Source organism: Neoarius graeffei, chromosome 3 (assembly GCF_027579695.1).
Source record: "Neoarius graeffei isolate fNeoGra1 chromosome 3, fNeoGra1.pri, whole genome shotgun sequence".
In the NCBI taxonomy this organism is placed as follows: Eukaryota; Metazoa; Chordata; class Actinopteri; order Siluriformes; family Ariidae; genus Neoarius; species Neoarius graeffei.
In genome coordinates, this window is record NC_083571.1 from 114,807,221 (window position 1) to 114,951,399 (window position 144,179).

General features: G+C 43.0%; 1 protein-coding gene across 1 annotated transcript; it reads right to left on the bottom strand.

Moving 5' to 3' along the window:
• Positions 1-19,387: 19,387 nt before the first annotated feature.
• extl3 (exostosin-like glycosyltransferase 3) lies at positions 19,388-112,337 on the bottom strand. Its single transcript, XM_060917943.1, has 6 exons — positions 112,143-112,337; positions 53,220-55,804; positions 52,001-52,128; positions 46,357-46,501; positions 32,565-32,693; positions 19,388-25,308 (listed from the first exon to the last, which is right to left on the bottom strand). Exons 2-6 carry the CDS (start codon positions 55,350-55,352, stop codon positions 25,099-25,101), a joined length of 2,745 nt encoding a protein of 914 aa, XP_060773926.1. The 5' UTR covers positions 55,353-55,804; positions 112,143-112,337; the 3' UTR covers positions 19,388-25,098.
• Positions 112,338-144,179: the final 31,842 nt, after the last annotated feature.

Here is a 144,179-nt window from a genome sequence, read left to right on the forward strand (position 1 = left end):
TCTACAATATACCAAGGTATTGTTTCTTATCTGACAGCGAGATATTCACCTAAACACTGCTGTTTAAACTAAACACCCATCTGAAGATTTACAGTCTGGTTCCATTGAGTCAGAACAGTGTGTAGAAGAGAAACGTGCTCAGTTAAGAGCAAAAAATCTCAGACTTCTACCATGTGAAGGGTTTTTCCAGGCTGCCACATGTAAATGTTTTTCCGTTAGCCAAATGTCAGTATTGTTTTTTTCTTCTTCAGAATCACTTTTATTGCCAGGTATGTGAACACATGAGGAATTTGACTCCAGTTTCACTTAGCTCTCTTAGTACAAAGAGATTAAAAAAAAAAGCGTAGACAAACACAACAAAAAGCTATGTACATGTAGAAGGGTAAATATATGTATAGACTGCATAGTGCAAGGATGAATTAGTAAATATAAATATACAGTGTGCACAGAATGACGGTATGATTGTGCAGATGTTTCACAGCTGATGTTACTGATATTTGAGTCCGGTTTTATCTGTTCATCACAGAGACAGCCTGAGGGGAAAAAACTGTTCTCGTGTCTGGTTGTTTTTGCATACAGTGATCTATATCGCCTCGCAGAGGGGAGAAGTTTAAACAATTTGTGACCATGGTGTGATGGGTCTGCAGAGATGTTACCTGCCCGTTTCCTGACTCTGGACAGGTACAGGTCTTGGATGGAGGGCAGGCTGACACCAATAATTTTCTCTGCAGACCTTATTGTCCGTTGCAGTCTGTTCTTGTCCTGCTTGGTGACCGATCCAAACCAAACAGTGATGGAAGAGCAGAGAACAGACTGAATGATGGCAGAGTAGAATTGTGTCAGCAGCTCCTTAGACAGGTTGAGCTTCCTGAGCTGGTGCAGAAAGTACAACCTCTGCTGAGCCTTTTTGATGATGGTGACTCTGTTGGTCTCCCACTTCAGGTCCCGGGAGATTGTGGAGCCCAGAAACCTGAAGGTTTCAACAGCAGTCACAGTGTTGTTGGTGATGAGTGGGGGGGCTCCTCCTAAAGTCCACTGTTATTTCCACAGTTTTGAGCGTGTTCAGCTTCAGATTGTTCTGACCGCACCAACAGACCAGCCGTTCAACCTCCCGTCTGTATGCAGACTCGTCACCGTCTCGGATGAGGCCGATGACCGTTGTGTCGTCTGCAAATTTCAGGAGTTTAGCAGACGGGTCTCTTGAGGTGCAGTCGTTGGTGTAAAGGGAGAATAGCAGTGGGGAGAGCACACACCCCTGGGGGGCACCAGTGCTGATAGTCCGGGTGCTGGATGTGATGCTCCCCAGCCTCACCTGCTCCTTCCTGTCAGTCAGGAAGTTTATAATCCACTGACAGGTGGAGGGCGGCACAGTGAGCTGGGTGAGCTTGGTGTGGAGGATGTCTGGAATGATGGTGTTGAACGCCGAACTGAAGTCCACGAACAGGATCCTGGCGTACGTCCCTGCAGAGTCCAGGTGTTGCAGGATGTAGTGCAGTCCCGTATTGATTGCATCATCCGCTGACCTGTTTGCCCGGTAGGCAAACTGCAGGGGGTCTGTGATGTCCTTCAGGTGTGACAACACCAGTCTCTCGAAGGACTTCATGACTACAGATGTGAGGGCTACAGGCCTGTAGTCATTCAGTCCTGTGATGGTGGTTTTCTTGGGAACTGGGATTATTGTGGAGCGTTTGAAGCATGAGGGGGACTTCACACAGCTCCAGGGATCTATAGAGATCTTGCAGTCACGTGACCGGAAAGTACACAGCCGCCATCTTGTCGGTAAAAAACACAGCTGAATACTGCTGCACTCGTGTACAGAATGGATCAATTTCAACCGACGGACTACACGGCTCATTTTTCTAATGAACAGATAACTAGATATATGTCTAAAATAAACGATCTACAGATTAGTGACCCTTATCGATTACCGGACGTAGTTTTCACGACCGTGTCAGTGGATATTGAACTGCCAGCGGAATACCCAGACGTGTATAATTACCTCATCAACTTTCCCTCACTGTTCAGTGGTGAAGCACTGTGTGCTTATAAATCTCTGGACAGTTATCTTTACAGAAATTCAGGATTTGTAAGCCGCGGCATCTTGTAAACAAGAAAATAATCCTCATTGGACGGGTAAGTCACTTAAGTATTGAGTATAGCACTGACCAGCCGATTATAGAATAGAATAAGGTAATTCCAGCTGTAATTCCAAATTGTCCATCCTGTTTACCGTGGATCTGGCGTTGGAGAGGTAGAGGCTTAGCAGTGGAGATTTGAGTGGCTGTTTTCTGAGCTTAGTCAACAGGCCGGCTCTGCCTGCAGCCTCGCTTTTGCTTCTGCTCCCGACGCCGCCTCCTTCGCTTTGCTTCCGATAACAATCCACGGAGACCCCGCTGGTCTCGCTATCTCGTCCGGAATGTTGTGCATGCGATGGAAATCACTGCAAACCGTCATTTTCTGCTGGAAACCAATGTCCAGTAAGTCCATACGGTTGTAGTGGATATTGAAGTTCGGTACAGATGAACAACACGCAAAAATACAAAAAACAAACGTGCACAGGTAGGGAGAGCTTGTAGCCGCAGCCGTTGTAGTAGAATTGTATATAGTAGGGTTTTCCAGAAGAAAAGGTAGAAGCAGAAGTAGAAGGCGGAAATATGGCGTTTGACCGACAAGATGGCATCTGTCACAATCTGGATCGGCTGTGACGTCACATGCAAGTGCTCCATTGAAGATCTGGGTGAAGATGGGGGCCAGCTGATCAGCACAGACCTTCAGACAGGAGGGTGACACACCGTCTGGGCTGGGTGCCTTTCTGATCTTCTGTCTACGAAAAAGCTGACAAACATTCTCTTCACAGATCTTGACTGCTGGTGTGGAGTCAGAGGCGAGAGGAGGCAGAATAGCAGGGGGTGTAAATGGGTCTTTAATGTCTGGGGGGGGAGGTGTGAATGTGTCAAATCTGCAGTAGAACACATTCAACTCGTCAGCCAGTTGATGGTTCATTGCAGTGTTGGGGGATGGCCTCCTGTAGCTGGTGATATTCTTCAGGCCTATCCACACTGACGCTGGATCATTGGCTGAAAGGCTGTTTTTGATCCTTTCAGTGTGTCAGGCCAAGTTTACATTAGACCGTATCTGTCTCGTTTTCTTCGCGGATGCACTGTCCGTTCACATTGAAACGCCGGGAAACGGGAATCCGCCAGAGCCCACGTATTCAATCCAGTTCGTGTCTGGTCCGGTGCTGTGTAAACATTGAGAATACGCGGATACGCTGTGCTGAGCTCTAGCTGACGTCGTCATTGGACAACGTCACTGTGACATCCACCTTCCTGATTCGCTGGCGTTGGGATCTCACACACAGCGGCTCAGTCCCGAATCACTGCTCGCGCGCTCTGTGAGCTACGCAGGGCCGGAGTGCGCACCCTCCAGAGGGCACTCGCTGTTCAGGGCGGAGTGATTTGGAGCGCAGGAGGAAGCGCTGAGCCGCACTGAGGTTTATTTACACGTTTCAACCTCCTTCAGGTGCTTAAACTCAGTGAGAACATGAACATCACAGCCAGATGTGTTTATTTGCTGGAGAAGGTGTTCGCTTGCCATCCTTCCACTTGCAAGTGGTGAGTGACTTGCGCATCCCCGATATGCACTGGGATCATGTGACATGCCGTCTAATTAGTCATGTGATTAGCTTGCCATCCTTCCACTTGCAAGTGGTGAGTGACTCGCGCATGCCCGATATGCACTGGGATCATGTGACATGCCGTCTAATTAGTCATGTGATTAGCGTATCCGTGTATTGGCGTTGCTGTGTGCACGCGAATCGTTTTAAAAACGTTAATCTGATGATCCGCTGATTCGAAATAATGCAAACAGGGCCTCAGTCAGTGCGTTTACATGCACATAGAGAAAATCGAATTTCTGCCGTAGCTCGACTGAAATCGAAGTTCTAAATGCCATGGAAACACCTTAGCTCGGCTGAAATCGAACCGAACTGGATTTCTCGTAATCGAGCTACGCGACCTAGATTATGCGATTGTAACCGAGCTACTTGGTGCATGCAAACCCTATCGAGCTACGTAGTCGAGCTACTTACTTCAGCACTGCCCCTTCCGGGAGTGACAAGACCACAAGCGGGAAACACAACAGCCTCGGTCGGAATGACAACGCAATGGTGTACAGAATGTTCAGCAAGTGCTGAGCTGCTTCGTTGTTGCCCATCTTCTCTCTATCGATGTTGCTGTCCTCGTCGTCGTTCTTCTTGTGAACACGGAACTGATAACTTTTATACTTTTGAATAGCTGCTCTTCATGACAACAACCAGAAGTGTACCAACACGATGGGGCGTGTAGCGCCACCTGTGGCTCGGGTGCACAATGTACCTCACACAATAGCTCGATTTCCTTGTGTGCATGTAGGATTGGATTTCTCTGGCACCCCTGCTGGGACCCTTAGCTCGATTACCGACAGCAGCTCGATTTGGATGTGCATGTAAACGCACCGAGTGTTAGCCCTGCAGCTAGAGGGCTAAAACTAGAGACTGCTATTAATTTGTCTCCATGATGCCACGTATGACCTGGATTTGGTTTTCGGTGCATATTTCCATGAACTTAGATTTCAGCCATGACGTTCCAATGGAAAATAAATAAAGAAGCTAAAGTGAAAATGAACATGGCTGATTCGATTACATTTGAACAAGGGGGGTAATTCTGTACTTCTTTTCAATCCTCAAACCAAGAAATGGTTTAAAGAAATTAAACGTCAGGTTCATAGTTCAGTTTCACGGCTTCATCGTTCAACAAAACGCACGCCCATGACAGCAGCAGATTAACACCAGCAGTGCTAAGCCAAGAGGGACTTTCTTCAGTAATGTAACTGCGACACCATTTACTCAACAAAGTTGACGGCTGCTTCAGGCGTCCACTTTTCAGATCCCGTTTGTTCAGCGAAGGAGGAACAAAGCACATTTGGCCATTAGGACATGTTGGGATCTGAGCCCAGAGCGTGTAGTGACAAGGGATGCCACACTCCACTGAGCTGTAATAGGATCGCTCTGTCTGTCTGTCTCTTCCTCACCCTCTGTTTTTCTTTCTCACTTTGTCTGTCTCTCTTGCTCCATCTGTTGCTCTGTCTATCTCTCTCTCACCCTCTGTCTTTCTTTCTCTCATTCAGTCTCTTGCTCTGTCTGTCTCATTGTCTGTCTGTCTGTCTCGGAATGTGAATGTTGTCCTTTGGTGATATCGCAGGATCCAGAGCCAGCAAATCTCTCTCACTTTCTGGCCTCCAGAGTGATGTTCAGCCTTGGTCACAAACACACAAACTGTCACTTTGGATTTGGATTAACCACTAAGTCCAAGTTAATTGAATAAACACTTGTATGTAATCAGATGCATAAAATAAGACGGGTCCAGATGGTCCATGAGTTGTGTCAACGTTTTTCAGGATAGTGGAACTGCTGGTAGTTCAGTTCTGCTAACTGTGAATAGTGTGTCAGTTTGGTAATATTGCTGCTTTTCTGTGCAATTTACCAACATGTCTGAGGAAAAAGTTAATATTTCTACCTTGTTTCCACGGTCAGTATTCCTTTACGTTGTCTGTATAAAAAGATGAACAGCTGTGTGTTAGCTAAATCATTAATTATTAGCTAGTTTAACCTTTTATATTTTGAGTATATCATATATATTAGTTCACCTGCTAAATACTTTATTCATCCTGAGGGAAATTAAAGCTAGACTGCCTTTCAGATTTTTTTTTAAGCATAGGTCAGAAAAAGAATTTTCCCGACACCCAGTTATTTTTGTTTAGTGACTGAAAGCTACTCAATTCGAATTACGGACTTATTAGTTTTCTTTGAATAGAACAATTCATGAATTTATCTCCACGTGGCCCTAAATTCTCCGCTATTTTTTCCTGCTTCACCATGACCCAATACAAGATACTATATCATGCATCACGTGGTGGGCTTTCCCTGTTCACGCAAGGCATTGTGGGATACAAATTTGAAACAGGAGAGAAAAATGGAGGGCGTGAGTGTGCGAATGAAACGTGAAAGACCGACTACAGTAACTGAAAGAAAGCGAGAAGAAAAGACGTTATGTTATACACGAAGGAAACGCAGGACCAAACTAATAAATATTGGCGCTCAGCGAGCACCTCGGTGTGATCAGATGTTCGTTTAGCGACAGAACGATGGAACTGTCAGTGCACGCTCAAAGGGAAACCTGTGCATGTGCGCACACACACGGACTTCCTCGGTCTGGAATGGCACATCATAGTGACCGAATTTCAGAAGGAACTAAATTTCACCGATTTTATGAAATCGAAAGGCCGTCGAGCTTGAAGGCACATACTTGTCGCTTCAGTGGAAGGAGGAGACGTTTTTTTAAACATGTTTTGACTGATCAGCCATGTTTGGGGTAAGAGGGAAAATTGTGTACATTTTTTATTTTTAGCTAATTTCTTTCAGACAATTTGTACCTTGTGTTGATGCTCAAGATCCATCACACATTAACAGCATGTATACGAGGAAAAAGAAAATCAGTGGATCAGATCCTTTTATACCGTATATGCGCTAATGATCAGCAGCTGCCTTTACCAAATTCCTCACTGGCCTGTCTTTCTGGTTGTCTGCAAAAGATAAGCTTCCAGATAAAACTGGAAGGGGGGAGCATTGCTGAAGCTGTTGAATGCCTGATGAAATGCTGGCAACATTCCATCTGCTCAGAAAGGGGGAAGAAAACAGCTGTTTCGCCATGTCTTCAGGGAAAGAAGGGTTGGCAATCATAGCCTTATACAAGCCAAACTGTAATCCAGCAGCAGCAGCGCTATGGCTGCTACACGCCAGACTTTAATACCTCCAGGCACCAACGAGTCTTTACTTGGGTTAATTAATTTGTTTCACTTTCTTGGAATTTCACAATCAAAAGAAATCACCTGCGACTGAATGAAAATAAATGAAAACAGCTGTGCCAAAACAGGCAAGGTTTCTGTGTGAGCATAATGGCTGAATAATCAGGATACAGACAGACACGTGAAACATGCAACCTGTAGTTTCTGCCAACTTGTCCTGTCGACCCTAAGAGTCGAACCCTTCTGGTCATGCAGTACTACAGTGTGTCAACGAAGAAGACTCCCCTCAAGCCCCTTACCAAACCCCCTTGATTACTGATGGAATTAGTTTTTACCACTAACTCACATTTCATAACACCGGAGAACACAATTTTTGTTGAGTTGGGTCTGACAGCTGTTTTTAACTAATTTTTGGGTGCGGAATCCAAAACTGATCTCAGTTTTTCTCTATCACATCAAGTTTTTGAACTATAGGATCCCTGTTTTCTTAAAAAATATGAAAAATACTGTACTTAAAGTGCCATTCCACCATTGGATGTTTTCTTTGGCATAAAATACAATATATTTGACAACATGACTAGACAGAGAAATCTTTTAGCTTCAAAATGATATATCAAACATAATTTTTTGACGACAAGTATATTAATTTTGCGACCAAAGTCACCTACCCTTTTAATTTCCGCGCGGTAGTGAAACGTGATGTCATCGGCAGGTTCCCCTTCTTGTGTACCATGTGTCGGTCTATTTTTAGACCAGGAAACCCCCAAAGTGAGAGAGTCATTTCTCCTCGTATATGGGGGCCAAAAAAATTGCGAAAAATTTTGAGTTAAGCTTTCAGTTAGCTAGATTTATTGGTATTAGCTAGATTTATTGGTATTATTTTTATCGCGTTCTATCCGCCATTGCTGATAATATGTGCCACGTCACACGGTACACAAGAAGGGGAACCTGCCGATGACATCATGCGTGGAAATTAAAAGGGTAGGTGACTTTGGTCGCAAAATTAATATACTTGTCGTTGTCAAAAAATTATGTTTGATATATCATTTTGAAGCGAAAAGATTTCTCTATCTAGTGATACCATTTATATATGTTGTCAAAATATATTGTATTTTATGCCAAAGAATACATCCAATGGTGGAATGGCACTTTAACAGATATGTGCTTGTTTTATAAAAATTTACAAATATTGACATACAATGAAATATGAAAGAAACAGGCATGACTGCAATGTTTATTTAACACTTATGTTTTTACAAAGGATATGGCTACTGTAATTATAATTGTGTGCAAGAAGAAGAAGAAACCTTTATTCGTCACATGCACACTTCAAGCACAGTGAAATTCATCCTCTGCATTTAACCCATCTGAAGCAGTGAACACACGCACACACTCAGAGCAGTGGGCAGCCACACCAGAGCGCCCGGGGAGCAGTCAGGGGTTCAGCACTTCAGCCCAAGGCCGCCCCACGTCAACCTAACTGCATGTCTTTGGACTGTGGGGGAAACCGGAGCACCCGGAGGAAACCCACATGGACACGGGGAGAACATGCAAACTCCACACAGAAAGGCCCTCGCCGGCCGCTGGGTTCGAACCCAGAACCTTCTTTCTGTGAGGTGACCGTGCTAACCACTACACCACCGTGCCGCATGTGCAAGTAGTTAAGGTAAAAATTCACATTTATAGCTCTTTCTGGAGTGTTCAACTTGAGGACTATTGCGTTTGATGCTCCAACAATAGTCAGCCATCATATGTACATCCCATCTACCCTGATAACGTTCTTCCATAACCTTCAAATAGTCTTACTACAGTGGAATTTTGCTTATCTGGAGGGTAGCTGCGGAGAAAAAACTTGACGTGCTAGAAAAAAAAACTGACTGCAATTTTGGAATCAGCATGCCAATTTTAGTTTTAATCAGCACAAAAATCAAACTCGACAGAATTTTTTTTTTCAAATTGTTCCCCAGTGTAATCTTTTAGCCAGGACCATGGCCTTACCCGTCTCTTTGGCTGCATCTTCTCATCTTCCTCAAGGATTTATTCTTTCTTTCTACAAAGATGTATTTTGCACCAATTCTGGAAGCACTTGTAGACGTGCGCTGTTTCTTTTCATATCCCCTCTATGAGTATCTCAACTACACAGGACTGTAGGATCCTTGCTATTTTAATTATTGTCCCAGGTATTCCTCATACACCGGGCATTTTTAGCCCAGACACATTTCCTTGGTGTCAGGCTTGGCTTAGTTTTGGCACGACCTGAACTGTTAAAATTCTTCGACGCAAGCATTTTTTTTTAAAAGCAGATCCCCCAGAGTTTAGCCAAACAGGCATCATTTGTACTGGTGATGTGACTGTGTAGGCGAGTAACGCTGTATCCTTGATTTGCAAGTGACGTCAAAACAAAATAGAAACCCGGACGTCGGCCATGTTGGTGGAGATACAAACGCAGGGTCAAGTGACAGTCACGCGTGCGCAACTCTTTGTTTTTCCACTGCTTTAAGCATTCTTTTAGTAATGCCGTATATTTGTGCTGTATATAGTTGTGGTCACAACAGTACTCATGACCATGGCACGTTCCAATTTTTTAGAATTCCGTACGTGATTCAGAAAGGGTGAGGAAACTGAGGCTCAGTACGGAGAAGAGACGAGCGCAGCTGAACAACATCGGCAGGGCTGATCTAACAGAGGCTAAAACAGCTCGTGTTTGCAGTAATCATTTTATCTCAGGTCAGATTCAAAAGCTTTCTCGATAATATCATGGAAGAATTTTATTTCGTGTTGCTAGAATTTTGCTATAAAATGAGCGTTCTCTTGTCGTGGTACAGTCGGTCGTTATCATTTTAACACGTGTATTACCATTTCGCTTCTAGGAGCGCCAGCAAAATTATACGATAGAAACAATCCAGACTGGGCACCCACTCAGAAAAAGGGCTATGTTTTGTCCGAGGTCGCGCTCGATTCTTTGGCAGCCAAACCAGATAGAACGTGATATCTGGGTACTCGATGGTCGGTAGAAGCGTCTTATCTTCAGAAAAGTGACTTTTTAAAATAATATGGGTCAAAACCACACCCATCTATCTTCTCTTCGCATGACCGTTCAAATCGTGATAATACTGAGAAAATTCAGCGGCTGCCATCATAGTCGCGTTGTATATCCACCATCACGGCGGACACTCATGACGTAGCGCATGTTGATCACGTGGTTGCAAGTCATCTCTATGGATTGCCTTTGGTTGGTCTCGACATCTCTTGTTTTGATGTTCTGCTTCCTTGTTCAAGTGTGGAACTTGTAGTAAAGTGGGCAAATCCATAGGATAAAGATTAGGGTCCATTGTTAATGATCACCACCTCAGGTATGCCATGCCATGCGTTGCAAACTTGGCATGTGATTGTCTTTCTATATGGCCAAATGGACTCTCACTGTCCACTCTATTAGGAACACCTGTACCCTGGGGGGGGGGGGAAATCATGCTGATTAGGTCCAGAGCTTCAGGTAATACATCAGAACAAAGTGAATATTTCAGAAACTGCTGATCTTAAAGTGGTCTGAGCTGCCACGAAGGATACAGTAACACAATCACTCTTTACAACCGTGGTGAGCAGAAAAGCATCTCCACATGCACAAAACCTTACAGTGGATGGGCTACAACAGCAGCAAACCACATCAGGTTTCACTCGTGTCAGCCAAGAACAAGAACCTGACACCATCATGGGGAACAGACTCGCCCAATCTGTACAGTTAAAGATTTTGGTGGGGGGGATTGACCTGGTTGTTTTCCAGTTTTCAGCTGTATAGTTTTGGTGATTCTGTACCATGGTAGCCTCAGATTCTTGGCTGACAGGAGTGGAACCTGATGTCGTCTTTGGATGCTGTAGCCCATCCACCTCAAGGTTTGATGTGTTGTGTGTTCCGAGATGCTTTTCAGCACACCATTAGCCTGGGCCCGCCCATCCTAAGCGTGACGCAACACGAGGGCCTGTTCCGAGCTTAGTCTGGCCAGGCAGGCTATCTACAGCATTTCCAAGCTCCCGAAAAATCGGGAACCAATCAACTTTGAGCATCTCCAATGGCCCTGGGTAGAGGCGTGTTCAAGGCAGTGACGTAGTAGAGCTGCGACCGGAAGCCATAGATTGTTTACAGAATCTATGCCGGAAGCGCTTCATTCACATTACGAACATGGAGCAGCGGCAAGCCTTTACCATAGCGGTAGATGCTGTATTGAAAGCATTCAACGGGAAGTTCTCATTGAAAACGGAGCAAAGAGCAGCCCTGGAGGTATTTATCTTCTTCCTGTTACTCAAGCAGTTTCCGTCGCGTCACATACATCAGAGGAAAGAGTGATGTGATTGGTTTAAGCTTCGTCACAGCCTTTTCTGGCTTCGACCAGTAGCAAACTGAGGCATTTCAGGGAGGCGGGTCAACCACGGGCTCTGGGAAATGGTTTGGCTTAATAGCTTGGCCAGACCAAATGCTCGGAGAGCTTTGAAGTCGCGTTAGCCAGGCTAGCACACCATGGTTGTAAAGAGTGCTTATTTGAGTTGCTATAGACTTCCTGTCTGGTCATTCTCCTCTTATGTCATTTATCAATAAGGTGTTTCAGCCTTTTTTTTTTTTTGAGGGGGGGCTATATTCTTTGTAAATTCTAAAGATCGTTTTGTGTGAAAATCCCAGGAGTCAGTAGTTTCTGAAATACCATCTGGCACCAACCATATGCCATGATCAAAGGTCACTCCCCCCCCTTCAGGAACTGTGCACATGACTGTATACCAATAAAAACAGTCCATTCAGTTCCCAACCAGAAATCGTGTCTTTCCCTGACGAACTGAATGTGTTTTATGCCTGCTTTAAGCTCCCAAAAAGAGTGAGGAATTGGCTATTGTCTTCACTGACATATTTAACATCTTCCTTAAACATAGACGGCCTTTTGATTCCATAAAATCGGTGAAATTTAGTTCCGTCTGAAATGTGGTGATTGTGATCTATGTTTATTTCTGTAATATCTCACAATATATCAGGCCATTCTGTGGCTGGGAAGTTATTTAATTTGAGGGGATTAAAGCAAATAATGTGCATGAAATCGCTCGCTTGGCGCAGTCAAGCAGACAGAGGAAGTCCGTGTGCGCATGCGCAGGTTTACCTTCTTCTTTTGGGTTTTACGGCAGCTGGCATCCACAGTGTTGCATTACTGCCATCTACAGGTTTCCCTTTGAGCGTGCACTGACAGTTCCATCATTCTGTCGCTAAATGAACAGCTGATCACACCGAGGTGCTCGCTGGGCGCCAATATTTATTAGTTTGGTCCTGCGTTTCCTTTCCTTCGTATATAACAATGTCTTTTCTTCTCGCTTTCTTTCCATTACTGTAGTTGGTCCTTCACGTTTCATTCGCACACTCACGTCCTCCATTTTTCTCTCCTGTTTCAAATTTGTATCCCACAATGCCTTTCGCGAACAGGGAAAGCCCACCATGTGATGCATGATGTAGTATCTTGAATTGGGTCATGGTGAAGCAGGAAAAAATAGTGCAGAATTTAAGGCCAGGTGGCTCTAAAGTCATGAATTATTCTATGAAAAAAACAAATAAATTGGAAGTCTGATTTGAATTCAGTAGCTTTCAGTTCACTAAACAAAAATAATTTGGTGTCAAGGAAGATTCTTTTTATGACCTCCACTTTAAAAAAAAAAAAAAAAAAAAAAACACCTGAAAGGCAGTCTACCTTGAAATAAAATAAAAGCTAAACTGTCTTCACTTGTTTCAAAAACACCACCATCATTCCGGTCCCCAAGAAAAACAAAAATAAGCTGCCTTAATAACTCCTACTCAGTGACACGAACCCCCATTGCAGTGAAGTGCTTTGAGACGCTGGTGCTGGGATACATGATGGATATCATCCCAGACAGTTTGCCAACCATCACAACAGATCCCGTAAGGTTGCCATATCTCACTTCACACCACCCGGAGAACAAAAACTGCTATGCCAAGCTGCTATTTGTGTATTATAGCTCATTTGTAGATTAACACTGTCATCCCATCTAAACTGATCCAAAACCTGGTAGCTCTGGGACTCAATGCCACATGATGCAACTGGATCCTGAAGTGTGTTGGTGAGGAAATCCAACACATACAAATTGGCAGAAGCACCTCCTCTATGCCGCTCCTCCACCCCGGCATTCCACAGGGCAGGGTTCTGAGCCCGCTGCGATACTCCTTGTTCACATTTGACCGTGTGGCCAGATACAGCTCCAATACCATCATAAGGTTGGCTGACGACGACGACATCACTGTGGACCTGATCACCAACAACGATGAGACGGCCTACAGAGAGGAGGAGAGGCTCCTGGCAGAGTGATGTCAGGACAACCCGTCTCTTACTGCCATTAAAACTAAGGCTACATCCACACGACAACGGCATGTTATTTAAAAAAGTATCACGTCCACATGGGCAACGATCAGTAAAATATCAGGTCCATATGGCAACGCAACGCTTGCTGAAAACGATGCAATACACATGCCACACCTCTAGGGGCGCTGTAAGACGGTCCCTTCGGAGACACCAGAACAATAGAAGTAGTAAGGACGCATGCGCATAAACTATTATGCGCGAGACTTCATATTAGCCACAAAGTCAGAAAAATCTGTTTGTAAAATTACATTATAATGACCAAATACAATGAAAAGTATTTTTCCAGTCTCACCTGTGAAAGGTAATCCCATGTGATCTCGTTTGGACGGTAAACCTGTTGGTACAGTTAAACGCAGCACATGAATGAGGCATCTTTATTCTCCACTTTGACCCATCCAATATGGCGGCGAGGATGACGTATGATTCTACGCGGAAGGCGGCGTCTTTCATGGTCCGGAATAAATTGAATGCTACACGTTGATGGATTAATTTGTTCTTCTACGCCCTTTTTGAGGAATGTATTGTAGGACTTAAACCAACATCTGAAGAGGCGAGATCGCTCCTTTTTTTTCCCCCTATTTTTGCTGGCGGGATTGACTCTGCCCTAAGGGCTATTCTCTCTCTCTCACTTTGCAAACATTACACAATAAATATTCACAGTGAAAATATTTTGTAAGCGCGTTTCATGAACCAAGTTATAGGATTTGTTGACAACTCGCATCGAGTTCGTTACACTTCTACCCGGCGTGAAGCACTCACAGTCATGTGGTTGTGACGTCATCGTAAACAAATCCGTTCTACTCATCCAGACGACTTCGCAACGGCAACGTTGCCAGATCTTTCCACTCTGGAACCCGTTCTCAAACGATTGCGTTTTGGGGCACCCAAAACGCCGGTGCCGTGTGGACGCCAGGCCGAAACGATAAACAATTGTATCGGATTCACCTGAATCCGTTGCCGTGTGGACAGGGCCTAAGGAGCTGGTCACTGACTTCAGGAAGCACTGATGCAGTTCACAGCCCTATCTACATAGAAATGGTTGGCAATTTCAGATTCTTTGGGATGATCACTAAGTGGACAGCACACACTACAGCTGCCATTAGAAAGGCCCACCAACACTTCCTCAAGCATCTGAGGCAAGCCCAAATTTGCACTATAGTCCTCCCAGGGTGTATTCCATTCTGGTATGGCAGCTGCACAACACAGGACAAGAAGGCCTTCCAACGGCTGGTAAAAACCACAGTCGCTACATGCCCCAATATCCAATCCTTCTCACTCTTCAACTTATGACACGGAAAAATCCCCAAAGCTGTAATTCATGAACGGTCCACTCCACATAGAATCTGTCGGTCTCCATTTGATCACAAAACAATAAAAGGTTTCCCAAATCAACATTAGTGTCCCCTGCTGATGATTTTCTGAATCGAGCCAAAAAGTTAATCTACTTCGTCGGCACGGCCATGATTGAAAAATCACGTGATTGCATTCGTGCGTGCCGATTGGCCAAAGCTCAATGTTCATGAACCTTACACACACTGCTGTTTTACCCATCAGTATCCCCAAATAAACTTCAGAATAATGATTTGAAGCCACGTAGTGGATCATAAAATTTAGACTGTGTGTCCTACTCATTTAATTTCCAACCCTTCCTTCCATACCATGACACGGTGTGGTGGTGGTGTGAGCCTTGAGTCCCGTTTTTGTTACTCATTTTGGCAGTTCACATTTAAAAACACCGCTCTATGATTTCTTATAGACAAATTCAAGGTCACTCACATTTCAATCAGCACACAGCAGTGCATCACGTGATTTCCAAAATGGCAGCACCAGTGGAGTAGACTGGAAGTTTTCTTCTTAGTTGGGGGAAAAAAAAAATTTGAACATTTGGATCAATATTATCGACTTGAATTGAATAACATGTTGGGCCAAGTAATCTTTATTGATTCGTGATCAGAATAAGGTTGGTTGACTGGCCGTGGAGCTAGCAGTTTACGAAATACATGACTTCTAACACGGGAATCCCCAGCTTTAGGATCTTTCCGTGTCACAGCTTGTAGGAAAAGAGGACCAAGGAGGATTGTGTATTGGGGCATGTAGCGACTGTGGTAAAAGCAGCTCAAAGGAGCATCGGCTCCCAGCAATCCAGAACATTTACACCATGTGCTGTCGCAGAAAACAAAGCACGTGATGGAAGACTCTGGTCACTCTGCACTGGCACTTTTCTCCTTTCTGCCCTCGGGGAAGTGGCTCAGGACTATCCGTACAGACACAGCAAGGTCCAGGGGCCGCTTCTACTAATGTGTAATATTAATACTAACTTTGCAAGTTATCCTTTCTGCATGCTCATCTATTCAGCTGCTGCAGCTTTGTCTGGATTGCAATTCCCACTGCGACACTTAAGAAGAAACCTTTATTTGTCACATGCACACTCAAGCACAGTGATATTCATTCTCTGCATTTAACCCAGCTGAAGCAGTAAACAAATGCACACACAGGCAGAGCAGTGGGCAGCTACACTACAGCGGCCGGGGAGCAGTTAGGGGTTAGGTACCTTGCTCAAGGGCACTTCAGCCCATGTTAACTTAACTGCATGTCTCTGGACTGTAAGGGAAACCGGAGCACCCAGAGGAAACCCACACAGACACGGGGAGAACATGCAAACTCCACACAGAAAGGCCCTCGCCGGCTGCTAAGCTTGAACCCAGAACCTTCTTCCTGTGAGGCAACAGTGCTAACCACTACACCACCGTGCCGCCATGTAGCAAAGTAGCTTTATATGCTACTTTGCTCTGTCACAAGTTTCATGTTAAGTATTGTTAGACATTCTCATAGTATTTATTCACTGTAACGTTGGGCTTTTCAAACACTAACTGATCTGTGGAGAAGCGTCTGTCGGTCTGGGTCAGCAAGCCAGGAAGCTATCAACTGCCTTCCCTGAATTCTCTTGGGTGATTATAGCACATCCAGAGGGAACCAAACCCTCATCTGGTGGTGGGTACACATACACACCTATGGGCAAGTTAGGCCCTGTCCACACGGCAACGGATTCAGGTGACTCCGATACAATTGCTTATCGTTTAGGCCTGGCGTCCACACGGCACCGGCGTTTTGGGTGCCCAAAACGCAATCTTTTTGAGAACGGGTTCCAGAGTGGAAAGATCTGGCAACGTTGCCGTTGTGAAGTCGTCTGGATGAGTAGAACGGATTTGTTTACGATGACGTCACAACCACATGACTGTGAGTGCTTCACGCCGGGTAGAAGTGTAACGAATATCACCAGGAAAAAGCCTTACAGAGCACTAGTGAGAGTGAAACACGAGCTTGGATATTATTATTATTATTATTATTATTATTATGTTCAGTGTTAGTTCACAGTAGTAATGCAAGAAGCAGAATAGTGACAGTAATAGTGAAGCAAAAACATGCAATTGTACAAACACTGCAGCTCTACAGCAAAATATTCATTTATGAAATGGTCTGATTCTTAACACCAGTAGTGCCAATGATCTTCTCTTTGCGATGCGAGTTGTCAACAAATCCTATAACTTGGTTCATGAAACGCGCTTACAAAATATTTTCACTGTGAATATTTATTGTGTAATGGTGCAAAGAGAGAGAGAGAGAGAGAGAGAGAGAGAATAGCCCTTAGGGCAGAGTCAATCCCGCCAGCAAAAATAGGGGGAAAAAGGAGCGATCTCACCTCTTCAGATGTTGATTTAAGTCCGACAATACATTCCTCAAAAAGGGCGTAGAGGAGCAAATTAATCCAATTTATTCTGGACCATTAAAGACGCCGCCTTCCGCGTAGAATCATACGTCATCCTCGCCGCCATATTGGAGAGGTCAAAGCGGAGAATAAAGATTAGCTGCGTTTAACTGTACCAACAGGTTTACCGTCCAAACGAGATCACATGGGATTACCTTTCACAGGTGAGACTGGAAAAATACTTTTCATTGCATTTGGTCATTATAATGTAATTTTACGAACAGATTTTCCTGACTTTGTGGCTAATATGAAGTCTCGCGCATAATAGCTTATGCGCATGCGTCCTTACTTCTATTGTTCTGGTGTCTCCGCAGGGACTGTCTTACAGCGCCCCTAGAGGTGTGGCATGTGTATTGCATCGTTTTCAGCAAGCGTTGCGTTGCCATATGGACCTGATATTTTACTGATTGTTGCCCATTTGGACGCGATATATTTTTAAATAACATCTCGTTGCCGTTGTCGTGTGGATGTAGCCTTAGAGTAGCTAACAGACCTCTTTGGACTGTGGGGGAAAACCGGAGGAAACCCACGACGACAGGGGGAGAACATGCAAACTCCACACAGAAAGGCCCGTCGGCCACTGGACTCGAACCCAGAACCTTCTTGCTATGAGGCGACAGTGCTAACCACTACACCACCATGCAGCCCCATGGACAAGCATTCGAGTAAGAATTTCATTGTACACTGTACTTGTATATATGACACAGACTTTAGTTCAAATTCAAAGACGTGGTTTGCCAAGGTTGGTCTGGAAGTACTTGAGTGGCCTGTATAGAACCCTGACCGCAACCCGACTGCATACTTTTAGAATGGATTGGAAAGCTGACTGCACTCCAAGCCTTCTCACTCAACATCAATGCCTGACTTCACCAATGCTCCTGTGGCTGAATCGCCACATCCCTACATCTACAATCCAAAATCTCGTGGAAAGCCTTCCCAGAAGAATGGACATGATTATAATAGCAACAGGGAACACATCTGGATGAGGATGTTCAAGGAGTACATAGGTGTGATGGTCAGGTGTCTACAAACCTTTAGTGAAATCGTGTATTGCACAAAACACAAGCACAAGATACCTCCTAAAGAGCTATAAAAGTTGTGAATCCTCAGCTCTCTGGAGTGATCAAGCAAGACCTGATAAAATCTTCATCCTGCTTCCAGTTTTTTTAAACACCCTGGAACCATTTATCTGTGCAAATGAGGACTCCACTGACAGTAACGTGTTTTGTTCTCTCGACACAGTTGTAATTAGTTTTGTCAAATCCACACGTTCTAATTGCTCCCTTTCCTTTTGGCACGACTACCCTGCCTTCAGACTTGCTTTATCAACTTGTGAAATATTTTTCATATATTCTAGACATGGAGAAAGAAACAGGTGATCATCTGCTTGGACTCGTGTGTCCAGGCTCAACACGACAGTCTGTTTTGTCTGATACTTAAAGGTTAGACTGCCTTTCAGATTTTTCAAGTGTAGGTCATTAAAAAAAAAAAAAACAAACCCCCCCCCCCCCAGACACCCAATTATTTTTGTTTAGTGACTGAAAGCTACTGAATTCGAATCACAGACTTCCAATTTTATTAGTTTTTTTTTTTTAAACAGAACAATCAATGACTTTAGAGCCACATGGCCCTAAATTCCCCGTTACTTTTTCCTGCTTCACCATGACCCAGTTCAAGATACTACGTCGTGCATCACGTGGTGGGCTTTCCCCGTTCACGCAAGGCATTGTGGGATACAAATTTGAAACAGGAGAGAAAAATGGAGGATGTGAGTGTGCGAATGAAACGTGAAAGACCGACTACAGTAACGGAAAGAAAGTGAGAAGAAACGACATTATGTTATATACAAAGGAAAGGAAACGCAGGACCAAACTAATAAATATGGGCGCTCAGCGAGCACCTCGGTGTGATCAGCTGTTCGTTTAGCGACAGAATGATGGAACTGTCAGTGCACGCTCAAAGGGAAACCTGTAGATGGCAGTAATGCAACACTGTGGACGCCAGCTGACGTAAAACCCAAAAGAAGAAGGTAAACCTGCGCATGCGCACACGGACTTCCTCTGTCTGCTTGACTGCGCTAAGCGAGCGATTTCATGCACATTATTTGCTTTAATCCCCGCAAATTAAATAACTTCCAGCCACAGAATGGCCTGATATTTTGTGAGATATTACAGAAATAAACAGATATCACAATCACCACATTTCAGACGGAACTAAATTTCACTGATTTTATGAAATCGAAAGGCCGTCTACTTGTGAAACTTATCGAGAGCAGACCCTGATTCTGATTCAGTCGTGAGTAATAGTTGATGCTCAAAGCGCCAATATTGGCATTTGTAGATGAAAATTAAAAATGACAATAATATCTCCTGGGACTTATGCATGTGGTAATTATTGCATTTTGGTTATGAACATTGGTTTTCAAAAAAAAAAAGTTTCATAGACAAATGGCACGGGCTGATTTATTAGTGTTTACGAGGGTCACACTAATGATACAGTCTGTCAGTCAGATTGCTGTGCTTCTGCTTCCTCGCCTCCCCAGTGTCCATGCTTGAGTGGCGATGCAGGAAGAAAAAAAAAAAAAACCCACCACATTACTTAAACCTCAACAAATTTATATACACAGTCATTAGGTGTATAAAAAGTTCCATAAAAGGCATCCATGATCTAAAACATATATTAAAAAAACGAAACACCTAATGGATTTATAATGCAGAAACCTCTATGCACGATACAGTTCAGGACAGAAATTAGCATTAATGCAAACACCAGGATATGTGCATGGAGGCTTTTTGGATTGAACAGTTCAGTGAGGAAATGAGTACCATTTCAAAACAGATTGTGCCAGTAATTCTTATGCAGTATTTATACGCAGCATGATTCTCCAGAATTGTGCTCATACTCAGACCCGAGGTCTTCGCTCCAGCCGTTTGAACAAAGGGTAAGACAAACATCTCTGAGATACAAAGGATCTGTGCTACTTAGGCATGTGCCGATAATCAGTTACATGATGCATCGTTATTTCTTCTAAACCTTCCCCAACTGTGGCAGCTTGGTAGTACTAGGCTTTGAACTCATGATCTTCTGATCAGCAGTCCAAAGCCTCAACGATGGAACCACGACTTCTACTGTGATTTCTATGAAACTGGGGGAAAATGTACTGGTTAACATGTTCATCCATTCACCGAGCTTCAGTTGCTGCTTTATCCAAGTCATTGGTGCAGTGGAGCTGGATCCGGGGGGGGGGACACAGCACAGTGGATGGGATGTCAGTCCATCATGCATACACACACACACAAAGGGAAATTTAGTATTTGAACAATCCACTTACTGGGAGGAAACCGGGGAACCTGGAGTAACTCTACACAGACATGGTGAGAACATGCAGGCAGTAACCCAAGCTCAGGACTGAAACATGGGACCCTGAAGCTATTACAGTTATGGCCAAATGTTTTTGAGACGGACACAAATTTTGGTTTTCACAACAGTCTGAAGGGGGCTTGATCAGAGAAAATAACTTTTTGCAGACTGCAGAGGACTGGGGGAAAGTTATTTTCTCTGATGAAGCCCCCTTCAGACTGTTTGCGTCATCTATAAAAATGATTGTCCAGAGAAGAAAAGGTGAGCACTACCATGAGTCCTGTGTCATGCCAACAGTGAAGCATCCTGAGACTATTCATGTGTGGGGTTGCTTCTCATCCAAGGCCACAATTCTGCCCAAGAACACGGCCATGAATAAAGAATGGTATCAAAACGTCCTCCAAGAGCAACTTCTCCCAACCATCCAGGAGCAATTTGGTGATGAACAAGGCTTTTTCCAGCATGATGGAGCACCATGTTGTCACAAGGCAAAAGTGATAACTAAGTGGCTCGGGGAACAAAACAGTGAAATTTTGGGTCCATGGCCAGGAAACTCCCAGATCTTAATCCCATCAAGAACCTGCGGTCAATCCTCAAAAAGCAGGTGGACGAACAAAAACACGATAACTGTGCTAAACTCCAAGCGCTGATTATGCAAGAACGGGTTTCCATCAGTCAGGATTTGGCCCAGAAGCTGATATCCAGCATGGCAGGGCGAATTGCAGGAGTCTTCAAAAAGAAGCGTCAACTCTGTACATAAACTTGATGTATTTGTCAATAAAAGCCTTTGAAACTTATGAAATGCTTATAATTGTACTTCAGTATCCCATAGAAACATCTGACAAAGATCTAAACTTTGTGAAAACCAAAATTTGTCTCAGTCTCAAAACTTTTGGCCACGACTGTGGACACCACCACACCGTACCTCAAAATATATTTTCCCCAACTGTAACAAATATATAGTTGTAAACTTAAAACCCAAGCATGATAATACTGTAAACTGTAACAAGATTAGTCAAAAGTTTTACGTTACGAAAATTCTTCATCAGTGTTGTTTCAAGTCTGCATTCCCAAACCTTTTTTTTTTTACATCTCTAAAGAAATGCTTTTCATTTTGTTAACTTGACTGAAATAACACCAACAGCTCTGTGCTGAGTTTCCTAAAAGCATCATAGCACAAAGATCATCACTAAATGGTAGAGCGAGCAGCGCAATCAACACTCTCTCTTAGTTAAGATGCTCTTAGCGTTGAAGCTTTTGGGAAACCCAACCCTGTTTCGATGTACTGCATTTCTCAGGAAAGGAGCAACAAACTGCACTTTTCTGAGCACTGGATTTGACCTAGTACGAGTTTTCTTTCATTACATATCTTTGGTAACGTGCCTATGAACAATTATTCAGACTCGCTGTATCAGTGTGTTCGGCTCCTGTATTAATTACAGTCATTACAAAATGCGGAGATTCCTGAAGTCATTTTTATGAACACAGATACACACACAGCCAACACCGAGACCTCTTTCACAGGTTTGTACTGTAGATATAAAGCTAACGATACTATTCTCATTCATTATGTGGTCAAAACTAGAAAACAATTAACCACTGACGGTTATGCCGTCTTTCTTGGTCATGTTTGGTTTTAACATGACATCATATACTTAAGTGGAAGTTTCAGAAAGGGTTCAACTTCCTAGAGTCTGATGACATCATCGTTTAAGTCAGAATTAGCATTATTGTCAATGCAGTACATATTTACGCTTCACTCTCAAGCTGCCACGTGAAAAAAAGCGAGGACACTGATTTACACAGAAAATAATTTATATTATTTAGTACGCACAAATGGCATACTTAAAAGTGACGATAACGGCTTAGAGACCATAGCAGCAAGTGTAAAAACAGTTTCCTTTGTCAGATGAAGGGAGTTCAATTGTAGTGAGGGAACAGAATTTACACAAAACCCCAGTTTTGTGCTGGAACAAATATTCAAAAATCCGGAGAGAATTACTTTTTCACTAAAATCATCAGATTGATAAATTCTTGCAATACTGGGAAAAACAGATCGTGTTTGTGACCTTACGAGGTGACAGCAGATCTATTATTACATGAGCTGACATGTATCTTTATCATTAATATATCTACATTCACTGGATATGAGCAATCATGCGCTCTGATTGGCTACTCTACTACTAGGATAATCAGCTCATATACCCTGTGTAGAGAAAAACAAATTATGGTGGCGGAGCATGTTGCTGAACCAACCGAGGACGAAATAAAAACTCCACTCCAAATTACTCAACCCCCCCAAAAAAGCAACAAAATATGGAATGAAAGTATTTGATGGAAAGAACGTATCTTTTTTTAAAATTATTTTTCAAGAATTATCGCATTTTTCATAAATTGCTCCTGTCATTTCACCAGTTTGTTTACATTCTTCAACTTTAAAAGCTAGACCGCCTTTCAGATATTTCAAGTATAGGTCATAAAAAGAATTTTCCCCGACACCTAATTATTTTCGTTTAGTGACCGAAAGCTACTGAATTCGAATCACAGACTTCTAATTTTATTAGTTTTTTTAAACAGAACAATTAATGAATTTAAGGCCACGTGGCCCTAAATTCACCTCTATTTTTTCCTGCTTCACCATGACCCAATTCAAGATACTATGTCATGCATCACGTGGTGGGCTTTCCCCGTTCACGCAAGGCATTGTGGGATACAAATTTGAAACAGGAGAGAAAAATGGAGGACGTGAGTGTGCGAATGAAACATGAAAGCGCGACTACAGTAACGGAAAGAAAGCGAGAAGAAAAGACGTTATGTTATATACGAAGGAAAGGAAACGCAGGACCAAACTAATAAATATGTGCGCTCAGCGAGCACCTCGGTGTGATCAGCTGTTCGTTTAGCGACAGAATGATGGAACTGTCAGTGCACGCTCAAAGGGAAACCTGTAGATGGCAGTAATGCAACACTGTGGATGCCAGCTGCTGTAAAACCCAAAAGAAGGTAAACCTGCGCATGCGCACACGGACTTCCTCTGTCTGCTTGACTGCGCGAAGCGAGTGATTTCATGCACATTATTTGCTTTAATCCCCTCAAATTAAATAACTTCCCAGCCACAGAATGGCCTGATATTTTAAAATATTACAAAAATAAACATATATCACAATGACCACATTTCAGACGGAACTAAATTTCACAGATTTTATGAAATCGAAATGCCGTCTCGCTTTAAGCATTAAAACGTGTTGAATTTTTTTAGACTGGTTCAAAAGCTCAAAGTAGTTTGAAAATGACAGAACTGAAATATCCAAGAAAGGATTAAATGAATGTCTAAAGCTGTTCTTCACCTCGACACGACAGCAAGACGACACTTTCTACAAAAACAACACTGAAGTCAATCCGTGCCACCATTGATAGGTTTTTAAGAAGTCTGTCTCAGCGGAAAAGATTTCGTCGGATGTTTTGTATGAAAGTTTATATTTATCGAATTTGCAAAAAAGAAAAAAAAAATGCTCAGTTTCTCAAAATCCAGTGAATGTGGACTGAAAAAAACAGTTATTCCAACTCGGCCATCAGCTCAGGTATGACTCGATTAAGTGGAATAACTTAATGCTTGCATGGATGTCTAAGTGACCAACTGTTTTGTTCCATTATGCTGTGGGGTTTTTTTTTCCCTTCTTTTTCTTATTCGATGTATCGATTAAAATAAAAAACCCAGTTTGTCCAAATGCTAATCAGTGGGTGTGGCGATATCAGGCACAGACCTCATGTGATATTCTTCATCAGTTATCTCCTGATCATCAGGAAAGTCGGATGTTTTATGTCTTACATATTTAACATGCACGATGTTATGGTAGAAACTTTAAACGACTCATTCCTGTTACATTCTATCCAAAAAGCAGTTGCCTACACAGGCAGCGTTTTTTTTTTTTTTTTGTGCAGTATTTGTGCTCCCAAGCTAAAGCCAATCCCGTTATGAAAGCAGCATCGGGACAGCCGTCCTCTACATACAAATTTACAAAGGCAGTATCATGTGCACCTCATACCGTAATCCTGCTCGGTAAGCAGAGTTTCATCCAGCTGTGATGATGATGATGATAAACTGTGATAAGTTGAAGTAATTTTTCTGATCTGATATGATATCGGCACATGCCTAAGACCACCTGATGGAGAAAGTGTGCGCGTGCCGTTTTGATCACTGACACCCGAGAGAGTATTCCAAGTGATCTTCACTCGGCTGACCGTGTAGTGTGTTTTCATTTCCGCACTTTTTTTTTTTTTTTAAGATCTGGTGACTAAATTCCTCTCTCACACACAATTTCTGTGACCTGCAGAAATGTGCTCGTCATATCCAAGAGTGTATCTTCTCTTGCATATGAAACACACACATATATATATATATAGAGTTAAAAATTAAAAAAAAAAAAGAGTGCAATGAGAGTTTTTGCCCACGCCTTTTACCGTTCTCTCAGTTTCCAAATGATTCAGTTTGAAACCCATTAAAGTGTCCTCGCCTCTTATTCACCTCTTTTCCAAAACTGTTGAAAGTGGTGCGAATGAGAGCAGTAGTGGTTGCTGATGGGTTGAACACACACACACACACTAAAATAAAATGCTTTTACATTGTAGTCCTCCCTTCATTTTGACTTCCTTTTTTATTCCATAAAATCTCTCATCTGTAAGAGGAAGTGTCTGTCTGTCTCTGTCTGTCCTCTTTTGGTCCCTCTAAATGAACTTGAAGCATTTGGTCTTGTCGTGCGGGAGTCGAGTCTTAAACAGAACCGAGTCGACTCGGAACTGCGTGTAGAGTAGCGGCATGTAACCGTACACCTTGACGAAGAAGTTGATGCACTTGTGCCGCTCGTGGAAGTGCGAGTCGTCGTGGGACAGCGCCTGAGGACAGCCGGGACAGCGGAATGTCCAACGAGACGTCACCTGATCAGAGTTAGAGCAAGACACAGATATTTTTGGATGTACAATGAATTTTAAAAAAAATGTTAAATAAGAGTCAAGTTCAGCATTAGTTTGCAATACGACATAAGACACTTAAAAAAAAAATGTAAAAGTGAAAAACTACAGAATCTTGTTGTTAAATTGCCTTATTTAAAAAAAAAATCAGATGCATGAGCATGATTCCAACACTGACCAAAATAATTGTATTATTCTGTCCACGTTCACTGGATGTGAGCAATCATGCGCTCTGATTGGTTACTACTAGGCTATCAGCTCATATACCATGATTGAGTACCTACCCTACCTACCGGAGCGACCTCAGCCGGACATCATTGACCATACTTCTCCATAATTCACGGTCTGCCGTTGCTATTGGTACCTGATACTTCAAGATTGGTGCCTTCTACCAGTTGATCAATAAAGGTTCAGGCCGGTCGTCCTCTACTGCGTTTTCCGTGGATTGGCTCCCAAAGAATCACCTTGTGAATCATCTCCTCCTTACTTCAACAACGGCCAGAAAAACGGAGTCTCCTTTCTGCTATTGTTGTTATTGAAAGTTTTTGAAGGTCTCTTTATTTGTACTTCGATGTTGCCAGCGTGCATTTCGAACCGCTCTGAGCAGTAAGTGCACTAGTCAGCGTCCATGAGCTGGATCCGTACAATAAGACTGTTCCAACAAGTTGCTGAACTTTTTAATTTCTCGTGTTCATTTAGATACGCTGCGTCAAGGTTGTTCTTTGGAGCGTTTTGATGTTTTCAGGGGAACGGGTAATTCAGCAGATTTCTGGTGGACTTTGATGCTTTCATACATTGTGTTTGAGGAATCGTCAATTGCAAGACGTTGAAGTGCTTGAAACCTATTTTTAAGATGTAAAAAAAAAAAAAGGCACTTTTTTTTGTTTTAATGGTTTTGTTACGTCTGAGAGACAACCGTATTTTTGCAGATATGGGTCGGTGATCTGACTGAAGTGTTTTTAACATGTTGTATGCTTCGCAATTTATAGCCCGGCGCACCCTGTCGACTTACCGTCGCTTGGTCGCGCAACTTTTTGACGCGAGCAAAAAAAAAAAAAAACGCTTCATGTGCAGATATTTGCGATGGCGATTTTTTTTTTAAAGATTTTTTTGGGCTTTTTTTTTTTCCACCTTTATTGGATAGGACAGTGTAGAGACAGGAAATGAGCGGGAGAGAGACATGGGGAGGGATCGGGAAATGACCTCGAGTTGGAATCGAACCTGGGTCCCTGGATTTATGGTATGGCGCCTTATCCACCTGAGCCACGACGCCCCCCGATGGCGATTTTTTGTTGCTTGTGACACATTGCAGGAATCAAACATGCTTGATATTCTGTGACACACAAAAAAAAACCCCCGCCAGTCACTGACTTGTTGCAGAGATACCGGTATCGCCACGTGTGCGTGTCTTTGCGATAAGGAAGCGATCACCTCCAAAGGCTAAGCCGATCTCCACCCGCGAAGTAGTCATGAGATTTCCACGTGACTTGCATCCCCCTCCCCAAATCGCCCACTGGTCGCAGATAACGCGCACATGAAAGGGGAAACTTGCGTCCAAAAATCGCAATACGCTTGCGACAGAAAATCGCCCGTGTGCGCCGGATTTAACTGGGCCTGGCTGCCGTGTGGATAGGTGAATGACCAGTGTTTTCCTTTTTTCTTGTGAAAACATGCACTGAGTAGAGAAAAACAAAATGGCGGATGTCGTCGCTGAACCAACCGAGGATGAAATAAAAACTCGACTCGAAAACAAAATTCCAAAAAAAATAAACAGCAACAAAATATGGAATGAAAAGTATTTGATGGCAAGAACACATCTTTCGCATTTTTCACAAATTGCTCCGGCTTGTTTACATTCTAAGCCAAAATGATTTTGTCGGACGTTATGTATAAAGCTTTCATTTATCAAATTTGCTAAAAATAAAAATGCTCCATTTCTCAAAATCCAGTGAAAGTGGATCGAATAAAACAGTTATTCCACTCAATCTCATCGCACATGGATTTTCGACGACTCGGTGCTACGCGCCTCGTCATCCATTAGCTCCTGGACGGCTCGATTCGTGGAATAATTGTTAATTATTTCGGTTGTTTCTGCCATTACTGTTCATCCCTGTTTGTTGTTGCCATGACTTGATTTGTTTGGACTACACAAGATTTCCTTGCTCAGATTCTCTCATGGTAAAGTGAAGACAGCGAATTTCTCTGTGCTTCTGTACACTTGCAGAAGACAGATTGTGAGTCAGAGAGACCGACTGCAAGAAAATTCAATAATGGAGCTTATGGGTTTCAGGGGAAATCGCTGCACAGACGCAGTCCTCCGTTAATAACACGGGCAGGACATGAAATTTCATTAAGTTCTTTTTTTTCCAGTGCCAAACTTGAGAGAATATTGCTCAAGGCCATTCTAAAACAAACAGCAGCAGTGTAATTCCCATCAATCCCTTATCACTGAGATGGAAACACTGAAGACTCGCTTCCTTGACTGAAACACACTCATCTCATCTTTCTCTTTGAGTCTCTGTGTGTTAGTTTAAGAGTACCAGTCAAAACGCTGGACACACCTTCTAATTCAGTGTTTATTTTTATTAATCAAAAGTCACTTCATGTCTTAAAGTAATGACGGATGTCGTTTCTCTCTACTTAGATGTTTGGTTCTTGATATAATACGGATCACGACAGTTGTGGTGTAGAATAGGGCTGTTTACTGAACTATTATTATTTACTATTTGATCTCAAAAGGCATTAAGAAGGCAAGAAATTGCACTAATTACCTTCTGACGAGGCACCTGTTAACTGAAAAGCATTCCAGGTGACTACCTCATGAAGCTGGTTAAGATAACGCCAATAGTGTGTAAAGAATCAAGGGAATGGATACACTGAATAGAGCCCTGCACTCCCGCAGGAGTCCCGCGGGACCCGAGGCAAAGCAGTGCAGCGCAGGACAAATTTTGAAAGCTCACTGCGGGCGGGAGGGGGAGTGCACAATGCGGGAGAGGTGATAAGCTGCAGTCCCGCTAACTAAAAACGTGTTTAAAATAAAATTTATAAATTATTAATTTATGTCTATCATATATAATTTGTGCTGGATATTTTATTTGGCATTAATATCATCATCTTCTTCTTGTATCTTGATCAGGTCACTACCCGTCCGGGTCTGCCTGCTCACGAGCTGACGCACGATTCTTAGCAGTGCGCAGGATGTGGCGCCAGTTGGAGCGATCTTGAGCTCCAAGGGAAGCTAGAGTGCTATCAAGACCAAGAGCTACAAGGTCGTCCTGATAAACTTTAAGGAGGGAATTTCTCGGGCGGCCAACACTTCGAGAACCATAGTTCGGGATCCAGTCGAGCAAGAATTTAGGAAACCGGTGGCGGGGCATCCGGACCAGGTGTCCAAAGTACATGAGGCGAATATGCTGCATGGTGATGCCGAGGCTGCAACAACCAGCTCTTGTCCTGATCTCTCGATTAGTGATGCGATCTTCCCAACGAACCCGTAGGAGTCTCCGCAGACATGAGTGATGGAAAGAGTCAAGACGTTGCACTTGTTGTTGCTTCAGGGCCCAAGATGCGCAGCCATAGAGGAGGGGAGTAACAACCCTGCACTCATAGATCTTAATCTTAGTACCAAGGGACACACCACGGTTAATCCAAACGCGATTAAGTATGTTGAATGCGTTTGATGAGATGCCAATTCTGATATCGATTTCCCTGTCTATAGAGCCATTGCTGGAGATCGTCGAGCCAAAATACCGAAAGTGGTTAACTTGCTCAAGACTCACCCCGTCAACATCAATGTCAAGCATCTCAGAGAAGTGGAATGAGAGAGAGCATTAATAAAAACATTTTAAGATGCCTAAATTTGCGGATGTGGTCTAATCTCGCGTACGTTTCCGATTCCTTTCCGCTCTTCTGTGTTTGAGATCTCCGATCATGGCAGAAGAGCAGAGCTCCTCTAGTGAAGCTCACAGTGCTTCAGAAGTAAGTGCAGCTTTAAAAAGAGGTACGTTTACCGTTAAAAAGTCAAGAGTCCTGAAATCCGACATTTGGAAGTCATTCTCACTCGTGCACGACGCAGAGGGAAATCAGCTACCCTTTGCTTGTTGTGATAAGTGCCAAAAGGTTCTGACATACAACGGCCATAAATCGGGTACATCAGGCCTGAATCGCCATGTATGTACTGTCTTAAAAGGACAACAATTCCCCAAGCCAATGACAAGAACTTTCGTGAGAAATAACGCGAACGTCTGCATCATGCGGGATTTGCGGGTGGGAGCGGGACAAAATATGGCAGGCGCGGGACTGAAAATCATAATTCTTTGCGGGAGCGGGCGGGACTGAAAATTCTGTCCCGCGCAGACCTCTAACACTGAAGAATCTAAAATATCAAGCACTTTGTTTACCACATAGCTCCGTACATCTTCCAGATGTTATGTCATAGTTTTGATGTCTTCAGTATTGTTCTACAATGCAGAAAATACAAACTACAGAAAAACCTATGAATGAGTAGGGGTGTACAAACTTTTGACTGGTACTGTATTTTTTAATTATTACATAGTGCCTTGCAAAAGTATTCATCCCCCTTGGTGTTTGTCCTGTTTTGTCGCATTACAAGCTGGAATTAAAATGGATTTTTAGAGGGTTAGCACCATTTGATTTACACAACATGCCGACCACTTTAAAGGTGAAAATAATTGTTTTATTGTGACACAAACAATAATTAAGATGAAAAAAAAAACAGAAATCTGGAGTGTGCATAAGTATTCACCCCCTTTCGTATGAAACCCCTAAATAAGAGCTGCTCCAACCAATTCACTTCATAAGTCACATAATTAGTTGATTAAGATCTTTTTGTCCTTTTAGCTTCAAGACAGACAGGAAACGAGAGACCGGTGAGTGAATGAGTATTAATTAACAATTATTCACCGAAGGCGATGTGAATATCAGTGAATAGTAACCGACACGAAGCTGATATTCACCGAGTCTGAGGCGGATAACTATTTCAGTGTAAAACACAGGTGATTAGGCCATCCTTAAAAAAAAAAAAAATCCGTTTCCTGTCCATCGAGTGAGCAAAAAAATTCAGTAGGGAGGGAGGGATATATGAGTGATTCCACGCTTATGGGTACTGAAATGGGGACATGAACTTATTCACCTAAAACCATTTCTTTTTTTACCATCAGGTCACAAAACATGTAATCTTTAATGAATGATATGTTAAAAGATAACTTTAATTTTCTGAGATGTAATAAAAACATATTTATATGCCAAAGTCAAGCCTATGAGTTCCAAAATGATGTCTGTTCCATTACTTCTGTTACGATTGTCCATCTCGCGTCTGTTACAAATTAATTACAGTCTAGCTATATACCATGTTAATCTTATTGAAAGAATGTGTATGTTTATTCTACTACACATGTTTATTAATTATATTTGCTAAAACATCACCTTCCTATGTTTCAAAAAGTAATTCTACATTGTTAAAATTGAGAATATATATGTCCACAACACTTCTGATACGTTCTGACTTTGGCATATAAATATGTTTTTATTACATCTCAGAAAATTAAAGTTATCTTTTAACATATCATTCATTAAAGATTACATGTTTTGTGACCTGATGGTAAAAAAAAAAGAAATGGTTTTAGGTGAATTTTTAAAAATAAGTTCATGTCCCCATTTTAGTACCCATAAGCGTGGAATCACTCGTATATAAAAAAAATAAAATGTATAGATGGATAAGAAATCGCAGTGCTGTGTTTGCTTTTCTTTCAGTACTTTTTTATTACAAAAGCAGACACATTTAATAAAATATTAAGATCTATTAGGTTCTCCTACAGATCTGTCAGGGTCATTAACAAAGTCGGTAATGAATTTCGCATAACAAAACTCAAAAGCTGTTTGTAACGTCTCGGATGGATCAAGATCAAACGAATTTTCCAGTAACGGTTTGTGACGATCCGACACACGGACTTTTTGTAGTTCTAAATCGAGCGTTAGGCCTGGTTTGGATGAAATTACACTATTAAAATGACCACTGAATGATTTGTTTTTCTGAATCTTTACTATTTTGTTGTTCGCTAGAATACCATTTTGCGATTTCACACTTAAGCAAATGTTTGAAAACTCCGGATCTCCTTCCTTCATGGTGGCTGCCATTTTTTTGTGCCGCACGGCGCATGCGCAGAGCTGATTCGATTCTATATTCTGCGCGGAATGCGTAAATGTCAAGTTCGATTTTAGATTTATGAACCTGAAAAAAAAATGTCGCAAACCCGGCGTTAAAAAAAAAAAAAAAAAAATTTTCAACCACACAAACGGCACTCACCCGGCAGGTGGACCGGAAACAGAACATTTTTTAATAATGGCCTTATTTTAAAAAAAAAAAATCCTATTAAAAAAACCCCCAATCATTTCAATCTTCAAAAGCAGAATACAAATGTAATGCACACAGACTTGTCACTTATTTACGCCGAGTCACATAAAATCCTTTGTTTTGAAATCGATAAAATAAATCACAGTTCTATCTTATCTTTGAATAGTTTTCGACCAAACCTCGGAGCATCTTTAGTGCTTTTAGGAACAGCATTTTCTTTCATAATCTGTAATTCTTCCTCCCTTACGGTGATGAAACGATCGGCCGCCATTTTTTCCGAGTCGCTCGAGGTGATTATTATTGAGAAATGATCCGAATTTCTCGACCAATCACGATCACGCATGATTTTCTATAAATCACCTGCGTACTGATACTAATAACTTATAATATAAGACACATCTGGAACCAACCTGTTTCAGGAATGTTCAGCATTAAATGCAACTATAAATGGATTAAAAAGAAGTATAACCTGTTCTTTATTAAATTAAATATTGTAATCGTTGACAAATTGCTGTAGCATGAGAGGAATAAAACACTTTGGGACGTGTTATTACAGGAACTGTCTAACCCTTTAATTAGCCCCTTTCGAGGTATTTCGACTGTTTATCCCACTTGTTTTAGCTCTGCTGTTGAAACACGTCCTTGAACTTGGGAGCAGGTGGATTAAGGCTAATTTATCTTCCTTTAATGGCCTCTCCGCTCAGCTTGGATTCTGGCTAATGAATGAATCCACTATAGACTAGAAAATAGAAGTAATACTCAACAAATTCTCCTGTACCAAGTCTCAACTAGCTTCCACAAAGAAGTGTGTTCTAGCTGAGAACCCATTTCTCGATGAGAACTCTCTGACCTTGATGGGAGGTTTGCGTGTGATGTGGGACACCAGGAAGTTCATGGCGATATCTTCACAGTTGATGTACTCGTCCACCATGTCTCGGATGGCCTGGGGCATCACGTAGGAATACAGGTAGGCGTAGTACTACACACACACACGAGATAAACATCAGTTTCCGTTCTCATATTCAGGCTGCACAGAGCACTTCACATGTAAACTGTTGTTGATGCATCTACAATAACTGACTCTGTACTGTGGTGTCTTATTAATTTATAGATTAAATATATTATTTACAGTAAAACTTTTTATTCTACCCACATTCACTGGATATGAGCAATCGTGTGCTCTGATTGGTTACTCTGATTGGCAGCTCATATACCGTGAACAGAGGAAAACAAAATGGTGGAGCGTGTTGCTGAACCAACCGAAGATGAAATAAGAACTCTGTTCGAAAACACCCCAAAAATACTTTAAAAATAAATGAAAAAAATATATATATTCAAATATAGAAAGAAAGTGTTTGATGGTAAGAACATATCTTAATTAAATTTAAGAATTCTCGCATTTTTCACAAATTGCTCCTGTCATTTCGCCAGCTTGTTTACATTCTTCATCTTTAATCTAGAGCCATGCACTCCCGCGGGAGTCCCGCGGGACCCGAGGCAAAGCAGTGCGGCGCGGGACAAATTTTGAAAGCTCATTGCGGGCGCGAGCGGGAGGGGGAGTGCACAATACGGGCGCGAGAGGTGATAAGCTGCAGTCCCGCTAACTAAAAACGTGTTTAAAATAAAATTTATAAATTATTAATTTATGTCTATAATATATAATTTGTGCTGGATATTTTATTTGGCATTAATAAAAACATTTTAAGATGCCTAAATTTGCGGATGTGGTCTAATCTCGCGTACGTTTCCGATTCCTTTCCGCTCTTCCGTGTTTGAGATCTCCGATCATGGCAGAAGAGCAGAGCTCCTCTAGTGAAGCTCACAGTGCTTCAGAAGTAAGTGCTGCTTTAAAAACAGGTACATTGCTTGAAACGCACCCCTGAACGTGAGCTGTAGATATTTATGCTCAAATCCACTCAAAGTAGGGGGCGGGGCACCATCACGCTGTGTCTTTAAATTATATTAATTTCTTATAGGCCTACTTGTATTTTCTAGAATGTAAATGTGAGGAGTGACATAAGCTATGTGCAATGTACAATATTCTTAATATCCACTGTAGATGTTGGTAGGCGTGTTGGGTATCTCTGTAAAGCCTCAGCTGCGCATGCTGCCTGGCAACGCGCACCCTCGCTACATGCGCTAGGTGAAGGATCGGTCAGTGGAGAGCTCAGCTAAGCTCAGCATGTTTAATTCCCCAAGCCAATGACAAGAACTTTCATGAGAAATAACGCGAACGTCTGCATCATGCGGGATAATTTGCGGTCGGGAGCGGGACAAAATATGGCAGGCACGGGCGGGAGCGGGACTGAAAATCATAATTCTTTGCAGGAGCGGGACTGCACAATGCGGGAGCGGGACTGAAAATCATAATTCTTTGCAGGAGCGGGACTGCACAATGCGGGAGCGGGACTGAAAATTCTGTCCCGCGCAGACCTCTACTTTAAGCATTAAAATTTGTTGAAATTTTATTTCCTAAACGGAAATAAAAGTGCACCGTTTCTCAAAATCCAATGAATGTAGAACAAATAAAACAGTTATTTCACTCAATCTCGGCGTACATGGCTTATAGCCGCGATCAGCTCATGTACGACTCAATTCCATGGAATAATTGTTATTATCTAGAGCACTCGTGATAGATGAACGGACACTTCATTAGTTTTGGCACCCTGTTCTCTCTCAGTACATGTGGATCAGTTATACCGAACACACTCACCAGGTGATCTACAGTTTGAGCTCAGGGTGTGCAGTAAAAGCAGTGACTGTCAACTGCTTGTACTTTTCCTCTTGTTTGTCATCGTATGGAGGAAATTTCGTGCAATTCTATGTTGTTGCTACAGCTCACTGAACTGCCCTCCTCGCATTCGGTCTATAAATCGAGCTCTGTTTAAGATGTTGCTGTTGCCATGCCATAACTTCAACATTGAGAATTTAGTGAAGAACACAATTAATTAGGCATTGCTATGAGAAGTAACTACAGTTTCAACTGCGAGCAAAATGCCCTATACCGTACAGCCCTTTTTATTCTGGATATTACTAACATTAAGTAGTAGCAGTAGAGCGGCGGTCACAATTATCAACAGTCCATAATTATCGACACCTTTTCAGATTTACAAAAAAAAAAAAATTTTTTTTTACAAAGCTGAGTTTCAGTTCCAATAGTTATTATTGATTAATTAATCAACTGGAAGACCCGCCTCGCCCTTTGATCTTGTTGTCTGATGACACAGCTCGTTACCTGAGATGGAATTTTTTTAGCAGCAATTTTTCGGAAAACCCGGACGTCATCATCGCAGGTAAGCACGGTGGAAAGCTCATGGACGTGTTTTTACTCATCAAATTCACCGATATTTCATGGTCTCCTCGTCGAAACCTACTTTGTTTCTTACTCTTTCATCTGACAGTCGCCATTTTGTATCTAAACCCGCGTTTGAGAATCACGTGAGGTGTCGATAATAGTGATCACTTTCACCGGTGTCCACCATTATCGACACCCTGTGGGATTAAGGGACATTTACAACTGTTATGGATCGATCTTTGTGTCACATTGTTGAAGTCGATGAAGTACTTTAAAAAAACAAATAAAAGTGCTGAGAGTTATAATTTTTTTTTCTGATTCATAACAGAATGGAATGTTTATAGAGTATTTGGAATCCAATTGCAGTAAATAGAATTAGACCCGAATTAAATTCCGAGCATGTAAAAATAAAAATAAAAAAAAAATTACATGCTTGAAATGTTCAGATTTTTCTATTCCATTTAGAATTTTTTTTTTTTTAGTTTGTTGTAAATATCGACCACATATTACAATATCAGTAGACATTTTATATTGTTGTTTGAGGAATGACATGCGACCTTTGACCTGGAGTTTCATGTGGTTACAATGTCAACTGCCTGTTGATGTTTATTGGTAAACGACAAAACTAGAAATTAATACAAACAACAACGAACGATGAACAAAATGTGATCTATGAAAATAATTAGAAAGCGGGTAGAAAGTGGAACAAAAAGATTTTCTGACGCAGGTTAAACATTATCAGTTCATTTGTTTACAAACATTAGAATTACTTCATTTACGTAAACACCCACATCCATATATTTATATAAAAGGTATTTTGTACTAAATAAGTCTATGGAAAACAAATTTTAAATAAAAAACTTTTGTTAACTTGATACCACATACCGATTTATTTATTTTAAATTAATAATGATCTGGATGTCGATAACTGTGGAACAGTGTCACGTGATCTGATGCGCCAAGTAATCAGGAATCAACTCACTTTTTTCCCCAGTGGAGGTTTGAGTAATTATTCATGCGCAATTTACGTATTGAAAGTCTTTTTTACTTTTGCAACGGCCAAAAGATCGTTAAGGTGTCGATAATTGTAGCCGCCGCTCTAGTATTATTTTCCCAAAACAACTGATAAAGTCAGAAAATGACTCAAATGAAGCAAAGTTTATCGAATGATATCCATCACACATCATGGCTGAATCACGATGAAATGCAACGAAGATGAGTGTAAATCGTATTCAATGGCCTTTACAGTCACCAGATCTCAATCCAGTTGAAACCCTTTTGATGTTTGACTTCTTTTAGAGGGCGGCACGGTGGTGTAGTGGTTAGCGCTGTCGCCTCACAGCAAGAAGGTCCTGGGTTTGAGCCCCGTGGCCGGCGAGGGCCTTTCTGTGCGGAGTTTGCATGTTCTCCCCGTGTCCGCGTGGGTTTCCTCCGGGTGCTCCGGTTTCCCCCACAGTCCAAAGACATGCAGGTTAGGTTAACTGGTGACTCTAAATTGAGCGTAGGTGTGAATGTGAGTGTGAATGGTCGTCTGTGTCTATGTGTCAGCCCTGTGATGACCTGGCGACTTGTCCAGGGTGAACCCCGCCTTTCGCCCGTAGTCAGCTGGGATAGGCTCCAGCTTGCCTGCGACCCTGTAGAACAGGATAAAGCGGCTACAGATAATGAGATGAGACTTCTTTTAGACAGCACATAAAATTTAATGCCATCATCAAAAAACCCACTAGAAGGAATATCTTTTGGAAGAACATTGATCCTCCATCCAGTGCCGTTCCAGACATTTGTAGAATCTATGCCAAGGTGCAATGAAACCGGTCTGATTTGGTGTCTTCAGTCCATAAACATCTTGTAAGTGTTGTGAGAAGGCAAGCCTCAACACCAGGCACTGCCCGAATGCCCGACCAAGGGGTCATTCCACGCCAAACGTCCAAATGCTCCCGCTCGACCATCTCAGATTTACCTGAAAAAATTCCACGAGGTTCACACACTTCCCAATAGGAAAAGTCCCAAATTTCAGCTCCCAACTCATTATAGTTTTGTCATAAAAAAATATTTAGGCAGCTAACCCCAGACACGTTTTCAGCAGAGTTTTCTAGGGAGCCACTTTCACATTGCTGTATCTAGAAAACTATTTGAGCTAGGTCTTTCAAATTTTCAAGGGCTACTATCTGGCTAAAGTACTCGTAGTATATGGAGTTTTACACATGTGCTTTCGGTTTATCATAGCGTTCTGGCGGCTTGAATTTGCTCGAAAATTCAACTCTTCAAATCTGGCAGCATATTTGAAGGACTGTTGAAAGTATAATGTTAAAGACAGAGGCTTGATATTGCACATGCACCTTACCACACATGCTGTGTACTTTGTATTCAAAAACTGTCCCTCTGTGAAGCATGGTCTAGAAGATATTAAGGTTTAAAAATTGGAAAAAATAATTTGGTGCCATTTTTGGCATGGTATAGCAAAAAAATGATAGGTCCCACCAACATAAAATTGGCTGTTTTTGAAAGATTAGATATATGTTTCTAACATATCCAAAAATTGTGATGGTGTTTTGCCTTAATGTTGCAAAATGATTTTTTGAAAATGAGGTGTTTGCACACATACACAGCATTCATGGTCTATGAAGGCACTTCCAGATGCTAAGAGAACGCCTTAAATTCATTACATACAGCTTAAACTCAGTAAAATGCTTCATTTGATTCATGATAAACTATATTTGAAGGTCAACTTATATGTAATCATTAGGTATAGAAACAGAAATGTGTCAAATTGAGCATGCACACTGCAGAACATAATGTGGATGCAAGTGTCTCATACCATCCCCACATCAATCAGATTCCAAGGCACTCTAGTAAATGTTCACACCTGTATTTAGAACGAGCCACTTGCAAATCAGATTGACTATTTAAATGACTAGAATGAGCAGGCTCACAGTTTTCAAGATGGCATCTTTGGCTCCATGTTTCATTGGAGCTGTGTTGGGATGTGCTGAAGACTGCCACAGGTTGGATTACACCAAGAGTTATGCAATCTAAGTCTAACTACTTTAATACTTACTTTACATTAATACTTTTCTTGCAACTTTGCTGATTGACCATCATTTTGACATGTTATGCTTCTATTGTTTCAGACCAAGACAACTGGTATCCATCACTTCTCTGTCAAAAGATGACCAAATGCTCCTGAAGCACAGGTGTAGTCTGCAGGATGATGTACCACCTGATGCAACTATATGTTTGTACCATAAGAAAATAAACCTGGATTGTTACTCTTCTCTACAAAAAAACTGCAGCAACCCATATGGCTTACATGCAAGACCTATGAAAAAAAATCTTCGCATCATCTCTCTGTCCCAAGCAGAGGCCATTGGAAAGACATCTGTAAAGGCTGGAATGAAAGTATGCATGCAGTGCAAGAAGCATATGTATAAAGTGTCAGTCAAAGTTCCATTGCAAGAGCATGTTGATCATGATCATGTTGACTATGTACAACAGGAAGACATAAAAGACCAATTGGATAAGTGCTTCACTGCTATTGGACTTTCCCCATGTAAAATCTCACGAGTCAGTCCCAGGGATAAGGAAGCGTACATTAAGAGAAAGGTTGAAGAAGTTGGCCACAAGACCAAGGAAATGCTACATTGGTGTGCTGCAGTCCCTTCAACGTCATGGGCTGCTCCTATGATGACCACATCATCTGCTGATGTGAGTGATGTTGGCTATCTTGTCACAGCTTTGAAGCAAAAGTTATCAATCACGGCTGGAAAGCAGGAGCAGATCAAGTTATTAACTTTGGTACCACAAAGCTGGAGTATTGCAAAGACCATTGATGAATTTGGTGTTAGTGAGCGTCTAGTCAGACGAGCAAGAGATCTGCGCTTAGAACATGGTATTTTGCCTGTCATCACACCCTCAATAGGAAGACCACTGAGTACAGACACTGTAAACAAAGTTATTGCATTTTTTCACCAGGATGATATTTCTAGACCACTGCCTGGTAAAAAAGATTTTAAGAGTGTCAAAGAAGGAGACAAGAGAGTACACAAGCAAAAAAGATTAATTGTAATGAATCTGAATGAAGCCTTCCAGCTATTCAAGAAATCAAACCCTGACCTGAAGATAGGAATCTCCAAATTTTGCTCACTCAGTCCCAAGGAGTGCATAACTGTAGGTGCTAGAGGGACACATTCTGTTTGTGTTTGTGTGTACCACCAGAATGTGAAGCTAATGCTTTCTGCTTTCCCAACTGAAAACCAAGCAGAGAAAATCACCCACACAGATCTCCTGAACCATCTTGTGTGTTCCACACAGAACATGGAATGCATGTTACACAGGTGTGAAGAGTGCCCAGGATCCACAAATCTAGAACACTTTTTGAATGACAAAGTAAGTGATGATGTAGACAACATTAGCTTCAAGCAGTGGGTGACAACTGACAGAACAACTCTTTTGGACTACACCATCTCAACAGAAGACTACCTGGATTTGCTCATGGAAAAAGTAAACCAACTGTCGGTTCATCACTTTATTGCAAAGCATCAAAGTCATCGTTTATGCCAACTGAAGGAAGAACTGCACTCAGATGAATGCATCATACTTCTTGACTTTGCTGAGAATTACTCTTTTATTGTTCAAGACGCCGCCCAGGGTTACCACTGGGATAACTCCCAGTGTACCCTGCATCCTTTTGTGATCTACTACACGGAGGATGACCAGCTTAAATGTTCAAGTATGTGCATAGTGAGTGATTGTCTTAAGCATGATACAGAAGCTGTGTACACTTTTCTGTGCAGTGTTATACCCAAAGTGAAGTTGCTGCCCACTTTGAAGACCATTCACTATTTCAGTGATGGAGCTGCTGCTCATTATAAAAACCGCAAAAGCTTTATCAATCTGCTTTATCACTCATCAGACTTCGGTGTTTCTGCGGAATGGAACTTCTTTGGAACATCACACGGTAAGTCACCATGTGATGGAATAGGTGGCACAGTAAAGCGAGAGGCTGCAAGAGCGAGTCTGCAGGCCACTGATACAAACCACATCCTAACCCCTGAAGACCTCTTCAAATGGGCGGAAAAAAACATCCTAGGGGTGAAATTTATGTGGATAAGCAAAGAAAGTGTAAAGTCCATGGCTGACAAGCTGGAAAGCAGATTCGCAAAGGCATTCACGGTGCCAGGTACTAGAGATAATCACTGTTTCAAGCCAGTCAATGCCACAACAATTGAGGTCAGCAGAGTGTCTGGAATTGCTGGATTTTTGGTCAACTATGAGATAGAACATATTGAAGAAGAGTTTTCACATGGCCTCCAGATCAGTGACATGACACCTGGCCAATATATAACCTGTGTTTATGACCATCACTGGTGGGTTGGAAGCATCAGAGAGACATCTGAAGATCAGCAAGATGTTCAGATACAATTTATGCATCCACATGGCCCAGCAAAAAGTTTCTTCTGGCCAATGAGAGAAGATTTGTGCTGGGTACCTGTGCAACACATCATCTCTAAAATAGATGCTCCTAGAACTACAACTGGAGGTCTATATACAATTCAGGAATGTGACATCGAAGCATCTGAAAGATTCATTAAAGAGTTCAGATAATTTACAATAGCTTTCCCTAAGTTGCCAATGCATACAGTTTTTTTTTCTTTTAAATCATGGTACAACAGATATGTAATGGTTTGTGACAAGTTTCAGTTTTCACCAGTATTGGAGTTCCAATATTGCAATACCTAAAAATGGCATATAGGCTATCCTTCTAGTGTACTTTACCATGAATCAAATGAAGCATTTTATTAAGTTTAAGCTGTGCAAAATAAATTCATGGCGTGTTCTTAGCATCTGGAAGTGCCTTCATTGGCCATGAATGCTGTGTATATATGCAAACACCTCATTTTCAAAAAATCATTTTGCAACATTAAGGCAAAACACCATCACAATTTTTGGATATGTTAGAAACATACATCTAATCTTTCAAAAACAGCCAATTTTATGTTGGTGGGACCTATCATTTTTTTGCTATACCATGCCAAAAATGGCACCAAATTATTTTTTCCAATTTTTAAACCTTAATATCTTCTAGACCATGCTTCACAGAGGGACAGTTTTTGAATACAAAGTACACAGCATGTGTGGTAAGGTGCATGTGCAATATCAAGCCTCTATCTTTAATATTACACTTTCAACAGTCCTTCAAATATGCTGCCAGATTTGAAGAGTTGAATTTTTGAGCAAATTCAAGCCGCCAGAACGCTATGATAAACCGAAAGCACATGTGTAAAACTCCATATACTACGAGTACTTTAGCCAGATAGTAGCCCTTGAAAATTTGAAAGACCTAGCTCAAATAGTTTTCTAGATACAGCAATGTGAAAGTGGCTCCCTAGAAAACTCTGCTGAAAACGTGTCTGGGGTTAGCTGCCTAAATATTTTTTTATGACAAAACTATAATGAGTTGGGAGCTGAAATTTGGGACTTTTCCTATTGGGAAGTGTGTGAACCTCGTGGAATTTTTTCAGGTAAATCTGAGATGGTCAAGCGGGAGCATTCAGACGTTTGGCGTGGAATGACCCCAAGACGTTCGGGCAGAAATATTTTAGTGAGTTAGGCCCATTCGGGCACGCCTATGGTCGGCTTCTTTAAGCAAAAAAATGATTTTCGAGTGAGGACATTACAAAAAACAAGACGTATTAACCAGCATCCTCGTCTCCCCGGTGATCGCTGTTTTGCTTTTTTTTTTCCTTCCCGATTTGTAACGGCGATTCTGATTGGCTCGCTTCAGGCACACGTGTGCATTTGTGCTTTTCATCACTACGAGTGGTTGCTGGTGCCCTCTACGTTTTCCCGGGTTGACTTCAGGACTTCCACATATACATGTAGAAAAGCTAGTGGTAAGTACATTCAGTGAATGGAAAGACAAGCTTTTGTGTCTCAAAATAGTAAACCACACCCTCTACAGTAAATATGTGGCAGATCACGGAATCCAGGGACACATGTCGGCCCGGGGGCATTTTGAGTTATTGACAGATTCAGAAAGTACAGTTTCTAAGCTTTCCAATGATGCCTTCCATGTGGAGATCTGACAATATCTGAAGAATGTGTGGCCTTTTGAAAGTGCATACCTCTTAAAACAGAAAAGGGAGAAAATCGCCCTCAAAGTTTTCCATCTCAGTTACTCTGGGTGCAGGGCGGGCACATAATGGTGCTCATTTGCATGACATTAAGGAAAGCCCTACCCCCTACGAGCTAGCACGATACTACTTTCATGTAAACAAAGATCACCATGTCAATTTTCCTTCCATGCAAAGTATGCCCAACACAATTATGAAGTACAAAAATAAGTCCTAAAGTATACTTTAACGTTTTGTGGTTGAAAAATTACTCACACCGTAAGAAAGAAAGATAGCACGATGATGACACAACTAACACAACACTAGTTTCAGGTAAAGCCTCGGTCACAACCGGCCGTACAGTACGCGCTCCTACGGCCGGTCTACACGCAAAAAACACAAGAAACACACGGAGAGCGTGCATGAAACGCATGAGAGTGCACGTGTGAAAAGCACGAGAGCGCGCGTGTGATGTGCTGATTTTCGAGCCGCAGACCCGCCGCAGAGGTTCTTTGTCATGTCAAACAAACTCTACAGGCGCTTACGTTTTTTTCAGGTTGCAAGACAAACTTACGGCCAACGCGCGTCTTTCTCCGTGAACCAAAAAAAAAAAAAAAAAACGCAGCGATTTGGGGAAACGCCAAAAATCACACGGCCAAAAAATCGTACGTCCGGTTGTGACCTAGGCTTAACCAAACCACAACGCTCTCCGTTACATGCAAAAATAACCACACAGCCTTAGATTAATAAACTCACCCCATCAGAAAGAGAAACGGCGCCTTGCACACACCAATGCCTCCGATGGAATGTAATCCTAGAACGGTCCGTGTATCATCCGATCATTCAAGTATTCCATTCAATCTGGAAAACGAGGTTGCGGTTTTTTTTTGCTAGAAATGGTTATCTCCGATGTAAATACCGAGTGTCTGTTTGCTTCGCGGTGTTTCAGCTCCTCTGCGCTCTGTTTAGTAACTCATTCCATAGTGAAATCACACGCCTGTATGCAGTTAAGTAGCCATGCGCTCAGCTCGGATCATACAGCTGATTCGCGGAAAAAAAAAAAAAAAAGACTTAAATCATCATGTGAATGGCCCATATGGTAATTTACCCACACCCCCCCAGCAGGCTACAGTCCTGACAAAAACGAGACAATTTGCAACAAAAAATGTATGCTTTTCCAACAAAACAATCTATTATCTGAAATACTGATTGCATTCTTCAAGATCTCAACTTGCACATGATGGAAAAAAAAAAAATCACAAATTTCGAAAAAAAATGCTTCTTTTGCGATTATCTCGGATTCGTTTCGGCCGACATGTGTCCCTGGATTCGGTGAGGGGTCACATATATACATAATTTACATCGAGAATTCTCCCACAGATAAATCTATCTTACCCCATTTGACATTGGCCCATCATGCATGTGAAGTGAAGGATTTTTTTGTGGAGGATGGAGGGATGATGGATGGAGGTAGGGTGGGAGGGGAGGGAATGGGTGGATTGATGATGGAAATTATCATCATCTTTTTTTTTGGCACACTGAATGATAAGACAGTACTGCAGTACAGACTCCTGCTTTATAATGTTTTCAGTTTTATAATTCATCTTTGCAATATTGCTAGACATTGTTAGGCAAAACAAAGCGTGTTTTGTATCCTAAACTCTATATAAAAAGACATATTACGTATGAGTACCGTATGTAAGTCTTACATATACGATACTGATTTACACTACCGTTCAAAAGTTTGGGGTCACCCAGACAATTTTGTGTTTTCCATGAAAAGTCACACTTTTATTTCCCACCATAAGTTGTAAAATGAATAGAAAATCTAGTCAAGACATTTTTCTGGCCATTTTGAGCATTTAATCGACCCCACAAATGTGATGCTCCAGAAACTCAATCTGCTCAAAGGAAGGTCAGTTTTATAGCTTCTCTAAAGAGCTCAACTGTTTTCAGCTGTGCTAACATGATTGTACAAGGGTTTTCTAATCATCCATTAGCCTTCTGAGGCAATGAGCAAACACATTGTACCATTAGAACACTGGAGTGAGAGTTGCTGGAAATGGGCCTCTATACACCTATGGAGATATTGCACCAAAAACCACACATTTGCAGCTAGAATAGTCATTTACCACATTAGCAATGTATAGAGTGGATTTCTGATTAGTTTAAAGTGATCTTCGTTGAAAAGAACAGTGCTTTTCTTTCAAAAATAAGCACATTTCAAAGTGACCCCAAACTTTTGAACGGTAGTGTATGTTTCATGTTTTCAGGGCTTGTCTTGGGCTTCTGTTGCAGAAATAAATGTTGTTTTGAAAAATAAATGTTTTTTTAAAAAAACGTACTTTTGTCTAAATAACTCAATTATACCCCTAGAAAACAAATCAGTATTGCCTTAAACCGTGTACTTAAAAACTTTCTGAAATACCGCTAAATTTTAGGGCAAAAGGAGATTCAAGCGGGGCAAAATATTTTTGAGGCCATTTATGGTATTAAAAGTTAACGCTGAGGCCTGGAAGTAATGGCAACACTACAAACTGGTAAATGTTTTACCGTCCCAACTTTCTGAAATGTGCTAGAAGAATCAAAACTGAAATGTGTTTATTTTGAAAAACAAATTTCATGATGTAAACCGTCAAATAACGTGCTGCTGTAACGCTTTGAGTGGAATACAGGTCAAAGATTATTTCCGAATCCTCGTTTTCAGTTTTAATTTCACCATACCGTCCCAACTTGTTCTGATTTGGGGTTGTATTTCCTGTTCTCCGAGATGGTAAATGATTATCCAACTTTATTATGCTGCAATGGATAATTATTAGAAGCATTAATAACATTATGCAAAATTAACATGCGTTTCTTTGCTTAATTCCACACGATAAGCAAGAATAATTTTGGGTCGTGACTAGGGATGGCGAAAACTAAAAAAAATCTTGACCAACCACCGAGCCTCATTAGCCGGTTAAAGTCGGTTAACCTACGAGTTTAAACAGGGATGCAAACGGCGCGCCTTTTTCATGGCTCGTGCAGATCCGATTTTTTTGGGGGGGGGCGTTGGAGTGTCTGAATAATTTCATCAGAGTAAATTCTGTATTAAAATTACTACATAAGCAAATGCCGTTACAGTCCATGAAAAAGCCGTGAAAAAGTCGGCATCTGCGCCTTTAGTTTGTGTGGAGAGATATGATCTGCAGTAACATGCATTGTTGGCTACAGACCGAAACATACTTTCAGAATGCACTGGCCAAGGCAGGACTAAACTCCATGTGCCTTCTAATAATAATAATTTAAAAAAAAATAGTAATTTGTAAGCTAAAAAGCCTGTGTCTACACTTTTCTCTCGCCGAGTGGCAGCTGGGGCGGGACATGACTGAATGGGTGTTTCTGATTTGTCAGCTGTCTTTAACTGGGGCGGGACATGACTGAATGGGTGTTTCTGATTTGTCAGCTGTCTTTAACTGGGGCGGGACATGACTGAATGGGTGTTTCTGATTTGTCAGCTGTCTTTAACTGGGGCAGGACATGACTGAATGGGTGTTTCTGATTTGTCAGCTGTCTTTAACTGGGGCAGGAGGGCGGGACATGACTGAATGGGTGTTTCTGATTTGTCAGCTGTCTTTAACTGGGGCAGGACATGACTGAATGGGTGTTTCTGATTTGTCAGCTGTCTTTAACTGGGGCGGGACATGACTGAATGGGTGTTTCTGATTTGTCAGCTGTCTTTAACTGGGGCAGGAGGGCGGGACATGACTGAATGGGTGTTTCTGATTTGTCAGCTGTCTTTAACTGGGGCGGGACATGACTGAATGGGTGTTTCTGATTTGTCAGCTGTCTTTAACTGGGGCGGGAGGGCGGGACATGACTGAATGGGTGTTTCTGATATGTCAGCTGTCTTTAACTGGGGCGGGACATGACTGAATGGGTGTTTCTGATTTGTCAGCTGTCGTCCTTACACCCATGGCATGCCCCAAGCGTTTACAAACACAGAATTCCAGGTTCTCCGCTCCAAAACAATTGATTTTTTTTTTCCACCGACAACCAAAAAAAAAAAAATTAACCGGTTGACGTTGATTCGGTCAACCACCGGTCAAACGGTCATCGGTTAACATCCCTAGTCGTGACTTGATGCCCAACCGTAAATGTGGGTCATGAAGTAAAACCAGTTGAGAACCACTGCTTTAAACTGTACCAGTGGTCATCCTTTCCAGATGTTCTTGGTCCTGGTTGAGAGCTGTTACCTTGTGGAAGAAGGCGGCGCCTGTCAGCACCATGGACAGTTCACAAGAGTAGTTGGAGTTGTAAAGCCAAGACTGGTGGTTCAGATCCCAGGCATGAAACCGCCCTGGGAAGCCAACAATCCGATCCCTGGCCTCTCGCCACACCCTGAGGAGGACAGGAGGCAAGGCAGAACAAATCAGACCTCAAGAAATCAAAATCAGTCATTATCATTTAGCTATTAGCAACTGTTGTTGTGTTTTATTTTTTTGCCCCCTCCCCCCACATCATGACCTCGATCAACACTAATAATTACCATATCCGAGCACTGTGTCAAACTGGAAACTTAAATGCGTTATTCACCTATACATGATGGCATTGTACAAAAATCCTAATTATTTCTAAAGTTTCCTGCTCTGAAATCTTTATAAACTCCTCCAACAGAACTTCTCACCTGGTTCTTTACACAGAACAGGTGGAGCACAATGTCCGCTACAAAATGTCCGCTACAAAATGTCCTCTAGACCCATCGTTCTCAAAGCGGGGTCTAAAAAAAAAAAAAGTATAGTTCTGCGACCCCCCCCCAAAAAAAAAAAATTACAGTAATGGAAAATCACACCCCACGATCATCAATGCTGTTAAACTGATTAGAAATTCACTGGACTCATTGACTTGTTTAACTGGTCACTAGAATTGAATGCGTTTAATCCAAAGATTAGCAACTAATAGGCTTGTAATGATGTACTGTGCGGCGATAAATTATGATTATTATAATGGTGCGGAAAACACACACGCACAAAAAGACCTAAAAGAGCTGTTGTGTGATTCAACAAGAAATTGAAATCATCTTTTTACAGACTGCCGAAAGCAAAAGAGAAATAAATTAAGGTAATTGTTTTACCTTTAAGTGTGGCTACAGCTTTCAGAAAATGTTATGAATAGTTCTTAAAGCTGGATGTCCTTTCGATTTCATAAAATCGGTGAAATTTAGTTCCGTTTGAAATGTGGTCATTGTGATACATGTTTATTTCTGTGGCTGGGAAGTTATTTAATTTGAGCGGATTAAAGCAAATAATGTGCATGAAATTGCTCGCTTGGCGCAGTCAAGCAGACAGAGGAAGTCCGTGTGCGCATGCGCAGGTTTACCTTCTTTTGGGTTTTACGGCAGCTGGCATCCACAGTGTTGAATTACTGCCATCTACAGGTTTACCTTTGAGCGTGCACTGACAGTTCCATCATTCTGTCGCTAAACGAACAGCTGATCACACCGAGGTGCTCGCTGAGTGCCCATATTTATTAGTTTGATCCTGCATTTCCTTTCCTTCATATATATAACATCTTTTCTTCTTGCTTTCTTTCCGTTACTGTAGTCGCTCTTTCACATTTCATTCGCACACTCGCGTCCTCCATTTTTCTCTCCTGTTTCAAATTTTTATCCCACAATGCCTTGCGTGAATGGGGAAAGCCCACCACGTGATGCATGACGTAGTATCTTGTATTGGGTCATGGTGAAGCAGGAAAAAAAATAGCGGAGAATTTAGGGTCATGTGGCTCTAAAGTCATTAAAGAGGAACTGAAGTAGTTTTTAAACTTGCTTCCACTTGGGCAATGGGCAGGTGCGTCCCCAAATTAATAAGACAGCAGCGATTGCGGCCTGCCCGAGGCCCAAGACCAAAAAGGGGGTGAGACAGTTCCTGGGGCTGGCTGGCTACCATCGTAGGTTCATACCTAATTATTCGGACGTCACCAGCCCGCTGACTGATCTCACTAAAAAGGGGGCACCAGATCCGGTCCAGTGGACGGAGCAATGCCAGCGGGCTTTCTCTGAGGTGAAGGCTGCACTGTGTGGGGGGCCACTGTTACACTCCCCTGACTTTTCTCTCCCCTTTATGTTGCCGTCGGACAGAGGGCTGGGGGCTGTTCTGTCCCAGGAGGTGGAGGGGGAGGATCACCCCGTGCTGTACATCAGCAGAAAGCTGTCGGTGCGTGAGGGGCGCTACAGCACAATAGAGAAAGAGTGCTTTGCCATCAAGTGGGCGGTCCTCGCCCTCCGTTACTACCTGCTGGGATGCCCTTTCACTCTCTGTTCGGACCACACGCCCTTCCAGTGGCTCCACCGTATGAAGGATGCCAACGCGTGGATCACCCGTTGGTATCTGGCACTCCAGCCCTTTAACTTCAAGGTGATCCACAGGCCGGGGGCGCAGATGGTCGTGGCGGACTTCCTCTCCCATGGGGGGGGGGGGGGGGGGGGGGGTGTTGGCTGCAGGCCGGACGGCTGCCCGGCCTAAGTTGGGCGGTGGGGGTATGTGGCAGCGGGGCCTTGGTCAAGAGTCGGTCTGTGACCAGAGGGCAGAGTCAGGGAAGATAAGTGGCAGAATCACTACACCTGATGTCAGTTAATGTGCGTTTGTGTGTCTTCCCCAGTGACCGCGCCCTATATAAGGAGAGAGAGTGCAGAGGAAGACAGCTCTCTCCCCAACCAGACGACCTGTGTGTGCGCGCACGCATGCATGTGTGGCTGGGAGAGTGTAAAAATCACTGAAAAGTGACAATAAAGAGGTTTTTTTTTTTTAAATTCAGTTCTGACCTGCCGTCCTTCTGTGCTCCACCCACCCATCCGAATTTCTACACTTACTTTCACCATAAAGTTTTATTTATATGACTTTGGTCTGTAGCTGTAAAAGGCCTCGGCCTTAAAACCGGTTCCCGCTGTGACGTCACGCACTCAGGGCTGGCTGGCTCAGCAGGGCAGCTCCAATCACAACTTTGTGGTCGATTTTAACTCTCAAAAATAGGGCTGGGTTCAAAAGATCGATCCACGATCCGATATCGATTCACGTTCAAAAAATACGAGATCAATTCAAAAATGTGTGGATCGATCTCTTCTAGGTGGCTATAGGCACTATTTTCTCGACCGCGCAAGGACCGCTATAAAAAGTGGGTGCCGGCAAACGAAACCGAAACTTAAGAACGTGAGATGGCTGAAGCTGCACAGCTAAAATCACCGCCTGGCCTGAAAGCTGATGTATGGCATTACTTTGGATTCAAACGTTACGAGGACAGAGACAAAGTCGACAGAACAAAAGCAGTGTGCAAACTGTGCCACATAGAGGTAAAATATAGTGGCAATACAACCAATCTCCGCAACCACTTATCCAGGCACCACGCCGACACAGTTTCAGCTAAACCTGCGGCGAATCAAACTGCACTGGAGAAGGCATTTGGGGTTAAATTACATGCACAAACACATGGGGCTGTTCCTGTCAATAGGGACAGTTTTTACTTTAAAGTGACAATCCAGCAATATCTAAGTAGATCGATATCGGATCGAATCGATCCAGGAAATCTGGATCGATTCCCGGCCCTACGCAAAAACACTTTTTTTTAAAAATTCCCATTTATGCAGCATACAAGAGTCAAGGATGGAGATACTATCCACTCAGAAATGTATTTAAAAATAAAGGTTCTGCGTATCTGCTTTAATCTACCTCACTGTCCGTTTTGTGCAAGTTCTGTCTGTCTGATGTCCTTTTTATGATCATTACACACTTCAAAAGATGTGAAAACACAAACACCCTTCCTTTGGCTCAAACTGTTTCCCTTTCATAACATCACTTCTGTCTTTACGCCCTGTTTTTTTTTTTTTTGTAAAGCAGAGATTACAGAGAGGGAAAAGTCTCAATATACTTATGCCAACACTAATATCATGACGGATGAGTTATTCTGCTTGCCTAGAACCGTGTTTCAGAATACTCCATCCATTACGTAATACTTATAAGCTGAAACAGGTAATTGTTTCAGGTGGGTTTTTTGTTCGTTTCGTTTTTACAAGCGTCTCACAGAAACCTATATTCAGGGTTCCTACACATTTTCCATTTCAAAATCCCAAGACTCGTGGTATATTTTTCAGACCATATCTAATGCCAAGGGACACGCACAAAGCAATGTCCACACACAGGAAACCAGTTGCATCCTGCTGCAAAGACTGGTTGAGTGACAGAGACATCCATCCATACACACACACACATTCAAATATGAAGATAAAACATGGTAGGAAAACAGATACTGAGCAAAGAAGTCTTGTGCGAGTGTGCCACATGCATAGAAACTCACAGACACAAAGACAAATACATTATCATGCAGATACACACACACACACACACACGAGATATTTGCCATCATTTACATCTGGCTAGCAGTCCCAGAACACTGGCCAAACTTGCCATTACCCATTCTTACATTTGTGGTATTATAATGTGCGTTTGTGCTGATCTTTTTGCTTCGGTATGACGTATCCCAACTAGGGATGGGACATGATTTTCGAATATTCGTGACGAGTTCGAATAATGAATAGTAATTTCGAATGCCGTTTTGGCTTACGTTACATTCCACTAAAAAAAAAAAAAAAAAAAAAAGAGCGCGGAAAGGCGTTTCCTTGTTCCTAACATACTCTGTTGCATTAATTCGGCCAGAGGGTGCTGCTATCGTACAGTAAAGGTAGTCAAATGCCAGCAGCGCACGCAAGGTCGCATACATTGCCTCATTTTTGGATCCCAGACACAAACACCTGAGCTTCGCAACTGACGAGGTGAGAAACAGTGCAGGCCGAGGTGAGAAACCTTCTGTCCATGGCAGATGATGAAGAGGCCGGAGAGGCGGCGGAATCGCATGAAGGGCCCAGCGAACCGAAACATTCCCGAAAGGATGGCCCATTAACAGCAGCAATTGCCGTCATATTTGGCGAGGATTACAGCACAGAGAGGGCAACATGCGTGACTGAATTGACTCAGTACTGCCAGGATACATGCCCACCGCTCCACACTGACCCGATGACATGGTGGAAAGACAATCAACAGAAATACCCTCGCCTGGCAAAGTTGGCCAGCGCCTACCTGTGTGTGCCTGCAACGTCCGTGCCATCGGAGCGTGTGTTCTCCGCAGCCGGTCTAATTGTCAATAGGGTGCGTACCCGTCTCCATCCCGACCACGTCGACATGTTAATTTTTTTGAACAAAAATATGTCTTAAGTTTATTCTGCTCTGACTGTTCGAATGCTTTCATTATCGTTTCCTAAACGGGCAGTTTCACCCGCGGTTCCTTCCAACAGACGAAAATAGTCGTGGCTGCATAGAAATGTACAATAAAATTGGAAGCCTATATTATTGTTTGATACTGTAGGCTATGTGAGGTGAATGGAAGTTTGTTTTTTGATGACTCATTAAACCGTTACCACTTTCACCCTGTCTGTCATGTGTGCACGCGTTTGGATGGGGCGGGCGGGGTTCTGTCGATTTTCGAATCGAATTTCGAATATCTTTTAGCGAATTTCGAATAGTGTTTTTGATCAAAAGTCACATCCCTAATCCCAACGTGCTAACATCAGATAAGTCACTGCTGGCAGATGCTACAGAAACCACCTCAGACATGTTGCGCACGCATCTTACCTCGCTTAAATTCAACATCAAACTCAAACTGGTTTGAACATTTTGGCTTAATTTTACATTTCAGAAAAGAAAGTAGGGGCAATAATCTGGAAGCAGAAATATTTTTCCATACTCCATTTTCCTTACTTGATCCAAACCTGGAAACTACTAAAATCAAATTCCGTACTGCGTAGGAACCCTGCGTATTATGTCTATACATTTAAAAAGAAACATACATTACCTGAACCCAAACATGATTTCATCGTGTCGGAGATGGGCATCATCATCAATAGACAAGATGGCCTCAGTCTCGACGACATCCCAGGGCAGGAAGCGATTGTTTAAACTGTTCTTTTCTGTCCGCACCACCTGTAAATAATAAGATGTCTCCTCAGAATATCACTTATCTACCACGGTCTGCAATTAATTAGAAACTTGAATAACATAAAACAAAACAGCCTCAAGAAAAGAACAAATCTGCCAAGTAATCTGAAACATCCTAGCCTAGTAAACTAGACCCACCCGCCTAGCGGCCAAAAATATTTTTGCCTACGAGTGGGTCTAGCCTCGGACCATAACACCACCACACCCCGGGCATCAAATCGTGCCCGCCAATCACAACGCAAGGTTTTTGTTTGGATTCTTTAGGCGGGCTTTTGCAGGAGTGACGACAAGGCTGCGCGACGCTGGAGAAAGCACAACAGGAAAGATGGCTATGGCTATTGAACAGCGCTCGTTTGACTCCGCTTTGGAATCAGTTTTAGAAGAATTAGACTTGTTTTCGTTGAAACATGAGCAGGAAGAGGCTCTCCGCTCATTCCTTTTCAAGAAGGACGTTTTCGCTCGTAGGCAAAAATATTTTTGGCCGCTAGACGGGTGGGTCTAGTTTACTAGGCTATGAATCTTCACCAAAACACTCGACGCTCCGATGGTGTCCCTCTCCACATGCTGTTTGTTTACCCTCCCCCACTGCTTTCTGTCGCTCTGACTACGTCACAGTCACTGTTGCGCTGATTGGTCAGAGTGTTGGCCTATACGCACAGAGACAGTTTGAAAGACAACGGGTTGTTCCTACCCACACCCTTCGGAAATGTCTACGACCGAGACCAGACTAAATATTCACATTTAGTCTGGCTTGCCAGGCTAGAAACATCCAGGAACATCATACTGGCAATACTGAAAAATATTGGCTTGGGATCCTTGCGCTACTTTGAGACTATCATTCTGTAAAATGAGTCAGCCCATTCTGGCTTCTAACTCCAAACCCCACCTTTCCACGACCTTAAAGTACATTGTAGAGTTAAAGGACATGATTAAAAAAACAAACAAACAAAAGTAAATAAATACAGAAGTTTCTATCATTTTATCACCTCAGGAATACAACAATCAAGGTCATACTTTCAAGGCTTTAAAACATGCTGACCAACACTTTTGTGTAATCAAGATAAAACAAAACTTACCACAATAGGCAGCCCAATGTCCGGCCACAGGAGGTCATCTGAGGGCGGTTTTGGGGAATTCCAGACTACCACCACCTTGTTGAGATAGGGAAGGCCATTTAGCCTCTCCAGAGAGTTCATAAGTACCTCCTCTCGTTCATACGTCAGCATGACCACTGTGAACTGTTCTCGTGGGACATTTCCACCCAGGGCAGCCTGAAACTCTTTTCCAGAACCTCCAGAACCACCACCGATGGGGCGGAAACCAGTTCCTGAACCTAGAAACTTTGCCTCTGAAGGTAGAATAGGGTCTAATGGCGTATGGGGGAAGAGATGGAAAGGCCCAGGAGCACGATTCCAGGTTCGGTAGACATCAGATACTGTGTAGGTGAAATTCCGCAAAAACCTAGGTGATGCATAAGGGGGTTCTGTCTCTACTGGACCAAGATCCAGGTCCCCATTGTCAGCCATATTGGCATCTGTGCCTGCCATCTTTCCAGCTTTGTGGGGAATCTCCTGGGCAGGTTCCTCCTTTATGGGCGATGCTGGTATTTGAATGCTGGTTCGGATACTGGCAAGAATGGTATTGAAGATACTCTCACAAGTGGAAAAGTACGTTTCCCAAAGGAAGCGACCTTGCCGCCGCATGGCCAGTAAATCGTTGTCGGACAGGCTCCTCAACAGAAAATGCAACTCTGTTATTCGAGGCTTGGGCACCATGATAGCTGCCTCACTCCAACGTACAAGATGGTGGTAAGGTAACTTTGAGTGGTCGCCAAGAACCACAGGGATTGCCCCAACCTCCAGGGCCTCGAACAAGCGCATGTTGCACCCTGCAGTTGCTATGAGCTGCCCATCGCCTGGAGATATCACCAAAGCGAACGTAGATGCTTTTAACACTTCCAAGCGATCCTCACGCTCCCCACACAGGGCCCATTCAGTCGGTAGACTCGGCTTTGGTCGGTTCTTGCAGGTAAATTCCACAAGTACCTGGTCGAGGTGACTGTCTTGTACTGCTTTAAGGGTTCCAATGATGCGATCGTCGTAATCCGCCGGTGGATCTCCCTCCATTTCTTCCTCAAAGGACTGTGGTGGTGCTTCCAGCAGGCTACTCCTTAGAGATTCCACTTTCTCTCCTTGAAAAGTAAAGAGATACTTCCTCTTCACTGGAACCTGTGGAGGCACCTCCAGAAAGTTGGGCTCAGAGAGAGCATGGACCAGTGGAGACACCACCAGGTCAAAACCCTCTCTGTACTGTCGCTGAAGAAAGGTAGACTGTGCTATAGCTGCCCGGCCTGTACTTACATTGTACAAAAAGTTTTGAGTTAACGACTTCCTAGACAGATGAACCAACAGGTGATTATGACCATCTGACCTCCAGAATGGCAATGCTTTCAGCTGCTTTTCCAAGTCAGATGGAGAGGGTGAGGAATCGTGTATTTCTCCAACAAGCACCACATAAAGACACGCAATATTTGGATTATCCGTAACATAAACACTGCTTTTAACAGAAGATGCAAAGGCTTGCTTAACCAATGGGTCAATATAGTCTCCCCAAGGATACGACCCTGTGTCGTACACATAGACTGGGAACCCGGATGTTAAGGGACATCTGGCATAATCAAAACAACTATGCAGGCGACAGGCCTGTACAGACCTCGGAGGAGGGAGCCCAGGATCATCTTTGTCTGGTAATAGTCTAACAGGCAAAGATAATTTTGGCTGATTTTGTGCCATGAGTTCCTTATAAGAGTGTTCTGTCTGGCTGATGACATTTTTGAGTTGTAACAAGTCCTGTTTGGCACTGTCAATGCTACGCTTACAGGCTTCAATCCGCAAGTTGAGACGGGCTATTTCACCGTTGAGCTCTTGCCGCTTCGCTTCCAGCTGAAGCAGCTCTTCACTCACCGATTCTCGTATACGGCAAAGGTCTTGCACATGCTTCGCCTCACACAGTTCACCACCTGGTCGTGGGCCAAAAATGCGTTTGTCTGGACCTCCTGCCTCATCGATTGTGGTGAGGTAGTAATGTGCAATGAGTGGGAAGAAGACCAAAATGAAAAAGAGCATGAAACTGAGCCATGTCAGTCGAACCCGCCGGAGCACCCATGGCTGGCTGCCGTTCCCTGTAACGCCTCCGTTTCGCTGCATCATCCAAACGTCACTCTCCGCCACACCAAGCCGATATATAAAGTTGCTGGGGAGATTCAGCAGCCATTATGCAAATCTACAGTGTATAAGCATGTGTGGACAGGCAAAAAATGAAAAACAAAGACAGAAATCTCATCTTCACCGAGGCTTCAAATCAAGTCAAACTTCACTGTCAAAAGAATACAGTCCGAACATAATGCTGCTTTTTTCTAGAACGTGTAACGAGACTCCAATGCTATCCAAAGATATACATGAGACCTTGGACAGTGGCAAGAACAGATTGCCCCTTATTGAAATCACAGATGGGGACATGGCTAGTATTAATTGTTATTCGTCATTTTGCTTGGCAGAGCCATTCTTCCACTCAGCATAATCTTGTAATGGCTGCTATAATATGCTTTCCAGCTGCTCATGGTCTGTTGGTCATCTAGCTTGTCTTGAATGCAATGTCCAATCTAGAACAAAGAAAAAACAAAACATAATAGATGTTAGGCAGATCGTTAAAAGCAAGGTTCCCACTGACGCTCATCACGCTCGTCATTGACGAACAGAATCCATCAGTGACAAAGAAAAAATTACTAGCAGTCGTCGCAGTGATAGATGTGTGTCATCGTTATAAGTCATCTTTTCTAGAAATCCCTCCACAAATCCCTCCGTTTGTCGAAATCCAACCCCAGTGAAGAGACAGCAGGAAGCCAGAGTGTAAACAATGAGCATGGGCTTGTGGCCAATAAAAATCGACTACACATCATTACCAAATGAGCGCCAAGCTTTTGGCCAATCGCAGTGCGTCTTAATCTGCCTGGTGTGATCCAAACAATGGTGCAGTCTAAACTGATGAAGTTTTTTGAGCGAGGTTCAAGTACTGAAGATGATTTAAGGGCTGAAACAGACACGGGGGAGACGCACTCAGAGCCCCGACCATCCCCAAGCACATCGGACAGCGTCAGTAATACAGGAGTCGGTTTTAAAAAAAATAATAAAATAACCTCCAGTGAAAGTGCTGTCAGCCGACAAGCAACTGAAGGGAGCTACATTTCAAGCATGACGACGCATCAAGTCCTCATGGATAACGCAGTGGCGTCGTTCAACCCCATCACTCGGGCTAATACCCTGGGGGCTATCTCACCCTCAAAAAAATAAGAGATTAATAGAAAACAACTAATTTGGATGTAATCTGGGATTTTGAAATGATGTAATTTAACAATTTAGCTTAGAATTTGTGTCTTTGTAGTCCTAAAAGCGAGATCTGTCAGTGAGAAATGATTTTATTGAACTGATGATAAACTTTACTAGTCGATTGACACACACCTCAGTTTCCTGAGACAATATGGGTGTTGTTGATAAACTTAAAAATAAGACAGAAACTGAAGTGAAGTACATTAAATTTAAAGAGCACAGTGAAAAAAAATCAATAAAGATGTCAAATTTTGAATGTGTGTGGGTGATTAATATTACTTTGTGAAATTAGATTTCACCTCCAACCTCCCGTTTAAAAAAAAGCCTGAGAAAAACTTGACTAACCCCTGGTCTTTTCAATAGCTAGAACAGAAATAGTCCTGGTCTAACTAACAGTATGATGTAAAACGCGGTGTCATTCTGTGTCCGGGGGAACCCTGTAAAAGTGGCTGTTGCTCCTGAACACACGTTAGACGTTCATTCACCTACTGCTTGCTTGAAATTAAGCTCAGGATCTCATACTGATCCCCCCCCCCATGCAGCCGTTACCAAAATCCGACTTTAAACAACTTGGAGTGAGGGAGTGAGTGATTTAGTCTGTCCAAACAGTGGTCGAAATACTTTTTTCCAGTGTTCTGCAATATTACAGAATGTCAAAATTTTGTTCTGCAATTTGGAAATATTTTCTGCAAATACACAAGCCTCCATACTGCACCCTTCTCAACCTAATAATGCCTATATTTACATCTAGCTTTACAACTCGTAGCATTACTGTAATTCTTTATTCTCTCACTCTATTTTTAATTTCAGTCTTCACAGATCCTTCTCTGCAGCAAAGTTATCGTTCCATGATCCCTCCACAGGTCTTTCATCCCCCTCGCCCTGACACTACGGGCTACTACAACTTGAAGTATACCAACTAATTCATAAATGTACTAGTTATCACACCCACACATTACCCTTCCACACAACATACTAATAAAGGGATCACCACAGTAAAAAATAGAACACAACTGTTCAAGAAACAAAACATTCATTTTCATGTTACACGTCATGTTACATTTTGTCAAGATTAAGTTTCTCGCTTGAACAATAGATTGTTACCCAGAATGTACTTCATTCAGTGTTTGCATCTGCAACCTGTAGTTTTAAATTGAAAGCAAGGTTTCAGTTCTACACTCTGTTACATCTTACGATGATGCAAAGATTTGATGCCATTATGGAATAAAACCCAACTGGCAAATGGAAAGACGTTTGGGTTCATGGTGTTTGCCTGGCTTCTAAAGTGCGAGGTCATGAACTGAACGGAGAACTACTGCAGGGGCTTCACTGCTCTAAAGCCTCGGTCACAACCGGCCGTACGTGCTCCTACGGCCGGTCTACGTGCAAAAAACGCAAGAAACGCACGGACGGCGCGTGTGAAACGCACGGAGGGCGCACGTGTGATGTGCTGATTTTCAAGCCGTAGACTGGCCGCAGAGGTTCTTTGTCATGTCAAACAAACTCTACGGGCGCTTACGTTTTTTTCAGGTTGCAAGACAAACTTACGGCCAACGTGCGACTTTCTCCATGAAAAAAAAAACCACAGAGACTTGGGAAACGTCAAAAATCCCATGGCCAAAAAATCGTACGTCCGGTTGTGACCTAGGCTTAAACTAACAGAGAACTGGGTACAAACTAATCATGGCAGAACTGAGAGCTACAGAACTACTGAGAGCTACAGAACTGAACCTATGAGCTTTGTCTTACAGGGCAACTGTTTTACTTTGTGCTAGTCTGCACCACAGGCAAGACAGCTCTAGTAAAAAAAAAAAAAAACAGAACATGTACACAAAACATGCATTAGTGTAGCTTGGTATGAGAAAAAATATTCAAAAGTATCTATGAATAAAAGGTAAAATACCGTTGCCGTCTTCAGAAGGGATATAAAATCAGTACAATTTTGCATGATTCAACAATACAATATATACAAACCTATACGATTTACCAATATATATGTATGCAAGATAAGAACTAGTCAGCAGCGACCGTCTTCATTTTTGTCCCCCTCGCGGACGCGCGATCTGTCGCTGCTGTTGTTGGAGTCACGCTGGCTGCCGGTTTTGCCGAGATACGACAAAATCATCCTTGTTTTCTTGGCGTTTTTGTTGGACTCTTGCCCCGAAGAAACAATCCTCTTCTTGGGAACCATGTTTGTTGTGCCGCATTGAATTCTGGGAGATGCATGGCGGAAACTGCTGAGGTAGTTGTCGGGTCCTCCCGGTGGGTATTAAAAGTGACGAAATCTTACATCGGAAAATGGCAACTGCCCTTATTTGGTTGTCGTCGCCTTTCGTCGGTAATACGTAAATATTGCTCAACTTTGACCTTGAAAACGCCGTCAGGTTCACGCGGCGCAGGTTTCAGTTTATTTACAGCGCCGCTAATTTGCTAAATTGAGAACCATTGTATCCCGAGCCTGATTTTTTCATTCTGCAAAATGCAGACGGGTATTTCGAACACTGCCAAAGCAGCTTGTGACACGGCCGCTGAGCCTGCTACCCTGTTGGGTGGTACGGGAGCCATATGGACTCCTGAGCTCATTATTCATACCATGCTGAGTGTCCCGAGCAGATGAGTGACAGACATGAGAGAGATACGAGTCCAGTTACAGTTTTAGAGTCACATTAATCTCTCATCATTCATGTTACCAAGCTAAAAAATTGGCCATAAAATTAAAGGACCTATTTATTAGCTACTCTAATCCCATAATACAGTACAATAACACTGAAATACTGAGGACTTGATATCCTTGTTGAGGTAATTACTATGCCGGCAAGTTATTAGCATCACTTATAAAACTTTAGCTTGTCAAAAAGCTCAGACATTTCCTTCAGTGAAACACTCAAGATCAGAGCATCCATTTGAGTCGCTCAGGGATTTCCTCGCTCAATTTCATTACAATGTTATATCCGAGTCGATGAGATAATGCGAAATAAATACAGGAAAGCCTATATAAATACGACAATGCAAGCTCTTTAACTGTATGGGACTGATCTATGAAACAGCCCTAGTTCTTCTGTACACATATTAATGCATGAGCGCATGATTCTGATGTGCATTATTTTTTTTCCCCCAGATTAAACAGACTGAACAAAATCAACTATAAGCTACTACTCACTTACATACACCCCCCCGCTCTCGCTTATATCAGAATGCAAGCAATCGAAAGAATAGGACTCTTATTATGAATGTTGACTTCAACAAATAATGAACCCTGAAACAAGTAAGGAAAGAGCAGCGTTCTCGTCAGGCATTTCAAACAGCATCCTGGTAAACAGTCATTCTGAAACAGCATTTTGCTTCTTGAAATTGCATCAAAATCCACCGTGTGTTTCAAACACATTCAGTCGGTAAACAGGAAGTCGATGTGCAACAGACCTGAAAACCGTAAAGATGGTATAGAACCCCAAGCTGAAACTCGGTACCAAATATCAAGCAGTTGTGATTTGTAGTTGCTGAGAAAAGTGTGATGAAAATTTTGTAAATCCACACGATAGGGTTTGTAAATAGATTTAGTCGGTAAACAGGAAGTTGATGTGCGACAGACCTGAAAATGGTATACACCAGACATGTGGACTCGAGTCATGTGACTTGGACTCGAGTCAGACTCGAGTCACCATTTTGATGACTTGAGACTTGAAATCCCTAGATGAGGAATGACTTGCAACTCGACTCGGACTTGCACGCTGTTGACTCGAGACTTGACTTGGACTTGACAGTTTTAGCTTGCAATGACTTGGCGTATCAGGTATAAATATTCTTTTTTTCCCCACCCTCGATTTTGAATCCAAGTACACTCATTATTTGAATGCGGTGTAGCTCCTTGTCCTAGGCTACGGCAGCTCAATCCACTAGCACTAGGTGTCACTCAAGCACTTCAACTGGTTCAAATGAAAAACCAAACGGTGATGGGCAACGAGGACGCTGAACATTGATGACGCTGAATGATGAACGGACGGATAAAAACATGATTCCCCGCGTAATTTCCTTTGGATTTAAAGAATACTCCAATACAGATGGCAAACGCATTGCTACGTGCAGAGCATGTGGAGCCACAATTTCGGACAGCCAGTCAACCACATCAAACTTCGTTCGTCACCTGAGGCTGCATAAGGAAAAGTAAGTAACAAAGCTAGGCTACAGCTAGTAAGAATCTGTACAGGCTAGTTGGTGGCTAGAAGTGGAATGTGTTAATGTATTAACGCTGTCAAGGATTTGTTTTGCTTTGCTGAATATAAAATAGTGAAGTAGATTTTTTTATTGGATTGCTATTGTGTTCAGTCTAGTGTTAGATTATGTGGGCTAGGCTACCAGTTAACACACATTGGGAAGGCATAGCCAGAAGGTGGTGATTTGGTCAGAGCAGAGAACATTTACAAGATTGTTATAAAGGCTCTGGTCAGAACGACACAGACTTATGATAAGAACCGGACAGCAAAGGATAAAACGTGAATCAAATAAACAGTTACCCAGGCTGCAAACTAAGTATGTAAAACAGAAGTTCGCTCTTTGCAGTGGGAAAGTCAGTGCTTGTCATGAAAGGCATTTAAACCACTGAGACGAGATGACTAGCAATGCAAGTTAAACCAGGCGTTTAACTGTTTGCTACGTACTGCACCAAGTCGTGGACGCTGTGCCATGTGTGTTATTAGTGCTGGGATTACGTGTCAGAGACATTCAATTCTATTCTCTTCCTCTCTCTGGTGTCATGTAGGCAATGTGAATAATGGGCCATTTGGGCTACAGTATGTAAAATGTAAGCTCAGCTGACGTTTTATAGCGCAGTACATCCCGACAGATTGGAGTGTAGCCTACTCCGACGCGAAGCATTATCCCACAGTCTTACCCAAATGACAGGGCACACAATGCCTCTCCATACTGTAGCATGGCTTTACCAGTGCATTTATTAGTCTCTGGCGAGAAACCAAATTCGCCAAAAGCACGCAACTTGGATCTGGAGGATTCCGCTGAACATTCTGAAATTCACAACAACTGTTTATTCTACTTTATTATACGGCTCTCTAGAATGTTGCCAGGGCTTCATTCTCACATTCTGGCCAGAGCCCTAGAGGACTCTGATTCTGGCTACATCGTCACAACGTTCTGTGTTTACTGAGGCTACCGGTATTTTAGCGAGTGTTTAGTGAATGCATTGTGGTCTAGCTAAACTGCTTAAGGGAACATCCTGGCTGGCTTGTATTAAACATTATACTGTGTATAAACAAATATGTTCAGATTAAATGAACTCAGACTTTGATATTGAAAATGATAAAAACATGTTAATGTCTACATGATTAAAAACAGAAAACAAGTAGGCCTACTAATTTTACTTTTTTTTTTCTTGTTTAGATTTGCAGAATATCTGAAGAACAAGATCATCCCAAGTGAGACAGAGCAGCCGTCCATTTCTGGATTCCTTACTGCAAAAGATACACAGTACAATGCTACCCACCCACAACAAAAAGCCATCACAAATTCAATACTAACAGATTTGGTCATTGGATGCAACATCCCTCTCTCAGTAGTGGAGAACAGATATTTCCGGAATTTTTTGTCAGTTAGTTGGTCTCTCTCACACACACAAACGTACTCAAGTCACGTTGTATTGCGTTAAAGGCATGTCATGTTGTATGTTGGGACAGTGCCTAACTTCAGAAGGAAAACCATTCTTTGATTCTAAAAGTACACAGATCATCTGTTAGCTTGGACTTTGAGTTTCATGTCTTAAAATGCACATGAAAAGCATTTTTATGTGAAAAATGACATGAATGAAATGAAAAGAAAATGATTTTTGTTACACAGTACCAGTGCTAGTTTTGTTTAGAATTTTGTTTTAATTTCTCACTAATTTTCCAATAAAAAATGTAAGGAAATGGTCATACTTTCACTCATTCTCACACCCTTAGCCTCAGATGTACACTGACTCACTCAAACTAAACTCACTGAAAATTTAGGATGCTTTACTAACGTTAACTAACTAATCATTGTCTCCTCTGAGATTCTTTGATTGTCTTGGGGCACAAGCTCTAAAACATTTTAAAATGGAAAAGAATGGGTGTACTGTAGTTACTTGTGCTGCCTCTATGAATCATTGACATTACATTACATTTAGCAGACATTTTTATCCAAGGTGACTGGCAAAGGAGGACATACACTGCAGTGTGGAGAGGTAATACATTTGTGATCAAAAATGTGTTGATTGCCTGTAGAATAAATGGTGACTTGTTAGGGACTTGGAAAAAAATGAGACTTGGACTTGGACTCAACTTGGCTTGGGTAGGACTTGGACTTGACTTGGTCAAAAGTGCCTTGACTTGTGACTTGACTCGGACTTGAGTGGTAGGACTTGAGACTTACTTGTGACTTGCACATTAGTGACTTTGTCCCACCTCTGGTATACACGGTATAGAACCCCAAGCTGAAGTTTGGTACCAAGTCGCTATGATTTGTGGTTGCTGAGAAAAAGGGTGTTTCAGACGGATGGAGATATGGACAGAGAGGTAAACCAGTATAGCCCCCCCCCCCAAGAGCGGGGGTTATAATGATTAATCAATTGTTAATCAAAACCATAACAAATTTGGATCATAATCCACTAAAACCTAAAAAAAAAAAAAAAAATAAAAAAAAGTCAAACACAAGTCATTAGGTCCTGAACCATAAATAACTCACCAATGCTGAGAAATACTGTAGATTCCAACAGTAACACATTATTTACAAATGCTGCACCTGAAAGAAAATCCTTGACCAAGCCACGTTGGTGGAATATAGTGTTGTGCAGGCAAACATGAAACTCCCAAGTGGTGCAACAGAGAAGAAGAAGAAGAAGAAAAGAAGAAGAAGAAAAAAAAGTGTTCATCCGAAGATCACTAGTTCGAATCCTAATGATGCCAGAGCTGTCCATGGCCAGGCGCTCAAGAGAACAAAATTGGTGCTCTCAAGGAGGGGTGGTATATACACACACACACACACACTCTCTCCCCCCCCCATCAATTACAGTAACGCTAGCCAATCAGGGGCATCTGTGAGCTCATGGATACGGAATTGGGCGGAAAGCACTTTCCTCAGATTGCGTTACACCACCTAATCAGTTCATGCCTAACCCTGGCACTCCCTGGTTAGTGGCTGTTGTGTGATCAGGGAGATCTGTCCACTGGGTGGGAACTGGCCTGTTTAAATTAGGGAGAAAATCGGTGTGAAAAATTCCATTATTCAGTTGCAAGGATTCTGGTCTGAAAACAAACACGATCCAGGTGTTTGATAGTTGAATACAGGATCAACAGTCCTTCAACAAGCGCTTGGTTTGGTTCAGTTATTTTTGATGTACTGCCTAGTTTGGGTCTTTGACCCTCTGGGGCCTGAGGGTATTTTCTGGCCCTCTAACGATTTCAGCATGCTCCGATTTTGTCATCAACATCAACAAATCTAAGCAGTATTTTCAAACTCCTATGACTTTGTATTCAGCACAAGTTCAGCGACAATAATATCTCTATGGACCCTTTTCACGTGACGTCACGACAAACGCGGCCGCCATTTTGGACGTGTACTACCAGTAGTTTACCACAGCCAACATTGAGGAACGGCAGCAAAGAAAGTTTTTACTTTCAGCAAGACTTCCATCATGCCACTATATTGTTGTGCACCTGGATGTAGTAACCATCAACAAACAAGGCAAGGGTTATCATTTTATCAGATCCCGACGGAGAAGATGGATAGCGGCCATTAACAGATTGGCAGCCCTCGGCATACCAGCGCTTGTGTAGTGACCACTTTGTTGGAGGTAAGACGAATAAAATTAGCCAGAAAAGGCATTACATTGCTGTTAACATTCTGTGGCGGCGAGTGTGTAACCAAATAGGTTAAAATAACCCATTGTAACCTCTTTGTTCTTCTGTAGTAGCTATTGTTGACTAGCTAATGTCAACAACATAGTAGCTGGTATGTTACTGTAGCAATGTTTACGTTCAGTCATTTGGATGACTGTTAAAACCTTTCAGTCTCAAGTTTTTCCTTTACTGTATTTACTAGTTTACTGTAATTATGATCCGGCAGCTATTTACACCGGATCCAGTGTAAATAGCTGCCGGAGCCGACGTCCGAGGTTCCGGAGCACACGCCGGCTTGTTCTCCCTCAAATTAAGCAGCGCGCGCCGGCTTGCTCCCGGAGTGCTCCGGCCGAGGTTCCCCTCAAATTAAGCAGCGCGCGCCGGCTTGCTCCGGAGCAAGCCGGCGCGCCCTCCTGAACCTCGGCCGGAGCACTCCGGGAGCAAGCCGGAGCACCCTCCTGAACCTCGGCCGGAGCACTCCGGGAGCAAGCCGGAGCGCGCTCGGGAACCTCGGACGTTGGCGTGTGTGTGTATGGCGATGGGTTTTTAATGACATAGGTATACAGATCATGTGGGCCGAAGTCAGGTAAAGACGAGGGCTTCGTGTACTTCCGTACGTCAGTGAACAATCCTGGTGGAAGCAGGTAAACGTCGTTCTCTAAGCCTGCTAACCTCAATTTTTGCAAATACCTCTCCCTCTGCTCGCCCTGTAAATGCCCTACGTCGCTGGATAGTGAAGGTGTTTTCTGCATCTCGCTCCTTTTTCTGTTTTTCGCCTTCCTCGCATTCAAACTGATTCGAGCCGAAGTCCACTACATGTCCAAAATGGCGGTCACGTTTACGAAGGTCATGTGACTGAAAAGGGTCCATAGTCTGTATATCATGAATGTACTTTAAAAAAAAAAAAAGATGCATGTAAAAAGCAGTTTTAGAACTGTGTTGGAATGTGTGGGGAAAACAAACAAACATGACCTTACCCATTGTGACGAACCATTTTGGTCACTTGAGGTGATTCTGTTCAGTCCGAGTTCAGTCTGAATGTATCAAGCACAGAAACTTAAATCTGCAATTAACTGGCCATCAAAAAAAATTATGTCCTATTTGTTTTGGGATAAAGGGTTGGCAGTGGGAGGGGTATTCAATGAGAAGGGGAAAAATGTCCATTCCATTCAAAGAGAAGAGTGAAAACCCCTCCCACTGCCATCTCTTAATCCCATCAGGTCAAGTCCCAATGGGTAAGGTCATGTTCTTACACACATTCCAACACAGTTTCAAAACTGCTTTTTACAACACCTTCATTTATCTGGTATTTGACTTTATTCAGTGTCTTGTAATTAACTCTTGGACTATTTCACTCAGTTCAGGGCCACAACCCACTCTGTTACACAATTACTCTAATTTTGCTCCCACTCCAAACTTTACTCTCTAAACTCAAAATAGAGCAAAACTAACCATTTTGAGGAAAATATTTTTAACTCTGGAAAAAATATTGCTCAGTTATTTTTCCTGTGCACGCATAATCAACCGATCTGCTCATCAGAAATATTTACACTTAGTCGAGTTGATCTTTGGCTGGATTGAGTCGAAGTTTAAAAAAAATAGGGAAAAAAAAAGGCACTGTTCATCATCAGTGTCACAGTTCTCAAGACCGAATTGAATCGCTGTCCTGAATCATCCGAAGCGCATAAACCCCGTGTGCCATCTCGTAGCAGGTTTTACCTCCAAATAGCCGAAACTATATCGGACAGATTTTATCCTGTTTACGGTGGGCGTTCCCACCGCAAAAGAGAAGCCAATTGAAACCAAAAGCGTGAAAGTGATTATCATGCCGTTACCATGTGAACAGTCTTTTATGAATGCGTAAGTGGGTGTTCAGCGCTCCGACTCTGGTGTAACCGAGTAAAGTGACGAGTTTTATGCTTCATCTAATTTAGGTAATTTAAAAACTAATATTATTTGGCAGTGGGCACATAGGAAAGTGTAAAGTTTGTGTCAATATGTTTATCATGCTTGTATGATGAAAAACTCGAAGATATTTAAATAAATACATGACCTACTCATTCTAAACCTGCTGAGCTTGGCCAGCGAAGCTCTCGACCCCACAAGGTTAATAAAAGTTAGACATCCATAATACTGTGGGTTACAGAACTGCAAAGGACCATCGGGAATAAAACACGGTCACAAAAACAGGACAATTCTTCAGAATTAAAGGCAGAACAATACGCCAATTTTAAAGCTCGTCTGTCTCGGTTGGTGCCATGACCTTTTGTAGCTTAGCTTAATGTCACAGCCTTCATTAACTCAGCTTCCTCAGTTAGTACCACGGCTGACTACAGCGAGATCAGTTAGTGACAGACTTTGCTAGATCAAGATCCTGAGTATTTCTTTCATTAAAAGGTAATAAAACTTCAAAAGAACACTGTAAACTAAAATTGTTTCACGAGGCCTTATAACAAACATGGTAAAGTTTCTGGTAAATTCTTAGACTGATAAATAACAAGGTTTGATCAGGTTTGATAACAGTTCAGCCTTTCTACCTCAAAAAAACAAGCCCAGGCTGTTAGCTGGCAGAGGTTAAAGGCCAAGCAAAACGCCATCTGGTCCAGCTAGTCCTGGGAGTGTGCCATGTTTTCTCTGATAGCACAGACACGGAGATAAAAATGGAAACATAACCTTTTCCATCACTACCAAGCAGTAACAAGACCAGACTCTCTAAATTTTTGAACACTTAATGCATTGTGTGTATTCCATCAAGAAAGGGAGCACGAAAGAGACACAACAGAGGGCTGTCAAAATACAAGTGAGAGTGCTTTCTATCTCTGGTACCCATGCGGAAACAAAACTGGAAGCAAACCGAGCCAATGTTTAACCAGCTGTGTTAAACAGGAGTAATTGTTCTGCCAAAGCTCTTGTTGAGAAAGTGGCAGCTAAACAGAACCACGACATGCTGACGGATAATGAATGCACATTCTAACACAGTACTGCCAAATACCAAGACATTACTTGAGAACCGGTGCACATAATCAGCTCGACCTTACAGCACAGTTACTACAGAAATAATGACCAGTATGGTTTTACAGTGGTGCTTGAAAAATATGTGAATCCTTTAGAATTTTCTATATTTCTGCATAAATACGACCTAAAACATCATCAGATTTTCACACAAGTCCTAAAAGTAGATAAAGAGAACCCAGTTAAACAAATCAGACAAAAATATTATACTTGGTCATTTATTTATTGAGGAAAATAATCCAATATTACATATCTGTGAGTGGCAAAAGTATGTGAACCTTGAGGATTAGCAGTTAATTTGAAGGTGAAATTAGAGTCAGGTGTTTTCAATCAATGGGATGACGATCAGGTGTGAGTGGGCACCCTGTTTTATTTAAAGAACAGGGATCTATCAAAGTCTGATCTTCACAACACATGTTTGTGGAAGTGTATCATGGCACGAACAAAGGAGATTTCTGAGGACCTCAGAAAAAGCGTTGTTGATGCTCATCAGGCTGGAAAAGGTTACAAAACCATCTCTAAAGAGTTTGGACTCCACCAATCCACAGTCAGAGAGATTGTGTACAAATGGAGGAAATTCAAGACCATTGTTACCCTCCCCAGGAGTGGTCGACCAACAAAGATCACTCCAAGAGCAAGGTGTGTAATAGTCGGCGAGGTCACAAAGGACCCCAGGGTAACTTCTAAGCAACTGAAGGCCTCTCTCACATTGGCTAATGTTAATGTTCATGAGTCCACCATCAGGAGAACACTGAACAACACTGGTGTGCATGGCAGGGTTGCAAGGAGAAAGCCACTGCTCTCCTAAAAGAACATTGCTGCTCGTCTGCAGTTTGTTAAAGATCACGTGGACAAGCCAGAAGGCTATTGGAAAAATGTTGTGGACGGATGAGACCAAAATAGAACTTTTTGGTTTAAATGAGAAGCGTTATGTTTGGAGAAAGGAAAACACTGCATTCCAGCATAAGAACCTTATCCCATCTGTGAAACATGGTGGTGGTAGTATCATGGTTTGGGCCTGTTTTGCTGCATCTGGGCCAGGACGGTTTGCCATCACTGATGAAACAATGAATTCTGAATTATACCAGCGAATTCTGAAGGAAAATGTCAGGACATCTGTCCATGAACTGAATCTCAAGAGAAGGTGGGTCATGCAGCAAGACAACGACCCTAAGCACACAAGTCGTTCTACCAAAGAATGGTTAAAGAAGAATAAAGTTAATGTTTTGGAATGGCCAAGTCAAAGTCCTGACCTTAATCCAGTTGAAATGTTGTGGAAGGACCTGAAGCGAGCAGTTCATGTGAGGAAACCCACCAACATCCCAGAGTTGAAGCTGTTCTGTATGGAGGAACGGGCTAAAATTCCTCCAGGCCGGTGTGCAGGACTGATCAACAGTTACCGCAAATGTTTAGTTGCAGTTATTGCTGCACAAGGGGGTCACACCAGATACTGAAAGCAAAGGTTCACATACTTTTGCCACTCACAGATATGTAATATTGGATCATTTTCCTCAGTAAATAAATGACCAAGTATAATATTTTTGTCTCATTTGTTTAACTGGGTTCTCTTTATCTACTTTCAGGACTTGTGTGAAAATATGTTTTAGGTCATATTTATGCAGAAATGTAGAAAATTCTAAAGGGTTCACAAACTTTCAAGCACTACTGTATGTATCTGTGCTAAAAAGCTTGTGTGCAAATTTGAGTTAATACTAAATAAAACGTAACACTATCAGAGACCCTCAAAATAATATCTTAAACCATGATAAACTGGATAGACTTAACATTATGTAAAAGTTTATTAGTGGCATGTATTGAATTTTCAGTAACCTAGCTCGTTACAGGACACGAACCAACCAGCAGACTGAAGTAAACAGACAAGACAAAGATTTAGAGAATATTACACACTGGTGCGAAGACATGAGGTTTATCTTCGAGTGGGGAACATGTATATTCACGCGGGAGCGAAGTGAAGTGAAATATTTTTCTAACAAGAGAAAACAAACTTCATATCTTCAAGCCACAGTATAAATGTTCTTTATATTATACTGACACATCCACAAAAAAACATGCACATAAAAATAATTTTGAACCGATTGACGATTTTGATAATGCGCATCGAGTCAGCAGGAAAACAATCAGAGCGACATCATCGGAGTGAAATATCGGGAATTGTGTCACTCAGATCCGCGATGTATTTTGTATGAAAAATGCGAGTTTTTCAATACGACAAGAAAACTTCATATCTTCAAGCCAACGTGTGATTTTCTTTTAATTACATCGACAGATTCACAAACAAAACGTACCCAAATTTATCAAAACAATTCATCGATTTCCTCACAAAGGACATACAGAAAAATGTCACAGTTGCCATCTGGATGTAGTTCGTATGGAAAAATACGCACCCAGTAAAGCACTTGTGTACATATAAGCTACACACCGTATTGTATTGTACAGGGCGATTCAAAAAATTTGCCATCATTTCACAATCTAATAACTTTGCCAATTCTCGTTCAATTGACCTCAAATTTTAACAGTCACTACGTTTACATGCACATAGAGAGAATCGAATTTCTGCCGTTGCTCGACTGAAATCGAAGTTCAAAATGCCATGTATACACCTTAATTCGGCTGAAATTGAACCGAACTTGATTTCTCGGAATCGAGCTACACGACCTAGATTATGCGATTTCTGCCGAGCTATTTTGTGCATGTAAACCCTATCGAGCTAGTTGTCGAGCTACTTCCGGAAGTGACGAGTGACGAGACCACAAGCGGGAAACACAACAGCCTCGGTTGGCATGACAACGAATCATGACAACGGCATGAATCTTTTCTTTTTGTGGCATTGTTTGCACTGTTAAAATTTAGCTCACTTACTGTATCACCAAATACATCTGTACAGCTGTTGCATAGCTGTGAATTGTGTACATAAACAAGTCATTGTATTTGTGTGTGTGTGTGTGTGTGTATATATCTCCAACATCTGAAGAATGTCAATAAAAAAAAAAAAAAAAAACAATTGAACTTTTTGTGTGTTTATTAAGACATAAGTTAAATTGTAAGCAAAAAAAAATTTTTTTGTAAGCAAAAAATGGACTTTAGAAAAATATTATTGTGCAAAATAAGTTGTCTTACAAAACAGTGGTCTGCGCCGGACAGTTTGTAGCCATAGTCTGTTAGAGCAAGCCTAACAGCTTGAACACGGAACTAGTGTTGCCAGATTGGGGGTTTTAAGTGCATTTTAGCGGATTTGAACATGTTTTGGGCTGGAAAACGTCAGCAGTATCTGGCAACACTATAGCTCTTCTTCATGACGACAACCGGAAGTGTACCAACACGATGGGGCGTGTAGCGCCACGTGTGGCTCGGGTGCACAATGCACCTTGCACAATAGCCCGATTTCACTTGTGCATGTAGGATTGGATTTCTCTGGCACCCCTGCTGGGACCCTTTGCTCGATTACCAACAGCAGCTCGATTTGGACGTGCATGTAAACGTAGTCACTGTGTGTGGAAACAGGTCAAAATTTTATTTTTATCTTTTTAGATACAGAAATGCCATTCACTGGAAAAGAAAAGGCGTTTTGTGTGTTAGAGTACGCTCGAAGACCGTCGAACAAGATGCTGTGCCGCGTACATTTATCAAAGAATTCTCTTAAAAAAAATGCACCAAACGCAATGCAGATTTGGACACGGCACAAAAAGCTCAAAGAGGAAGGTTGTGTGTGTGTGTGTGTGTGTGTGTGTGTGTGTGTGTGTGTGTGTGCGCGCGCGCGCAGGGCAAAAGGATCTGGACGACCACCAGCGTCGGAAGAGACGGTTGAGCCAGCGGGTTCGCGAATATTGAAAATCTGCGAAATTGTTCATGGAATCCAACATACTTTTGAATTTCTCATTCAATTTTTGAGGAATAAGTCTTATATTGCTAAACATTAAGCCAGTTCAGGTTCATTTGCCTAGACAATGTAGTTTCTGGGATATTTACATCTCAAATAATATCTTCTTTCTTTTTTTAATTATCATGCATTTTAAAATGGCTCCATATTTATGAACCTCCTACTGGCAAGTATGTGTGAGAAGAGGGCAGCTGGATTCAACAAGAGCTTGAAGACGAGGTGTGGCAGCAGGGGCGTGGTCAGGCGTCGGTCTGTGACCGGAGGGTGGAGTCAGGGAAGGTAAGTGGCAGAATCACTGCACCTGATGTTGATTAACGTGTGTTTGTGTGTCTTCCCCAGTGACCGCGCCCTATTTAAGGAGAGAGCGAGAGCAGAGGAGAGCTCTCTCCCGAACCAGACACCTGATGTGTGCGCGCGAGTGTCTGTCTGTGTTTGAGAGACCACTGAAAAGTGTGTAAAATAAAAAGATTACGAAACTTAGTTCTGTCCTGCCGTCTTCTGTGCTCCTCCCACTCTTACGAACTGCCACAGTGGTGGAAACCCGGGACGTGGAGCACAGAAGACGGCAGGACAGAACTAAGTTTCGTGATCTTTTTATTTTACACACTTTTCAGTGGTCTCTCAAACACAGACAGACACTCGCGCGCACACATCAGGTGTCTGGTTCGGGAGAGAGCTCTCCTCTGCTCTCGCTCTCTCCTTAAATAGGGCGCGGTCACTGGGGAAGACACACAAACACATTAATCAACATCAGGTGCAGTGATTCTGCCACTTACCTTCCCTGACTCCACCCTCCGGTCACAGACCGACGCCTGACCACGCCCCTGCTGCCACACGGGGGCATTTGGAGAGAGCTGCAACAAACGCTCTTTATTCTCTTGCTCATTATTCTTCTCTTCCACATGCATCCACTATGTACCTAATGCCCCGGTCCCACATCATCAATATCTATAACAATCCCTCTGCCTGAATTTCGTTCCAGTCTGGAGCAGTCACACCACAACTATAATCCCAGCTATCAGTTGTTGGTTTGGCAGGAAAACGTAGCGGTTGTATGCCGTGTGCCCGCACACCCAGTGCACTCAGCAACACACAATGGCTGACGGTGACGGCGAGGAAGAGCTGCTTTCGATGCTCATTTTCCACAGAAGGCGAAGCTGAAAGAAGAAAAGGAGAATCCGGGTGCATGAAATCCTGCAGCACAGAGATGACCGCTAATCTCAGACTCCTGGCACTCCTGCATGTAACAGACCCACTCGGACAGTCAGTGGCATGACATGACACGCGCACAGCTATACTATACACTGTACACACCGTTGTGGTCAGAAGTTGGCATGTCACGTCACTGTATGTCATCTTGGATATGAATGTCATGGCAATATTTGGGCTTTCAGTAATTTCTTTGAACTGTTCTTTTTCTGTGACAGAATGATTGTACAGCATACATATTTAATAAAAAAAAAAAAAAAACACTAGAATTTGGTGCACACGTTTTAATTTTCTTTGGGTTTTCTGAAATCAACACCGGGCCAAAATTATACATTACTTCACAACCTTGATCAAACATTTTTGTTCACCATGAACAAGCTTCTGGCAGAATTCTGGTTGGATATTTCACAACTCTTCATGGTAGAATTGGTAGAGTTCAATTAATTTTTTTTTTTTTCTTGGCACGGACTCGACTTATAAGCACAGTCCATATATTTTCAACAGGGTTGAAGTCAGGACTTGTTTTAAGCTTAATGTTAGCCTGCTTTATCCTCCACAACCAGCTCTGATGCGTGTTTGGGTTCATTGTCCTGTTGTAACTCCCAAGTCGTGTTTAAGTTTCTGATGGTTTATGCTGAAGAATTCTGAGGTAGTCCTCCTCCTCCTTCATCATTCCATCCACTTTATGCAATGAACCAGTTCCACTGGCAGCAAAACAAACCCAGAGCATGATGATCCTACCACCACCACCAGCTGGTACAGTGTCCCAACAGCTCAATCTTTGTCTCATCTGACCGTACAGCTTTCCTCCAGAAGGCTTTTTCTTTGTCCATGTGGTCAGCTTCAAACTTTAGTTAAGCTTGAAGGTGTCAATTTTGGAGCAGGGGGTTATTTCTTGGATAGCAGCCTCTTAGTCCATGGTGATCTGAACTGTAGACAGTGATCCATCAGCTTCCAGTTCATGGCAGGGCTGTGCCATGGTGGTTCCCAGGTTGTTCCTGATCATCCAAACCAATTTCCTTTCAGCTGAGGGTGGCAGTTTGGGTTTTCTTGAAGCAAAGTGACTACACCTCACAATAACTTGGATACAATTGTTTGAACTGATCTTGGAATTTGCAGTTGTTTAGAAACGGCTCCAAGAGACATTCTGGAGTTGGGTATATCTGTGATCCTCTTTCTCAGATCTGCACTGAGCCCCTTGGACTTTCCCATTTTACTCTGTGTTGGTCAATCCAATGTGTGCTGTAAAAAAAACAACCCTTTTTATGAAGCCACAGAGAAGCTACCAGCTGCAGTCAATCATGATCACTAACAGGAAGTTAAGAGACCTTGGCCTCGGCAAGATAAGAGACATTTTGGAAGTTTCAGCACCTCTGGATTAATCATCTAAGTGAGCGTATGAAAATGTTTAACCCTAATTTTGACTCTGTGTTGACTTCAGAAAACCCAAAGAAAAATTAAAGTATATCAGACATGAGATCTTGCGCTGCAAATTTTTATTTTTTTAAACATGATCGAATTTGTGGCAAAGGTGTGTATGTGTGTGCGCTCTAAAATCTCAGTTTAAATTGGCTTAACTTGCAGCGCAACATGACACTTTGTGCTCTAAAATCCTTTTTTTTTAAAAACATATTCTACAGCTGGTGCTGGGTAATATGGGCATGGTTCACAGAAATTTTAGAGCGTGCAGCCGTGCACACTACACACTTTGTCACACACCAGTCATACCAAATCTACTGCCGATGATCTTCCATACGTCTTCGTTTTTGGCTGCATCTTTGTACAGCTTGTGCTTTTTGTCAGAAACTATGGGATTCTTTGACACTTCTATAATCAGCTTTTCCTCCATCGATACAACAAGCATGTACAAAGACGTTCGGCAAAAATAGCACATGCTCAGACAACATCAGATGTTTTATTGGATTCAGGTCTAGAAAAATGGCTCCAGAAGCAAATCTCACCGATCCCGATAAACCCAGGCCTGGGCTATAGGGATTGTTATGGGTCTGGTGTGAGCACCATAACATAAACTGCAGGGGAACGATTTATAGTTATAGCTATCGTTATATAGTTATCGGTGCTGTGGGACCGGGCCCTAACTCTCAGCTCACAGCTCTCCATCTCTATGTCTCAGTTATGGAGAATAACTGTACAATCATTTGTCTAACCAATTCTCTAATAACATTCTGTAGTATGTTAGAGAGGTCTTCTCTCCATGGCAAGTGAATATTCTTTATTCGGATCCCCATTAGCTTCCACAAAGTGACCGTTCATCTTCCTGGGGTCCACAATGAAAAATTACACTCAAATAAAAAACAGGTAATACAAGAATATTACATTAGGAGCAATGACCAAACACAAAAAGAAAAGACGCAAATAATAAAACAAAGAGGAACTATTGGGCAACAAAGCAATCAAACCAATGCAACATTCACAAAGCAGCTACAATACCTGCGTATTATTTTAAAAAATAGATACCATCTTCGTGACTTTTTATCTGAGAAGCTATTCTCAAATTTTCCTGATGTCCTCAGCCAGCTTATTCCAACGTCAAGGAGTCCTATAAAGAACAGTTTTTAACCCTCTGGGGTCGGAGGGTATTTTCTGGCACTCTAATGATTTCAGCATGCTCTGATTTTGTCGTCAATTTCAACAAATCTAAGCAGTATTTTTATGGAATCAATTTTGTGCCAAAATGTTCATACAATACTTTTGAAACATCAAACAAAAACGACAAATCAAAATACAAAAAAAGTCAATTTTTTTAGACTGGCAAACAAATTATTCGTGTAATCGTGCAAAATATCAGTCTGTTACTCTTCAGAAACCTTTTTTGTTCCGCGTCTTTCTCAGTTTTGTTTGACGTAATTTATTTTGGTTGCGATTCCAGCTTTCTCGTTTGCGCTCCCTGACTTTTTGCTTGCAGTTTTGGCACAAACTTCACATGTGGGTGGGCTGTCCAGGAATGCATTCCCATTGGCTAACTTGTGTTTGACTGACAGCTACGCTCAGCCATTCCCTACTCGGATTCTGGCGGACTGTTTGACGAGTGACCGATCCATTGACGGTAAACAAGGATCGAGTGGACTTCAGTGGCGACTATGATATTGAATTTACACTTTGTTGAATTAATTCATTATCATAGTCGCCACTGAAGTCCACTCGCCAAAATCCGAGTAGGAAATGGCCGCAACAGCCTCCGGGGGAATGGCTGAGCGTAGCTGTCAGTCAAACGCAAGTTACCCAATGGGAATGCATTCCTGGACAGCCCACCCACACGGGAAGTTTGTGCCAAAACTGCAAGCAAAAAGTCAGGGAGCGCAAACGAGAAGCTGGAATCGCAACCAAAATAAATTACGACAAACAAAACTGAGAAAGACGCGGAACAAAAATAAGGTTTCTGAAGAGTAATAGACTGATAGTTTGCACGATTACACGAATAATTTGTTTGCCAGTCTAAAAAAATTGACACTTTTTTGTATTTTGATTTGTCGTTTTTGTTTGATATTTCCAAAGTATTGTATGAACATTTTGGCACAAAATTGATTCCATATATTTTCAAAGTCATATGACTTTTTTGTATTCAGCACAAAGTTCAGCTACAGTAACATCTATGGAGTCTGTAGGTCATTGTACTTTTTAAAAAAAAATAACAAATGAAGGTGTTGTAAAAAGCAGTTTTAGAACTGTGTTGGAATGTGGGGAAAAAAAAAAAAACCTTGGCCTTACCCATTGTGATGAACCGTTTTGATCACTTGAGGTGATTCTGTTCAGTCTTAGGAATGGCTCAAGCACACCAACTTAAATCTGCTCCATTGATTTGGACAATTAACAGGCCATCAAAAAAATTTGTCCCCTATTGTTTTGGGATAAAGGGTTGGCAGTGGGAGGGGTATTCAATGAGAAGAGTGAAAACCCCTCCCACTGCCATCTCTTAATCCCATCAGATTAACTCAGGTCAAGTCACAATGGGTAAACTAATGTTTTTTTTCCCCACACATTCCAACACAGTTCTAAAACTGCTTTTTACAACATCTTCATTTATCTGGTATTTGACTTGATTCAGTGTGTCTTGAAATTTACTCTTGTACTATTTTACTCAGTTCAGAACCACAACCAGCTGTTACTCGATCACTAATTTTGCTCCCACTCCAACTCTTACTCGCTACACTCAAAATACAGCAAAATTAACAATTTAGAGGAAAATACTTTTAACTCTGGAAAAAACTGCTCAGTCATTTTCCCTGTGTATGCACTACAGCGCAGGCATATCAACCGATCTGCTCATCAAAAATAGGAGAAATATTTACACTTACTCTAGTTGATCTTTGGCTGGATTGAGTCAAAGAAAAAAAAGGCACCGCTCATCATCAGTGAACCGAATCGCTGTCCTGAATCATCCGAGGCGCATAAGATCCGTTTGCCATCTCACAACAAGTTTTACCTCCAAATAGCTTAATCTATGGCTGACAGAGTTTATCCTGTTTATGGTGGGCGAAAGAGAAACCAATCAAAACCAAAAGAGTGAGATTATCATGCCGTTACCATGTGAACAGTATTTTATGAATGGTGCGCTCAGCGCTCCAACTCCGGTGTGACTGAGGAAGGTGACAAGTTTTATATGTTTCATCTAATTTAGGTCATTTAAAAACTATTATTTGACAGCAGGCACATAGGAAAGTGCAAAGTTTCTGTCAATATGTTTATATAAACCCTCAAAGATATTGATCTAAATACATGACCTACTCATTCTAAACCTGCCGAGCGTCGCCAGAGAAGCTCTCAACCCCAAAGGTTGAGAGCTAACATACAATTTGAGTTTGAAACCGGTGTTCCTAAAAGACCAGTGCTCACTTGACGCGTTTTGTACCTATGCCAAAAACCAGACAATAGTAACTTACAGAAAAAATGTGGTGTATTTTTCCAAAGCACATTATGCATGAACCGTAGATGATATTTAAACTTTGCTTTCACAGTTAGCCATGATAACGGTTTGTACATCTCACACACATTTGTACAAAAAGAACAATTTAGGACGAATCTGGCAACCCTGCTCTGAGCTATTTGAAGATTTTTTTTTTTAAGATGTTTCCCAGCAGCACTGACCAAACAACTGGGCAATACTCCAGATGTGATTGGTCCTGACTACCTCCATCATAACAGTGGGTGGAATATATGCAGAACATTTTCTTGCAATAGCCATACCTTTCTCAATTTCCGTAACGATATTTGATCCGACCAAGAAAGCAGATTATCTAATTTAACTCCCAGCAGCTTTGTATTAGTTATGCCCAGATCAGATGGCAGAAAGACGCATGCTGTAACCTGCAATCGGCCGGGTGGCAACTGATCGCAGGTGGATGCAGGCATTTTGCGTCAAATCCTTCGTTATGGTCAGACGTACTGCAAGACGCAAGTTGAAGCAGACGTAGCTAGATACAGTTTGACGCAGCACACAGAAAACCTTTAAAAAAAAATATAAGGCCATAAGACTGCTTGCAGGTTGTTGTAAACTATTTGCAGGTGCAGTCTGTGTCAACCTGCTATATGCACTGACTGGAAGCAAATCGCAGCTGAAATGCGAACAGATTGTGATTCACTTGCATCAACCCGCCTCTACTAAAGACCCTCTGCAACACTGTCATTACTGGCGGCGGCGTGCAATTTTATCATCACAGGTAGATGAAAACTAGTTGCAGCCTGCCGTCTGACCTGGGCATAACCTGCCCTATAGCTGCACCATCAATTGACAAATCCAATACGGTGGAGTCATTAAGTGCATATCTAATACCAAAAACAATGTTTTTAGTCTTAATGTTCAACACTAATTTATTCATCCTCACCCATCTTAATGTTTTGCAGCTCAACATGATGTTTTCTCAACTCAATCACAGTTGGTGAGGCAGTAAATAGAGTAGCATCATCAGCATACATCACTACACCAGCATTTTTAACAACTGATGGGAAATCAATTGAAAATAAAAGAGGACCTAAGCAGCTCCCCTGTGGAACACCACAAGATACGGTTTTACTATCAGAAAAGCTGCCACTGAAAAATACCCACTGCATTCTACCAGAAAAGTAACTCTTTATCCAAGCAAGAGATAAAAGTGAAGTCAGGGCTCGATATTAATGGTTGTCCGGGACAAGTGATCCTTTATGTCGGACAAGTTCATCATCTCAGTTACTTGTCCAATCGGACAAGTGCCAAAATACGCCGATATTCGGGTTACATATCAAATTTATCAGTTTATTCACATGATTTCCGAAGCATCTCACTCGATATTGTTTTGATGAATCGCCGGATGTTTCTCTTCGGAAATAGCGATGTGCGCATGCGCAATATTCCGCTTGCGAAACCGGCCAATACCACTTCATGTATTTGAGCTGAAAAGTAAATGGTCGTTTATCACACCCTCCAGGATTTCGCGATGTTGCGATTTGCAACATCAACGCAACTTTCCCGCAAATTTGACCAATCGTTGGCGTCGTCTTGAGGTGACGTCAACAAACGACCTTCCGCCTTATTTCCGTGTATACGTTCAATAGAAGCAGCATGCGCCAGTCAGTGTTTCTGTCGGCTTAAATTCTGTTACTGAAAGTGTGTTATGTTTACAGTGAAGGACTGTGTGCACTTTATTTTTTTTACTTAATACAAGAAATTAATGGATGCCAACATTTTTGCCAAAATGGTATTTTATTTTCCATTGTTTAGGCAGCTTCAGCATCATACTGTGAGATTCTGTTCAAATTGTTTTTTTTCTTCTATGAAGCCTGAGCCATTTATTTTATTAGTTTATAATTATTGTTTAATTTAGTCTTCAGGAGAGACTGCCTGCACACAGTACTAGTATTAATAGTTTTTTTTTCTTCCATGAAAGCTGAGGCATTTACATTATATTTTAAGGTAACTTCATGTTGTGCTGTGAGGTTCTCTGCACTTTAACTTTTGAACCAACAGGAGCATTTGGATAAGTAAAGCCTATTTTTCTGCATTTTTGTAGTCCTGGTCATCTTTTATATTGGTAAAGTTGTTTATAGGACCATTTCTCAGTGTCTTTTTTTTTTTAATCAATAGTTTTTAGTAGCAACTTAATATTTAACATATCACTCAATTTTAATCACAAAAAGAGAAAATCGCAACAATTTCTCGCAACTCTCACTTCCTCCCGCAATGTAATCGCAACAAAAACCTAAAAAACACCACAACTTTCATCGCAACCATTCAATACCATACAGGAGCCACAATGAATAATTAGACAACAACAATTAAATCAGTGGAGGACATATATTCAAAGTTAATAATTTAAAAATGAAAATATACTGCATAATTTTAATTTTCTGGTTTTCAATTTCTCATACAAATTAATGATTGATGGAGTCCAATTTTTTTCTGCAGTGAGTAGATTGTGTTAAAGTAATTCTGGTGAAATTAGTTTATTACAAATAGTTTGTGTGTCTTTTTTTCTCAATTTTTTCTTCGGACAAGTCAACTTCACATTCGAACAAGTAAATTTCCTTTCAACTTGCCCGACAGGACAAGTGGTTTCATAAGTTAATGTAGTGCCCTGGAAGTGCCATACTTTTCAAGCTTTGAGATCAATACGCTATGGTCGGTAACATCAAAAGCTGCTGTGAAATCCAAGAGCACAGCTCCAATGAATTTCCCAGCATCCATGTGTGTTAACCATTGATCGGTCATATATGTGCTAATGCAGCACTAGTAGAACATCCTGGTCTATAGGCATGCTGAGCACAAGTAAGTAAACTAGTGAACTATATGAAGAATAGTTGGTCTGAGGACTGGATGTCCACTGCCTAGTCTAAATAATACCACAGGGCACATACCAGACACAGCAAAGAATGCTAGGTGATATGGCTTGGGTAGAAACGTTGTACCGAGGACAATCTGAACACTTGTCCAAACTCACCCACCCACTATATAGTGTTTGCTACACAGGACACTCAATAGGGGATAACGGCAGGCAGCTATCGATACATTTGGCACACTAGGGGGATGTTATGCCATTATGCTACATTACCGCCAACATCTGGATCATAATTATTACCGCAAGTTGGCCTAGTGGTTAGCGTGTCCACCTCTTGACCAGGAGATCATGAGTTCTACTCAAGGTCAGGTCATACCAAGGACCATCATAAAAATGGTACCTACTGCTATCTGGCAAGGCACACTGCAATACAGATGTGAGTAGGGAGTCAAGCTCATGTGTGCCAGAAGACTAGCCCCCCCCCACTATGGACCCTTTTCACGTGACGTCACGACAAACGCAGCCGCCATTTTGGACGTGTACTACCAGTAGTTTACCACAGCCAGCATTGAGGAACGGCAGCAAAAAAAGTGTTTATTTTCAGCAAGACTTCCATCATGCCACTATATTGTTGTGCACCTGGATGTAGTAACTATCAACAAACAAGGCAAGGGTTATCATTTTATCGGATCCCGACGGAGAAGATGGATAGCGGCCATTAAAAAAAATTAACAGATTGGCAGCCCTCGGCATACCAGCGCTTGTGTAGTGACCACTTTGTTGGAGGTAAGACGAATAAAATTAGCCAGAAAAGGCATTACATTGCTGTCAACATTCTGTGGCGGCGAGTGTGTAACCAAATAGGCTAAAATAACCCATTGTAACCTCTTTGTTCTTCTGTAGTAGCAATTAGCTAACGACATTAGCTAGCGTTGTGTTCCTTTGCTGTTGGTAGACTGTAGGACAGATCAGAGGCAGTGTCCTACAAACAGCGCTTAATTTGAGGGGGAGCAAGCCGGAGCGCGCTCCGGAACCTTGGGCGTTGGCTCCGGCAGCTATTTACACTGGATCCGGTGATCCGACACCTCTTTTGACTATGTAACAAAAAAAAAACAAACAAATAATTAAATAAAAAAATGCAAGTTTATTTAGTGTTAATGTCTGATTTTGATATCTGTCTTGTTGGTGATTTCTCTCATGAAACGACATCCACAAAATATCTGCAGATGAACTTAATTTGCAGTGTTATTACAAAACATGCCCAGAAGCGCAGCGCAGCGCCCCGCCCCCTTTTTTTCCGCACCGGAGCCGCTCATCCTCTGCGCTCCGGGACCTCCCACTTTACAAATTAAGCACTGCCTACAAATAAGTGTTCAAAACAAGAGGAACATGTATTTGTCTCTTAAATCCAGGCCGTTCCCTGTAATCTGTAACACTGGGTTGGAGAAAGTGATGGCAAATAGCGAGTGCACAAACCATAGAAGGTAAACTGTACACAGCGCCAGGGCAGTGTGATGGTATGTCTACTTTTAGATTGTGTTAGCTTATCAATGAACACACTCGTCACTCGACGAGTTTCACGTCTTTACGAAGGATACTTAAATGTGTGTTAGGTATTATTATTGCAGTCTAAGCAGTCATTGTAGCAGCTAGATGAGCGAGAACCGAAAGGGTCTGTGCCATAAACCGTTATTTCTGTACGGCGTTGCTAATGTGTCGTTACTGTTGTTATATTTCCCTCTGCTCGCCCTGTAAATGCCCTACGTCGCTGGATAACGAAGGTGTTTTCTGCATCTCGCTCCTTTTTCTTGTATGTTCTCCGTTTGTCGCCTTCCTCGCATTCAAACCAATTCGAGCCGAAATCCGCTACATGTCCAAAATGGTGGTCGCGTTTACGAAGGTCACGTGACTGAAAAGGGTCTATAACCCTAGCAATGGAATAGGTGAAAGGCCAAGGGCTATAGAACTGGAGATCAGCACCACCCGATGTGCCTTATGGCATGGGAAGGAATTTGATTGGTAATTATTATCTGTACCGCCTAAACAAAATACCAGAACATGGACACCTCTTCTTTCAGCTGCTTGATAAATGTCCTTCCATCTCCTCCTGTCCTCCGTATCTTTTTTTTTTTTTCCCTGTAGCACCAACCGTCCTCCTTCACCACATCCATAAATCATTGGTCTTCCTCTTTTCCTTCAACCTGGCAACTCCATCTCCAGCTTTCTTTTCCCAATATATCCTGGATTTCTCCTATGTACGTGTCCAAACCATCTCAATTTCGCCTCTCTCACTTTGTCTCCAAGCTGTCTGACATGTCCCTCCAATATACTCCAGAACATGGACAACAGCGTTGCTATTTTTGGAGAGGCTGTAATTGACATCTCTTCACAATTCAAACAGCACTACAGAACAGCTGACTGACTACATAGTGGACTATATAGGAGGCGAGTGGATGTTCTGAACACAGCATTGGATTCAACCTGAGGGAAACCAAAGAATCCTCTGACCCCAAACGCATTCAGTGAAAGCTCGTTGCCATAGTGCGCTCCAACTTTTTTAGCTGCTGGCAAAAAGGCATTTTTCAGAGATACCCCTATACAACACACCTGCATTGACTTGGAAAAGCCTTTAAGAAACTCCAGCATAATAAGGAAGTTCTACACCGGGTTCCTACCGGATCATGGTGGACGGCATCACCTTGTCCCCTTTCACAAAGGCTGTAATATGCCCAAGCCCCCAAATTGATTCGATCCGTGGTGTTGTGGTTTGGCATAATATGCCGAGAAGCTGCTGTAGGACTGTGTTGGACTGGCTGTCCTCAAACAGCAAGCTTGAAAAGAATCTGCGTTCTGATGATATGAAGATAAGCTTTGCACGGATCCACCAATGTGGATCTGCTCACGCTTTTTGTCCTTTCCACAAATGGCACTTAAGAGGACTATGCATTTCATTCAGAAGTGCATTTCTCTCCTTTAGTGGCATTTCAAGCTGTAAAAAGAGATGAGAGCAGGGTGAGGGGCTGACTTCAGTGCAACCCTAATGGCATGTAACAAAGATATAAAAAGAACTATTGTCCGATTCATCGTCATGTGAGCAGTTTCCTGAAATGGTGAAGATACCAGATGGTGGATTGGTATTTTAGGACATTTTACAACAGAAGCTCTTTGAAGACATGCCAAGGGATCAAGAGATCCTTGATTTCATTTCTAGAAGACTTGCCCTGTTCAGAAGGCACGCTGTGGTAGAGGTTGTTAAGAATAAGCTTTGAGCAGAATTAGAGAGCGAGAGAAACCGCCCATTTTGCTCAATTTATTACAGAGAACGCAAGTTGTTGCTGCTGCTGCTGTCTGTTTTCCAGCTCTGGAACAGTTATATATTTATTTCAAGACAGGAACAAACAGAACAAGATCAACTGTGAGCTACTGCTCACTTACATATCCCCCCGCTCTCGCTTATATATCAGAACGCAAACAATCGAAGGAATACAGTAGGACACTTATGAATGTTGACTTCAACAAATAATGAACCCTGAAACAAGTAAAGAGCAGTGTCTCTCCCCAGGGATTTCAAATAGCATCCTGGTAAACGGTCATTTTGAAATCGCATTTTGCTTTTTGAAATAGGATCAAAATTCACCCTGTGCGTTTCATAAATACATTCAGTCGGTAAACAGGAAGTCGATGTGTGACAGACCTGAAAACGGTAAACACGGTACAGAACCCCAAGCTGAAGCTCGGTACCAAATATCAAGCAGCTGTGATTTGTAGTTGCTGAGAAAAATGTGATGAAACTTTTGTAAATCTATGCTATACAGTATGTTTCATAAATACATTGACGGTAAACAGGAAGTCGATGTGCGACAGACCTGAAAACTGTACAGACAGTATAGAACACCAAGCTGAAGTTTGGGACCAAGTACCAAGTGTCTATGATTTGTGGTTACTGATAAAAAGGGTGTTTTGGACAGAGATAAACCGGTATTAAAACCCCCCTTCGGAGCAGGGTTGTAGTAAAGAAAAGCTTCAACTCCGACAGCATTTACTAAGGATCGAGCGCGTGTCCTCTCCTTCTCCAATTCTCTGGATGACAGCAAATACAGACTGGCCTCAGTCACATCTCACACAAGGAATGACATCCAAAATATTTCATTAATCTCATCTCATTATCTGTAGCCGCTTTATCCTGTTCTACAGGGTCGCAGGCAAGCTGGATCCTATCCCAGCTGACTACGGGCGAAAGGCGGGGTACACCCTGGACAAGTCGCCAGGTCGTCACAGGGCTGACACATAGACACAGACAACCATTCACACTCACATTCACACCTACAGTCAATTTAGAGTCACCAGTTAACCTAACCTGCATGTCTTTGGACTGTGGGGGAAACCGGAGCACCCGGAGGAAACCCACGCGGACACGGGGAGAACATGCAAACTCCACACAGAAAGGCCCTCGCCGGACACGGGGCTCGAACCCGGACCCTCTTGCTGTGAGGCGACAGCGCTAACCACTACACCACCGTGCCGCCATATTTCATTAATACGAAAGAAAAAAAAAATTGAGGTGAGAAACTGCTACACGTACAGAAATTTCAATTTACTTCACAATTTGAACTTGACCTGAATACACCGGTAAACGTGAGCTTTCATGTTTTACCAAAAAAACGTGCTCAAATCACTGATTTTAAAAAAAAAAAAAGGATTGTGATTTTTTTATTTTAGAACAAGTCAAAGGATTCCAACATCTAATTAAGATAAGTTTATGTAATATGGACAAGGTTGAAAGAAAGCTGATGATAACGGACATGAAATCTAATCCAGCGCTGTACATTTCCACTAAACGTGCCGAGTGCTGAAAAGGCTGATGTACAAGAGTGTAAAAGATCAGATGAAAGTCACAGCTCGAAATTTGTGGTGGTCCGGTCGCCCGAGGCGACTTAATTTGTCATTTGGCGGGTAATTCCTGTCACTGGCCAGCCCGGCTGGCTACTTGAAAATAAAAAAAATATATACGTATATATATGAAGCGAAGATTCAGACACACCGTCAACTAAAGCCGCCACATATTAAGCGCGTGCCGTGTCTGTGTTTATTGGCAGGACGGAAAATACTGAAGAATTCCAAATCATACCGTGTACGAGTCAGGCTGTCGTTTTTTTCACTACTGCGCATGCATATAACGCATCTCGTTGAATATCGCGGTAATCACGTTATCAAATTCAATAGATGTGGCCATATTATCACCCATTTAAACACGTGTTTTTGTTGTTGTTTACATCTACTGTACATCTGCCAAAGCTACGTTGCGATGTGGAATTTTCTGAAAGGTGTACAGAAACTGCCAGAGACGGGGACAAAGCGACCTCGGTCTGAAGAGGAGAAAAAGGCCACCGACAGAGCGTGCGAGGAGGAGAAACGACAAAGGACTTATAAGCAAACGTGGGAGCAGGGTAGGCCTTGGCTGCGATACGATTTTTATGGAATAATTAATTTTTTTCAAGTTGATTCCTAGTCAATATGAATCTCCGAATGCTTTCTCCCTCATAAATGGTTAAATACAGAAAGCATGTTGGACATATTTTGGGTGCTATAGTCATGATAGTAAGTATATTTGTTTTCAATACTCATACACCAAGTTGCCAAGTTTTCCAATATATTATTATTTGTTGATATTACAGGGTTTTTTCTAGAAAAATTTAGTATGAGGGCGCTCACCATGGCGAGGGAGCGGGGAGATGGTGCCGGTTGTCCCCCCCCCGCCGTGCAAAGCCTTTGAAAAATGCTCCAATGGGACATTCTGAGGCTATCTGAGAGGGAAATTGTAACAAATTGTCTGTCAACATTGAAAAAGAAAGTAGTAAGGCCAAAAAAAAAAATAATAATAATGTGTTTCCGGTAACATGAAATACTAAAATAAGGTCGGTAGGTAGGAAAGTTTTTTTTTTCCTTAATTTTTTTTTTTTTGTTCGAAAAAATTAACACAAGTAAACATCTTACAAAATAGTATTTTGGCACAGAATCCTTTATACCACACATCATAAAATAAGTGTTTTAAATCTTTAAATGAATAAAAAAAAAATATCGCGAGAGTTCGAGTTATGATCTACGGAAGCGATATTTCATGATATTATCATGTAATAACGTGAAAACACCTTATCAAGAAATAACGTGAAAATAACGTCCTAGGCTAGGCTACTTCCATTAAAAGCAGACGGCCTCGCCTAGCCTACTGTAGAACTTGGGTCGAGCAAAAACATGGCTGAATCCTGAATGACTCCTATTTGTATAAATAGGGGACTACATAGGCGGCAAAATGTAGTGTTTTTCCCTGCCATGGAAGTGCACTTGTATACTGAAAAGGAAGCAATTTGCATTATAGCCTTGAATGAGGATTCAAAATGGCGGCTCGGTTCAGTTTATGGAGGAGGGCTGATAGAAGTGGCGAAACATTTTACTTTCTATCGTTTCTTTCACAACTTGAATGCGTTGAAACAAAAAATTGACAAACTAACACTGCTTACACTAAAATAGAGGGGGAAATTTGTAATAAAAACTTTACGGTCGGCAATTTCGACGCGGAAATTCTCGATCAGTCGGGTTACCGGAAACACACTTTTTTTATTTGGCCTAATCTTCTTCTGCCCCGGACAGTCTTTGGCTTTCTTCTGCTTCGTGCCGCGGGATGCCATCTTTAAATGCCCAAGTGTCAACAAAAACAACTCGCGAACTACTTCTGTCAAAAGCTCCCGCGCCGGTGGGTGAAAGGTCATTCAGTCTCGAGAAATCTCGCGCTACAAGTCAGCTGACCTTGTATGTAACCCATGTCAAATCTCGCGAGAGCAGCCGCGACAAGTAAACAACTAAACAACATGGCGCCTCAGTCTGGAAAATGCCAATTCGGATTGTTTTTGCACCGTCTGGCGGTGTATCTACTATGATTGGAATATTTTTGGAGCAATTATAACGTATTTGATGATCAGACACATTGTCACGTGGTGTTGCTGGGATGTTTTCACGGCGTCGGTAAGGGGGCGCACGCCGAGAGTAAGAGGGCGCAGCGCCCCTGTTCCCCCGTTTAGACGAAAGCCTGATATTATATTATGGTGCTCTGTGTTGTTCTCATTTATGTATTTAACAACCGTATCAAAATACTCGGGTCTTGAAATAAATGCACATTAGTCGTGAACAATGGTAACTACTCTCTTTTGTGTTATTTTTGACAGAAGTAAAATTCATACATGAACAAATTTTGGCAAGTTGATTTTCTGTTTGGAGAGTTACTTTGGAAGGGAACAAGTCCGGCTGGCTGGTGAAAAAAATATATGAATTTCTAGGCCTGAAAGTCATTCCCTGCAAATCCCGGCGGCATTATAAATAAAGCACGATTTCTTCAAATAGGTTTGCCAAGAGGTGTGGAGGATTCCTCCTGACTGCAGGACATTCCTCAGTGATGTTTCAGATCTCAGGCAGTCAAACAAGCCAGAACGAACTCATCGCAAGTCTTATAAAGCCTCTGGCAAAAAATATGGAAATCACTACTCTTGGAGGATATTCATTTCCTTTGTAAAATATACCTCAAAAAATAATTAAGACCAAGTAGAGGAAAAAAAAATTAAGGAATCATGAACAAAAAAACAACAACCCTGATGCCATGGTGGTTCCCAGGTTGTTTCTGCTCATCCAAAGCAATTTCCTTTCAGCTGAGGGTGACAGTTTGGGTTTTCTTGAAGCCAAGTGGCTTGGCAAAGTGACTACACCTCACAATAACTTGGATACAACTGTTTGAACTGATCTTGGAATTTGCAGTTGTTTAGAAATGGCTCCAAGAGACATTCTGGAGTTGTGTACATCTGTGATCCTCTTTCTCAGATCTGCACTGAGCTCCTTGGACTTTTCCATTTTACTGTGTGTTGGTCAATCCAATGAGTGCTGTAAACAAACCCTTTTTTATGAAGCCAAAGAGAAGCCACCAGCTGCAGTCAATCATGATCACTAACAGGAAGTTAAGAGACCTCGGCCTTGGCAAGATAAGACATTTTGGAAGTTTTAGCCCCTCTGAATTAATAACCTAAGTGAGCATATGTAAATTTTTGACCCTGTATGTATAAATTTTGACCCTGTGTTGATTTTAAAAAAAAAAACCAAAAATTAAAACTTGTGCACCAAGTTCGTCTCGTCTCCTTCCGCTTTATCCGGGGCCGGGTCGCGGAGGCAGCAGTCTGAGCATGGAAGCCCAAACTTCCCTTTCCCCAGACACCTCGGCCAGCTCCTCAGGAAGAACACCGAGGCGTTCCCAGGCCAGCCGAGAGACACAGTCCATCCAGCGTGTCCTGGGTCTTCCCCGGGGCCTCCTCCCAGGGGGACATGCCTGGAACACCTCCCCAGGGAGGCGTCCAGAAGGCATCCGAAAGAGATGCCCGAGCCACCTCAGCCGATTCCTCTCTCATGCACCAAATTCTAGTTTTTTTTTTTTTAAGATTTTTTTTTGGGCTTTTTGCACCTTTATTGGATAGGACAGTGTAGAGACAGGAAATGAGCGGGAGAGAGAGACGGGGAGGGATCGGGAAATGACCTCGGGTCGGAATCGAACCCGGGTCCCCGGATTTATGGTATGGCGCCTTATCCACGACGCCCCCCAAATTCTAGTTTTTTAAATTTTTAATTAAAGCTGTACAATCATTCTGTCACAGAAAAAGAACAGTTCAAAGAAATTACTGAAAGCCCAAATATTGCCATGGCATCCATATCCAAGATGACATTCATGTCACTGTATGTAAACTTCTGACCACAACTGTATCTTTCATTGAAGCGGCACCAAACAGTTCCAGCGTCGTCATCTCGGCCAATGCAGATTCGTGATTCATCACTGAATATCACCTTCATCCGATCATCCACAGTCCATGACGGCGTCTCTTCAGCCCACTGGAACCTTGTTTTCTTCTGTTTAGGTGTTGTTGATGGTTTTCGTTTGGCTTTTCTGTCTGTAAATCCCATTTCCTTCAGCCGATTTCTTACAGTTCGGTGACAAACACGGACTCCTGTTTCTGCCTGTTTGTTTTTCATTTCTTTTGTTGTGAATTTTCTATTTTCAAGGCATGATGCTTTGAGTTTCCTGTCCTGACGCTTTGAGGTCTTCCTTGGTCGACCTTTTACAACCTTCCCATTTTGTTTTACTTGCTCCAGATTTTACACACAGCTGACTGGGAACAACCAACATCTTTTGCCACACTCCGTGTTGATAAATCTTCTTTAAGGAGTTTTATTATAATCCTTCCCATTGTTTCAACTGACAGCTCTCTTGTTGGGGCCATGTTTCCTGTCAATCAGCAGGTGGAACAGCTCGTTAAACGAGAACTGAAGTCATTTTTAAACTTGCTTTATTTCTTAATTAATGTGTTATTCAATTACGTTTTCGGTTTTAGTAACTTTATATCATGGCTCGTATTGGCAACTAATTGCAATTAAATATTATACTTATCGGCCTATTCAGTTTTTAGCCGTGTTGAATTCAGTTCGTTTGGTCCACGGCAGGTGTCGCTTATCCGCACGATCTTCACGAGACTTCGAAACGTGAAGCGTCAGCCAGGTGTCGATGCCGCCATTTTGAAAACTGTTTTCCAAACGAAATATCGTACAAAAACGAGTTTAAATGACGATTACTGCCGACTTTCTTCAAACTTTCCTGATCGTTATCAAAACAAACAAAACTTCTGGCTTGATTACGTCAGCATTCGAAAGAGGGCGCATGCGTCTTTTGACAACGTTTGCAGATGCTGGTCACTTTGATTTGCTCTGTACGTTTTACTTCCGTCCTACGATGTCTCGCACAGGTCTCGACGAATCTCGTTTACGGCCATTGCTTTGACATATTTCAAACACTCATAACTTGCTATAGCAGTGACAAAATAGCGATCAAAAATGCATTCCTATATTTAATAAACTGAGAAATAGAATTTTGATTAAAAAATTGCCTTCAGTTCTCCTTTAAAGGAACAGTCCACCGTACTTCCATAATGAAATATGCTCTTATCTGAATTGAGACGAGCTGCTCCGTACCTGTCCGAGCTTTGCGCGACCTCCCAGTCAGTCAGACGCAGTCAGACGCACTGTCACTCCTGTTAGCAATGTAGCTAGGCTCAGTATGGCCAATGGTATTTTTTGGGGCTGTAGTTAGGCTGCTGGGCCATAGAAGGTTCACGCTGCACGCTGCATGCTGCACACTACACGCGTGTAAAGAAAAGTGGACAAACGTAGCATGACTTGCTCTGGGCCATAGAACGGCGTTCACGTTGCACGCTGCACACTTCACGCGTGAAGTGAGAAATGAACATGCACACTTTTTTCTAAGCGTGAAGATGGAAATTCCAGTCAATGCATGCGGTCACCGCCGCGCCAGCCAATCAGAACGGGTCTAGGGAGATAACTCTATGCTTTCAGGGGAAAACTTCAGAAAAAATATAATTGAATGGTATAATTGAAAAATAGTTCTTCATCGGGATTGTCAAGCAGATTATAGAATGTTCGGTGAAATTCACCACGGGTTTCTCTCAGAAGGAAGTGTTCTCGACTCCAAATTCTGTTCCTTTTTCTCTTCCTCTGTCTCAGTAAAAGCAGAATGAGGCAATCGTCGTCATCCGAAGAGTCCATATTGTTGGTTACTCGGTCAAAGTAGAACAGACGCAACACGTGAACATCCAAGCATGAAGTTTAATGGCCCAGGGTCCGGTTCTTCACGTGAACATGTAGCGTGCAGCGTGCAGCGTGAACCTTCTATGGCCCAGCAGCCTTAGATGCGACCAAACTCTTCCACGTTTTTCCTGTTTACATAGGTTTATATGACCAGTGACATGAAACAAGTTCAGTTACACAAATTGAAACATGGCGATTTTCTATGCTATGGAAAGTCCGCACTATAATGACAGGCGTACTAACACCTTCTGCGCGCTTCGGCAGCGCATTGATATCTGAGCTCCGTATCGATGCGCTGCCGAAGCGCGCAGAAGGTGTTAGTACGCCTGTCATTATAGTGCGCACTTTCCATAGCATAGAAAATCGCCACGTTTCAATTTGTGTAACTGAACTTGTTTCACATCACTGGTCATATAAACCTATGTAAACAGGAAAAACGCGGAAGAGTTTGGTCGCATCTAACTACAGCCCCAAAAAATACCATTGGCCATGCTGAGCCTAGCTACATTGCTACCGGTTCCAGGCTAGCACCAACTCTCTGCTGGGCCAGAGGAAAGAACCGCTTACGTCAGCAGGGGGCGGAGTTGTTAAGACCAACAACAATAAGACCGCGAAAGATCGCCATTTTTAAGCGACGAGAAGCAGCAGCTGTACAAACGCGAAGTCATCCATTATTATTATTATTATTGTTGTTGCTGCTTCTTCCACGTTGTTTTTGCTTCGATATTCGCGCCAAGGTTTATGCAAACGTAGCGACGTAACTGACGTATACAGCGACGTAACTGACGTGTCTTCTCTTAGCACCGTGAGCGATGGAAAAGCAAGCTGGTTCTCAGCTGGCTCGCAAGTTGAACGAGTTGTGAACCAGCACCAGCACGGGCCCCGAACCAGCCCTGGAACTGATTTGGTGGAAAAGGGGCATCTGTGGTACGCTGCCTGGCTCTGCAACATAACTACATAGGCTACCACGTGGTCACATGGTCCGGCTCAGCCAATCAGAGCACAAGAATCAATCAACAACTATGGCGTTGCTTTTGGTCATGCTAGACCCGAATCGAAGACAATTTTGTGGTGGAATAATTGGATTTGCACCAAATTATGGGCAGCGGAAACAATATTAAAAAAAAAAATCCTACTTGAACATCGAAAAGCTAGGTATTTTTGTTTTGTTTTTTCCTGGGATTGAGTAGCCAGCTCAGACCGTCTGTGTCGGCGGAGAGAACCATGGACATCTCTGAACACGCCTAACTGTAAACCAGAATAGAAAAACACAAAAATGAAATAAAATTAACTAACCCTGAGGGATAAAAGTCAATAAGACAAAGGCAGAAGGGACACCAGGGGAACAGGATGATGGCAGGAACACCAATAGGACAAAGACAGCAGGCAGAACAGATCAGACAACAACGGGGGTGGGCGCAGATTGGACACCAGGGACTAGGGCTGCACGATATATCGAAAATCTATCGTTATCGCAAAATCAAGGCTTGCAATAGACATATCGCAAAAAATACTTAAATTTCGATATACGCCATAATTATTACCATAAATATCACCAATTATTACCATAATAATCTGCGCCATTTGAACATTTTGAATGTCAACAGCTGGTTCGGGAAAAGACCGCCCCCTCGGAAGTAATTGCAATGCATGGCCTACTGGTTTAATAGAGAGTGAAGTCGTGATGGCTGAAGGTGGTAGCGAGCCAAGCTTGTGCGAGGAACTGGTGCCAAAACGAAAAGGCACATCTTTGATTTGGAAGTATTTTGGTTTCAAGAGAGACGACGTGTTGCAAGCACAGGTATTTTGCAAAACATGTAATACAATGGTAGTAACCACCAGAGGAAACACTACGAACCTCTATAGTCACCTACAGCACAAACACAAACCATTGTATGAAGAGGTTCACGCTAGCAATAGTAGCAAACAAGCAGGCGGTACGCCAAGTTTAACACCTAAAATTAAAATAAGTTCAATTGAGCAGAGCTTTGCAGCCGTCACCCCTTATGAAAAACATTCTAAGCGTCATAAGGAAATAACGGGGGGCATCGCACGCTATTTAACAAAGGACATGATCCCTATGAGTGCAGTAAGCGGAGCTGGTTTTGTGGACATGATTGGGATACTTGACCGAAGGTATCAAATTCCCTCGCGGAACTACTTTTCTCAAGTTGCCATCCCACAAATGTACGACACGTGTCGAAAATCGGTTATGCTTGAATTAAGTGGAGTTGACTACTTCGCGAGTACCACAGACCTATGGTCAAGTCGTAATACAGAGCCCTACATGAGTTTCACGGTCCATTTCCTCACACAAGATTTTGAGCTCAAAACACGGTGCATGGAGACTATGTACTTCCCAGATGCACACACTGGGGAAAATATAGCGCTCGGATTGCGTGAAGTATTAGCCAGTTGGAATTTACGCGAAGATCAACAAGTGTGTATAACCACCGATAACGGAGCCAACATAGTGAAGGCCACGGAATTGAACAGCTGGCTTAGACTTCAGTGTTTCGGCCACAGGCTGCACCTGGCCATCGGTAAGTAACCTAGCTCTAACTGCTTGTTTCTATGCATATACTGTATTGTTTTGTGAAAAGGGTAGGCCCCTACAAGAAAGAAAGTAACAAACTAATTTTTCAATATTAAGAATTTTTATTGCATTGCACATTGTACAGTTGTATAGCAGCCTATAGTGTAGTAATTCACATGGAATGCCTCGCTGTTTACGGAGGCTTTGGTCCAGTATCAGTGCGTATCCTATTGTAGGCCTACCACAAGAATTAATACCGTTTATTTTTGTCTCTACAATTTAACATCCCTCCAGCTCGTAGCTCAAATTTTATTCTCTCTGGTTCCAATTCGAGTAGCTGTAACATTACGGAGGCTCCCCCTACTGTCATTTACTAGTTAGTGTTTAAGCATCGTCTTGTTCAGATCATTGACGATTGTGGAGGCACGGCATATTCTGTTATATCTACGCACTATGCACACATACTATGGCTAGTTTCTACCGTTGTTATTTCGATTCTATATTCATTGCAGAATTACCAAATCACACTTAAGGTGTGTTTAGTGTCTATTTTAATAATTAAATTAGTGATTTTACTTGTAGGGACTAGGGAATGATGTAGGGTTATTTTTTTGGGTTTTTTAAACTGTTAATCATTCATGTTGCCTACGTTTTTTTCTTCTGCCTTCTCTTTAGAAAACGCAGTAAAAGATGATGGCCGCATTGCTCGAGCAACTGGACTTTGCAAAAAGATAGCGAGTCATTTTTCCCATAGCTGGAAAATGAAAATGGCTCTGAAAAGGGCACAGCAGGAGCACAACCTCCCAGAACACTCTCTCATCACAGAATGCCCCACAAGGTGGGGGTCCAGGCAAAAGATGATAGAGAGAGTCCTTGAGCAGCACCGGGCTTTATCAGACGTCCTCTCAGAAGACAGAAAGTCCAGGCATTTGGTTCCAACCTGGCAGGACCTGGATGTGCTCGAATCTGTGAATCAGGCATTACAGCCTCTTGAAGAATTCACAGATGCACTCTCAGGTGAAAGTTATGTAAGTGTTTCGTATGTGAAACCAGTTCTTCATCTGCTGAAGACATCCGTTCTGGCCGAGAAACAAGAAGACTCTGAATTAACAAGATCCATTAAAATAAAAATTCTGAACTACATGATCTGTAAATACGATGACTCTGCAACCCAGGAACTTCTGGATATGGCATGCTTCATGGATCCAAGATTCAAAGCAAACTATATACACAGCGACAAAGTTTCACACAGAAAGACAAGAGTTATGGCAGAAATGCAAACAACAACATTGAAGGTGCTTTATATTCTTCATTACACATGCTTATTGCATAATGTTGAAACATGGCATATGACCAATATGTAGTGGGGGACTTTTTTCACTCTGTATTTTCTGTATTGTAGGAAGGACAGCTGTCTGATACTGGGGCCCAGAATGTGGATCCACCTTGCACCACTTCAAAGAAAGCAAGAAAATCACTGGGCAGTTTCTTCAAAAAGGCCCCAATCCCCGTTTCACCTTCTGCACAACTGGAACAAGCCATAGAAGCTGAGCTGAACAGCTACTTGCTGTCTCCTACCATAGACAGTGAGGCAGACCCCCTAGCCTGGTGGAGACTACACATGGTGAACTTCCCACAGCTAAGTAAACTGGCCAGAAAGTATCTCTGCATACCTGCAAGCAGTTCACCTTCAGAAAGACTGTTTAGCACATCAGGGAATATTGTGACATGCGAACGCACATGCTTAAAGCCAAGCAAGGTGAACATGCTTGTTTTCCTTGCCAAAAACCTGCCTTAACGTAAGCGCACACGCGCACACAATTTGTTCTTATAGTATTACAGTTGGTAATCCATGTTGTGGCTGATTTCCCGTTGCACTAGCCGTTTTGGCCAAGAATTCACCATTTATATATTATTTTTATTGATATTTTATGTTGTTTTTTGTTTAATGTAATTTCATGTAATGTAATTTCATTTGAATGCTTTAAGCTGTTTTCAGGTTTTTGTTTATTGTTGAACATTCATGGATTTGTGGACATAATTGTAGGTGTAGCCACGTTTTTCCAAATAAAAATAATAATGGAAACAATGCATTCATTTTTTAATGGCATAGCAGGTACAGTGCAGGATGGTGATTAAAAAATATAATATTTTTTGTTAAAAATTTACATATCGCAAGTCATATCGCAATCGCAGTAATCAGTAATGTTATCGCATATCGCAATTTTTTCCAATATCGTGCAGCCCTACCAGGGACACAGTTAAGATGACGACAAAGGACGGAGATCAAACGATGATGGGGACACGCAATAGAAAATCAACAGGGGACGCAGAACAGACGACGATAGGAGAACAAACTGGATGACGACAAGGACGCAGATCAGATGACAGGGATGTGGACCAGAGGACTTCAATGGACAGATCCATCAGCATCATGGGACAAACACGAGATGGTGATTGCAAGACAGCACAGGAAAAACTTTGACTGCTGTTTGTAATGCTTATTTTATTTTTTTCAAGCTAGACGGCCTTTCGATTTCATAAAACCGGAGAAATTTAGTTCCGTCTGAAATGTGGTGATTGTGATATATGTTTATTTCTGTAATATCTCACAAAATATCAGGCCATTCTGTGGCTGGGAAGTTATTTAATTTGAGGGGATTAAAGCAAATAATGTGCATGAAATCGCTCGCTTCGCGCAGTCAAGCAGACAGAGGAAGTCCGTGTGCGCATGCGCAGGTTTACCTTCTTTTGGGTTTTACGGCAGCTGGCATCCACAGTGTCGCATTACTGCCATCTACAGGTTTCCCTTTGAGCGTGCACTGACAGTTCCATCATTCTGTCGCTAAACGAACAGCTGATCACACCGAGGTGCTCGCTGAGCGCCCATATTTATTAGTTTGGTCCTGCGTTTCCTTTCCTTCGTATAGAACATAACGTCTTTTCTTCTCGCTTTCTTTCCGTTACTGTAGTCGCTCTTTCACGTTTCATTCGCACACTCACGTCCTCCATTTTTCTCTCCTGTTTCAAATTTGTATCCCACAATGCCTTGCGTGAACGGGGAAAGCCCACCACGTGATGCATGACGTAGTATCTTGAATTGGGTCATGGTGAAGCAGGAAAAAATAGCGGAGAATTTAGGGCCACGTGGAGAAATTCATTAATTGTTCTATTTAAAAAACTAATAAAATCGGAAGTCTGTGATTTGAACTCAGTAGCTTTCGGTCACTAAAAACAAGAATAATTAGGTGTCGAGAAAAATTATTTTTATGATCTACACTTGAAAAACCTGAAAAGCAGTCTAGCTTTAAAAGTTGTGCGTTTTGAAACATAATTAGAATAGAAATAAATAAAAAAATCTAAAATTAAAATACATCTCCTCAGCTATGTTGGTTCAAACATGTAATAGATTTCCATATTCACCAATTACGTACCACGTCTGCCAAGTGGTACCAAAAGAACCCTGATCACTGATACATCTCCTTAAAAGTTCAGTCCAATGACAAAACTGTTCATGTAGTTTAACTCCCTTAACACTGACATTTCTCTCCTTAATCACATTTGGTGGTGTCTAATTATGGATCGTCTGGAGAAATGCAGAAGTCACACACACCCGGTGCAGCACATCGAAACGACCCAAATCCAGCATGTACCATGATTAGTTTCCTCAAGTGGAAAAGAGAGAGAATGTGAATGCTCATGTGGAGGAACAGCACACACACACACACAAAGAAATGTAGATTATGCTTCACTGAGTGCAGGCAGCTGAGGACTGAAGAGGCAGCTCCATTTTAATTTTAATGCAACGCTCATTAAATCTACCTTTATTTAGAAATACATGTGTGAGGATCTAAAACTCATCACCATGTATACAGATACCCAGTTTTTCACAATCCTGCTCTTCAAAACATCTCCAGTCCACCTGTGTTTCATTTCTGCAGAACCATCAACACCTGTTACTTTCCGGTTGCTTCATCACTGTTCACGTTCGCGAGCGACTGTAGCGAGGGCCACGTTTCAAAGCCTACGGTTTGATTTCAGCTCAGATGCTGTTGACGTGAGCGACACGCTTAGGTGTGTCTAATGTGCAATCCCATTATGGAGTTTCCTTTCTGTTGCAACACTGACCAATGCAAACAAGGAAGTGCAAAGTTTTGTTTATTCAAATCATTAATAACACCGGAGAACACAATTTTTGTTGAGTTGGGTCTGACAGCTGTTTTTAACTAATTTTTGGGTGCGGAATCCAAAACTGATCTCAGTTTTTCTCTATCACGTCAAGTTTTTGAACTATAGGATCCCTGTTTTCTTAAAAAATATGAATACTGTACTTAACAGATATGTGCTTGTTTTATAAAAATTTACAAATATTGACATACAATGAAATATGAAAGAAACAGGCATGACTGCAATGTTTATTTAACACTTATGTTTTTACAAAGGATATGGCTACTGTAATTATAATTGTGTGCAAGAAGAAACCTTTATTTGTCACATGCACACTTCAAGCACATTTAACCCATCGGAAGCAGTGAAAACACACACACACACACTCAGAGCAGTGGGCAGCCACACCAGAGCACCCGGGGAGCAGTCAGGGGTTCGGTACCTCGCTCAAGGACACTTCAGCCCAAGGCCGCCTCATGTTAACCTAACTGCATGTCTTTGGACTGTGGGGGAAACCGGAGCACCCGGAGACACGGGGAGAACATGCAAACTCCACACAGAAAGGCCCTCGCCGGCCGCTGGGTTCGAACCCGGAACCTTCTTTCTGTGAGGTGACCGTGCTAACCACTACACCACCGTGCCGCCTGTGCAAGTAGTTAAGGTAAAAATTTACGTTTATAGCTCTTTCTGGAGTGTTCAACTTGAGGACTATCGCGTTTGATGCTCCAACAATAGTCAGCCATCATATGTACATCCCATCTACCCTGATAACGTTCTTCCATAACCTTCAAATAGTCTTACTACAGTGGAATTTTGCTTATCTGGAGGGTAGCTGTGGAGAAAAAACTTGACATGCTAGAAAAGAAAAAGACTGCAATTTTGGAATCAGCATGCCAATTTTAGTTTTAAATCAGCATAAAAATCTAACTCAACAGAAGATTTTTTTTTAATTGTTCCCCAGTGTAATTCAAGCTCGTAGTGGAATGTAGGGGGGAAAAAATAGCCTCAAGTTGTGTGCGAGTTTGAAATCCAATCAATTCTCTAGGAGGACTAGCGATTTTCATGAAATTGCACATGACCCGTGTAGCTGCATCCATGGTAGGTGGCGCCACCTGGTGAACAATTCTTGTTGGAATATGTCTTTAGAGCAGGGGTGTCCAAACTGATCCATAAAGGGCCGTGTGGCTGCAGGTTTTCATTCCAGCCATGCAGCAGCACACCTGATTTGGCTTATTCAATCAACTGACACACCCACCCTTTAATCAAGGGTGGGTGTGGCTGCAAGTATTTAACTGTGTGAAGACAGTTCAGTTGATTGAATGAGCCAAGTCAGGTGTGCTGCTGCATGGCTGGAATGAAAACCTGCAGCCACACGGCCCTTTATGGATCAGTTTGGACACCCCTGCTTTAGAGTCTTCTGGATGAGTTTCAGTGAAAATGTCCCAGCAGTTTACGAAGAGTAGCGTTTAATGTGACGAGTCACTGAAAAATTTCAGACACCCATAAAATCGTAAATATGACCAGTGGTGGGACCATCTGGACAACTTTTGTATGCACCCACCTGAGGAACATTGTATGCGAGTTTGATCAAAATCTGATAAATCCTGTAGAAGGAGTAGCGATTTTCATGAAATTGCACATGACCCCTGTGCAGCCGCATCCACGGTAGGTGGCACCACCTGGTGAACAATTCTTGTTGGTAAGCGTCTTCAGAGTCTTCTGGATGAGTTTCAGTGAAAACATCCCAACAGTTTATGAAGAGTGGCATTTCATGTGGCGAGTCACCGAAAAATTTCAGACGCCCATAAAATTGTAAATGACATGTGGCACCACCTGGTGAACAATTCTTGTTGGAATACGTCTTTAGAGTCTTCTGGATGAGTTTCAGTGAAAATGCCCCAGCAGTTTACAAACAGCAGCGTTTAATGTGACGAGATGCCCATAAAAATCGTAAATATGACAAGTGGCGCCACTGTCTGGACAACTTTTATACACACCCACCTGGCGAACACTGTATGTGAGTTTGATCAAAATCTAAAATCAATCAATCCTGTAGGAGTAGCAGCAATTTTTGTAAACTGTGGACAGACGAAGAGTCATCACATAAGCTCATCTGGCCTGACCTACGGTTGGATGAGCTTTAAAAAAAAAAAAAAAAAAACACAAAAATGAATTACAGCTGCACTTCTGGAAAAAGACTGATCTGTTATTTGGTCCAAGAAAGAAAATATACTCTCAAGTTGCAGAATAAACAAAGTAAACAAATTTATTGTGATGTCATGATCATGTCTGGTCGTCGTCACCCCCCTCTGCCACCCGCCCACCCTTGTGCCAGACCCTATCGAGATCACCATTTAATAAGTCTGGCTGCGTTTTTATTTAAGGCACAGGACGTCCTTGCTTTGAACTCCGAAGCCGGCTGTCGTGTGCACCCTGCATTCATTCAGTCACAGCGCTGATTGTTCATGTCCAAAAAATCTAACACTTGCAGATGATCAAATACCAAAATGAACAGAAGGAGCAGGATGTGAAGCAACATGATGGGGCTTTCCATATGAGCCACATGGAGCTTTTTAATCATCAATTTCTCTGATAAATACAACAAGGGAAATGAACTTCGTGCTGTATGAAGTAGGGCTGTCCAAGTTAACACGATAATGCGTTAACGCAAATTCATTTCAACGCCACTCATTTTTTTGACGCATGCATGTTCTGTGCCCCCTTCTCCGTAGTTTGGGAAATCAGGAAGTGACGTAGCGCGAGCAAGAGATGTTGTGAGCAGCTGGTCAACGCAAGTTGTGATAAAGTGCACTTATGTACAGAATCAACTTAGATTATTGCATTATAACTGTTTACATAAAACGTGTGTATTTTTATTTGCTTTTGACGGTCCAAAGAAGAGAAAAGACGACATGTTAAAGTCTAGGTGTGTGTGTGTACACTTGCAGGCTGCACACTGGAGTCAAAGAGCAAGTTTGTTTTATTCTGAGAAATTTGTGAGTGATGTAAAAGTGTTTATAAATGCAGTTTTTATGCCATCGCCACCTTAAGGTGCAGGAGGCATTATGTTTTCGGGTTGTCCGTCTTCCGTGCGTCCGTCCTGAAAGCTTGTGAACACGATATCTCAAAGGCTAATGAAAGGAATTTCACCAAAACTTTCAGCATTTGTGCGCTTTGGGACAAACATGAACTGATTAGATTTTGAGGTGAAAAGGTCACAGGTCAAGATTACTGTGAGGTCAAATGTCCATCCCCAAATCACAATTTAATAAGGCGTGTAGTCTACCAGGCGGAGGCATCCCCATCGACGCCGTTAGCGTCGAGTTCTATCTAGTTGCTCATGAAATGTACTCTATATTTACCAGTGAGATTTTCATTTTACTGGAAAACATCTTTTTGAGCTGTGTGCCTTAACAAATATGTTTACATTTTTATTTATTTAAAGATTGCCAATCCTGTTCTCCAGAGTCCACATCGCCGAGTGCGTTTAGTTTATTCTACTGCATAATTTCAAGCTGGAAGTTAAAATCGGTGAAATTTAGTTCCGTCTGAAATGCGCTCATTGTGATAGATGTTTATTTCTGTAATATCTCACAATATATCAGGCCATTCTGTGGCTGGGAAGTTATTTAATTTGAGGGGATTAAAGCAAATAATGTGCATGAAATCGCTCGCTTCATGCAGTCAAGCAGACAGAGGAAGTCCGTGTGCACATGCGCAGATTTGCCTTCTTTTGGGTTTTACATCAGCTGGCATCCACAGTGTCGCATTACTGCCATCTACAGGTTTCCCTTTGAGCGTGCACTGACAGTTCCATCATTCTGTCGCTAAACGAACAGCTGATCACACCGAGGTGCTCGCTGAGCGCCCATATTTATTAGTTTGGTCCTGCGTTTCCTTTCCTTCGTATATAACATAACGTCTTTTCTTCTCGCTTTCTTTCCGTTACTGTAGTCGGTCTTTCACGTTTCATTCGCACACTCACGTCCTCCATTTTTCTCTCCTGTTTCAAATTTGTATCCCACAATGCCTTGCGTGAACGGGGAAAGCCCACCACGTGATGCATGACGTAGTATCTTGAATTGGGTCATGGGGAAGCAAGAAAAAATAGCGGAGAATTTAAGGCCACGTGGAGATAAATTCATTAATTGTTCTATTTAAAAAAAACTCAAAAGTCTGTGATTTGAATTCAGTAGCTTTCGGTCACTAAACAAAATAACTGGGTGTTGGGGAAAATTCTTTTTATGATCTACACCAGGGGTGTCAAACCTGATCCATAAAGGGCCGTGTGGCTGCAGGTTTTCATTCCAGCCATGCAGCAGCACCCTGATTTGGCTTATTCAATCAACTGACACACCCACCCTTTAATCAAGGGTGGGTGTGGCTGCAAGTATTTGACTGTGTGAAGACAGTTCAGTTGATTGAATGAGCCAAGTCAGGTGTGCTGCTGCATGGCTGGAATGAAAACCTGCAGCCACAAGGCCCTTTATGGATCAGGTTTGACACCCCTGATCTACACTTAAAATCTGAAAGGCAGTCTAGCCTTAAGCTTTGGACAATAATGTGGAATATGAAGATTGGTATAATAATAAGCCGATATGCCGCCTACGCTGGCACTGCTGCCCCAGTTTCTACCATTTTCTAAACATCACATCTTCAGGAACAGTTTTTGCTTTAGAGCCTGCACACAAGATGAGCAAGTTTCCAAAGAAGCAGAGGGAGGAGGGGGAAAGAAGCAGGATGGGTCAGGGCAGATGGAGAGAAAGAGAAGCTAAAGTGATTGAGAATTCTGTCTTTTTTTTTTAGATGAAAAAGGGGAATTACTGTTGTTCAATAGCCTAATTCAAACTGCAGTTCTGGCCAAAAGATGACACACACACACTCGTTGCTTAGCGCCTGCCAAGACTACAAGGACCGTCATTTTCCTCGTACGCACTTATCCGTGCAAACAGCTGCCTTCAGGAGAGATTTCTCATCATTTTGACTTGCACAAATGTTCTGCTTCATTTGGAGATAAAATGCCACAAATTCCTAAAAGCATGGTTGAAATGCATCGCATCTGACATGCGATGATAATTGTGCACGTGAAATACTGGAATGTGTCACATATGATGCAATACAACTCTAATACACAAACACCGATACTGACAGCAGCTCGATTCTGTTCTCGTTTAATCAAGACTCAAACAACAACCACAGACACCACACTATACTATGTGATGTAAACTTCGCGTATGATGGCACACTAATGAACAGACAACCTTACATGACAGCAGTCTGTACGTATTTCACGATGAACGGCGGCAATCAAAAGAGAAGCCGACTGAAAAACCGCTCTGCGAAAAGATTGAATGGAGGAACTCCAGGATTCTCCTCCAACAGAACAGAGCTGATGGATCACCTTCAACAGAAAACTCATCATCAGGCAGCACCGCTGCACCTGTAGACCCTGACTACCTGCTCAAGGGCTTCAACCTTGATTCCACCTCGTGTGCTGTAGAAAACATGCAGGGTGTGTGGGGTTCTGCCTTTTACACACAGCTAGAATCGATGTCCGTGTAAAAGGGACAGCCGGCATGGCGGGGGTGGTGGTGTGTGTCCTGACGTGAATTCAAACGTCTCTGTCTACAGTTTCCAAGGTCTGAAAGAACACCGTCTCTCTCCCCCTCTCCCCCCCTTTCCGTCTGTCTGTCTCTCTCTACCCCTCTTTCCATCCGTCTCTCTACCCCTCTTTCCGTCCATCTCTGTTGACCCCTCATTCCGTCCCTGTCGACCCCTCATTCCGTCCGTCTCTCTCTCTCGATATCCCTCTTCCTGGGCAGGCATCCGCCCCCCTCTCTCCCCGCCCTCTTCTCTCCCCCCCCGCCCCCGCCCCGCCCGCCCTCTTCTCGCCCCGCCTGCCCTCTTCTCTCCCCGCCCCCCCCTCTCTCCCCCCGCCCGCTCTCCCCTCTCCCCGCCCGCCCTCTTCTCTCCCCGCCCTCCCTCTTCTCTCCCCCCGCCCGCCCGCCCGCCCTCTTCTCTCCCCGCCCCCCCGCCCTCTTCTCTCCCCGCCCCCTCTCCCCCCCCTCTCCTCTCCCCCCCTCTCCTCTCCCCCCCTCTCTCTCCCCGCCCGCCCTCTCTCCCCCCGGCCCGCCCACCCGCCCTCCCCTCTCCCCGCCCGCCTCCCCCGCCCCCTCCCCCGCCTGCCTGCCTGTCTCTCTCTCTGCCTGCCTGCCTGTCTCTCTCTGCCTGCCTGCCTGCCTGTCTCTCTCTGCCTGCCTGCCTGCCTGTCTCTCTCTGCCTGCCTGCCTGCCTGTCTCTCTCTGCCTGTCTCTCTCTCTCTCTCTCTCTCTCTCTCTCTGCCTGTCTCTCTCTCTCTCTCTGCCTGTCTCTCTCTCTCTCTCTGCCTGTCTCTCTCTCTCTCTCTGCCTGTCTCTCTCTCTCTCTCTGCCTGTCTCTCTCTCTCTCTCTGCCTGTCTCTCTCTCTCTCTCTGCCTGTCTCTCTCTCTCTCTCTGCCTGTCTCTCTCTCTCTCTCTGCCTGTCTCTCTCTCTCTCTCTCTGCCTGTCTCTCTCTCTCTCTCTGCCTGTCTCTCTCTCTCTGCCTGTCTCTCTCTCTCTGCCTGTCTCTCTCTCTCTGCCTGTCTCTCTCTCTCTCTCTGCCTGTCTCTCTCTCTCTGCCTGTCTCTCTCTCTCTGCCTGTCTCTCTCTCTCTCTCTGCCTGTCTCTCTCTCTCTGCCTGTCTCTCTCTCTCTGCCTGTCTCTCTCTCTCTGCCCGTGCCTCTCTCTCTCTGCCCGCCTCTCTCTCTCTGCCCGCCTCTCTCTCTCTGCCCGCCTCTCTCTCTCTGCCCGCCTCTCTCTCTCTGCCCGCCTCTCTCTCTCTGCCTCTCTCTCTGCCTGCCCCCTCTCTCTCTGCCCGCCTGCCCGCCCCTCTCTCTCTCTGCCTGCCCCTCTCTGCCCACCTGCACCTCTCTCTCTCTGCCCGCCTCTCTCTCTGCCCGCCCCCTCTCTCTCTCTCTCTCTCCCTCCCTCTCTCTCTCTGCCTCTCTCTCTCTCTCTGCCTCTCTCTCTCTCTCTGCCTCTCTCTGCCTGCCTGTCTCTCTCTGCCTGCCTGTCTCTCTCTGCCTGCCTGTCTCTCTCTCTCTCTGCCTGCCTCTCTCTCTCTCTGCCTGCCTCTCTCTGCCTGCCTGCCTCTCCCTGCCTGCCTGCCTCTCTCTCTGCCTGCCTGCCTGTCTCTCCCTGCCTCTCTCTCCCTGCCTGCCTCTCTCTCCCTGCCTGCCTCTCTCTGCCTGCCTGCCTCTGCCTGCCTGTCTCTCTGCCTGCCTGCCTCTGCCTGCCTGTCTCTCTGCCTGCCTGTCTCTCTCTCTGCCTGCCTGCCTCCCTCTGCCTGCCTGTCTCTCTGCCTGCCTGTCTCTGCCTGCCTGTCTCTGCCTGCCTGTCTCTCTCTCTGCCTGCCTGTCTCTCTCTCTGCCTGCCTGCCTCTCTCTCTGCCTGCCTGTCTCTCTCTCTGCCTGCCTGCCTCTCTGCCTGCCTGTCTCTCTGCCTGCCTGTCTCTCTGCCTGTCTGTCTCTCTGCCTGTCTCTCCCCCCCCCCCTTTTGTGAGTGCAGTTTTCTATAAGACGTTTTTCCCTGAAAATCCAGCTCAATAAAAGGAAACAAACGTTACACACAGTCCTGTCGAAAAAAAAGTCTTTGGCACATGTAAAGAAACACTGGAGACCAAAAATTGCTTTAAATAAATCATGAAATTAAATGTTTGAACATTAAGCAATCCTATAAACAGTTCGCCATCATAAATGAAAGTTAATATTTGATGTGAAACGACTCGGTTTCAAAAATAAATAAATAAATAAAACAGTCATCTGAGATCCAGTGAGTGCAGTTTTATGCGGAAATGATCTGTAGGTTTTGCTGAGCATCTTACAGAACCAGCCACAGTTCTTCTGCACACTTTGACTGCCACACTCACGTCTTCATTTTGCACCAAAACCCAGCAGCCTTCATTATGATTTCTTTTTTAATCTGAAAAGTGCGCTCTTATGGAATATACTGCTCAGACATTTACAAACTCCCCCCCGTAACATTTAATTTTGTGCCGTAAAAATTTTTTTAAAAACGTTTGGAACGCAAATCTTTTTGTAATGTTGTGACTCGATAATGTAGAAGTCATCAAATAGAAATCTATAACAAATGTTGATCGTAAAAAAAAAAAGGATACCCAAGACTTTTGCTCAGTACGTATATATTCAGGGTTGATTTGAAAGCAGCATCTGTACGCTCAGGGTATTCATATTTCTGATACGTCATTCTGGACGCCCACGCGCCGTTGCAACGCGTCACGCCTCTGGTTGTGGAATGTTGGTTCACAATGTAAACACACACACAGCTTCATTTGATTCAGTGTAAAATCACTGAAGGTGGAATATTGAGATGCCTCCTTTCACCAGTGTTACACAATATCTGGACAAAAAGGTGAACTGTATGCTAGGTGAGAAAAAAATTGGAGACCGATGATGCCAAATTAAAAAAATAAAATAAAATAAAAAAATAGAGGTGGGGGTAGAGGTGCGATCTAAAATGCACAGTTTAACAGCACAGTCTGGAGGATGTTCTCCACTTTCGAACCACCACAACAACCTGCCAATGATAATGTTTAATTTATCAACGTACGAAACTCCCCATGTTTTAATGGCTTATAATTAGATTTAATGTTGTGCAATGTTTAAGAGACAAGTCATTTCCTGTTCTCACTTATCTTACAGCCACCGTAAACATTCCTTCAACAGTCTCATGTACACTCACTCTCTCTCTGTGTAAATAAAAGCAGCTTGTCATTTTACCGTGAAACCAGAAAACAAACTCCTCCGTCCTGAAGACTCACCTGTGCTGATAAACTTTACAAAGCAGCATGACTGTTAGAAAGTGCTTACAACAGACAACCCTGGCATAAATGTTAAATTAAATTCTCCTCACAAAATCACATCAATAAGTACACTTTGCTAAACAATACAATTTTAAAACCTGTTTACAATCAGTCTTAGATTATGTCAAACGCATGCAGTACAACTTCCTGTGCATGAGCTGCTACGATAGAAAGAGGCACATTAACATGGATTAAAGCAAAAAAATACTGTTTGACTGAAAATTTATTGGGGGGGGGGTTATGGGTGGATTTTGATGAAATTCTGAGAATGGTTAACTTAGAACTGATAACTATCAATTAATTAATGGATTAATATATTCAATTTATTGTTGAGTGATTCTTCACCATTGTTCGTTTTTGAGATAAAAGCACAGACACGTATTTTCTGTGCACAGACTCGATCAGCCATAGATGGACTGACCTCCGTTGAGGTGAGACTTGCTCCTGGTAAAGAAGAGATGTGCTGAAGACCCCTTACATTGGCCTTGTGGCTGGCTTCCAGTTGATGGCGCAACAACACTTTCTTTCCATTGCTTCCGTATATTATTTTTTTGTGGCAAACCACACAAATGCAAGCGCCTGGAATGTTTAGTTTTTTGCACCATGAACTAAATGGCTTTCCGTCTTCACCCATTTCATACAGCCAAGCCCACCTCCACTTGCTTTTTACACCTTTATTGATGGCAGACACATCAGTGCCTTCTTTCATGTAAAGCGCATCCATGCTGCCGAAACCGAAAGCAGAATGACATGCTCCTCTACGCTCGACGTCAATATAGAAAAAAGTTTGGATCTTCGCTTAAATTAAAATTATAATTTGACCTTACTTTGTGTTGAATACGACTTCAAAAACAATTCAAGATTTTATTAAAAGAAATATTGTGGCCAACACGAGTGTTAAGTTACCTAAAAGATCGCGTGAAGTTGGCTGCTATCTACTTTGCGTTCGTTCTCATTTTCCTCCATCATTTCATAGGCCAGAAACAGATGTTTTGACGTAATTTAACTGAGTAGGCTATGATTATTATTTAACCGTAGTCTTCTAGACATTTTGACTGTTTGGGGCATTGAACGCTGGTGTATGATTTTCAGGGAATAAAGTTTAGCGCATGTCGGAACATCATTGCGCTCGCAGCCTCCAACTCCTCAAACGTCCCTTAAATTGCGATATAACGTAGGCTATAAGGCACGGTTCTAACATACCTTACACATTAGCCTAACGAAAATAATAATTGTTGGGGCGTCTGCTGATTTGTTAGCTATAAATTTAGGTCTAATTACTTCTGACAGTCTGCAAGCATTGCACCGTCGGGTCTTCAAGTCTGGCTGAAGCAGAGGAGCGGGCTTTCCGGGGTTTATTTTTTCTTTTTAACATGCTCTATTTCTATATGTCCAAGTTTGAACTAAGTAATTTGGCAAGATTTAATTTAATACAAAACAGAAATGGTCAGACACAAGCACGCCAAGCACATGGGAATGTATTTTGCCAATTTTGACAGCGCATGTTTTTTTAATGCCGCACCGTAGACAGCGAACGTTTAAACATGATCGAACACAGGAAATGAACGACACAAAGCATGGCTCAAAAACAAAAAAGTTAAATAAACCCTGCTGATAGTTGATGGTGTTGCAACACATCAGTGCTATAACCCAATCTCTACCCAACCACCCGTCATTTTAATTCTCCTCGGATCAGCACCGACCTCACATTTGGCCTTGGGAGAGTTCAGTTGACGGAAATCCGTCACACGACGGAAAACTTTAATCCATGTATTAAAGCTAGACGGCCTTTCGATTTTATAAAATTGGCAAAATTTAGTTCCGTCTGAAATGTGGCGATTGTGATATCTGTTTATTTCTGTAACATCTCAATATATCAGGCCATTCTGTGCTGGGAAGTTATTTAATTTGAGCAGATTAAAGCAAATAACGTGCATGAAATCGCTCGCTTTGCGCAGTCAAGCAGACAGAGAAAGTCCATGTGCGCACGTGCAAGTTTACCTTCTTTTGGGTTTTACAGCAGCTGGCATCCACAGTGTTGCATTACTGCCATCTACAGGTTTCCCTTTGACTGTGCACTGACAGTTCCATCGTTCTGTCTGGTTTAATCCTCTGCTTTATGACTCCGCTTTCTGTTTTGCTTTTGGCGTCATTTTTGAGGCACTTGTGATGCTCGAAAACTCCTGAATTTTGGCACACTGATCAAATGTCCGTAAAATCACAAAGTTGCATTGAGCAAGGGACTGGGCGTGGTCTCGGTGCTCTATAGCACCCCCGAGAACAGGCTATGGTTGAGATGAAGCTGCTCGGATCGGCACAAGATTTGGTGTGATCGATACTCTTGTAATACAGGACAAGGATCACTTAGTTGTATTTGACTCCACCCAACAGGAAGTCAGCCATGCTGGATGGAATGTGGGATTTTGAAATTTTCCCGCGCTGTTTTGAGAGGCTTACGATGGCTAAAAACTCATGAAACTTTGCACACGTTTGTCCTGTGATATAATTTGAGTTGATATGGCAAATCAGTCTAGGTGGACTTTAATAACGCCGTAGCGTCATCTAGTTCAAAAATACAGATTTGAAACCTTGGAAATATTCGAAAATTCGTGAAATTTAGTACACACGTCAGTCATGTGCACCGCTACTTAGCAATAAAGGCTTGACCCCAGGTGTGTCCAGGGGACTCCATAGCACCCCCATGTGTCATTGAGACTCCTGCCCTATATATAGTTTCACCTATCCATGTCAAAATTGGTAGATGTGTGGGGTGCCTGAAGATGAACAAAACTGAAATGCACATTGTTTTAGCCAATTGACTAATGACAGGATTTGCATGATATTGAATGGCGAACCAATAAATTTGTATGTTTCGCCATGCCAACAGGAAGTCTGTCATAAATTCATTATGCATTACCTGATAGAGCTAAAACTTCACAAGTTATAAGACATCAGGGTTCTGGTGATATCCCCATGCCCAAAGTGAGCCTCTCTTGTAGCACCAGCTCTTGAGTACGAGGGCCCTTTATCGCCGCTAGAGGCTATATTTTGTGTTTTATTTTGTAAATATCAGACCTACTCATAAACACTCTTCTTGCACTTATCCGTCTCCCAACACATACCTGACAGAATACCTTGCAAAGTCTCTGAAAACAGCGTCCTTATTATATGCGCATGCTGACCATATTTAAGGCCAAGTTTACATTAGACCGTATCTGTCTCGTTTTCTTCGCGGATGCACTGTCCGTTTACATTAAAACGCCTGGAAACGCCGGGAAACGGGAATCCGCCAGGGTCCACGTATTCAATCTAGATCGTGTCTGATCCGGTGCTGTGTAAACATTGAGAATACGCGGATACGCTGTGCTGAGCGTCGTCATTGGACAACGTCACTGTGACATCCACCTTCCTGATTCGCTGGCGTTGGTCATGTGACGCGACTGCTGAAAAACGGCGCGGACTTCCGCCTTGTATCACCTTTCATTAAAGAGTATAAAAGTACTGCAAATACTGATGCAAATACTGCCCATTGTGTAGTTATGATGGTCTTTAGGCTTGCCATCCTTCCACTTGCAAGTGGTAAGTGACTTGCGCACAGCGGCTCAGTCCCGAATCACTGCTCGTGCACTACACTCGCGCGCTCTGAGCTGCGCAGGGCCGGAGTGCGCACCCTCCAGAGGGCACTCGCTGTTCAGGGCGGAGTGATTTGGAGCGCAGCCGCTGAGGAGGAAGCGATGAGCCGCACTGACACATTTCTCAACTTAGGCAGCTGGGCCATAGAAGGTTCACGCTGCACGCTGCACACTACACGCGTGTAAAGAAAAGTGGACAAACGTAGCATGACTTGCTCTGGGCCATAGAACGGCGTTCACGTTGCACGCTGCACGCTGCACACTTCACGCGTGAAGCGTGAAATGAACATGCACACTTTTTTCTAGGCGTGAAGATGGAAATTCCAGTCAATGCATGCGGTCACCGCCGCGCCAGCCAATCAGAACGGGTCTAGGGAGATAACTCTATGCTTTCAGGGGAAAACTTCAGAAAAAATATAATTGAATGGTATAATTGAAAAATAGTTCTTCATCGGGATTGTCAAGCAGATTATAGAATGTTCGGTGAAATTCACCACGGGTTTCTCTCAGAAGGAAGTGTTCTCGGCTCCAAATTCTGTTCCTTTTTCTCTTCCTCTGTCTCAGTAAAAGCAGAATGAGGCAATCGTCGTCATCCGAAGAGTCCGTATTGTTGGTTACTCGGTCAAAGTAGAACAGACGCAACACGTGAACATCCAAGCATGAAGTTTAATGGCCCAGGGTCCGGTTCTTCACGTGAACGTGTAGCGTGCAGCATGCAGCGTGAACCTTCTATGGCCCAGCAGCCTTACGTGCCGAATTAGTCATGTGATTAGCGTATCCGTGTATTGGTGTTGCTGTGTGCACGCTAATCGTTTTTAAAAACGTTAATCTGATGATCTGCTGATACGGTCTAATGTAAACTCCACCTAAGTCAGCATCAGGTGTTTCCCAGAACGGCTGGGTCCCAAGAGCGCACACAACTCACTCTGAAGGATCCCTGAAAGTAAATGCACTCTAAGTCTTGGCAAAGGTTCAGCTATGCCAAGCCACTGTGCCGTCAAGGCTCCCACAAGCTTCGTTAAGTATTCCTAAACCCATCCGCAAGTATGCATTGAATTTTTTTTTTTTCCATGGTTTTGGCCACTCACGAGGCAGAGCCATACCTAAAGACAATTCTTGAATCTCGGAGAACATTTGTCGGCTGGTTTAGCGCGTCACACGATTGGTGGCGATACGACCAATTTTTCATCACCAAGTATTCGCAAACCCAATGAGTGACCAGTACCTGATACATGACTCAAGACTGAAGTGACAAACGAGTGTATATAGATAACAACCTGCTTGGCTCAGTGACCAGCTCCGGAGGCAAGTTCAGTGATCGGACTATGACGCGTCTCTGAGACAGGTGAAGAGCGCTAAACACAGGTCTCAAGATGCGAAGTTATGATTTGTATATTCAGCAAAGTCCTCAGTACTGATTTGAGACATACAGTGGTCATTTAGGTCCAGACAGTTAACAGGGGGTCATCAGGTCCAGAGTCCAGCACAGTGAGCAAATAAGTCATGAGCAGGTTTGAGTAGGAGTGCTGGAGCTGTACTGGATTCTGGACTGGACATGATCTTACTGTAAGAGATAATAATAATACAAGTGCAATAAAATCTACAATAGTAAATTCAGATTCAAACCATTACATTTACACACACACACACACACACACACACACACACATCCTGTTACAGCATCAAACTGCAACAGTCCCAAATGCTTTAACACTCCAGTGATATTAACATGGTCACTATAAAACCAAATACTAACTACACGCACTGTTTACTGTTTATTATCGAGAAATATAACGAATTAAACACACACCCATCACTGCATAGAGAACACCCATCTAACAATTCATAACTCACCATATAATAAACAATTCATGCTGTTAGCTTTATGCTAAGCAGCTAGCTCTCTTAGCTGAGGTAAAACTGTGAGCTCGGTTTCTTACCCGGTCTGAAGCTCTGCGTGCACAAACACCAAATTACACCTGGGTAATCCCGGAAACACAGACATTTCTGTTCCTCATCTCGTGAATCAGCCAGAATCCGCTGTTCCGCAGAAACCCGTGCAGCCGCTTGTTTTCACCCCGTTAGTCTGCCTTGAAAAGCCACACAGCAAACGCCAAAATCAGACCTGCGTTGTATTTTGCACACCCGTATTCCGACACGTCCCGCCCTTCCGGCACGACAATTGGTTAATCTCATCCGGATTCTAAGAGTTCATTGGTTAACAGAGCGTACTCTACGAAGTACTCGCCGGAGGAGGTGGAATGTGTAAAAATACGGGTAGGGAAAGAAAAGAACGCAAAGCTGCTGCATTGTTACATCTGCGAGCACAAGCCGTGGGGAATTCTGGGTAAACTTAAGGGTGTTTTTACACTAAAATGGCGGCATCTAGCGGTTACTGACGTCAACAAGCACATTCTGTGGTGTAAATTAATGCTGTTAGAATTAGTAGAGCGGCGGCTGCAATTATCAATCTTTTGGCCGTTGCAAAAGTAGAAAAAAAACTTTAAATATGTAAATTGTGCATGAATAATTACTCAAACTTCCACTGGAAAAAAATGAGTTGATTCCCAATTACTTAGTGTATCAGATCACGTGACACTGTTCCACAATTATCGACACCTTTGTCCGCAGTTATTGACACCGTTCCACAATTATCGACAACTTTGTCTACAGTTATCGACACCATTCCACAGTTTTCAACAACTTTGTCTACAGTTATCGACACCGTTCCACAATTATCGACACCTTTGTCCACAATTATTGACAACTTTGTCCACAGTTATCGACACCGTTCCACAATTATCAACACCTTTGTCCACAGTTATCGACACCATTCCACAATTATCGACACCTTTGTCCACGGTTATCGACACCATTCCACAATTATCGACAACTTTGTCCACAGTTATCGGCACCGTTCCACAATTATCGACACCTTTGTCCACAGTTATCGACACCGTTCCACAATTATCGGCACCTTTGTTCACAGTTATCAACACCATTCCACAATTATCGACACCTTTGTTCACAGTTATCAACACCGTTCCACAATTATCGACACATTTGTCTAGTTATCGACACCATTCCACAATTATCGACACCTTTGTCCACGGTTATCGACACCGTTCCACAATTATTGACACCTTTGTCCACGGTTATCGACACCATTCCACAATTATCGACAACTTTGTCCACAGTTATCGACACCGTTCCACAATTATCGACACCTTTGTCCACAGTTATCGACACCGTTCCACAATTATCGACACCTTTGTCCACGGTTATCGACACCATTCCACAATTATCGACAACTTTGTCCACAGTTATTAACACCGTTCCACAATTATCGACACCTTTGTCCACAGTTATCAACACCGTTCCACAATTATTGACAACTTTGTTTAGTTATCTACACCGTTCCACAATTATCAAAACCTTTGTCCACAGTTATCGACACCGTTCCACAATTATCGACACCTTTGTTCACAGTTATCGACACCATTCCACAATTATCGACACCTTTGTTCACAGTTATTAACACCGTTCCAAAATTATCGACACCTTTGTCTACAGTTATCATTACCTTTGTCCACAGTTATCTACACCATTCCATAATTATCAACACCTTTGTCCACAGTTATCAACACTGTTCCACAATTATCGACACCATTCCACAATTATCGACACCTTTTTCCACAGTTATCGACACAGTTCCACAATTATCGACACCTTTGTCCACAGTTATCAACACCATTCCACAATTATTGACAACTTTGTTGAGTTATCTACACCGTTCCACAATTATCGAAACCTTTGTCCACAGTTATCGACACCGTTCCACAATTATCGACACCTTTGTTCATAGTTATCGACACCATTCCACAATTATCGACACCTTTGTTCACAGTTATTGACACCGTTCCACAATTACCAACACCTTTGTCTACAGTTATCGACACCTTTGTCCACAGTTATCTACACCGTTCCATAATTATCAACACCTTTGTCCACAATTATCAACACTGTTCCACAATTATCGACACCATTCCACAATTATCGACACCTTTGTCCACAGTTATCGACACAGTTCCACAATTATCGACACCTTTGTCCACAGTTATCGACACCGTTCCACAATTATCAACACCTTTGTTCACAGTTATTGACACCGTTCCACAATTATCGACACCTTTGTCCACAGTTATCGACACCGTTTGACAATTATTGACATCCAAATGATTATTTATAAGAAAAAAATCGGTATGTGGTATTAACTTAACAAAATTTAGTTTTTATTTAAAATTTAGACATATAACAGAGTTATATTTAGTACAAAATATCTTTTATATAAATATATCGAGGGGCGGTATGGTGGTGTAGTGGTTAGCACTGTCGCCTCACAGCAAGAAGGCTCTGGGTTTGAGCCCAGCGGCCGGTGAGGGCCTTTCTGTGCGGAGTTTGCATGTTCTCTCTGTGTCTGTGTGGGTTTCTTCCGGGTGCCCCGGTTTCCCCCACAGTCCAAAGACATGCAGCTTAGGATAATTGGTGACTCTAAATTGACCGTGGGTGTGAATGGTTGTGTGTGTCTATGTGCCAGCCCTATTATAGATATTTATTCTATGAATTACTCTTCATGACTAAGTCAGTGCAAAAAAAAAAAAAAAAGATTTCCAAACATTATTTGTCAGTATGTCAGTAAAGAAAGCAGCATATTATGTAAGAGACAACTTTTCAGAATGAATGAATGAATGACTAGATAGATAGATAGATAGATAGATAGATAGATAGATAGATAGATAGATAGATAGATAGATAGATAGATAGAAGGCTGCTCGGTTTTGCATTAAAAAAAAGAGGCAAGTGTGACAAAGTGTCCAGAAGAACTGTGGCTGGTTCTGTAAGATGCTCAGTAAAACCTACAGCTCATTTCCTTAAACAGTGGTGCTTGAAAGTTTGTGAACCCTTTAGAATTTATATTTCTGCATAAATATGACCGAAAACATCATCAGATTTTCACACAAGTCCTAAAAGTAGATAAAGAGAACCCAGTTAAACAAATGAGACAAAAATATTATACTTGGTCATTTATTTATTGAGGAAAATGATCCAGTATTACATGTCTATGAGTGGCAAAAGTATGTGAACCTTTGCTTTCAGTATCTGGTGTGACCCCCTTGTGCAGCAATAACTGCAACTAAACGTTTGCGGTAACTGTTGATCAGTCCTGCACACCGGCTTGGAGGAATTTTAGCCCATTCCTCCGTACAGAACAGCTTCAACTCTGGGATGTTGGTGGGTTTCCTCACATGAACTGCTCGCTTCAGGTCCTCCCACAACATTTCCATTGGATTAAGGTCAGGACTTTGACTTGGCCATTCCAAAACATTAACTTTATTCTTCTTTAACCATTCTTTGGTAGAACGACTTGTGTGCTTAGGGTTGTTGTCTTGCTGCATGACCCACCTTCTCTTGAGATTCAGTTCATGGACAGATGTCCTGACATTTTCCGTTAGAATTCACTGGTATAATTCAGAATTCATTGTTCCATCAATGATGGCAAGCCGTCCTGGCCCAGATGCAGCAAAACAGGCCCAAACCATGATACTACCACCACCATGTTTCACAGATGGGATAAGGTTCTTATGCTGGAATGCAGTGTTTTCCTTTCTCCAAACATAATGCTTCTCATTTAAACCAAAAAGTTCTATTTTGGTCTCATCCGTCCACAAAACATTTTTCCAATAGCCTTCTGGCTTGTCCACGTGATCTTTAGCAAACTGCAGACGAGCAGCAATGTTCTTTTTGGAGATCAGTGGCTTTTTTCCTTGCAACCCTGCCATGCACACCATTGTTGTTCAGTGTTCTCTTGAGGGTGGACTCATGAACATTAACATTAGCCAATGTGAGAGAGGCCTTCAGTTGCTTAGAAGTTACCTTGGGTCCTTTGTGACCTCGCCGACTATTAAACGCCTTGCTCTTGGAGTGATTTTTGTTGGTCGACCACTCCTGGGGAGGGTAACAATGGTCTTGAATTTCCTCCATTTGTACACAATCTGTCCGACTGTGGATTGGTGGAGTCCAAACTCTTTAGAGATGGTTTTGTAACCTTTTCCAGCCTGATGTGCATCAACAACGCTTTTTCTGAGGTCCTCAGAAATCTCCTTTGTTCGTGCCATGATACACTTCCACAAACGTGTTGTGAAGATCAGACTTTGATAGATCCCTGTTCTTTAAATAAAACAGGGTGCCCACTCACACCTGATTGTCATCCCACTGATTGAAAACACCTGACTCAAATTTCACCTTCAAATTAACTGCTAATCCTAGAGGTTCACATACTTTTGCCACTCACAGATATGTAATATTGGATCATTTTCCTCAAAAAATAAATAAATAACCAAGTATAATATTTTTGTCTAATTTGTTTAACTGGGTTCTCTTTATCTACTTTTAGTACTTGTGTAAAAATCTGATGATGTTTTAGGTCATATTTATGCAGAAATATAGAAAATTCTAAAGGGTTCACAAACTTTCAAGCACCACTGTACTTTCAACATTCCCTCTGATAACAGCAATTCTCCTGTGTATGTTTTCAAAATGACCTCAGTCTTCTGTAAACATAAATGGGCAAATTTGTCTTTGTACAACTGCATTGAAATCAAGGACACAGCTGCTCCAGTGTCAAGTTCCATATCAATCACATGACCTTCAATCTTGGGTCTAATCATCATCAAAGACGCTGCATTGTCCTTTTTAACTTCCATCACTGGCTCAGTGTCACAAATTACTGCTGACACCATATGCAAAGTCAATTCAGAGTCTGAATCAGACACAGACTCCCTCTCACTGTCAGACGTGTTGGCCTCCACTTTATGAACTTTCCCTCTCCTTGCCTTTTCAGAGTGTTTCTTTGTTTTCATTTTTGTTCCATGCTTTTCCTTTGTGTACTTTTAATTTTACACAAGCAGGCAATGTGTCCTTTCTTTTCACAGTTGTGACACTGTTTCTCCCTATAGTAACAGTCTTGTTCATTGTGGGTGGTAAAAGAGAGCAACTGGACTTGCTTGAAGATTCTTGAAGACGTTTCACCTCTCATCCGAAAGGCTTCTTCAGTTCTGTCTGACTGGTAGGGAGCAACAGGTAGGTACCAGTCAGACAGAACTGAAGAAGCCTTTCGGATGAGAGGTGAAACGTCTTCAAGAATCTTCAAGCAAGTCCAGTTGCTCTCTTTTACCACCCACAGTTTACTATGACCTGGAAGACTGAGAATCTTCACAGACAGTCTTGTTCATTGCGGTTTGTCTTGCCACAGCGAAAGCATTTGTCTCCCCCTTGTGGTGATGAAAACGACACAGCATGTACTTTCAGAGAACTTTTTTTAAGTACTGAGATTCTCTGGCTACAGCTTCCGTTGACGATGCAGTGTCTACAGCACGCTGAAAAATTAGAGCTTCCTCAGTTAATAGTTTTCTTTAGATATTTTCATTACTCAGTCCACACACTAGTTTATTGCGCAAAGCATCTTGCAAATGAGCACCAAAATCATAGTGTTCAGACAGCTTCTTTAGAACGGCTACATACTGTGCAACACTCTCCCCCTCTTCCTGATTACATTTGTGAAAATGGAATCTCTCCATGATTACAATGGGCTTCGGAGAGAAGTGACCATTTAGAATTGTCATGAGTTGATCATACGTTTTACTTCCTGGTTTACCTGGAGCTAGCAAAGTACACAGCAGTCCATATGTTGTAGCCCCCATTGCACTCAAAAATACAGCCACTTTCTTTGCCGCAGGAATGTCATTGGCACTGACAAAATGTTCAAACCTCTCGATGTACGTTGACCATTGCTCCGTGGATTCATCAAAGGTATCAATATGTCCGATGAGCGCTGCCATTCTCGTATTCGCTCCCTCCTTGATAGCTTGGTCTAGGGCTTCAATCACCACTATCTCTTCATCATCTGACCTTATCAATGGGTTACTTATCTCGTCGCCAATTTGCTATGACTTTGACAGCTAGACTCCAGTCATATTATCGCATAATATAGCATCAATATGCGGGACAACTCAAATGAAGACCGACCACATTTAGGGAGCGATTCTACACTGATTTACTGATGCGCACACATACAACTGGATGTCGCAGAGCATCCCCTACTGGTGTGGCATGAATAACAGTATTATTCCTAATACATCACAATGAATATTTATAGTTTTGACCTATTGACCTTTGACCTAGGTCAATATTAGGTCACATATTTTCAATGGCCTATATCTCAAAAACGGACCAAGATAAGGCCATAGTTACTATTAACCATGAATAGGAAGTCATATATGGACTTTCTTTTGGCAACAAAAAAAAATTGACCTGGAGTGACCTTGAAAGGTCAGATCGGTGACCCCCATATTTTTGAAGGCCTGTATCTCAAACTGTGCTAGATAGGTCCATAGTTACTATTAATCATGAATAGGAACTCATATACTGTATGTACTTTCTTTTGGTAGCAAAAAAAAATTGATCTAAAGTGGCCTTGAAAGGTCACATGAGTGACCTGCATATTTTTCACTGGCCTGCATCAAGAAATCGGTGAAAGACAGGAACTTAGTTAATATTATTAACCATGGAAGTATTATATCCTTTTCCCTTTGTTATCAGATTCCAGACAGGTGGCCTCATTTCTTTCAGTTCTGTGACCTTGACTTTTGTCCCAAGGCCTCAGGTGTGGAAATGGGATACCACGGTGCTCTTGGCACAGCACCTCTAGCTATTATTATTATTATTATTATTATTATTGACTTTAAATAGTATTATGGTTTATTTCTATTTATTAATTAAATGTATTATTCATCTCATCTCATTATCTCTAGCCGCTTTATCCTTCTACAGGGTCGCAGGCAAGCTGGAGCCTATCCCAGCTGACTACGGGCGAAAGGCGGGGTACACCCTGGACAAGTCGCCAGGTCATCACAGGGCTGACACATAGACACAGACAACCAGTCACACTCACATTCACACCTACGGTCAATTTAGAGTCACCAGTTAACCTAACCTGCATGTCTTTGGACTGTGGGGGAAACCGGAGCACCCGGAGGAAACCCATGCGGACACGGGGAGAACATGCAAACTCCGCACAGAAAGGCCCTCGCCGGCCCCGGGGCTCAAACCCAGGGCCTTCTTGCTGTGAGGCGACAGCGCTAACCACTACACCACCGTGCCGCCTAAATGTATTATTATTTATTCATATTGTCGTTACTATATTTCATCTGAACCGCATCCAGCTGCGATTTCTGCCTCTACTGTCATATAAATTTAAAACTGAGTCTTCCATTTCTGCTTAAGTTGCAATATTTGGATATTAGGATGATGATTGTGTTGTGTGTTGTATTGTCTGTGAGGTGTGTATTGTAAACTGTGTATTGTGTTTTGAACAAACACCAAGAAAAATTTCTCATACATGTAAATACAGTATATAGGACTCATTTTGTTTGGAGCGAGGTGTTGAGTTCTGGTGTCCATCATAATCCTTACAGCACACATCACTTACAGGATCATTTCTAAACACGGCACTATCCTTGACTTGCAACCACATGATCAAAATGTGCTATGTCATGAGTGTCCGCCATGATGGTGGATCTACAAAGCAGCTCAGATGGCGGCCGCTGAAAGCGTGTCTGTAAACAGTGCTGAATTTTCTCAGTATTATCACGATTTGAACGGTCGAGTGAAGATTCGATACAAAGAGAAGATAGATATGTGTGGTTTTGACCCATATTATTTAAAAAATCAGACTTTTCTGAAGATAAGACTCATCTACTGACCATCGAGTACCCAGATATTGCGTTCTATCTGGTCTGACAGACTTCATGGGTCGAAAAATCTCAAATGAAGGCTTATAAGTCCATGGAAGTCTATAAGTTCTTTGTCTCTGGGTGGGTAAAGACCTTATTAATTAAACCAGTCAATGATGACAAAGCACTTGTATTTGCAAAGGTAAGTTAGGGCTTCTTTTGCTTTTAGTTTACTTCTATGTGTAAACAACAGACAAAGTGTGAAATTTTGATAAGTCTCTAGCTTTATGGCTCATAAATCACATTTCAATTTATTTATTGTGCCCAGTCTGGATTGTTTCTATCATATAATTTTGCTGGTGCTCCTCGAAGCAAAATGGTAATACACATGTTAAAATGATAACAACGACCGAGTGAGCCACAACAAGAGAACGCTCATTTTACAGCAAAATTCTAGCAACACGAAATAAAATTCTTCCATGATATTATCAAGAAAGCTTTTGAATCTCACCTGAGAGAAAATGATTAAATAAAGTTATTCATTCATTCATTATGAGGTGGAAAATTATCCATCCGTTGAGTTCTTTTACATCACAGACTACCTGGTGCTGCAGACATCGTTCTGTGTGTGTGCGCATGCAGGGGTTAAATGCAAAAGAGGAACATGACAATAATAGATAGGATAATAATAATAATAATAATAGGGCGGCATGGTGATGTAGTGGTTAGCGCTGTCGCCTCACAGCAAGAAGGTCCGGGTTCAAGCCCCGTGGCCGGCGAGGGCCTTTCTGTGCGGAGTTTGCATGTTCTCCCCGTGTCCGCGTGGGTTTCCTCCGGGTACTCCGGTTTCCCCCACAGTCCAAAGACATGCAGGTTAGGTTAACTGGTGACTCTAAATTGACCGTAGGTGTGAATGTGAGTGTGAATGGTTGTCTGTGTCTATGTGTCGGCCCTGTGATGAACTGGCGACTTGTCCAGGGTGTACCCCACCTTTCGCCTGTAGTCAGCTGGGATAGGCTCCAGCTTGCCTGTTACCCTGTAGAACAGGATAAAGCAGCTAGAGATAATGAGATGAGACGATATAATAATAATAATAATAATAATAATAATAGGGGGCGGCACGGTGGTGTAGTGGTTAGCGCTGTCGCCTCACAGCAAGAAGGTCCTGGGTTCGAGCCCCGGGGCCGGCGAGGGCCTTTCTGTGTGGAGTTTGCATGTTCTCCCCGTGTCCGCGTGGGTTTCCTCCGGGTGCTCCGGTTTCTCCCACAGTCCAAAGACATGCAGGTTAGGTTAACTGATGACTCTAAATTGACCGTAGGTGTGAATGTGAGTGTGAATGGTTGTCTGTGTCTATGTGTCAGCCCTGTGATGACCTGGCGACTTGTCCAGGGTGTGCCCCGCCTTTCGCCCATAGTCAGCTGGGATAGGCTCCAGCTTGCCTGCGACCCTGTAGAAGGATAAAGCGGCTAGAGATAATGAGATGAGATGAGATAATAATAGGAGAGGAGAATAATATATGAGAGCTCACGAGGACAGATATTCTGTGGCGGCTCAGCTGGCCCGTTCGTGCCGCCAATGCGGATGGCTCTGTTGCTCTGTTGTGGACCTCGCAGCCCATCTGTGTTACTGAACATCCTAATGAAGCAGTCATCATCACTAGTGATGGATAGCCGCCACTGCCAATGACCATTCCCTCTGTCGATTTGATGCTTGCTCCTTGCTCGATTTGTGGCTAGGTGATGTGTGTCATGCTCCCGGGCTCACCTAACACTCTGGACTCCACTTCCCACAATCCCATTCACACACCTGACACTACCACGTGCACTCCCTCAGCCAACCCGGAGCCACTTCCTAGGAGTGGCTCCCCTAAGTTCTAATTGTCATCACCTGTACCTTTTTGTTTATGTCTGTATTTATAGTCCTCTGTTTGTTTTGTTCATTGCACAATATTGCCTCCACATTTCCGTGAGCCTACTGAGCATTTATATTTCTGATTGCGTTTCCGTGTATGACCTTTTTTGCCTTCTGGTTTCTTCCCATTTCACCTAGCCCTTGTGTTTATCTGCTTGTTTCTCTAGCTTCCCGGTTTCTCGATCTTCACCTGTTTCTCAACTCCGATTTGCCAAGCCCTTGTGTTTATCTTGCCTGTGTTTTCCTGATTTCCAGTTCTTGGACTATTGCCCGTTTCATGACCTCGATTTGTCTAGCCCTCATTACTTTGTTGGATTTCCTGGTATTGACCTGGTCTGGTTATTGTACATTGTCTTCTCTCACTGTGTCTATTAAAACCTTGAGTTTATTCTTAATCTGCGAGTGTCTCGTTTGTCACAGCCGCGTTACAGAATACTGTGCCGACATGCAGATGGCGGATTACACGGAGCTACAGGTGGCACTTAGCAGTCAAGGACAGATGCTTGGACAACATTACCAGCATTTCGACTCCGTGACCCAGTCCATGCAGAATCTTACTCAGCAGCAGGGTGAGCAGCAAAAACAGTTAGTACAGATCTCCGAAAGCATGAAAGAAATCACAAACCAACTCCAACGACTCAGCCTCCCCAGTGTGCTCAGGGTCATTAACCAAGCTGCTCCCCCCACGGCAGGTACCTGTTCATTTGTTGTCAGCAAGCCGGATAAATTTGATGGCTCACCTAATCAGTGTAAGGGGTTTTTGTTACAATATTCTATATTTTTTTTGAATTCCCCCCAAAGCTCAGACAAGGCTCGCATTTCTTTTGTGATTTCGTGCCTTATGGGCAAGGCCTTAGATTGGGCTATCGCAGTTTGGCCCATTGTCCAGTTCGACACTTAAGACAATTTCATTAAAGAATTCAAAGCTGTGTTCAATCATGCCAATGAGGGTAGCTCTCAAGGGGAATTACTCACCCGTTTACATCAGGGTAATCGCTCAGTGTCGGACTAAGCCTTGGAATTTCGCACTCCCGCGGCTGGGAGTGGTCGGAATGAGCCGGCATTACTGGTAACATTTAGCAACGGTTTGAACCCTGACATACTAGCAGAGATGGCATGCAAGGACGATGGTCTTTCCCTAGAGAGGCTGATTTCCCTCGCCATTTGCCTGGACCAACTAAACCATGGGAGAGGTCTGCATAGATCCCCTATGGCTCCAGCTGCTGCACGGCTCCTCGTCGCCCATGTCCACCACTGACCCAGACTCCTAAGGAGCCAGAACCCCCGAGCCCATGCAGTGTGACTCCTTCTGTTTGTCTGCAGAGGAGAGGCAATGATGTCTCCATGAAGGACTGTGTCTTTATTGCGGAGCTGCGGGTCACCACCTACATGACTGTCAAATCCGCCGACACAGCACTTTGGCACCGACCCCGGGAAAGCTAATATGGTGAGTGCACCCACTAAGGAGTTGGTCTCCAAGTTCTTCCTTGTGCCTGTGACAGTTCACTGCCCTCAGTCTGTTTGTGTGTTTTCAGCACTCATTGATTCCGGAGCTGAGGGGGATTTTATCCACGCTGAGCTGGTGGAGCAACTCTAGATTCCCGTGGAGCCACTGGAGTCACCACTGAGACTGACGGCTGTTGATGGGGATCCAGTTGGAGAGGGACTTGTTACCCTGGTCACGAAACCCATTAATATGACTGTCAGTACTTTGCATTCTGAAAAAATTCGTTTTTTTGTACTAAACGCTTGCAAGTATGCAATTATTTTAGGTTTGTCTTGGCTCAGAAAACATAACCCCATCATATCCTGGTCTGACAAGAAAATACTCTTGTGGTCCAGTTCCTGTTATGATCATTGTCTCACGCTTCCCACAGCTCTGGTGTCGTCTGCCACTATAGAAAGCCCCAATGACAATGTCATAGTTTCCGTGCCCCCCGAATACAGTGATTTGCTAGAAGTGTTAAGTAAAAAGAATGCTACCAAATTTCCCCCTCAGAGAGAATATGACTGTTCTACTGAGTTACTAGATGGTGCGGTCCCACCTAAATCTAGGGTTTACCCACTTGGGCAGAGGAGAGAGCTATAGAGGAGTATATTCAGGAGGCATTACAACAGGGTTTCATCTGTCCTTCTATTTCCCCTGCCGCTGCAGGGCTCTTTTTTGTCAACAAGAAAGACAGGCGACTTAAGCCCTGCATTGACTATCGTGGGTTAAACCATATTCCTACCCATTGCCCTTAGTTCCCATAGTGCTAGAACAACTTCATAGAGCACATATCTTTACGAAACTTGATTTAAGAAGTGCTTACAACCTAATTTGTATAAAGGAGGGTGACAAATGGAAAACAGCATTTCTCACCACTAGGGGCACTACGAGTATTTGGTAATGTCCTTTGGGTTGTGCAATGCCCCGTCTATATTTCAGGCTTTCGTTAGTGACATACTCCGGGACATACTTGACAAATATGTCACTGCATACATCGATGATATTTTGATCTACTCCCCGAATCTTGAAACCCATATTTGTCATGTCCGTTCCGTCCTCACATGTCTGCTTGAGAATCAGTAGTTCGTTAAAGGAGAGAAGTGTGAGTTTCATCTCCCTTCGACCTCCTCCTTAGGTTATGTCATCAGTCCGGAAGGTGTCGTTATGGACGATGAGAAAGTGAGAGCCGCAACAAATTGGCCCGTCCCTATGTCCATAAAAGAGCTCCAACGATTTATTGGATTTACTAATTTCTACCATCAGTTCATTCGTAATTTCAGTAGTCTCGCAGCTCCCCTTACCACCTTATTGAAGGGAAAGACCAAGAGACTCTTGTGGAACCCCCAGGCGCAGGAGGAGTTCGAAGCCCTCAAGATAGCCTTCATCTCTGCCCCCATCCTGAAGCATCCTGATCCCACTCAGCCTTTCGTGGTGGAGGTGGATGCCTCTGAGGTAGGCACTGGGGCGGTGCTGTCCCAGCGCATAGGTGACCCCTGTAAACTACATCCCATCGCCTTCTACTCCCACAAACTGACCCCTGCCGAATGTAATTATGGTATTGGGGATAGAGAATTGCTGGCTATGAAATTAGCTTTCGAAGAGTGGTGCCATTGGCTAGAGGGAGCTATGCATCCCTTCCTCGTGTTAACAGATCATAAAAGCCTAGAATATTTACGGTCAGCTAAATAGCTCAACCCTCATCAGGCCCGGTGGTCCCTCTTCTTTTCCCAGTTCAATTTTTCCATCTCTTATCTCCCCGGTTCCCGTAATACTAAAGCAGACGCTCTGTCTCACATATATCCCAGTCCTGAAGCCTCCTCAGAGGCAGTCAGTGTACTACCCCCATCCGTTATAGTTGCCCCCATTAGATGGGAAATAGATGAAGAGATCAACTGAGAACTATCCGTCAGGCCTGTCCTGGAATCCTGTCCTGTAGGAAGTAAATATGTACTCACTCAATGCAGGGATAAGTTAATTACATGGGTCCATTCCTCTCTGTTGTCTGGCCATCCAGATGAGACATGAACGCACCAGTTATTAGCTGGCAGATATTGGTGGGAGAACATGTTATCTAATATCCATAGGTTTGTCTCCTCGTGCACCACCTGTTCTAAATGTAAAACACCCAAAACTCTCCCTGCCAGTAAACTCATGCCCTTGCCTGTCCCTTCTCGTCCATGGTCACATGTAGTGGTAGACTTTGTCACTGACCTGCCCCCTCACAGAATTACAGGGTCATTCTGACCATTGTAAATAGGTTCTCACATGGAGTTAGATTTGTTCCCTTCATTAGCCTATCCACTGCCTTTCAGACAGTTGAAACCCTTTTTAATCATGTGTTTCGTCTATTTGGTGTCCCAGAAGATATTGTGTCCGATCGAGGGCCCCAATTCACCTCACATGTCTGGTCTGCTTTCTTTGAGAGACTGGGGGTTAACGTCAGCCTCACTTCTGGTTACCACCCCCAGTCTAATCGTCAATGTGAGAGAGTTAACCAGGAACTGGGAAAGTTTTTGAGACTATACTGTCATGAAAACCCAGCCGATTGGTTGGACTATTTGCCCTGGGCCGAAATAGCCCAAAACTCATTAATCAGCTCTGCTACAGGTCTCACACCCTTTCAATGCATGCTGGGTTACCAACTCCCCTTAATGCCATGGTTGGCCACGCCCTCTGACAACCTGGCCATGGACAATTGGATGCAATGGAGCGAGCAGGTTTGGGAACAGACCCATCAGCAGATCAAGAGCGCCCTCCACCGACACAAGAGGATGGCGGATCGCCATAGAGAGGACACCCCTACCTACCTCCGTGGGGACCGAGTGTAGCTGTCGACCAGGGACTTCAGGTTTCCTGAGGGAGGTAGAAAGTTATTACCCAAATACATAGGACCATTCAAAATTCTCCAGCGAATCAATGAAGTTACATACAAATTGGATCTGCCTGTGCATTACCGTGTTTCTAACTCTTTTCATTTGTCTCTCTTGAAACCTGTTGTCCCAGGTCTATTGGACGAGGCCACACCCGATGTCACACCTCCACCTCCGGTGGACATAGAAGGTACCTTGGTATATGCTGTCCACCGGTATATGCTGGACTTCAGAAGGAGAGGAGGGACTCTGCAGTACCTTGTGGATTGGGAGGGCTATGGGCCTGAGGAGTGTAGCTGGGTTCCCGCACGAGATATCCTGGATCCGGGGTTGGTGGAGGAGTTCCATCAGCATCATCCAGAGAAGCCAGTGCCTCAGCCTAGGGGCCGTCCCAGGTGCCATGGGTCCAGCCCTCCTGGCAGTCTGTGCAGCAGTAGTCCCAGAGGTCATCCCTCTGTTCAGCACTGTGGCAGTTCTGATGGCTCGCTCAGGAGTGTTCCTGGCAGCATGGGTGGTGGTCACTGTGGTTGCCCTCGTCCCTCGGCCTTCTTGTACTCCTGGGTTTGGGGGGTAGTACTGTCACGCTCCCGGGCTCACTTAACACTCTGGACTCCACTTCCCACAATCCCACTCACTCACCTGACACTACCACGTGCACTCCCTCAGCCAACCCGGAGCCACTTCCTAGGAGTGGCTCCCCTGAGTTCCAATTGTCATCACCCATACCTTTTTGTTTATGTCTGTATTTATAGTCCTCTGTTTGTTTTGTTCATTGCACAGTATTGCCTCCACATTTCTGTGAGCCTACTGAGCCTTTATATTTCTGATTGTGTTTCCGTGTATGACCCTTTTTGCCTTCCGGTTTCTTCCCGTTTCGCCTAGCCTTTGTGTTTATCTCCTCGTTTCTCTTGCTTCCTGGTTTCTCGATCTTCACCTGTTTCTCGACTCTGATTTGCCGAGCCCTTGTGTTTATCTTGCCTGTGTTTTCCTGATTTCCGGTTCTTGGACTATTGCCTGTTTCATTACCTCGATTTGTCTAGCCCTCATTACTTTGTTGGATTTCCCGGTATTGACCTGGCCTGGTTATTGTGCATTGTCTTCTCTCACTGTGTCTATTAAAACCTTGAGTTTATTCTTAATCCACGAGCGTCTGGTTTGTCACAGCTGCGTTACAATGTGAGCTTGCAAAGAAAATGAATCACTTTGTTATTCTCTAGTCTGAATGCAGAATAAGAAACAATGAGTGCTGTTGCCCCTTTATTTAGGCCTGTGTCTGTGACGCTGTGACACTGTGACGCTGTCAAAAATATCATGCAAGGAGAGAAATTGCAGGGTGGTGTATCAGGGTGCCCAGTGACATGGGAGCACTTTTTCCATTCCCTAATGCAGACTTCACCCAATATCACCATCCACCCATTAGAGGCAGCACTCAGAGACAGCTGAAGGACCTGAATGCTTTCCTCCATCTGCTCACCACCGTCATCACCTGGGTCTCTCTGTCACACACACACACCCCCCTTACTAACCTTACTACACTTGCGAGGACCTTCCACTGATCTAATAAATACTATTACTAATTATTGCAACGCTGCACCTAAATCTAACCCTAACTCCAGTAACCAGAATTAAGTGATTTTTAATTTTTAATTTTTATTAAAACAAGAAAAAATGTCTGCACACTTAGACCCTTTTATTCATTTAATTGCCAAGCTTTCGGTCAAAGACCTTCCTCAGGGCACAAACAGATGGAGCATACAACAAACTAATCAATTAAGATTCATTAAGGTGCTCAGTCACACCTGCACAGATGAGTTGTAGTCCAAGTGTGGGAGTTGTAGTTTTTCTGTTCTTCCTGGTTTCATATTTCCTCTACCCAAGGTAGCTGGCATTAAATTGACTCCAAATGCACCAATAAAATTGCCCACCACAAAAACATACATCTTTTTACATACAAACTTGAGTACACACACACATATAAGCAAGTGTAAGTTCAAGATAACTGCATAAACATCAGCAAGAACTTCATAAACTGCAGTTTCAAGACTTAACAATTGGTATACCTCCAATCATAACATAACACTCATGTCAAAGTCTACATTTAACCCTTTGGGTTGTAGGGCATCTAATGTATGGATCCAAAACAATTCCCTTTGACATAGCACTTTATCAGTGTTCCCACCCCTTGACAATTTAACTTGCTCAATTCCCTGAAACCGTAGGGAAGAAACAGGGTGGGCACACTCTACAAAGTGACAAGCCACAGGGTAATTAAGATCAGCCCGTCTAATCGAACTCTTATGTTCGCTGATCCTTTGTTTTAAGCTACGTGTAGTTTTTCCCACATAGACCTTATCACAGGGACATCTTAACAAATAAACAACATTCTTTATATTACATGTAATAAAACCCTTCACATTGTAACTTTTACCAGACCTGGGGTAAAGTATGAGTCTTATGTGTACTGTTACATTGGGCACAGTTGCCACAGGGGTAGTTACCATCCCTCAAGGGTGCTAAGAGTGTTTGAGCAGGAGCAGATCTTATACATGCTTTGACAAGCTTATTCCTGAGGTTGGGACCCTGTCTGGAGACAAACAACGGGGGGTCCTTAAATTTACCCTGGAGTGAAGGATCGTCACATATTAAATGCCAATATTTCATGACTGTGTTTTTAATTATGTAGGATTTAGGAGTAAAAGTAGTAATGCAAGAAACTGAAAACTTTTTATCTTTTTTAACACTTTTTTTCAGAAGATGTGGCCGTGGCGTGGACAGGGCAATATTGTATGCCTCCTCAACAGTCTTCATGGGATAACCCCTAGCCAAAAATCTTTGTTTCATTTCTAATGCATTCTCCTCATATTCTTCAATGGAGTGACAGATCCGTCTGAGTCTGTAGAACTGACTCTTAGGCAGTCCGTTTTTTGGGGCACTAGGATGTGAGCTGCTTGCCAACAGGAAAGAGTTGTGGTCCGTTTCCTTTCGGTAAAGGGTTGTGGTCAGTTTCCCATCTTCTAGTCTGATCCACATACAGTATCTAAGAAATGCACACGTTTAGAGTCAGACTCCACAGTGAATTTCAGGTCAGGGCTCATTTTGTTCAAGTGTGTGGTAAATTCATTCAGCTCATTTTGAGACCCTTTAAAAACACAAAGAACATCATCTAAATATCTAAAATATCTGATGATGTTACTATAAAATGGATTTCTGTCCCCATTGAAAATAAACTGTTGTTCAAAAAATCCCACATACAAATTAGCATAGCTGGGGGCAAACGCTACGTTCACACTGCAAGGCTTAATGCTCAATTCCGATTTTTTTGTGAAATCCGATTTTTTTGTGAGGTCGTTCACATTAACAAATATATGCGACTTGTATGTGATCCTCAGTATGAACGAAAAGCGACCTAAAAGTGTTCCACATGCACATTGCAGGATACAACGACGTCACACGCAGTGAGCATGGCCAGTGTTTACGGAAGTAAAACCGCCCGGTTGCGGTATGACCCATCCAATCTAGCTTGAATAGCTGTATCCCCCCAAATGGAAATCAGCTCCCTAACCTCTGCGTCCTTCCATTGAGAAGATTCAGAACCTTCACAGCCCGAAGCGTCCCTCGCATTGATGTCATGCGCAGGGGCGCAGATACGTTTTTTGAACTGGGAGGGACAAAAAACTGGGGGGGACAAAGCTGCCAGCAAACCAACCCCAACCCCGATATGCCTGTCAAACTTGTTGTTAGTAACCATAGCAACCAAGCTCGAGCTCGCAACCTGCGCAGTCTGCGCAGCTCAACCAACCGAATATCAGTCTTTGTTTTGTTTTATGTGAGTTGTTGCAACTATGTATACACTGCTGTGCACCTCAATAAACCGAATGGTAATTAGTCTTTTGATTTTTCTGTGAGGTTTGCCTTATGCAAAGAAAGACAGCATAGACGTTTTTTCCTCCCTATAAGTGGGGGGGACCGAGCGAGGTGAATTTAAATCTGGGTGGGACGAGTCCCACCCTCTATCTGCGCCCGTGGTCATGCGCCATGTTGTTGTAACTTTTTTTGAGAGACCCGCCGCCTACTTCAGCGCAGAATAGTGACGTTTGTGGCTTGTTGATGACGTGCAAGTCGGATGAATGCGACCTGGCGGTTCAGACTGAAGTCGCATATGAAAAGATCGGATAGGAATCGGAATTAGGACCACATATCCAAACGGCCTGGGTCGGATTTGAACAAATCGGATCTGTGTCGTTCATATTGTCAATAAAAGATCGGATACAGGTCACATATGGGCGAAAAGATCGGATTTGAGTCACTTCAGCCTGCAGTGTGAATGTAGCTAAAGTTACTCCCCATACTTGTGCCTTTAACTTGGAGGTAATACTCTCCCTGGTGGAAGGAAAAGAAATTTAGTCTGAGGATAGATGATGCCAGATCACAGATGAAGGTATTTGGGGGGTTCTCATCCTCCGAACGGTTCTGCAGATAATATTCAAGTGTTATAATACCTCGTTCATGAGAAATGTTCGTATAGAGACTTTCTACATCAAAGGTGGCAAGGATGGTATCAGTAGGGAGATCTTGAAGTTCAGATATTTTATTTATGACATTAGTAGAATCTTGTACATAAGCAGGTAGCTTTTGTACAAAAGGCTTGATAAAATAATCCACAAAGTTCGATAATGGCTCAAGTAGGGACTCAATACTGGCAACTATGGGTCTGCCCTTAGGTTTAATTAGGCTTTTATGAATTTTAGGAAGCATATAAAATGCTGGGGTGACCGGATGTTGTTTATTTAGATAATTAAATTCATCTTTGGTTATCCAGTGTTGTTCCAATGCTTGAGTAATCAGCTCAACAATTATGTTTTTAAAGTCCATAGTGGGGTCAGTCTTAAGCTTCCTATAGAATGTTTCATCATTCAGTTGACGGTATGCCTCAGTTATATAGTCAGTGCTGTTCTGGATGACTATAGCCCCACCTTTATCGGCTGGTTTTATTATAATTTCAGGGTCTTTTGCAAGCTCCTGAATGGCATGTCATTCATCTTGACTCAGATTTTGCTGATGTGAGTAAGGTGCATTCTGTAACTTCTCAAGAATCTCCTGTTCAACAACCCTACAGAATGTATCAATCGAGGGATGGTTTACATGGGGCACAAAGGTACTTTTAGGCTTAAACTTAGCTTTGTTTACATTTTGATTTTCATTTCCAGTCCCAAACATATATCTTAATTTAATTCTCCTGAAAAAATAAAACATGTCAGTCTTAATTTCAAAAGAGTTTGTATGGTTGGTGGGAACAAAGCTCAACCCCTTACTCAGGGCTGACAGATGTTGTGGGGTGAGTACCTTGTCAGACAGGTTCACAACCGGACTCTGGCCTGTTGGCGTGTCATTTTTAATTTTTAAAAAAGAAGTTACAGTTTGCTGGTTAAAAAAAAAAAATCTTTGTACGGACATTTGGTTCACAACAAGGTCGACAAACATGCCCATACACACAAACAAGTTTGCTAAAGCTATAGTCTCTTAGTGCAGCAATTCTCTGAATTTAATTATGCATATATTTGCATATTTGAACTGACTGTACACACAAGAGCCACATGCATGTTTGTGATCAGGCAATTTTATTGGTATTGGTTTTTTTTTTGTGTGTGTGTGTCAGTGTGAGAATACATGTTTAGCTCTGTGACCACCCTCAGTAGACTCCCGTGGTGGTCATGCTGGTTTTACTCCAGTGCCGTATGCAGCTGGTTCCAGGCTTGTAGTACTCAAGTCGGACCCGTGCCCTAATTTTAAGGACTCGTGACTTGACTTGAGCACTGATGACCTGGACTCGGACTCGGACTTGTGCATTAACTGCATTCGGACTCGTAAATTGGAGACGAGGACTTGGATTTTTTCTTAATTTTTTGTAATATGCCATAATAGTTTGGCATAAGATATTTATATCTATATTCATTTTTGTACTAATTTTGTGCAAAGAGTGTCACACCTGCGTGCCTTGGCACGTGCATCAGATAGACTCTCACGCACAGCATAAACGACTCGCACCTGCACAGGATTAAGGTGCAATCAGCGCACCTATATAAAAACTGTGAAAACACACTTTGCAAAGTATTGAGGTGTGTTGCTGACACGTTACCGAGCCTTATTTCCTTGTTTGGTTTCCTGATCTCTGATTTCCTGTTTCTTGTCTTTGATTCTGCCGAGTCTACAATAGCCTGTTTGTGCCTCGCTCGACCTATCACCTGTTTCACCGTTTTACGATTTTGCCTGCCATTCTGGACTGTTTACGTGTCTTCACTTGTATTAATAAACACACCTTCTGCACTCACATCTGTCTCCCAGCCATCTCTGACAGAATACTTCACACTCCCTGACAAAGAGAAGCACATTCACCTGTTCATACGTCATGTTCAGGAACAAACTAATGTTAATGGCGCTGAAACAGACACCGTCACATGGTGCAGTTGGAGTCTTGTTCTCGGACTCCACTCGGATCAATAGTGGACTCAACTCAAAATTTTTTTTAATGACTTGGACTTGAACACGGGACTCGAGACTGGACTCAGACTCGAGGTTTAGTGACTTGACTACAACACTGGCTGGTACTAAAAGCCCAGCTCTTCAACAGGCTCATGAAATTTTATTGTTGATGCAAGTCATGATGATAGCAGCAGAATAAATTCAGCAGTCTACAAAAATATTCTGTCTGTCAATTTACAGAGGAAGGCATCCAGTCTAATTGGATCTAATTGAACTTCATCTTGCAGCAAGACAATGACCTGATGTCAGATAAGCAGGCGACAGACAGAGGTACATGCAGTGAGTGAGTTTATTTTGGCAACCAGACAGATAAATAACGAATGTGAGACAAAATCCAAAAGAAAGCAGAGAACAAAACAAGATTAAAAAAATGGAGTATCAAATAACAGAATGCAAGGCTTGGCAAGGTCAGATAAAACACTACTAAGCATTACTTTGTAAAGTTCTATGAAAACTTTTCTTCTTTTTCTTTCGGCTGCTCCCATTAGGGGTCACCACAGTGGAGCATCCATTTCCATCTCATCCTGTCTTCAGCATCTTCCTCTGTCATGCCAACCACCTGCATGTCCTCTCTCAACACATCCATAAACCTCCTCTTTGGCCTTCCTCTTTTCCGCTTTCCTGACAGCTCCATCTTCAGCATCCTTCTTCCATTATACTCAGCATCTCTCCTCCGCACATGTCCAAACCAATTCAATCTCGTCTCTCTTGCTTTGTCTCCAAACCGTCCAACCTGTGTTGTCCCTCTAAGATACTCATTCCTAATCCTGTCCATCTTTGCAGTCCCAATTCAAATTTTCGCATCTTTAAGTCTGCTGTCTCCACCTCTGCTTCCTGTCAGTGCTACAGTCTCCAGCCTATGTAACATGACTGGTCTCACTACCATCTTGTACACCTTCCCCTTCACTCTTACTGGTACTTTTCTGTTACAAATCACTCCTGACACTTTTCTCCTCCCACTCCACCCTGCCTACAGTCTTCCTTCACCACTCTTAAGCACTCCTCGTTACTTTGAACAGTTGACCCCAAGTATTCAAACTCATCCTCTTTTGCCATCTCTATTCCTTACATCCTCACCATTCCACCATCATTCCTTTCATTCACATGCATGCATTCCATCTCGCTCCTGCTGATTTTCATTCCTCTTCTCTCCAGTGCATGGCTCTACCTCTCTAGCCTCTCCTCAACCTGCTCCCCACTCTCACTACAGGTCACAATGTCATCTGTCACAATGTTACAAGAAACATCACAGTCCACAGAGATTCCTGCCTGATTTTGTCCATCAACTGGTCCATCCCCATTGCAAACAAGAAAGGGCTCAGAGCCGACCTTCGATGTAATCCCACCTCCACCTTGAACCCATCTGTCCCTCCTGCCACACATCTCAGCACTGTCACACTGCCCTCATACATATCCTGCATCACTCTTACATGTTTCTTTGTCATTCCTGACTTCCTCAATCAATCCCACACCTCTTCTCTTCACATCCTGTCATATGCTTTCTCTAAAGCCTCACTCACAACCCGCCGTACATGCTGCTATGGGTGGTCTACGGTAAAAAATTTGGCAAAACCAGGGCTTAATTTGAGCCGGAACATGACGGAACAAGATCCGGAACCTCCATCGTCGGATCCGGCAGCTATTTTCATTTCATTCGGTGTTCCGGCAGCTATTTAAATGGATCAGATCACCTCCGTGACCATCACAAAGGGAAAAAAATCAAACAATAAATTAAATAAATAAGTAAATAAAAATTTGTTTCGTGTTCGGTTTTGATTTTGATATCTGTTGTTGATTTCTCTCCTATGACATCCACAAAATCTATGCGAAAGGGGAAGAGGGAGGGGGGGACATGGGGTGTATACTTCCGCTCAATAGAACACCGGGTTTTTTGTAGCCATTAACTTGCGCTGTGGAAAAAATGGCAAAAAAACAAGAAAGCTAAAATTTTTCAAAGTCCCAGGACAGCCGGATCCTAAACGACCTAAAATGGACAGCGTTGGACACAGTGACACTGCACCAGCACCTGCTGCAAGTGTACCAGTCCGTGGGAAAAAGTCAAAAGTTTTGACAAAGAACATGGCGAAAAGGGAAAAAAAGGTGACTGGTAGGCTACCGTACATTTCAACAGGAATGGACAGAGGAATTCGCCTTTGTGGGGTGAGAGGGTTCTGCTTTGTGTCCAATAGGCCTATACAAGATTGCATCGATGAAACAATTAAATAAAGCGGCACTTCGAAACACGCCAAGCTATGTTTGCGTCAAAATATTCAGCGGGGGACAGGAGGAAGACAGCATGTCAAGAGCCTCTTCATTATGAAAAAGAATATATTACACTCAAATTGTTGGTCATACGTAAAAATGCATTTTAGTTGTATTCAGCGTCACTTTTTATATATGGCTCTCACGAAAATGTATTTGAAAATATGCGGCTTTCATGGCTCTCTCAGCCAAAAAGGTTCCCGACCCCTGCCTTAACGTATGTGTGGAGAGCAAGAGTGAACTTGAGTGCCTCCTGTTTGGAGAACATTCTGAGCGTTGTCCATTGTTGTCCAGGATTTGATAACTGGTGCTGTTGCAATACATGTCATGCAATAGGCGTGTGTGTGTAAAGTTATAGTAAACCACCCCCCGCCTTTTTTTTTTTTTGAGTCGCCGGACCCACCCACCTCCTGCGTTCCGGCCCGGGACCTCCCACTTCACAAATTAAGCACTGGGCAAAACCATGCTTGAGACTTGTGCAACACTTGCGTGTGTTCAGCGTCATCGAAGGTCGCAGACTGCCCGTGGAGACTTTTGGTCCTGCACATGCAAATTCTACGGGTCTTGTGACAAATCAAGAACACATACACTACGTATGGGACCTGTATTCCTTTTGTACACCTGAACCAAGTCAGCAGCACGGCTAGTAGGGGCTTTTTGCAATGATAGTAAGATGCATGAGTGACGCACGGTCATTGTATGAGTAACGTGCCTCAGAAATACTACACAAGAATTCCACACTTGCTATTTGTGTGGCCTGTAAGACAGAAGTACATCTCATTTTCTACCCCATGTGTGGCGTACACGCAGCGCACGCGACCTGTATGCAGCACACGTGACCTGCATATGACACGAGGGGCAAGACTCTGCGTATATATATTGGGGAGGAACCAAGGAATCGACCATGTAGCATGTAGCATTATAGAAAGGAAGAAGACCACTTCATTTGCTGTTTTTATTTGAGTATATGTTTAATTTACCATGTAAACATCAAATAATAAAACATGAGTATAAGGGAATAACGCATTTTATTACATTGTAAAAAATCTCAACTAAATAGCCCAACAGTTTGAGCACTGAAATACACTTTGACTCCGAGTTGCTGTCCTGCTCCTACTCTTGCTGAGTGGTGGGATGGGGTGTCGGGATGTCCTTGTCCTTATCACTGAGCATGGCACAATGGCCTGACAGTGATGATGGGATTGCAATGTCCTCACTTCTGGGCATCGTTAGCTGAAACATACATGAAAATGAGCATATTTAATATTAATTACATAAGCATATAGATACTGAAATGAATGTTTAAAGCATGTGTATTTACCTGTGAAAATACCTCTGGCGGGGTGCTGTGCCTTCTGCCGGCTTGAAGGCATACTTCTCCCTGTCCATGCAGGGTTTGCCGGTGCTACTACCATCATCATCAAATTCTTCCTCCTCCTCCCCCTCTGCTGTTTCAGGCTGGGTTACTTCACTTTTGCTCGCTTCTTCTTGGGTTCCAGTTTCTAAACTTCGTCTCGTCTTCTTCCGCTTATCCAGGACCGGGTCGCGGAGGCAGCAGTCTAAGCATGGAAGCCCAAACTTCCCTTTCCCCAGACACCTCGGCCAGCTCCTCGGGAAGAACACCGAGGCGTTCCCAGGCCAGCCGAGAGACATAGTCCCTCCAGCGTGTCCTGGGTCTTCCCCGGGGCCTCCTCCCGGGGGGACATGCCTGGAACACCTCCCCAGGGAGGCGTCCAGGAGGCATCCGAAAAAGATGCCCGAGCCACCTCAGCTGGTTCCTCTCGATGTGGAGGAGCAGCGGCTCTACTCCGAGCTCCTCCCGAGTGACTGTGCTTCTCACCCTATCTCTAAGGGAGCGCCCAGCCACCCTGCGAAGGAAACTCATTTCAGCCGCTTGTATCCGCGATCTTGTTCTTTCTGTCATTACCCAAAGCTCATGACCATAGGTGAGAGTCGGAACGTAGATCGACCGGTAAATTGAGAGCTTCGCCTTTTGGCTCAGCTCCTTCTTCACCACGACGGACCGGTAAAGCGACCGCATCACTGCGGAGGCTGCACCGATCCGCCTGTCGATCTCACGCTCCATCCTTCCCTCACTCGTGAACAAGATCCCGAGATACTTAAACTCCTCCACTTGAGGCAGGACTTCTCCACCAACCTGGAGAGGGCAAGCCACCCTTTTCCGGTCGAGAACCATGGCCTCGGACTTGGAGGTGCTGATTCTCATCCCAGCCGCTTCACACTCGACTGCAAACCGCCCCAGTGCATGCTGAAGGTCCTGGTTTGAAGAAGCCAACAGGACAACATCATCCGCAAAAAGCAGAGATGAAATCCTGTGAAATCTGTTTCTAAACTTTAAACTGAAAATTTTTAAAATTTTCCCCACAAAATATCCAATGTTCTTCAGTCAAAAAACAGATGCAGAATGCTGCAGACACGCTGGTTTTATACCCAGTCCACACTCACTGAACACATACTGATCACGTGCGTCAGATATACGCTTTCCACGGGCAAACAGCGCAATTTTCCCCATGCCTTGAGGAAGTCAGGTGTGCAACCTGTACTTGACAAGTACTTTGCCTGTACTCCTCCCCCAAACTTTCCCCCGGGTTCACTGCGACCCTGTGGCACGACTGTGAGCTACCAAACCCTGCGACCTGTGCGTGTCCAAAACACTTACGGCGCGTTGTGAGTGAGGCTTAAGTCCACAAACAAACAATGCAACACTTCTGACCTTCTCTATACTTCTCCGCCAACATTGTCAAACCAAACATTGCATCTGTAGTGCTCTTTCCTGGCATAAAACCATACTGCTGCTTGCAACACTTCTACCCTTCTTCCTTTTCCACTGAGTTTGGAAATGCTTTCCTGAAATCAGAATTCAGGTGATGGAGAGCGGTGAGGTGTGTGATGGGAACTGTAGTCTGTGGTGGCCATGTCTGAGTTCTGAATGCTGAGGGGTGCATTCCTCATAAAATCCCGCCACCCTCCCAGGGGGTGCAAGGGCCTGGTTTATCAGGATGCCTGGGGTGAAACTCTTGGCGCAGTAGTGGCGCTACAATGTCATCAACAGGGACCTGGCAATGTTCCACAGGGCCACAGCCCTCCCACTCCACCAGATATTGCAGGCATGTTGGTGGGTGAAGCATCCCATGGAAAGAGGGAAAGTTGATATCCAAGTACACATTGAAAAGGTGTCAGATCTTGGCAATGCGGTGCAAAGAATTCTGGATGTATTCAGCCCATGGCAAGAACTGCGCCCAGTCTCCCTGATTCTCGGCGCAGAAAACTCAGAGGACACACCCAACTTCTTGGTTGGTTCTTTCTGCTTGTCTGTTAGACTGTGAGTGATATTTGGACGTTAGGCTTACTGAAACTCCTAGCCTATCCATGAACTTTGACTAAAGTTGAGATGTGAACTGTGAACCATGATCACTGATAACATCTTCTGGGATACCAAAATAGTGAAACACATGGGTAAAACCAAGTTCAGCTGTTTCAAATGCTGTGGGAAGGTCTGGTAGAGGGATAAGTTTTAGAGTCTTAAAGATACGTCTTAAAGATGGAGTCCACATGGGTGCAATCAGTAATCAGGTGAGGTGTGTGCTGGGTGCTGTAGTCCATGGTGACCATATTTGGAGGCCACTGTGAATCTTGGGAAATGGAGTCCTGAGTGCTGGCAGGTGCATATGTGACACACACACACACATGCTGTGGAGAGTAACATGACTCTGCCTTTCTCTTTCAGGTCATCCCTCTGTCGCACTGAACCACTGAATGGAAATGGATAAATAAACAAGTTAAAAATGCTGCACAAATGGTCTGGATCTTTATCGTAGTAAAAAAATGTTGGTGTAAACAACTCGCACAGCAGCAGCAGTAAAGGTGCTGTGCTATAAATCTGGCTGAATAATCAGCTATAAAACTCCACCTCAATAAAAATGGAATTTTTAATGAGAAATTAAAGACTAAACACCATTAAAACCTCAATCGTTTACGTAGATCAATGATAAGTGAGTGTTGTTTATATAAATACAGATCATGTTTGTAAGACTAAACAGCTCAGAGAACATAGCAGACTCAAGGTAAGAACACATGTGAGATTTGATTAGGAACTGAACACCGTAGGTACAGGTACCTATTGGATATGTAAGGATTGATTGATTGATTGATTTTTTTTCAAGACTTGGCCATTTTTGAGGTAGTTCCTACGGACAAAAATGCATGAAATTTGGCAGACACACGTCAGTGCTTGTGACAGTTATTCAGGAAAGGAGCTTTTGCCTCAGGTGTGACCCAGTGAATCTATAGCACCACCGTTTATAATTGTAATTTGTAATTGATAATCCTCAGTTATGGGTGGCACGATGGTATAGTGGTTAGCACTGTTGCCTCACAGCAAGAAGGTTCTGGGTTCAAGCCCAGCGGCTGATGGGGGCCTTTCTGTGTGGAATTTGCATGTTCTCCCCATGTCTGTGTGGGTCTCCTCTGGGTGCTCTGGTTTCCCCCCACAGTCCAAAGACATGCAGGTTAGGCTAATTAGTGGCTTTAACTTGACCATAGCTACGAATGGTTGTTTGTCTCTATGTGTCAGCCCTGTGACGATCTCGTGACTTGTCAAGGGTGTACCCTGCCTCTCACCCATAGTCAGCTGGGATTGGCTTCAGCTTGCCCACGACCCTGCACAGGATAAGCGGTTACAGATAATGGATGGAATCCTCAGTTATCTCAGGGGCCGGGGACACTTGGTGGCCTGGAAGGGAGGAATTTAGTCCAGGGGGATGGGGCGCTTAAGTTTGGGTGCTCATGCATTGCCGGTGCACTGGATAAAACCTCCCTGGTGAGGTGGGGGGTGGACTGGGATGTGTGCCTTTTGGTCCTTTTATTTTGTGGTCTGTTTCTTGGCCCCTGTAAGGGGTAGAGACTCAAATAAAGGCTCATTGGAAAAGGCTAGGCAAGCTGGAGTAGTGCCTGAAATCTGGTTGCCTTGGATCCTGGCATTTGTGAGTTACAAGCCCCAAATTGCTGGTGTTTCAGGCTGAATAAAGTACCAAACCTTTGTCTGATTGGGCCCAGGTGGGCTCTTTGGATATGATTTCACGTGCCCTGTGCAATTGTAAAGTTGGCCAGACCTAGGCCTTTCATTCTGGATGTTGAGTTTTTAGATTTGGACTCTCGGGGGCCACATTTCTCATGCCATGGGGCCCCAGAGGGACCGAAATGGGCCCATTAGGTCAGCGTTAATGCACAGGAGATTAGATTAATGTTTGGTGAAATTTGGCCAGGCTGATTTTGACTTATTAACCAAGGGCCAGACTGGAAAAAGACAAAATCCCAACTCCTCAGTTATCTCAGGAGCCGGGGCCACTTGGAGGCCAGGAATGGAGGGGTTTATCTGGGGTGATGGCATTGCTTATGTGGGGGTGCCTATACACTGCTGGTGTACCAGGTAAGGCCTCTTAGAGTGGGTGGTGGCGGGGGTGGACCAAGACGTGCTCCTTTTGGTCCCTTTATTCCTTGGTCTGTTTCTCAGCCCCCGTAAGGATTAGAAACTCATTTGAGAGCTTGTTGGAAATGTTTTGGTGAGACAGAGAAGTGAAATGTGGTGGCCCTGTGCCCTGGAGTTCATGTGTTACGGACCCCAAAATGTTAGCATTTTGGGCCAGATGAAGTACTGGTTAAAATCACTGTTCTTCTACAAGTGTGCATACTATAAAGTCAAAGTATGTTGAAAGGATGTTAACTGTGAACATTATAGTTTTTATGATTACAGCAGTCATTCTGAGGTGCAAATCTACACTATAAAGATGAGATTATTTACTGAAGACATTATTAGTTTTGGACATCAACTGTTGTTGAGAAATGCACTTGAGAAAGTGAGTCAGTAAGAAAATGCAGAAGTTGGGCCAAAAATGTGAATGTGTGTATTGTATAATTATACCATGACTGGCTGATGATTTGTCTTGGTTGTGGAAAATTATACAGATTATATTCATATAGGGTGGCACAGTGGTGTAGTGGTTAGCACTGTCACCTCACAGCAAGAAGGTCCTGGGTTCGAGCCCCGGGGCCGGCGAGGGCCTTTCTGTGTGGAGTTTGCATGTTCTCCCCGTGTCCGCGTGGGTTTCCTCCGGGTGCTCCGGTTTCCCCCACAGTCCAAAGACATGCAGGTTAGGTTAACTGGTGACTCTAAATTGACCGTAGGTGTGAATGTGAGTGTGAATGGTTGTCTGTGTTTATGTGTCAGCCCTGTGATGACCTGGCGACTTGTCCCTGCCTTTCGCCCGTAGTCAGCTGGGATAGGCTCCAGCTTGCCTGCGACCCTGTAGAAGGATAAAGCGGCTAGAGATAATGAGATGAGAATGAGATATTCATATAGGCTGTGTTCTGACAGCACGGTGGTGCAAGTAGTTAGCACTGTCACCTCACAGCAAGAAGATTTTGGGTTTGAGCCCACCGGCCGGCAAGGGCCTTTCTGTGTGAGTTTGCATGTTCTCCCCGTGTCTGCGTGGGTTTCCTCCAGGTACTCAGATTTCCCCCACAGTCCAAAGACATGCGGTTAGGCCAATTGGTTTCTCTAAATTGTCCATGTGTGAATGTGAATGGTTGAGAGGAGAATACCTCTATAATAATCCAGTAAAAGGCAACGGGAAACCACTACTATAATGTTCCTGAGACACTTTTACCCCTTTTCCACCAAATCAGTTCCAGGGCTGGTTCGGGGCCAGTGCTGGTGCTGGTTCACAACTCGTTCAACTTGCGAGCCAGCTGAGAACCAGTTTGCTTTTCCATACCTCGCGGTGCTAAGAGGAGACACGTCATTACGTCGCTGTATACGTCATTACGTCGCTGTATACGTCAGTTATGTCGCTACGTTTGCATAAACCTTGGCGCAAATATCAAAGCAAAAACAACACGGAAGAAGCAGCAGCAGCGGCAACAACAATAATAATAATGGATGACTTCGCGTTTGTACAGCTGTTGCTTCTCGGCGCTTAAAAATGGCGATCTTTCGTGGTCTTGTTATTGTTGTTGGTCTTAACAACTCCGCCCCCCGCTGACGTAAGTGGTTCTTTCCTCTGGCCCAGCAGAGAGTTGGTGCTAGCCTGGAACTGGTTTTTCTGGCCCCAAAGCCAGTTCTTTGTCAGTGGAAACAGAAAACCCGGTTCCAAACTAAGCACTGGCCCCAAACCAGCCCTGGAACTGCTTTGGTGGAAAAGGGGCATTTGATGGCTGAAGCTGTCAGAGCGGCCACGTGATATGCCAGGATGGATGGATGGATGGAGGCTGTATTCTGGACTAATTTGTTTGTTTCATTAATTGAATTAATGATTTAATGTGTATGAAATGTTAAGATATTCATAATTCAAGGGATAAAGTAAAGCAACTGTGTATAATAATACAGGCTGGCCTTCCAGTTTCTGCCATCAGACCCCTGCAGCTCATCCAGAACACTGCAGCTCACCTGATCTACAACCTCCCTCATCCTTCCCATGTCACCCCTCTGCTTGCTGACCTGCACTGGCTACCTACCACAGCTCGCATCAAATTTAAGACATTAGTGCTAGCTTACCAGGCTCTCAAGGGGTTAGGGCCAGCATATCTCCAGAGTTTGAGCCACCCATGCATACCAGCCAGATCCCTACGCTCTGTTACTACTGGTCACCTGGCCCCTCCTCCTCTCTGCTTCTGCCCCGCCTGCTCAAGACTGCTGTCTGTCCTGGCTCCCCATTGGTGGAACAACCTTGCCATTGAGGTCAGAACTGCTGACTCCCTGACCACCTTCAAGTGCAGACTGAAAACTCACCTCTTCAGGTTGCACCTCTCCCCTTCTTCCCTGCCCACTGTGTAACTGCGTTTTGGTCTTGACCAACCCAGGCTGTGTATGGTTGAGTCTGGGGTTATCCGTTAGAGTTCTCTATTTAGTTGTACTTTATATGGTTGGTTTGCTTCCTTGGCTGTTTGAGTATTGGTATTTCAACAGAATATTACACTCAGTATTGCTGTCACTTGTTCAGTTGGCGCTAGAACTTTCTTGTCTAGAAGTTCAGCACTTCATGTACAACTGTATCTGACTTTTGCACTTGTTGTACGTTACGCTAGATAAGAGAATCTGCTAAATGCCATGTAATGTAATGTAATGCCTATAGATCAGGGGTTCTCAAACAATATGTAGCCAGGGACTCATTTACTATTAAATAAATTCTGTGTTCCTCCTCAGCATAGATTTATTTCATGCATTATTATACAAATAGTATTATTGTAAAAATTTGTTGTATAATAAATTGTGCAGTTGTTTTGCTATTTACTAGAGCCATAGTTTAAGGATGGATGCCATAAGACAAGTACCAGTAACTTAAAATACTTAAAATAAATAGGGGGAAGCCATGGCCACATGGTTAGAGAAACAGCTTTGGGACCAAAAGGTTGCTGATTTGATTCCCTGAACCAGCAGGATTGGCTCAAGTACCCTTAAGCAAGGCACCTAACCCCCATCTGCTCCGGCAAGTGTGGTGGCATACTTTGTGTCTGATTAGCCAAAGAAAAACTGATGATGCAATTATCAGTTCAGGCAAGAACCCGACCAGAATAAAAATAATAAACAGAAGTGCAGCTAAGTTGTGTGTGCCAGGCCATATAAAACTTTACATGTAAACATACAAAGAAGAAAATGGATATGCCAAGGCACTAGATATCAAGTGTGGCTGAAAAAACATGGGAAAAACACACCTTGCATTAACTGTGATGATTAATTACAAATGGTTTGATGACTTCACTTAAACCCTCTGAATGATGGGTTCAGTGGCTGTGATCCCCACCAGATGTCAGCATAATCCATGTAATATGCATTTTGTGCTTGCAGTGACCAGGATTCTTGAAATGTCCTGTTCGTGGTGCTCTGAAAACAAGATCTTGCCTTGCTTTATTTAGTCAGGAGCAGACATGCTATTGAACATGTTGAGGCATGTTGTGACATGTTCATTTCCAGCATTTCTGTCTAACATAATAGAACAGAAAATGTCAAGTATAACAGAATAACAGAAGAGCTTGGATTGGTCAGTGGGCTAATATTTTCACTCATAATTACTGCATTGATATTTCTCTCTATCTTAT

What these genes read in the sequence shown, in the direction of transcription:
- extl3 (XM_060917943.1), bottom strand. Translation starts at nt 55,352, where the DNA reads ATGATGCAGCGAAACGGAGGCGTTACAGGGAACGGCAGCCAGCCATGG. An exon ending in ACATTGGGCTGCCTATTGTG is followed by an intron (nt 52,129 to 53,219) that starts GTAAGTTTTGTT and finishes TATTATTTACAG; the next exon opens with GTGGTGCGGACAGAAAAGAA. An exon ending in GAAATCATGTTTGGGTTCAG is followed by an intron (nt 46,502 to 52,000) that starts GTAATGTATGTT and finishes TGTCCTCCTCAG; the next exon opens with GGTGTGGCGAGAGGCCAGGG.